The sequence below is a fragment of the Eumetopias jubatus genome, unplaced genomic scaffold (genome assembly GCF_037043125.1).
Source record: "Eumetopias jubatus isolate StellerSeaLion01/CBP00866 unplaced genomic scaffold, mEumJub1_p1.0 scaffold_17, whole genome shotgun sequence".
Taxonomy (NCBI): domain Eukaryota; kingdom Metazoa; phylum Chordata; class Mammalia; order Carnivora; family Otariidae; genus Eumetopias; species Eumetopias jubatus.
In genome coordinates this window covers 29683467-29795976 of record NW_028274823.1, presented here as the reverse complement: position 1 = coordinate 29795976, position 112510 = coordinate 29683467, and the positions used below count along the sequence as shown (strand labels likewise).

General features: G+C 43.1%; 1 protein-coding gene and 1 pseudogene across 2 annotated transcripts; one reads left to right on the top strand and one right to left on the bottom strand.

The window, feature by feature from the left end:
• Positions 1–11820: 11820 nt before the first annotated feature.
• LOC114205503 (U4 spliceosomal RNA) lies at positions 11821–11999 on the top strand (annotated as a pseudogene).
• A 2253-nt stretch (positions 12000–14252) lies between these two features.
• Positions 14253–112272, bottom strand: DNMBP (dynamin binding protein). Of its 2 annotated transcripts, XM_028098790.2 has the most exons (17): positions 112186–112272; positions 82414–82568; positions 80565–80687; positions 69956–71962; positions 35833–36026; positions 34866–34965; positions 32021–32168; positions 31405–31422; positions 30867–31066; positions 28947–29077; positions 27878–27982; positions 24583–24711; positions 22992–23324; positions 22161–22340; positions 20304–20502; positions 17679–18226; positions 14253–15890 (listed from the first exon to the last, which is right to left on the bottom strand). In XM_028098790.2, exons 2-17 carry the CDS (start codon positions 82556–82558, stop codon positions 15705–15707), a joined length of 4746 nt encoding a protein of 1581 aa, XP_027954591.1. In that variant the 5' UTR covers positions 82559–82568; positions 112186–112272; the 3' UTR covers positions 14253–15704. The 2 variants fall into 2 exon arrangements, with proteins under 2 accessions (XP_027954591.1, XP_027954595.1); XM_028098794.1 differs by lacking the exons at positions 69956–71962; positions 80565–80687; positions 82414–82568; positions 112186–112272 and adding an exon at positions 54695–55859.
• Between the last annotated feature and the right edge of the window lie 238 nt (positions 112273–112510).

Here is a 112510-nt window from a genome sequence, read left to right as displayed (position 1 = left end):
ATCCTGAAGTTTGGGATAGTCATATCCTCTTGCTTTTCATTTTAGTTTTACTACTTGGTATGTACCCTTAAACAAGTTGTATCTTTTTTTAATTTATGTAAATGGCCTGACTCATACTTGACATATTCTTATATGGCTTTTGTTCAATATTATTTTTGAGATTCATCCATGTTGATGCACATAGGGAGGTCGGTCCATTCTCCTCCTCTGCCGTATGGCAATGTGTGGATGTGCCACAGTGTATCTATTTTAATGTTGGTCAGTAGGGTTATTTCTAGGGATTTTTCTCCTATTATGACAATACTGCTAGGAACATTACACATGAGATACATGTATGAGAGTTTCTTTAGGTTATAAGGTAGGAATGGGGGGTATGCACATGCTTACATGCATACACTAGGTAATGCCAGTTTAATACACTTTTTGTCCATCTGTTGAGTATGAATTGGTATCTCGTTGAGGTTTTAATTTATGTTTCCCTGGTTACTACTGAGGTTTCTGCTGGTTAGTATTCAAGGTGTTTTATTTCTTTGTGTGCCTTGTGAATTTTGACCATAAGCTCACTCTCCTCAGCATTTTATCTGTGAGCATTCTTTGAAAGCTGAGTTGAACCTGAGTTCTCCTGCGAAAGCTTTTACCTGTCCCTTGGGGGCATTACCCAGAACCAATTTGAATTAAATTCTCCGCTAGGGGTTTCAGACCATAATCTGGCACAAGAACTAACCCGTGGTTTACAAATTCTGAAGGGAGATTCCTCCCCTTGACCTAGTGTCAGGTTGGAGATAGACACATTGCCTTGCTGACTCCTTCTGCAGGGTGGGGTTTATTCCTCATTTACCTACATACTGCAGATAAAGGTTTATATAGCTTCCGGGTCCAGGTTTATCAGAGGGTCTCCTGTTACACTCTTTATCTTGACAGGCGTTGGCTTTATCTCTTGCCTTGGCATCCTGTATGTCAACAGAGGTCAAAGTCTTCAGGCTTCAGAAGTCACCCTAAGCTTTGACCCTTCTTATCTTCCAGGGTTTTTTGTGTCCCATTACTTTGGGTTCAGTATATTCTTTACTTCCATTTCAGTGATGAAATTATATTTTCCTTTATTCATCATTTTAGCTGTTGAGATGCTCCGACGCCGAAAGTTCCTGTAGGAAGGGCACAATAGCTGCGAGGCTGGATGAGGAAGGGATCTGAACTATTCGCTCTGCGCCCAGCAGCATCACCCGAGCAGTGTTGTCTGCAGTGGCCAGGCATACAGACAGCAGCTCGGGTTTCAGTTTGTCCCGTACTCCTGGAACCAGGGTCATCGTGCTCCTCAGAGACGCGAGCAGCGTGCCTTCTGGGCGGCGGCTGCTTCTGGCAGGTGCTAGCTCTCTGATACTTATTTTCCTTTGGCCCTTTCTTCAGTGCCTACTTAATTCTTTATATGGTTCTGTTAAAATAATGGTTTCTGTCTCCTGACTAACCCAACTGATAGAACCCTTGGAGATTAGCAGGTTAAAGTCTCTTATTTTTCAGATAAGCACATGCCTGAGGAGGGTTAGAATATCCAAAGTCAAAACATGGGGGGTGTTTCTGGCAGAGCCAGAAACAAATTTGCTGATTTTTTTTTTCCTTCAATGGCGGAGGGGTTTTGACCTACCTACTCCTACTGATGCAAATAAAGAGAAGTAAAGGTCATTCTTTTCTCAGAAGTGATGACTAAGACACCCGGTGATGGTGGTGGAAACCGGAACGAGCCTGGATCTAAAACTTTGGTGATGACTCCTCCCATTTCAAATCTTGTTGGCCCAGACCCTGGATAACTGAATCCCCACTCTGGGCCACTTATAATATGCTTGCTCTTTCCTACTTTCCTTCCTTCTTTCACTTGCCTTTGAAGCATTAAGATATTCCTATGTTTTGGTCCTTGACCTTCCAGTTTCTCTGATTCTCATTTCTAGCCCCTTCCTCTCATCCAGTTATGACATTCATATATTCAGCTGCCTGCAGCTATTCTTACCTGGATATCCTTCAGGCATCTGACACTCAACGCATTCTACTTGACAGACCCTTACACTCCCTCCACTCAAAAGATTTTTCTCTACTTCCTACCTCCAGTGATGACCTCACTGTCCACTCAGTCCTATGAAATGAAAACCCTGGGCATCACTCTTAACTTTTCCTTTTCTTCTCAGGTCACATTGACCACCAGGCCCTTCTGGTTTTATTTCTTTACCCCCAACCCTTTTGCTACAATTCAGGTTCTCATAACATCTAAGGGCACAGGTATCTCTGCATCCTGTGTTGTTTTTCTTAAATATATCCATCCATGGCTATTAGAGTGATCAAATATGCAAAACTGACCAGGTTACTCTTCTGTTTAAACCCTTCATTCAGTGGCAATCCAGAGTATGGTATAACAGAGCTCCCAAACATCTGGTCCAATCACATTTCTTCTAATTCCTGTTAAAGAAAGAGATAACAAGCCCCAAATGGGGTCACTTATGCTAAGCCTCATGCCAACAAACTGAGACTTAATACCTACTTTATAGTTTCAGCCTTTCCCAGGAATGGAATCTTAAACCAGTCAATCTGGAATTCCCTCGTCAATACTACTGAGGTAATCTGCCTGACAGACCCCTGTGTCTCCTAAAGGAAGGTCACCTTGCCACAACCAATCTGCTTATTGCTAATATAACTTCCTTGTCCCATTTCCTTCTGCCTATAACAGTCTTTCCTTTAATCAGATACACCAAAACCAGACTTTGATTCAGATGCTGGGGACACACAGGCACGGACATCTGGTGCTAACTGTGACAGTCACAGCTCTTCTCCATTGGTGGGGTTTCTAGCACCAGGGGGCCAGCGATATTGCGTGATACTGAGCATCATTCCTGGGTTCAAAGATTTCAAATAGGGCTTTCTTATTCTCCCAGAGAGTCAGTGAGCTACCTGCTATCATTTGAAAACTTCCTTTCTGCTTAAGTTTACCAGAATTGGGGCTGTTTACTCCCCAGCTAATTTATTATTACTATATCACTTTGTCAGATAATTTTCTGTTTGGGTCTCCCTCACTAAGCTGTGAGCCTCTTGAAAACAAGAACAGTTTCATAGTTTTTGGATCTCTAGTGGCTAGCATACAGCAAGTACTCACATTTTTTCCAATGTTCAGAAAATCTTCATAAAAAGCACAATGAGAAAAATGTGTGCTAACAGTGCAGCAATAGGGAAAGAAAAGTAACTTCACATTGATACATTAGCACAAAGAGGAAGAATAAACATACCAATCAAACCTCAATTTTTTGCAGGCTAGTTTTGTATAAGTGCCTTTTGAAATACTCTCTGAAGAAATTTGTTCCATTTATGTCATAGGATGAGAACACATTTATTCACAAATGCACATTGATCATGACTTTACTAAAAAATTAGCAAACACTGTTGTACAAATATTGACATTTAAATCTTTAAATGGCTACAATTTAGTGAGCTGAGACCATATTTAGCTGTATGTGTGGAGTTTTCCACTTAGACACTAAACTTTTTTTTTTTTTTTAAAGACTTCATGTTGCTGGAGAGAGGAAAAAAAATAAGAAATGAAAACAGACTAAGGGAACTCAGTGACACCATGAAGTATGATACCATTCACATTATAGGAATCCCAGAATGAGAAAATTTATTTGAAGAGATAATAGCTAAAAACTTGCTGAAGCTGGAGAAGGGAACAAATCCAGATCCAGGAGGCAGAGAGCCCCCAACAAAATCAACCCAAGGAGGTCCACACCAAGTCCCATAGTGATTAAAATGGCAAAAAGTCGTGCTAGAGAATTTTAAAAGCAGTAAGAGAAAACTGTTATACATACACGAGAAACCCCATTAGGCTGTCAGCGGATTTTTCAGCAGAAGCTTTGCAGGCTACCAGGGAGGGGCATAATATATGCAAATGCTGAAAGTAAAAATCCCTGCAAACAAGAATACTCTATCCAACAAGGCTAGCCTTCAGAATAGGAGAGAGAGAGTTTCCCAAACAAAGGAATTCATCATCCCTCAACCAGCCCTCCAAGAAATGTTAAGGGGACTCTGAGTGGAAAGGAAATACAATAGTAGGAATAAGAAAAGTAGGAAACACAAAAGCAGTAAATTAAGTATATCTGTAAAAATCAGTCAAGTCACAAAATAAGGATGTAAAGTATGACACCATATACCTAAAACAGGGGGAGAAGAGGAGTAAAGAATGGGTTAAGACTAAAGTGACCATCAACTTAATATAGACTACTGTATGCTTACTATAGACCACTACACACACACACACACACACACACAAACACACACACCATTAGGGTTATATATAAACCTAATGGTAACCACAAATCAAAAACCAGTAATAGATATGCAAAAAATAAAGAGAAAGGAATCTATACATTAAAAAAGCCACCAAACCTTGAGAGAAGACAGCAAGAGAAGGAGGACACAGAAAAGAACTACAAAAACAACCATAAAGCTAGTAACAAAGTGGCAGTACATACCTATCAGTATTTACTTGAAGGTAAATGGACAAAATGCTCCAATCAAAAAACCTAGGGTGACAGAATGGATAAAAAAGTAAGACACATCTATATGCTGCCTACAAGAGACTCATTTCAGACCTAAAGACACATGCAGATTGAAAGTAAAGGGATGGAGAAGCATTTATCATGCAAATTGATATGAAAAGAAAGTTGGGGTAGCAATACTGGTATCAAACAAAACAGAGTTTAAAACAATCATAAAGAGAACAATCCAACAGGAAGGTATAACAATTGTAAATAGTTAGGCATCCATGGGAGCAAACACATAAAGCAGTAAAAAAAAAAAAAAAAAAAAAAAAATAGATAGTAGTACAATAATAGTAAGGGTTACTTTAACACCACACTTGCATAGATGGACAGATCACCCAAACAGAAAACCACCAAGGAAATAGTGGCTTTGAATGACACATAGGACCAGAGGGATTTCACAGATATATTGAGAACATTCCATCCTAAAACATGAGAATATACATTCTGTGTACATGGATCATTCTCCAAAACAATCACATATTAGGCCATAAAACAAGTCTCAACAAATTCAAAAAGATCAACGCCATACTGTGCATCTTTTCTACCCACAACACTATGAAACTAGAAATCAACCACAAGAAAAAATCTGGAAAGAGCACAAATACATGGAAATTAAATAACATGCTACTAAACAATGAATGGTTCAACCAAGAAATCAAAGTGGAAATAAAATACATGGAGACAAGTGAAAATAGAACAATGGCCCAAAATCAAGAAAATTGATAAACCTTTAGCCAGACTCATAAAAAAAACTCAATCAGAAATGAAAGAGGAGAAAAAGCCAACACCACAGAAATAGAAAGGATTATAAGAGACTATTACGAAAAATTGTATGTCAGCAAATTAAACAACCTAGAAGAGCTGGATAAATTCCTAGAAACATATGAGCTCCCAAAATTGAATAATGAAAGAAAGAGAAAATATGAACAGACCCATTACCAGCAATGAAACTGAGTCAGTAATAAAAAAAACTCCCAACAAACAAAAGTCCAGGACCAGATGGTTTCACAAGTGAATTCTACCAAACATTTAAAGAAGAGTTAATACCTACTCTTCTCAAACTATTCCAAAAAACAGAAGAGGAAGGAAAGTTTCCAAATTCATTCTATGAGGCCAGCATTACCCTGATACCAAAACCAGATAAAGACAAGCTACTACAAAAAAAGAGAGCTACAGGCCAATATCTCTGATGAACATAGATGCAAAAATTCTGAACAGAATGTTAGCAAACCAAATCCAACAATACACTGAAAAAAGATCATTCACCATGATCAAGCGGGATTTATTTCCAGGATGCAAGAGTGATTCAACATTCACAAATCAATCAACATGATATATCCCATCAACAAAAGAAAGGATAAAAACCATAGGATCATTTTAATAGATGCAGAAAAAGCATTTGGCAAAGTACAACATCCATGCACGATAAAAACCCTCAACAAAATAGGTTTAGAGGGAACATACTTCAACATAATAAAGGCAATATATGAAAAACCCACAGCAAACATACTCAATGGGGAGAAACTGAGAGCTTTTCCCCTAAGGTCAGGAACAAAACAAGTATGTTTACTCTCACCACTTTTATTCAACATAGTCCTGGAAGTCTTAGCCACAACAACCAGATCACAAAAAGAAATAAAAGCATCCAAATCAGTAAGGAAGAAGGAAAACATTCACTACTTGCAGATGGCATGATACTATATATAGAAAATCCTAAAGACTTCACACATACACACACACATACCCTTCTAGGACTGATAAATGAATTCAGAAAGGTTGAAGGATACAAAATCAATATACAGAAATCCATTGCATTTCTATACACTAATAATGAAGTAGCAAAAAGAGAAACAATCCAATCTAACTCAACACCCAAAAAACAAATAATCCAGTCAAGAAATGGGCAGAAGACATGAACAGACATTTCTCCAAAGAAGACATCCAAATAGCCCACAGACACATGAAAAAACGTTCAACATCACTCAGCATCAGAGAAATACAAATCAAAACCACAATGAGATACTACCTCACATGGGTCAGAATGGCTAAAATTAGCAAGTCAGAAAACAACAGATGTTGGTGAGGATGCAGAGAAAGGGGAACCCTCTTACACTGCTGGTGGGAATGCAAGCTGGTACAGACACTCTGGAAAACAGTATGGAGGTTCCTCAAAAAGTTAAAAATAGAGCTACCCTATGACCAAGCAATTGCACTAATAGATGTTTACCCAAAAGATAAAAACATAGTGATCTGAAGGGGCACCTGCACCCACATTTATAGCAGCAATGTCCACAACAGCCAAACTGTGGAAAGAGCCCAGATGTCCATCGACAGATGAATGGATAAAGAAGATGTGGCATATATATATATATATAATGGAATATTACTCAGCCACCAAAAAATAAAATCTTAACCGTTTGCAATGACATGTATGGAACTAAAGGTATTATGCTAAGTGAAATAAGTCAGAGAAAGCCAATCATATGATCTCACTCATATGTGGAATTTAAGAAACAAAACAGATGAACACAGAGGAAGGGAGGGAAAAATAAGATGAAATCAGAGAGGGAGACAAACCATAAGGGACTCTTAACTATAGGAAACATACTGAGGTTTGCTGGAGAGGAGGTGGGTGGAGGAATGGGTGATGGGCATTAGGGAGGGCACTTGATGTAATGAGTACTGGTTATATGCAACTGATAAATCACTAAACTCTACCTCTGAAACTAATAATACACTCTCTGTTAATTAAATTTAAATTAAAAAATTAAAAAAACAAAACAAGGAAAAAAATGCAAAAAGACCCCAATCCCATTTACAATTGCATCAAAAATAATAAAATACCTGGGAATAAACTTAACCAAGGAAGTGAAAAACCTATACTCTGAAAACTACAAAACACTGGTGAAAGAAACTGAAGATGACACAAACAAATGGAAAGATATTCCATGCTCATATTGTTAAAGTGTCCACACTACCTAAAGCAATCTACAGATTTAATGTAATCCCTATCAAAATACCAATAGCATTTTACACAGAACTAGAAAAAACAATCCTAAAATTTGTATAGAACCACAAAAGACCCTGAATAGCCAAAGCAGTCTTGAAAAAGAACAAAACTGGAGGTATCACAATCCCAGATTTCAAGATTTACTACAGGGATGCCTGGGTGTCTTAGTCGGTTAAGTGTCTGCCTTCGGCTCAGGTCATGATCCCGGGGTCCTGGGATCGAGCCCCGCATCGGGCTCCCTGCTCAGTAAGGAGCCTGCTTCTCCCTCTGCCTGCCACTCCGCCTGCTCGTGTGCTCTCTCTCTGATAAATAAAATCTTTAAAAAAATAAAGATATATTTTAAAAAGATATACTACAAAGCTGTAGTAATCAAAACAGTATGGTACAGGCACAAAAATAGACACAAGATCAATAGAACAGAACAGAGAGCCCAGAAATAAGTCCATAATTATATGCTCAATTAATCTTGGATAAAGGAAGAAAGAATACACAATGGGAAAAAGTCTATTCAACAAATGGTGTTGAGAAAACTGGACCACTTTCTCACACATATACAAAAATAAACTCAAAATGAATTAAAGACATAAATGTGAGACCTGAAACCATAAAAATCCTAGAAGAGAACACAAGCATTAATTTCTCTGGCATCAGCTGCTGCAACATTTTTCTAGATAGGTCTCCTGAGGCAAGAGGAAAAAAAGCAAACTATAAACTATTGGGACTATACCCGAATAAAAAGCTTCTGCCCGCAAAGAAAACAGTCAACAAAACTAAAAGACAAAGTTTGCATATCAAAATTCCAATAAGAGATTAGTATCCAAAATATATAAAGAACTTACACAATTCAACATCAAAAAAACCCAACTAATCCAATTAAAAACAGCAGAAGACATGAACATTTCTCCAAAGACAACACACAGATGGTCAACAGACACATGAAAAGATATTCAGTATCATCATCAGGGGAACGCAAATCAAAACCACAATGAGATCCACCTCGCACCTGTCAGAAGGGCTAAAATCAAAAACAAGAAACAAGTGATGGTGAGGATGTGGAGAAAAAGGAATCCTCTTGCACTGTTGGTGGGAATGCAAACTGGTGCAGCCACTGAGAACAACAGTACGGAGGCTCCTCAAAAAGTTAAAAATAGAATTATATGATCCAGTAAATTCCACTACTGGGTATTTATCCAAAAAATACAAAAACACAAATTCAGAGGGACACGTGCACCCCTATGTTTACTGCAGCTTTACAATAGCCAAATTATGGAAGCATCCCAAATGTCCATTGACTGATGAATGGATAAAGAAGATGTGGTGTATATACACAATGGAACATTATCCCAGCCATAAAAAAGAATGAAATCTTACTACTTGCAACAACATGGATGGAGCTGGAGAATATAACATTAAGTGAAATAAGTCAATTGGAGAAAGACAAATACCATATGATTTCACTCATATGTGGAATTTAAGAACCAACTGAACAGGGGCACCTGGGTGGCTCAGTAGGTTAAGCATCTGCCTTCGGCTCAGGTCATGATCCCAGGGTCCTGGGATCGAGCCCCGCATCGGGCTCCCTGCTCAATGGAGAGCCTGCTTCTCACTCTTCCTGCCGCTCCCCCTGCTTGTGCTCATGTGCTGTCAATTAAAAATCTTTATATGTAAAAATAACCAAATTAACAAAGTAAACCAAGAAACAGACTCTTAAGAAACCAACTGATGGTTGGTTCCCAGAGGGCAGATGGATGGGGGGTTGGGGAAATAGATGAAGATGAAGAGCACACTTGCCATGATGATCACTGAGGAATGTACAGAACTGTTGAATCACTATAGTTTACGCCTGAAACTATTATAATACTGTATGTTAACTATACCAGAATAAAAATTAAAAAATAAAAGGCTTTATGATGCCTGAAGATATGAGAGTAAAAGACTGTAAAAATTCATAAAGGAGTTGGCTATAAGAAGCAGTCCATTTCCGTATTCCTTTTTACTTCATAGGCAAGTTACAGATTATGCTGTAGAGTTTAAACAGCTGCAAGTGGAAAAAGCAGCCACTTAGGAAAGAAGTTGCAAAAAGTAAAAAAGGGGTATATGTAAAGGCAGGATTTCTTTTAGGTAAAATGGGCAGAAAAATAAAGTTTCCGGAAGAAAAATTACTAAAGACTAGTTTGGTTTTTACTGCACTTAGAAATGAACTAATATATGAGCTCCTTTCTTCAATCAAGGCCTTGGCCGCCCTATTGGTTAGTCACCTTGGTCCTTGCTGTGATAGCCTCTATTCTTCCTGACAACCACGGTCTCTGATTTCAGGTCCACTTACCCTCTTCTTGGCTTCTGCTGCAAATGATGGGCTCTGTAGGAGCAGCAATCTTTGGGACACTGCTGCTTAAGCTCACAGCCACTCACTCCTCTCTGGGAAACAACTTTGTTGGATTCCTTCTGTAGAGATTGTCAAGTTATCCATTGATTGTACTTCTAGACACAGATTTCTCTCCCAAACCTGGTGCTAACAACATTGCCTACTGGCTCTCTTGTGAGCACCCAGCTGCAGGTAAACTGTGATCCGGTTTGTCACGGTTTACATCCTGGTATCATAAAGACACCTCCTAGCCCCATAAATACCTGCCTGGCTGATACGTTAGTTCCAATCTGTAAACCAATTACGCTTTGGCTAGCTTTTCATTTTCCTTCATCAAAAGGTCTCATTTTCCTGCATACTTAACTTCAAATGTTGATGGTTGACCCAAATCCTTTTGTTTTAGCCAGACTTGAGTAGGGGTATGGCTCAAGGGCCAACTCTGGCTGGCTGTTTTGTAAATGAAGACTTACTGAAACCCAGCCGTGCTCACTTGTTTATTATCTATGCCTGCTTTGGGGTGACAATGGCAGAGCTGAGGAGTTGTGACAGACTGTATGGCCTGCAAAGTCTAGAATATTTACTATCTGGCCTTTTACAGGAAAGGTCTGCTGACCCCTATTCCAGAATCACCAGTGTAGCCTAAACTGGATGTTTCCATTTTCAAAAAGATCATTTGCCTCAAAAATGTCACGTGGCTTCATACCTGCAGCAGATAGAATAATGGTCCTCAAAGATATTCATGTCCTAACCCTCAAAACCCATGAGGATTTATTTACCTTACATAGCAGAAGGGACTTTGTGGATGTGATTAAGGATACTGAGGTGACCTGATCCACATAGGCCCAATGTCATCAAAAGGATCCCCATGAGAGAGGCAGAAGGGTCACAGTTAGAATGAAGATGATGTGACGACAGAGACATTGGGAGACACTATTCTTTTGGCTTTGATGCTGGAGAAAGGGGCCATAAGCCAATGCAGGCAGCTTCTAGAAGCTGGAAAGGACAAGGAAATAGATTATCTCCTGGAGCCTTCACAGGAACCAGCCGTCCTGACACGGTGACTCTAGCCCTGTGAGACTGATTTTGAACTTTTGACCTCCAGAATTGTAAGATAATAAATTTGTGTTGTTTTAGGCCACAAATTGTAGTAATTTGTTGTAGCAACAGTGGGAAACCAATACACTACCCCAAGTCCAAGTAGCTCTGATAGAATTGCCAATATTCTCCAACTGAAGTTGGTTTAATAATTCGTGATCTTCAATAAATCCTGTTGTTTGAATTTGTAGAGGACTATACCATCCTTTTAGCCCTGCTGAAAATGGGTGTCATCCCTTCTAGCAAACTGCAAAGGTCTTACTCAGCTTCATCATTTTTGGGAGGTTATCTTTTCTTGATCTCCGCTGAGAGGTTGTAGGAAGGTCCCTTGTTAAAGTGAGACATGGTAATTCCAATGACAAGAGGAGGCTGTGGATGGATCAGCAGTCCCTCTCAGCATCCCCGATCCCAGACTTGAGGAGTGGCTGCCAGGGGAGAGGTTTGGAGCTTGAACCTTGGTGTCTCAGGGACAACTATATACCATGGTCTAAGTCTGCAGTGCATTCCCATGCGTCTCCCTGCTCCCAATCAACCTTTCCTGAATGAACACCCCGCCATTGCCCTAACCAGAACATTCACTCCCTCCCACCACACTACCAGAACTTACCTCTGGGAAGACACCAAATTGACTCCTTTCTCTTTGAGGGTCACCTTGGAGGGGTACGAAGGAATAGATAGCCCTATGTAACTTGCAAGGCCCCCAATTTGTTGTTGAACACTCCCTTCTTGATACAGGCAAAATACTATTAATCATCTTCAGGAACAATTGCAAGAAGAGCTTTGCGCAGTGGCATTATCGTAGCCAATGAAGTTTATCCGAGGCGCGATTATTGCTAATTGAAACAATTGCAAGAAGATTCCAGTGGGCTGGGTGAGATAAAGGGCTCTGCTGTACCCAACAAACGTGTAACAGTAAAAACTCCATCAATACAATGTTTTAATAGGCAGAAGAGCTTAAAATCCCCAGTTGTACCAGCTGTGACAACTAGAGAGAGGATTTAGAATGATGTGTATACATCTTGAGGTTTCTTGGTCCTCTGGGCTAAGGTTCTCCACGTGAAACAACTGTGTTCTTCTAGGTCCGGTTTGTATTCCTGATCCTGAAACAAAACCCACATAAGCAGAGTCCTAGCTTTGCAACTAATTAAAACAGGGTGACACAAAATTCAATCCTTATTAGAACCATGTACTCCTAGAGCTCACACTGCACAAAAATTTACATGTGTCATCTTTTTTGGTTCTCACAATAATCTTGAGATGAAAGCCAGAAATCTAGACTTTATAGATGGCAATCCCCACCACTGCTCCGTTCTCCCAGGAGTCTTGGATAAAAGCACAACTGAAGAGCTACTTCCAGGCAGGAAAGGGAGAAAATTCACAAGATGAAGCAAGCGGACAAGTCGGATTTAGACATTTTCTTCAATAACATTTCCTCTGTTGTGTCTGAAACATCTGATACCCTTTCCTTCCATGGGTTTTGTAATTCTTTTCTTTTTTTAAAGATTTTATTTAATTATTTGACAGAGAGAGAGACAGCGAGAGAGGGAACACAAGCAGGGGGAGTGGGAGAGGGAGAAGCAGGCTTCCCGCTGAGCAGGGAGCCCGATGCGGGGCTCTGTCCCAGGACCCCGGGATCATGACCTGAGCCGAAGGCAGACGCTTAACAACTGAGCCACCCAGGCGCCCCTGTAATTCTTTTCTGACAGTAGAAAGTTCCATTTAAAAAATTGCCTTGGGGGCGCCTGGGTGGCTGTTAAGCGTCCACGTTCAGCTCTTCAGTTCAGGTCATGATGTCAGGGTCCTGGGATCGAGTCCCACATCCGGCTCCATGCTTAGCAGGGAGTCTGCTTCTCCCTCTCCCTGTCTCTCTCTCAAGCAAGAAAATAAAATCTTTAAAAAAAAAAAAATTGCCATGACAGATGGTTCCCAAACTTTGATGTACACACAAATCATGTCAGGATTTTGAGCCCTGGGATGCCCGGGAGGGGCCTGCATTTCCAGCAGCTCCCAGGTTATAGTTTTGCCACTGGGCTGAAGGCCACACTTGCAGGCGCAAGACAAGCAGACATCTAGTGTTTAAAACAAACCTCGTTTTTTCATAAACCTGCTCCCGCCCCAGTGACCTCCCTTTTGCCAGTGATCCCATCATTTCTTCAATTTCATGGTCTTTATAGGACGCTTTTTTCCACTCTCAAGCAATCTGATGCCCAAAGCAGTTAACTTTTTTCCGACTAATTAGATTTTCCTGCCTTTGATCTGTCCTTCCTCTCAATCATCCTGTTAACATTTAGCTTTCCTAAAACAGGCAAATTTAAGAACCTACCAGAGTTTCTTATTACCAGACTCATCAAATCTAAATTCCTTGACTTGGACCTCAAGGCTCTCCAATTTATTACTCTGCATCAGGCAGTGTTCTAGCACTCTCCATGTACTAACTCATTCAATCCGTACAACAACCCATGGTGCTGGTAGTATGACCATCTCCTTTAGATGAGGAAGCTGAAGAATAGGTGGGGTAAGCTGCCCAAGTCACAAAGCTCTTAAGTGTCTGAAGCTAGAGAGTCTGGCTCCAGAACAAGATGGAAAGACTCAGCCAGAAAACCTCAGACCCAAGTTTCAATTCAGGATCCATCAAAAACTTCATGTGTGGCTCAGGGAAGTCACAATGTCACCATTGTCATCGTCCATAAAATAAGAGTTGGCCTGGCTGACAAATTTCCTTCCCTCAGAGTCCACCTCACCTATTCCGTCATGTTTTCTCCCCCTTCACAGTATCAGGCAGCTGCTTCACGGTCCCCCCGCCAACGGCCAGGGCTCCTGCACTTCTCCCCCTCCCGACCTCACCCCCACCCAGCAGCCACTCCGGGCCTTGTTACTTCACCTCTAGGGCATCAGTTTCCACCTCTGTGGTATCAGCAAAGTACTTACCTTGTAGGGACTCCAGTTTAGAGCCTTCAGTTCTTCCGTTCTGCTAGGATTTTTATAGTATAAAACAGCTGAAGATACACAGGCAACCACCTGCAGCATAGGCATCTTTTGAGGGGACAGTCATTCTGTTGAAATTTGACAAAATGAATTTTTGAATTGAATTTCTTCAGTTAGCCTCCCCTATTTTCTTACCATCGTTTTTGAATTGTCAAGGTACCCTCAGAAATCCGGTAAGGTTCAAGCTAAACACATGGACGGAAATCAAGAAAACATACTCGTGGCCCTTAGAAATGCCTTTATTTATAAAATAACTACTTAAATATAAACATCTCTAAATATAAACACTGTTCACAGGAGACTCGCGTTGCTGCCTTTTGACCAACCTGCAGACACACAGGGCTAAGGGGTCCCACAGGTGTCTCCCCGGTCATCAGGATTTTAAGACCAAAGGTGCACTTGAAGGAGCAGGGGCTGTAAGGTGTTCTTAATTCCCTTTCTTAAGACAAAATTCATAGTCTTCTATTCCAAGGTAGGCCTCATATCTGGGGAAGACCTTAAGAATAAGAGCCCTGCTTAAAAGAATTTTCAGGGGGAGATTCTTTGTGTAAGGATTAGCGAAGATCTTCCTGAGGCGAGAGGGAGGGACGATCAGGCACTTTAGGATCTGTTTGGCTTAGACTACGGTCTCTGAAGCATGGAGGTTAGTGGTGAAACAGAAAATGCTTATTTCCAAGTCTTGGATAAGCTACCTCTGGGACTGCTTCTCCTCATTCATACAATACACAAGCATTATGCTTTCTGCATCTGTGGACAGTAGTGTGGATGAAGGAGAAAGGCATCCAATCTTCCACCAGGCCAGACTGGTTTCAGCTTACTGTAGGGCAAGCTCTTTCCATGGCGTGGCTGGAGCTCTGATCTTGTTCTCCTAGGAAAAGCTATCAGTTATTGGGTTGTGGGTGAAGGGCCAGGAGACATCACACACGGACTTGATAAGCAGAGGTGACTGTTAGAAAGGGGTAGAAGGTTGTAAACCTCAAAGGGAAGAGACCCATTCATAGAAAGACTGAAGGGAAATAAAGACCCTAAACGCTTTTTAAAAAGAGAATGCAACTGAATTTTGCCTAGACGATCTGGAAATGCAGTATTTGAAATAAATAAGATTACAGATGATAGTGTTTTAGGGACTTTTAAGGGGTGGGTGTGTATGTGTGAATGTGTGCTAAACACTGAAGCGTTGAAACACTAGATTCAACAAACTTCTTGCCATGTGCAGAGGCGCAGTCTAAAAGGGCTCCCAGAGAATTCTCTTCATCCAAATCAGTTTCTGGTCATTTGTTCGTGGAGCATGGGACTGCCCCAAACTCAGTATGGTACAACCCACGCCAACATCTTCTCATGCTGGAACACAGCTTCCAGCATATATCCGATACTGGTCTTCCCACTGGAAATTTCTCATTTCCAAAGGCTGACCCAAGACTTGCCTTTCTTCTCATGGTCACAGAATCATTCCAAGCCCCGGGGTCCATTTCAAATTCTACAAAGTCTAGTGAGCATCAAAGTTGACAATCCAATGGCAGGAAACAAGACTCATCTTGTGCCCTGTGCCGTGCCGTGGTTAAACAATGCAGACGGGGCCGGTGTCCCAGGAGCAGGTGCCCTCTCGCAGGGCCACCAGAACCCTTCAGCAGAAGGAAGTGAAGGCAGCAAGGTTAAACGGGAGGGGGGAACAGGCTCAGGTATATTCAGTTTTGCGGATATAATTGGATGGAACATAGCCCTTCTTCCCATTAACTTCAGCTAACCACCATTCTGTATTTCCCGTAACATCTTTAAACTCGAGGATCTTGAGTCTCTGATTGGCTGACACACTCAGCTCATTTGGGTTCCGTGCCTTGAAGGTATAGACAGCAAAATAGACCTGTGAGAGGGAGAGAAAGTGAGTTGGGAAGCGGGAAACTGCTTGGAGCAATACTGTCCAGCAGAACTTCCTGTGGTGATAGGAATGTTCTATACCTGCGCTATCCAATATGGCAGCCTCTAGCCACATGTGGCTATCAAGCACTTGAAGTATGGCCAGTAAGAATAAGGCACTTAACTTTAAATTTTATTTAATTTTTTTTTAAGATTTTATTTATTTTTTGACAGAGAGAGAGACACAGTGGGAGAGGGAACACAAGCAGGGGGAGTGGGAGAGGGAGAAGCAGGCTTCCGGCTGAGCAGGGAGCCCGACGTGGGGCTCGATCCCAGGACCCTGGGATCATGACCTGAGCCGAAGGCAGACACTTACCGACTGAGCCACCCAGGTGCCCCAGATTTTATTTAATTTTAACTAACTTAAATTTAAATAGCTACATAGGGTTGGTGGCTACCATAATGAACAGGGCAGATTCAAAGAAAACCAAAGTTCATATCCTTTTACTCTTTTCAGAGTTGCCTTAAAAGGTGGAGGAAGGAACCTTCAGTCAATATGGCAGACAGGTAGTGTTCAGTGATCGGGAGGGGAAGCCATGAGGCCCATGGGGGCACAAGGATGAAAACAAACTCTTAGCACTTGGAGGAGTCGATGAAGCTAGAAGTGAGCTTTTTAAACAAAATCAGAATTAAAAAAAGGGCCATCTTCTCCTTCCACATGTCTAGAAAAAGTGTCCACTGATGGGAGCAGAACTTGGATGTCTGTCCTGGGCAGCAGGTAGTAACAGGATCACCAGAGGAACAGGCATGCCCTATGCTCATCTATAGCTCTGAGGAATGTGGCACAGAGAGACTGAGCTGAGAAGCTCATGTGAAAACTGGTCTTTTGGAATCCCGAGCTTGGCCGAGTCAAATACCTGCACAACCCAGGACACATCTGAGTCTCTCAAAGGCAACCCTGCTGGAGATGAGCTCACAGACAGATGGTAGGAGACACCCATGGAAACTCCCTGCTGCAAGAGGGAGCAAAGGGAACAAGTGCATGAACCAAGGGTTCCTCAGCCATGGATGTGAAAATGACTTTAAAATAGGGACGTTTAGGGGTGCCTGGGTGGCTCAGTCGTTAAGCGTCTGCCTTCGGCTCGGGTCATGGTCCCAGGGTCCTGGGATCGAGCCCCTCATCGGGCTCCCTGCTCGGCAGGAAGCCTGCTTCTCCCTCTCCCGCTCCCCCTGCCTGTGTTCCCTCTTCTCTTGCTGTGTCTCTGTCAAATAAATAAAATCTTAAAAAAAAAAAAAATGGAAACTGTGCTTGACAATTTTATTAAAAAAAAAATAGGGAGGTTTAATATGTGCAAGATACAAAAGCTATATTCAAATTCATAAGACAAAAATAGGCCGTTATAAAAAGAATAGAAAAACTGAAACAGAGTCAGAATGTTATTTCTAAAGTCCAGGGGGAAAAATATTAAAAAAAAAAAACCTAAATAGATGGGATAAACGGCAGACTTTATACAATGAGGAATTATGAGCTGGCAGAGTGGAAAAGGTTTTCAATATAACACCTTGTAAATACCTAATGACACGGCAGAAGGGGCCCAGAAATAGCCTGCAAGGTGTCAGCCAAAGAAGGTGCCCAGAAGGTGTGGAGATGCTCCCTCTTAGAGCAAGTTTCCATGTGGGCTTTCTAAGACTTGTCCGTGAGCTCAGCCCAGATCACCACCCAGGCCCTGGGCGTGCCTTGGACTCCCCCACTCCTACACCTACCACCCAACACTCGTGATCAGGGAGCACTTACCTGGTTGCCTTCTGCCTCCCTGCTTTCTGGTTCTTCATTTTTGTCTTCCAGACACTGGGTTGTTCTCGTGCAGCCTTTCATGAGGTCTTTTCCCTGCCCGTTTCGCCCTGGTAGGGAGTGACCAATGGTTTCTAGATGCCTGGAGTTTCTGGAGCTCCTGAGGGCAGGGCCGGGCTGGTGAATGTCTCGGCCTGCCTCCGGAAAGTCCCACGACCTGGGCTGGGAGCTGGAGTCTGGGTCTGTGGGGCATCTGGAAGGACTGCTCTCCGAACAACCCAAGTTTAAGGATGCACTGGCAATTTCTTGGTCCGGTTCCTTCAATGAAATGGCATCTTGAGGCTGTTTCTGGCAAGACCCTGAGGTGAAGGACACAGCCATGCTGCTGGGATTGAAGGTCAAGGTGCTGCTGCAGTTCTGCCGTGGGAACCTGGGAGAGGAGCCGCCAGGCTCCGACTCGGTGGAGGAGTGGCTGCCAACGGAGGCGTCAGACTGGCTGCGGCGGGCATTGTAGGGCTTCAGGAAGGAGCTGTACACAAAGCCTGTGCTGACTAAGGGGCGGAAAAATCAACACGAAGGGCTTTTAATGGAAGGGGTGGTGGGCGGAGTCAACCGAGAAAAAACTATGGTTGAAAAGCTAGGTCAGTAGTGAGAGACACAAAACAAGATGCCTAGGGACAAAAAAGATGAGACCCTCAATCCCAGGGGACACCGTGGGTGGGTGCAGATGCAACTCTATGGCTACCTGGCAGCGCCTAACCGCCTGGCCTAACTGACCGCCTAACACGTGAGGGACGCGAGCCCCTGCAGAGATTCATGGGGACAGTAATAAAAATGGCGCCGGGTTTGAGAATGAGCAGGTGAAGAAAATTTAACAGGATATCTGCATCATGGAAACAAAGGCCAGGAGAGACTTAACTAAGGATGTGTTCAGATACACTGAGGATGGAAAAAGGGATTTTAAAAACCATCCTCACAGTGACCGAGCCCCTCCGAGATGGCCGCCGGTCCTTTTGCCATCCGGGGCACTTGAATCTCCGCTTCTGGTCTGGGAACGTGGTGGGCATAGCGTGAGAATAGTCTGATGTAGGAAGCGGTTTGGAGGGGTTAGTATGTACACAACACACACACAGCACATGATCACTTTAATAAACTGCCTAAGATGATGACAGAGAGGGCCCTCAGCTCAAACTTCTAAACATAAAAGACTGAAATCCTTGATCCATGGGAACATTTTTTGTAACATTAAGAAGTATCTGTGAAGGCAGGGACCCAGAGCAGGTAACCTTCATGCGAGCAAGGGCCATCTCCGCCTTCATCTTTAATGTGTTTTCCATACCTAAAAACACTTTTGTTACATCTGCTGAATGGGGGGGGGGTCTCCTGGGCAGATGGTGAGGAGTAGAGGGTCTAACAGCTGATCCTAATACTGTGGGCTTCCTGCCACCACTCCCCAGGATGGCGTAGATAAAAGCCCCAAGGGTAGAACAGCTTCTTGAAGAGCCTGGATCGTTACTAGGAGTCCTTCTGTGAACCCAGCAGCGGCTTCCCCTGCCCATCACCCTCCATCCTTGCCTTCCTTTCCCACTGCCAATCTCCATTCTTTTGGGTAAGCGGGAAGGGATGGGGGTGGTGGGAGTCCACAAAATACTTTCAAACTGAGAATGGCACAATTTTCCATTCCGGTGGTATGAACAGAGATGTTTATTGTATAGGCCCACAGTCTTTATTTAAAATGCTTATTTAAAATGCTGAGGCCAGATGGGTTTTGGAATTCAGACTTTCTCAATTTGGGAAAAGTAATCAAGTACGTATATGGTTTATGCATGACATCCCCAGCAGGGTCTGGGTCACCGCCTCAAAATTAAACCCATTGTTTCTATAATGTATGACTATTCACATCAAAAGAGAGGAGTAACAATTATAAACAGCCTCACAACACTTTGCTTGGATTTTGCTACCAAATAAGTTCAGATCAGGGAAGGTTTTGGCAAATGAGTTCTGAAAAAAAAGCCCTTTGTTTTTCAGAGCTTTCTGAATTTTTGGAATCGTTGAGAAATGACATGGATTATTATTCTTTTTACTTTTCTTTAAATTCTGTACCCAACAACCCCCCCCAACTACCCACCCCCGGCTAGAAAAAAGCTATAAGCTATTTTTAAAGTCATTCCCTAGTCATGAGGTAAAACCATTATGGAACAAAAAACTCAAAAAGCAAACAAAAAATCCTTTCCTACAGGTTTTAAATTCACACGCTGTCAAAACCCATTTACAGAGCTTGGAAGAGGGCAGCTTATTTTGGGGTTCTCTTAGGACAGGTTGAGAAGACTCAGGCCCCAGTAAGCACACGGCCTGTAAGAGCTGTAAAGCCTGGCAAGATCCTGCAAGGTAAGAAATGGAGCCCTCTCTGGAATTTGTAAAAATAAAACCAAAACCAAAGACAGGTTTTGTTTTGGTAATGACTTGGGCACTATACTCTCCCAAGATAGATAGAACTTGTAAGGTTATTTTTCCCCTTTAATCAAAGACTTTTTTTTTTTTTTTTTGGCCTAGACAGGATTCGGGTACAGCCAGAAATAACTTTTTCCTCATTTAGAGTTAGAGTAATCTGAGGTCTAGCATTCCTACCTCCATTGTCAATCAGCCAGCGGTTTTGACTGCCCATGGGGTCCTTTTTTTTGATTACGCCCACCAGGTCACCTTCCAGAAGTGAGACATCTAAGTCTTGAGCGGCATTGAAGTTCCGTTCTGCTTGGAAGAGTTTTTCAGGGGGATACCTTGCCAGAAGGGAGGCCCGGAGTTCTTCTGACTGTAGCATGTAACTTGGCTGAAAGGCAACACAGAGATGCAATCAACAAAAGCCCTCCCTAGCCACCAGCCCAGCAGCCATATTTAATGCCAACTCGCAGTCTGAGTCTCAGAAATGGGGGCAACAGCCAGCCACTCGCTAATCCCATTGGATGTTTTTGTGCCTGAGTCAGTCCATGTGGCTGGGTAAAAATCATGATCTTAGTTCATGTTTTAGTGCCTTGGTAGCTATTAAGAAAATTTAACACACACTTAGTTTCACATCTGTTTATCTTGTGACCAAAAAATGTGATTAAAGTGCCACGTGGGGCGCCTGGCTGGCCCAGTTGGTAAAGCGCACGACTCCTGATCTCGGGGTTGTGAGTTCAAACCCCACACTGGGTGTAGAGATTACTTAAAAATAAAATCTTCAAAAAAAACTACCACCAAAAGAGTCAAAATATCTAAGTAATATTACAAGATCTTCTATTTTGCTATATGAATTGAAACAACTGAGACTTTCCTTATCTTGACTTCCCCATCTATAAAAACAATTACTATTTGTAAAAATTAGAAAAAATAAAAGTAATAAATTTGATTCTCCCTTTCAAGCTAATATAAATTAATGTCTATGAGATTATATGGAGCAAAATGTAAACAGAGATCAATAATCTTTTCGATTATGGCCCCTACTTTTCAAAAATATGGAAAAATTGAGTTCTAAAAGAATGTAACTCCAAGTAAGAAAGCAGTCAGCCATGAACGGTTTGGCCATGTATCAGATAATTACCTTTCTTTCTTCTTCTTTTTTTTTTAAAGATTTTATTTTTATTTATTTGACAGAGAGCAAGTGAGAACACACAAGCAGGGGAAGTGGCAGACAGAGGGAGAGGGAGAAGCGGATTCCCACTGAGCGGGGAGCCCAACTCAGGGCCTGATCCTAGGGCCCCAGGTTCATAATCCGAGCCAAAGGCAGACACCCAACGGACTGAGCCACGCTGGCACCCCAGATAATTACCTTTTCCAATACATGATCAAATACAGGGAAGCCTGGCAGAACTGACATACCCTTAAATCAGTTTCCTTAATTAACTGGTCAAAGTATTAATATGAATCCTTCAGGAACTCCATTCACTGTATAGACTAAGATCTGAGAAGGCTTTTCAGAAGGTGTTTTGAGGTGCATATCGAGTGTGAAAAAGCTACTGGCAGTCCCTAGCCTTAGCAGCCGCGATGCGCAGGAATACTGAGAGAAGCAGCCCGCGACAGATGAGGGAACTCCATGACCTTTATTCTGCATTATTATAAGACATTTAAACTCCTGTGAAGCTGCTCATCTGTGGACAGAGCTGGGTGCATCTTATCCATAAGCTGGATACAGCTTATCTGTACAGTGCTCACTACGTGCCAGGCAATTTCTAATTGAGAAGTTTTGTAAGATGTGTGAGTCCATCTGGTGTTGGATAAGTAGAACACTGTTGGATCTGCATGGGTTTAGCTTGTGCGCTGGCAGCACGCATATGAACTCACCTGAACCTGCTAAGAGCTCGATGATGTAAGCACCAAACCCGGGTCCTGGAGACCGCACGAGGCTAAGCAGCCTGCTCGGGGACACGGGGGAAGTCCCCCTAGCGCCGGGCCTGAGCCCCCCCCCAGTCCCCACTCTCCCCCAAGCTCCGCGTGCGACGCCCCCCTCACCAGCCCCAGCAGCGGCTTCCGGGCCGCCGGACGGTCCGTGGTCTTCCTCTCAAATGGCTTCCTGGCAGCCGGAAGCGACTCTGGGAAGAAGGTGAAAACCTGGAGCTGCTGCAGGACCCTGCTGTGCTCCTCATGGAAGACGGCGGTAAGGTTCCCCTCTTTGCCAGCGACTTTAAGTGACTGGAGTCAGCGGGCAGGGCAGAGAGAGAGAGGGGGGAGAGATGATGCAAGCTCGCAGGCCTGACGGGCGGCTTGGGCTTAGCTCCCTGTCACCCAGCTCCCCGTTACTGGGCAGGTTACTGGGCATGGCCGCAGGTGGGCCGCCCGGCGGGGGGGTGGGGTTGGGGCTGGGCTCCTCAGGGAGGAAAAGAGATGCTGAGAAGCCACAGGCACCAGCAAGGGACGGAGATTCGGAGGGGCTTGACCTGAGGACCCATTTAATCTCTAGTGTGAAGAATTTCTCAAGCAACCCAAATGCGCATTCCCAGAAAGACAGAAAGACACCAGGAGAGCCTCAGAGACTCCTCCGCTGGGGCACTGGGGGGACGGGCCGGGGGCTGGGACGGGGGCGGGGGGGGTGGTGAAGTGTCGGCCGGAGGGAGTGGCGGAGGGACAGATGGAGGGATGGACGGGCAGAGGGACAGACGGAGGGTCGGGCAGGTCAGCCGGAGGGACGGGCAGAGGGACAGACAGCCGGAGGGACAGAGAGTCGGGCGGAGGGACAGACGGAGGGTCGGCCGGAGGGACAGACGGGCGAAGGGACGGGCAGATGGAGAGATGGACGGCTGGAGGGACTGCCTGCCGGCCGGCCGGCCAGTACCACACACACACCGACAGCAGCGGCTTCAGCTGCTCCAGCGCCCGGCGCACGAAGTCGCAGTGGGCTTCGGCGTAGCCGTGGATGCAGTTGGTGAAGAGCCCCTGGGCAAACTGCTGGAACTTGGGCAGCTCGTCCAGCAGCTGCGCGTTCAGGGCCTCGTAGTTGTTCCGAGCCGACTGCAGCTCCTCCAGAGTCTTCTTGTCCTTTAGCTTCTCTGCCCGCTCCGTGCAGTTGTAGAAGTCCAGAAGCTTATCGAAGCGTTTCTGCACCAGCTTGTGGGGCCCCGTGAACATGCTTAGCAGCTGATTGAGGGGAGAGATGACAAGCCGCTCTGTCCTCTCCTTCTGTGGGGACAAGAAAATCACATGGCTCAGTTGTCCCGTATCCCATATTTATGGTTTTTAATTGAGAAATAACAGATATAACATCAGGTTCAGGTGTACATACAACATAATGATTCAGTATTTGAATATACTGCAGAACCATCACCACGGTAAGTCCAGTGAACACCCGCACCCGTCACCACATATATTTGTCCTTCTCTGAAATACCCTTCAGGCTGATTTGTGATACCCTGTACCACCTGCTTTGCTCCCAGCGCACAAGCTAAACCCATGCAGATCCAACAGTGTTCTACTTATCCAACACCAGATGGACTCACACATCTTACAAAACTTCTCAATTTAAAACCTTCACCAATCATGTGCACATGCCAAAAGTCTGCAAAACATGCTGGGCCCACCTGAGCTCCATAGTTGATAATGGGACAGTCTGTCCGGTATCACCTCTTATGTGCACAGGTCTACATGGCTTGAAGTTAACTGAAGATGTAGTTGTTACATAGGTCTGAGGTAGAGAAGCTTTCGTACACCCATACATAATACCTTTTCTAATCATAGCTACTTGTTAATCCCTCTTTCTACTTTTCAAAAGATTTTTCTCGTGGTTTAGAAGGACAGACATCGAGGGGCAGGATATTGCCACATAAAGAACATAAATAGGTACTTAGTAAACATTACTTTTAGTAAGATGCTACTGTTGTTAGAACACTTCCCCAAGTGTGAATAAATGCTTTCTTCAGCCTCAAGCCATCCAAAAATTTCCAAGAAACCTTCAAACCCCACTCATCTCTTTCTCCTCACCATCAAACAATTCCATATCTATATTTAGAATTGCCAGAACAATCTGACCTTTAGTACTGTCTTTATAAGGAAGTACATGCCATCTCAAAGATCCATTGGTTAACTTCGAAACTACTAAATATTCCAAGTTAGTACTCCTATAGTTGTTTTCTTTCATCAGAGTTGTCAATAGTGATACCAGATGAAATTTCCCAGTTTTCCTCTGTCTCTTCAAACTAGACTGATCACAAGCTATAAAAAATCTCTTTGAATAACAGAGGCCCAACCTGTCCTTTTAATCAATTAAAAGCCATTGTTCTGAATATAAAACCCCCAATATGGATAGAGCTAGAGGATGACCGGTGTTCCTGATGCACACGGCATGTCTTCTGTGGAATTAACTTTTCCACAAGCTGGATGTCCAAGAACCCCAGGAAGAAGGCCACCCTACGAAAAGAGGGTTGAAGAAAGAGTCACTTACGAAGTGTGTGAAGAGCTGGTCGCTGATGTAGCGATGCACCTTCTCGAACTGCTCCAAGTCTCTGTGTCCCTTCTCCATGCACACATCCCACATGCTCACGGCAGCCACCACTTTCACACACGCCGATTCCTAGAGCCGGTTAGAAACAAATGCAGTCAGACAGACAGAACTTCCTAGCCATCACCATTCACCCTGGACAGGAGAATGGGACAAAAGGGGTCCATAATTAAAAATTTTCTCTCTAGCACAGTTATTTTAGCTTTGAAATGAGCACATTCTCATAAACTATGATTTATGAGGAACAGAGAAAAGCCTAAGACTCTTATTTATAGAAAAAAATGGTGAGGGTTTTTATCGGCTCTTTAGCATTTCTTTATGTTCCTAATTTGAGTCAAGATGATTCCTGCAGGATGATGATAATGAGTGATCACCTCTCCTACAAGTGTCGGCTCATGCTGTCACTGTCTCAAAGACAGCTGGCCATGACCCTGCTTCCTGCACTCAGGCGCACCTGACTGCTCTGTCCTTTGTCACTGCAGACAACTTACTAATGTTTGCGCACTGTCTCTATTTCCCTCCCACAACCCCCTAATAACATGTAAACTCCAGGAGGGCAGGGATTTTTGTCTGTGTTGTTGGCTGACTCAATTATCATTTGCTGACTAAATGAACAAATAAGTGAATGCATAGTACACTCTTCTGCATGGATCCTGACAGGTTTTAAACCCTAGGCTGTTTTCTCTGGCTACTTAAACAATGCTGGGTTCTCACCTTCTTTAGTTTAAGTTAGGGGAATACCCATTATTTCGCTATTAACCCAAATAAAATCTAAAGGTACCAAAAACTCCATTCATGTATTTCAAGGGCAAATGAAGTCCCTAAGCAAAAAACATCAGTGCCTCATTCATTGGTTTGATTTTACAACATTTTATTTTATGACACTGGCAGACCTCTTGTCTTTAAATCCTATGCCTGTATGTGTAGACATCGTGTTTTGTCAGAAGGATAAATTGTGTCATCTTCCTAATTCCTCCTGAGTGGGAGAATGCATGTGAAACGTGATGTCCTCTTATATTCTTTTAAAAAAAAATGTTGTGAAGTCTCAAAATAGTAGTCGACACGTCAATGTAGATATACCAAAGTATAGTCAATATCCCTCAGCTTATGTTCTTGCCAGCTCGCTCTCTCTCAGTGGATCCAAATAATTTTATTTGGCAGGGCTTTTCACTTTATGTCAGTGATGAAACTGTTCAACACTTAGAAAACATGGGGAGAAAACACTCAATAAAAGGATATCGAAAGTAGAGGAATTAATTTTAAGGGAATGTCCTAGACCAGGGAATACACTTGGGAGTTGTACCAACATTGTTTTTGCCAAATCTCTCACTTTAAGCCAATGTGCTCTTAAAAAAGTTTTATAAACCCTAATTTTTATCTAATTATATACTTAAAACATGAAGGGAGCGAGTTTGCTACTTAGGGGCATGTGGGAAACATAGGGGGCATTTCAAATCATGGGGATTATTTAATAAATGATGACAATTGGAAAAGCAGGTAAAAAAAAAAAAAAATCACACTGGATCCTTACCTCAACCTTTAGTGTCACTAAATTCCAGCTAGATCAATGACTTCAACTTTAAAAAATGAAATAATAAAAATACTAAAACCTGGGAGATACTTATTACCTTGGAAGAGGAAAGACCTTTTCAAGCATGACATAGACCTAAGAAGCCATAAAAAAGTTCAGACCATGCAAACCTAAAAATTTTCTACATGGGGAAAACATTTAAGCAAACTCAAAAGTCAACAAACTGAGGGAGAAATAGTTGTAAACCATTATCATACACAAAGGGCTATTCTATTTTCTCCAACTATACAGAGGTACTACAAGTCAGTAAGAGAAAGATCATCGAATCAATAAATAAGCATTTCAAAATATAGACAAATCAACAGAAAAAGGAATATAATGACTTAAAGATAGGAAAATATCCTCAACTTCATTCGTAAGGAATGCAAATTTAAACTACATGCAAATAGCATTTTTAACCTATCTTGCAAAGAGAAGACATTTTGATTTTGGTAACACTGTGTGTTAGTAAGGGATGGGGAAATCATTTCATACACTACCGATAGGGAGTCTGCCCTGGTACAATGTCTACATGCTATATGATTTGGCTCAGCAAATCCAGTACTCTGGTCTTCAGATATACGCTCATAGATCAGAAAATGATGTATCTACAAGGATATTCCTTGTGCCAATATATCTAATCGTTTGCCAACAACAAATAAACGTCCATCAATAGGGGACAAGTTAATTACATTATGGCACATCCATATCATTACATACTGGTGCAATTGTTTAAAAAAAAAAAGAAAGTTCTGTGTGCAGAGGTACAGAAATGACTTCCAAAATACTATTATGTGCAAAACCCAAGATGCTCAACAGTGTGTATCTCTCTCTCTCTCTCTCCCCCACACATACACACACGATTATCTCTGATGAGAGAAGAATCTGATAAATGCAGACTGTGTCTCTAGAAGGTGCCTGGGAGACGGGCTGGAGGAAGAATTATTTTCACTTTTTACTTATTCCTTTGGTACCTTTGAATTTGTACCATTTTCCTTAAATTTTTTTTTTTTTTTTTTTAAGAAAGCAGAGGATCTCTCTTTAAGGAAACTGTCAGGAAGAGATTTTCATGTGTGACAGACAGGAGTACATGATATGCTTATATAAACACCACTCTGTGAAGCCCATAGGGGAAGGAGAGACCCAAACAGAAAGGAGTCTAGTCCCGCCTCTGACTGTGAAGCAAACACCGCCTGACCTCCTCAGCCCCTCCAGCTCTCCAGACCTATTCATGGTTCTAACAATTTTAGAGGCCTTGTGTATAGCAACCACATTTGATGGAAATTAACATTATTATGAGAAAGCATGCCTCCAATGGGAACCACCATCGTATTAGTCAATCTTTGAAATGATCTTTACAAAATGAACTGTGACAAGTGTTTCACGAATAACTGGACAGAGGAGACAGTAAGCAAAAGGTGGTGGGAAGGTCGGTGACCGCGAGAGGGAGGAAGGAGCCAGGCTGCTCTAGAATTCATTCAGAAGCTCATCTTCCAGATGCTGTCACCTCTTAACTAAACAACCGGACTCCCAGGAACAAGTATGTCAGGGCACAGTGGTCGTCTGAGTCCAGATTATTCAACACGCATCCCACAATATGCTGACGAGCAGGAAAATGGACGGAATTACACCCTATGTGATTCTAAGCAGAGCGCTGCCTTCACTCACCCGGATATGCTGAAGGTAGAGAGACAGGTCCCGGATAAAAGATTTGATCAATCTTTCTTGCATTCGGAAGTTCTTTTCTGTTTCTTCAAATGCTTCATCTTTGATCTGTTCAAAATAAACAAGTACTGTTAGCAGATCTGGATTCTCCCTCAGTCTATCCCATTGGCATTAAAAGTACCTTTTGTCTAAATTTTAAGCCTTTGATGTTTCCCCAAATCATACTGAATTGAATTTAAACACCTCTATGTGACCTTGAAAGATCGCCAAAATACACCCAGGCTCTCCTGCCTTCACACCTTACTTCCTCTGCTCCTGATGGGAAGACATGCTTTGCTGTGGTCAGATGCTCTCTTCCTGTCCCCAGTGACCACATTTGTTCACCCCGGTGCCATGGCTCGAGCTGTCCCCTTGCCTGGTATGCCCTGTCCCTATGCCAAACTACCCCCTTTCTTTGAGGCTTAGATTAAATCTCTTGTCAGCATGAAGCTTGCTCTCATGCAACTCCTGTTTTCCTAAGTACTAGAGCATACAGAGAACAAACTGCAACACTTAGCAGCTGATTGTTTTCTAGCTGCTACTTCCCACTGACTACATACTGCATGTATGCTATAGAACGAAGCCTGGTGACTCCAGATCCACGCTCAGCAATACGGATGTTTCCAAATTACTCAGTTTCTCAGACTTTAGGTTTTTCCAATTTGTGACATATTGTGTCGAACTACGGTGATCTCTTAAATCCCTTCTAGCTTCATGTCTACGACTTGGTCTCCCCAGGTACATCGCAAGCTCCTCATGGGTGTCTGAAACCACAGTAACTATTATTTGGTGACCGATTTGGCCTCCTGATTTGCCTTTGCACACACTGTAAGCCGCTCACCACAGCAGGGTGGAGGGCTGGGCGGTGGGATTCCCATACATAGCAGCTGCCGGGTCCTGCGTCCACCAGCTGGCAAACACCAAAAGAGGTACTAAGAGATGAATCATGTCAATCGATACAATGCAGGCTGCCCCGTAGAAACCCCAAAACGTTGCTGAAGATGTGCCAAACCTTCAAGGGTGGGAATCTCACCTGTGGAGCAAAGCCAGTGAGATGCTTCAGGTGACTGCTAACGCGGTTGGACTTCTTGATGATGGAATGGATGTTCAGTTTGGAAATTTTCTCCATGAGGCTGTCTTCATCACCCTTTCGGTACTTGAGGACTAGGGAGTGAGTCAAGAAAGCCCTTCTCTGAGCATGGACAGACTACAAAATGAGCCACAAAATGAGATCAACAACCCAAACTAGAGGTAGTGCTCAGTTTCAATGAGCTTATAACTGAGTAGAGACAAAACAGGAATGGAAATCACCATTATGGGCAGACAGGATACTTGACGAAGCACAGAGATGGCACAGACTGGAGGTGGTTAGGAGGAAAGGGAGCAGAGGGGTCAGGAAAAGAATCCAAGATTTGGAGTCCAGGAAACCTCTGAGCTCCATGCCCAGGTCTGTCATTTCATCAAGGTGTGGCCTTCCAGAAGTCACTTAACTCCTGAGCCTTATTTTCCTCTCCAATAAAATATAGAGAGGAACACTACTTGCTTTATAAGACCATCTTAAATGGTCTTGTGTACAAATATTTATATCCAATTGTCTCATATAGTAAAATGCTATATAGGAGTCGTGATCAACTACTGTGTCATATCTTAGGCACAATCTCTAGAAAAGTCAGGAGACATCAGAAGGGTCACAAGGAGAAGACTGGGTGGCACTACAAAGGCACACTTTATTGTTACAGGAGATGAAGACATTACATTAGGAGATAAGAATCAGAGAGGGAGATAAACCATAAAAGACTCCTAACTATGGGAAACAAACTGAGGGCTGCTGGAGGGGCGGGGGGACAGGGTAACTGGGTGATGGGCATTAAGGAGGGCACGGGATGTGATGAGCACTGGGTGTTATATAAGACTGATGAATCACTGAACTGTACTTCTGAAGCTAATAATACACTATATATTAATTAACTGAATTTAAATTTTAAAAGGTGCCTGGGTAGCTCAGTCCCTTCGGCTCAGGTCACGATCCCAGAGTCCCCCCGATCGGGCCCCAAATCAGGCTCCCCGCTCAGCGGGGAGTCTGCTTCTCCCTGACCCTCCCCACCTTGTGCTCTCTCACTCCCTCTCTCTCAAATAAAATCTTTAAGAAAAATAAATGAAAGAAATAAATTTAAAAGAGAGAGAGGGAAGAAAGGAGATAGGAACCAAGACAAAGGACTAGGTGGCCTGAGGGCTTTAAGAGCACAGTGGCCACAGCGCCCCAATGTGGCTGATGCGGTGGGTGGGAGGGACAGGAAGAGGTACTATAACACAGATTCTTTGAAGATGTGACTAACAAATCAATGTAGCATGGTTACCATGCTATACTGATCGAGAGTTCAAATTAGAGCCTCACAAGAGGTTTGATGAAAGAGAAAAGAAATGGTTCGATTCTTTCCACATTATAAAGAAAGCGCTGGGTGGTTTTCAACTAACTACACAGTGCTGGGGGCGGGGCTCAGACCAAAGAGGAGTCACGTGACCCAGAGACTGGGCAAACGGGGGTTTTCTGAAAGAGGAGGAGAAGTCCTAACTTAAGTGGAGGTAGTAAAACATCCAACATGACATGCAGGAAAACAAGTCTAAGCACGGGCTGAAAAGGCTTGCCTTCCGTGAGCGAGCGGAGAAAGCAATCACCAGTGCCTGAATGAGCCACTCTATCCGTGGGAAAGACTCATTACTACAAGTCTGATCACAGATGCCTTACTTCCAATATTCCACAGTTGTACTTTCATTATGTTATTGCTTGCTTTTTCATACCCTATTTCCCCCCATTCTGCCACCGTTTCTACAGCAGAGCCCTATTACCCACCCTCTGTCTTGCCCTTCTCTGGTAAAGGCATAATTCTTTGGAGGGGGGCAGCATTCCATTCTCAAGGGTATACCTCCTTTTCAGCAAGTACGCTTTTCTTACCCAGGTCCTTTCGACGTTTATATTCATTAATGTTCACGTTGATCTCCTTGACTGCAAGGACTGCATTGGTTAAGGGCGCTTTATCGGGGTGGGATTCTGGGGTGGAATTCAGCAACTCCATGAGTAGCAGTGGGTAGCGCATTACCCTCTGGACCGGTTTGATGAGGAAGGAGCCCAGGTTAATGTAATTTGTGCATCCCCTAACAGAGAAGGAAAAAGAGACTTTTAATCAAATGTCAGTAATATAGGGCCTATTGGTAATGTTTGTGATTCTTAAATATAGCTCTGTTCTCTCATCCTCCTTTCCAATTTCATTCATTCAGCAAATATTTTCTGGGTACCTAATAAATACCAGGTACTGTTGTAGGCACTAGGGATTTAGTAGAGGAAGGAGAGGGGCAATAAACATTGTAGCAAGTGTCATTTGGTGATAAGCACTATGGAGAAAAATACAGCAAAGGAGGTCTACTTCTAGGTTTCTCTCTATTAGGGAAGAAAATAAAGAAATGAGCTTGTGCATCAAGGGCGAGGGACTTACCATTCTGTGTACAGGCTCCTACAGGGCAGCGAGCATGAAAAGAAAACAGACAACTGCTTAGAGGGAATGCTAAATATGCCGACTTTCACACTCTTCGCAGGATGTATTAGTTCAACTAATGCCTATCAGTTGGGCAGACAAATAAAATCACATGGGATAAAGGGAAATTATTAATATCTATGGAGGCATATCTAGTTCATTAAAAAGTTAGTAAGCCCCTAACTTCCCTATGATCTACTGAGACATATATTGTATCCTTATAATCTGCCTAAGTCCAGGAGGATCTCACCTGAAGGTCAAGAATAAGTGAATTGGGTCTTTTTACACCTATGCTCTTGTTTGTTTGGAGCAAACTATCTCCCTGACTGCTTCTTACCTGAAATGCGAATTTAATACTTTGTATCTACAGATATGAAGCGGGAAGCCACTGAAGATTTTCAAGGGAAAAGGCAATATGATGAAAGAAGAGCAAGTTACATAACAGGACCTATAATAACATATCATTCATGATTAAAATAAGATAGATGTCACAAGAAGTCTAGACCATGCACGGACTGAGTTCTCAACGGCAGAATAAAGAATTATGATGGAAGTGCAGTGAGGTCAAAACTCCTACTTGAGATCTGCCAAGGAGTCCTGAAGATGCTTCTGGATCTTCTCATCCTTCTCGTAGATTTCCAGCAGTGAAATGGCCTCATCGTGATTCTGGCAGTAAACCTTGTATGTTCCCTCAAGCTCGTCCCGGTGATCAAGAAACACAGGCCCTTTAGAATATACGTACACATACAGTGTTTTTAGTAACTTTCTTCTCAGTAGCCTCAATGTGAAGTAGATAACCAAATATTTATCAGTTAAATCCTATCACAAGAAATGATAATGAGACTAATTACCCAATTTATAATTTCCATGAAATAGCTCAGAATTATATTTAAAGCAAAATTCAAGAGAACCATGTCATCACATATTTTTTAGCGCGCACACACACACACACACACACACACACACACACACACACACACCTGGCCGCGGAAATATTTTTTAGCACACACACACACACACACACACACACACACACACACCTGGCCGCGGAAATATTTTTTAGCACACACACACACACACACACACACACACACACACACACACACCTGGCCGCGGAAATATTTTTTAGCGCACACACACACACACACACACACACACACACACACACACACACACCTGGCCGCGGAAACCGCCTCCAGTCCCTCTCCAGTCAGGCAGAGGGGTCTGCAAGCAGTCCCCACAGAAGATCAGAAGAGTAAGGGCCCCTCACTCTCTAAGCCCCAGGGAAACCACAAGTGAGACAGCAGTTTCTAAGCTCTTCTTTGTGCATGAATTAAATACACAGGACTATAAATGAAGTTTATTATATTAAAAACCTATAATATAAAAAAAACACAACAAATCTGTGACAAAGTAACATCTGTACTTTCTTTCTGTGAGATAGGTGTAAAATAATTTAAAATACTACGTACCCTCCTGGTGCTTTTTTCTCATCTCCTTACTCGGCCGAGCCCTGAGCACGGCCCATTCTCTCCTCCCTCACTAGATCCTGTCCTGCCTGCGCTGAGTCCTTCCCCAGTCAGACTACTAATGCGCGTTCCACGCTGCTTTCGCCAGCACCCTGATTACCTTGATTTTTTTTGCTGAGTTATCCCCCTCTCCGTATACTTTTTCCATTTCTATTCCCGGCTCATAAAACTGCTTGGAAGGTACATTGTTGGGGGGTGGGGGGGGGCAGGAAGGCTTCCCATAGAACAGTTTGAATAATTCCCTACCACTTGTGTGATTTAAAAAAAAAAATGGAAATGGGGGCCCAGGATAGAGAAAATATGTATGTAATTGCTGGTATATAATAAACTCTCTGGAAGGCAACAGGAGAAAACTAATAACCCTGGGTGCTTCTGGTTTGAAGAACTGGTGGCTAGGGAATGGGTAAGAGCCTTTTCACTAAATAGTTCTTTGTAACTTTCTGTGTGCCATGGGAATGTATTAAAAATAAGTTAAATTAGAATTATATTAAAATAAAAAACAAAGAAATATATTAAAATAAACTTGACCTCCCCAAACATTGCTCATGCAATCCATGCCCACCTGCCTTTTGCTAGTGGCTTGCCAAAGCTTTCCTGTGTCCGTTCCCCTCCCAGATGAGTCAGGTAAACACTGCCTAGTGTAAGCCAACATCATGACCCCACTCTCCTTTTCAGTGGTCAGCTTAGGCATATGCACGTGACCCAGTTCTGGCCCAATGAGAAATAAAGAGAAAGCTGACAGGGGAGCACTGGGAAAGCTTTGTTCACTCTTAAATGACACAGGGTCACTTCTCCCTTCTGCTGGATGTTGTCACGTGTGTGGGGGGATGGCTAGAACCGCAGGAGCATCTGGTGGCCATGATTCCAGGAAAACAGCAAAATGGTAGGATGTCCCTTCCCACGCTGTACCAGAGCTGGTCTGTGTGACCAACAAAATATGGCAGAAGTGACGGTGTGTCATACCCAGATCAGGTTAGAGAAGACATTGTGGGTCTCCCATCTTGAGCCTTCTCTCCCTCTTGGATCACTCACTGGGGAAAGCCAGCTGCCATGTCCTGAGGACAGTCCATGGAGAGGCTCAAAGGCAAGGAACTAGGGCTTAAAAAGCTGAGTGGGCTTCCTTGGAAGTGGATCCATGAGCCCCAGAGGATGGCAGTCCAGGCCAACAGCTTGACCCCCACCTCAGGAGAGATGCTGAGCCAGAGCTGCCCAGCTAAGCCACTCCTGGATTCCTCGGCCACGGGCACTGTGGCATAATACGTGTTTCTGATTTAAAGCTGCTAAGTTCTGGTATAATTTGTTACATGGCAATAGATAACTAATACAGTTCCTTTGTTGATTAAAAACAGATGACTGTTTTTCAAACATCCTTGACAATGACCCACACGAGCGAAAGCATTTTAAATCATGGCTCGGTATTACTTATATGTGCAATGGACACGAGTGTCAAAGTATTACTTATATGTGCAGTGGACGTGAGTGTCAAAGTATTACTTATATGTGCAGTGGACGTGAGTGTCAAAAAGCTGTAGCTGTGCATAGTCTTTATAGTACATTCTGATATTTTCTATTTTATTTTATTGAAAAAAGTATATACCGGGTGCAACTTGCTCTAGTGATCTCATGACCCACCAACAGGCTGCAACCTTTGGTCTGGAAAACTCACGCTATGTGACACCCAAAATCTCTTCTATTGCTAACATCCTGCAGCACCTCAAAGTAGGCTGTAGATAAAAGGAGAAGCAGCCGGCCAAGTGGCCTCTGAGCTAAGGAGCTAGAACTTCATTTTCCCACTTAGGACCAGCAAAGCTGCTTCACCCCTTACCTCCTACCCGTGAAGTTTAACAAAAAGGGGGGGGGAGCTGCTTCTGAAGCAATGGCAGGAGCTCATACCTACAGCATCGCTGATTTCCAGATCAGCCAATAACTGCTTTGAGACCTTAATCACCATCTGCATATTTCCAAAAAGTCCTTCAAAGTCGATGTTTGGTATCTGAGAAAGGGAAACAAAACGTAAAGATGCACGGAAACGAAATTAATAGCATGCCATTCATACTAGGAACATCTCTTCAAGGATGGTACAAAACTGTTCAAAGTCAGCTTTACTCACTGTCACCAAGATTCCAGGACAGAAGCATGCCAACATTATCTCTAGTGTCACTCCTTGTCCCTGATCCAATTACTCTCTGCTCGACCCCCTCCCCCACTACCTTAGTAAAAGGACTGTGTTACCAGTCTGGTCTCGAATTATATTGAGATACAAATTCCCACGCAGTACCCAAAACCTGATGGCGGTGCCCACTTCCTATACTAGTTCTTAGGAGTGAATGTTCCAGAAGTATAAACCCAAGGTTTGTACTTGGCCAGGCCCAGATGGTCTAGTAACAAGCAGTAAGGACAGTAAATCCCCCCAGGAGGCTGTTAACCTTTTTTCCCTACCTCCAGCATCTAGACAAGTAGCTGGCACACACGTGACGGGCAGGGTTTCCTGAATAAACGCTGTACCGTCAGGTGCGAGAGCCACCGAAACAATCATCCCCAGACTTCATTATTAGGCCACTGTCCCAATGCTGTGACCATCCAGACTGCCTATGAGTGTCTTCAGGAGCCACGGAAGCAGGACATGTCCCTGGAGCTATTGCAGCAAGTTTGGCAAGTTAACAGTAGTCTTGAGAAGTGACAGGATGCTGAAAGCCTAAGCTGATGACACGTACATCGGGGCCCTGCAGTTAGGAGCAGCAGCCGTACAGCATTTATTTCAAACCCAGTAACCCTTTGCGGTGGACGCGCCCACACCCTAGCGCTCCAGGCTGGGAGAATCACGTTCACCGTAAAGTGAACTTGCTCTCACAGCTCCCACCTGTGCCTGCTGCAGGGGCACCATGATGTGCTCGATGCACATTTCCAGATCCCGAACGTAGTCTCTTTCCGTCTGGAGGAGCTCTTCTATCACCTTGGCTCTCTTCTCCAGCATCCTCTGCTCTGGGTTTTCAGTGTACACTGACCCAGGAGGGGCCACTGGTGATGAAGACTGGGAGGAGAGCAGCGTCATTTCTAGAAGGGAAGAGAAAACTGGTCGGCGGCTCTGGGTGTGAAAGCAAGCCTCTTCAACAGTTCAGGCTGAAAAGAACACACTCCTTGAGAACCAAAGTCTCGTCACTGTCAACCACCAGGAAATCCGATCATGCGTCAGTTCTAATTACGAACAGATGAAGGGCTGAGAAAGCCATTTCTGCAAAGAGAACTTCTGTCATCTGTGTGATAACATTTCTCGAACTCGTCCTAAAAAAGAATAGCTGGCCCATTTCAGGAGGACAAATCAGTGTCCACAACCTCTTAGGGAAGAGGCTGAGAGAGGCACTGTTGTTACAAAGAATTGCTTTCACTTAATTAGGTAAAAAACCCAATGCATGAGGTCAGCAGCAGAAATACCAAGCTGGAAGTTAAACACTGATAAAGCAATATTAAAAAGAATATTATGGGGGACATCACAATGCCAACTAAGGAGAAGACGAGAGTTAGATAGGAACTACCGGAGAACTGGGTGACTATAGGGCCTACTGTGTTCCAGTCACTGTGATGGATGATGAACATCCACAATGAAATATACAAAAATTAAAAAAAAAAAGAAATATACAAAAATTATTTAGATTCTCCCTATTGAAACATTAATAAAGACTTGGGCACCTTGTTATTTCAAATGCCCTAGAAGATACAAAGGTACTAGAAAGATGAAGTTCCTTTTTTTAAAGATTCTTATTTATTTATTTGACAGAGAGAGACACAGCGAGAGAGGGAACACAAGCAGGGGGAGTGGGAAAGGAAGAAGCAGGCTTCCCGCCGAGCAGGGAGCCTGAGGTGGGGCTGGATCCCAGGGCCCTGGAATCATGACCTGAGCCAAAGGCAGACACTTAATGACTGAGCCACCCAAGCACCTCAAAGATGAAATTCTTTTCAAGGATATTTTCAGTCAAAAGAACCTCTGTAGAACCATACCGTATGATCTAAAAACGAAAACAAATATGTACCTTGTCATTAGCTTTTACAATTACCCATGAGTTAGCTACACATGATGAGATTTATAAAGATGGGATGGCATTTGTTCATTTAAAATAAACATTAAACACTTGAAAAAAATTCCAACAATGAAGCAATCTCTGTTCAGTTTATTTCAAATTCCTTAAGACCCACTTAAAAAAAACTACCATTTTGGTTAAGTAAATATACTAATCTGGGTGTGATCACAAGAATATTTTTAGCAGATCTAAGAAGCAAAAACACACGTTTACACTACTTATGGAAAACTAGGCTTTCACATCAGATTTCAGTCTTCAAAAATCTTCCCCACTGCCCCTTCTCTAAGAACCTAGGAATTCCAATGTTTAAAAAAGAATGCACCCAGATTCTGGTTTCTAAAAACCACTCTCCACTGAAAGAAACCAGAATTCCTTGGAGAAATGGCTAATTCCAAGATTGGAGCAAGGAAGGCATAGGTGAACCAGAAACATCTAATGGCAGAAAAGAAGAAAGTGCCCAACAACATGATGGAGGTATTTCCAAAAGGCATGGAGCCAGCTTCAAGGGGGCTCCCATTGGCCAAATCTGGTACAATTTGAGTATCAAAGTAAATAAGCACAGCAATGGACTATATAATCCATTGACTAAACTAACAATCCATGAATTCATATTGATAACATATTTGCACAGTTTTGAGTTAGTTATTACAAATTACTTATTAATTACAATGAAAAATAGTGACTATATATAGTGGAGAAAGGGAGAATATGATCACCGAGTAAAAAAATTCACATCATCAATAAAGGGCAAACAGACATCATGTCTTTCCACTCATCGTATCTGGAAACAACCCAGTATCCCTGATGTGGTATCCCAGTCAAAAATGCGTAATCTGAAACAAATCTTGAGGAAACATCAGCACATGCAAACTAAGGATTTGAATTCTTCAACATGTCATGTTATGAAAGACGAAGAGGGGCTCCTGGATGGCTGGCTCCATCTGTGGAGCCTGTGACTCTTGATCTTGGGGTCAGGAGTTTGAGCCCCCCACTGGGTGTACAGTTTACTTAAAAAAAGAAAGAAAGACAAGCTTGGGAGACAGTCCCCAATCAAAGATGACTGAGAAGATGACAAGTAAATGCCATGTGTGAATAGTAACTGAGTCCTGATCTGGGGGAAAAAATTGCTACAAAGGACATTACTAGGGCAATTGGTGAAGTTGTAATATAGACTGTAAGTTAGATAAACGATTAAATCAGTGAAAAATTTCCTAAAATGGCAAATCTATGTGGTCATGTAGGACATTCATGGTTCATACAAAATACAAACGGAAGCTTACGAAAGGACACGATATATGCAACCTACACTCAGTCAGAAAAAAGTGTGTGTGTGTGTGTGTGTGTGTGTGTGTGTGTGTGTGTGTGTGTAGAGAGAATGAACACAAAACCCAACAAAATGTTAAACACGGATGGATATGAATAAAGGATATACAGGAGGTTCTTTTACTACTGCAATAATGTGTAAATTTTGTAGTATTCAAAATAAAGTTTAAAAAGACATAATCGGGGGCACCTGGGTGGCTCAGTCATTAAGTGTCTGCCTCCGGCTCGGGTCATGATCCCAGGGGTCTGGGATCGGAGCCCCGCCTCAGGCTCCCTGCTCCGCAGGAAGCCTGCTTCTCCCTCTCCCGCTCCCCCTGCTTGTGTTCCCTCTCTCGCTGTGTCTCTGCCAAATGAAGAAATCTTAAAAAAAAAAAAAAAAAATCGGAAAATATCTTTCCTGAACTTCTTTCAGTAGAATGACAAAATTTCAAGCATAACTCTTATTGCACTAGAGTGCTAAATCATAATCCCAAATTAATTGTAGCATATGTAAAATTTATTTTCAATAGCCTTGTTTCAAATTTTCTTTGCAATTTCAAGCAATAGGATCTCACTGCCAAATATGGTTTCATAAGTGGCAAGCTGAGAAGAGAAACTCATTTTTAAAATTTATTATCTTCTTTATTTAGGGATAATTGACATAATATTCGCTTCAGGCATACAACATATAATGATACGTTATTTTTAGAAGACACTCATTTTTAATATAGGACTAAAAAGTTCTGAAAGGGAGAACATTTACTGAATTCCTACCACGGGCAATGCACTTTACATACTTATGTCCCTGAACTTATTTAATATTCATGTCAAAACTCTCAAGTTGTATTATTACTTGATTTAATAGATAACCTGGGTTTTGAGAGGCTGACCAACTTGTCCCAGGTTATGTAGTAAGTAAATGGCAGTTCTGGAATTTTAATCTAAATATATTTCAATCCAAATCCTCTGCACTTAATCCTGTACCATTTTGCCTCCCTAGCCTGGAATCTCAACTAGAAAAGGTCAGGGGTTTATATGCCTCAAATCTTGAAAATTCCCTGGAAACTATTCTATCTCAGGAATCAAAGTTCTATTAATTATAACAGTTGAAAGCTTAAAATACCACCAAGTATTCGTCAATCAAAAGCCAGCAACCTACACTAAGAAACTCGGATTTTTATTTTTATTAAAAGGGAAAAAAGAAATGGTAACAATTCTTTAAAATAACAGCATGATGCTTTTTTTATTTTTTGCAGGTGCATTATAAACTTTTGGACTGCCTTTAAAACAAAACCAAAAACACTTTAGCATGATTTAAAATCCCTGTGGAATGTATCTGCAATTTTGACAAAATTCTACATGTTTCTGAAGATGTAGGTGACCCTCAAGCTCTAGAGACATATTAATTCTCAAGATTACGTCAAACTAGAAATATCTGGCTTGAAATGACTCCAACTGTAAAACCCTTTTTCCATTATTCCAAACATCCTAAGGAAAAAGTCTGATCTAAAATTTCAGTATCTGGGACGACCGAGTGAGAGAAGGTGGCCTCCTCCTTCAGCTAGCTGCAGCGGAGACAGGCTTGGAATCTTGCTCTACCCTGCTCGAGCTGGGGAACCCCGACAAAGGCCACTTGACCTCTGGGCCTCAACATCCTCATCTGTAAAATGAGGGTAACAGTGCCTGCTTTGCCAAGCTGTTGAGAGAATCAACAAGGTAATAACTCGACACAAGTTAGTTCTTTCCCCACCATGGGTCAGAACATGCTGTCTGCACCAGATTGAGGTAAAATGCACCAAGTAGAAATGCTCTGTCCAGACCCTGGAACATTCCACTTTTCTCTAAGAACAATAAAAGCTGAGGAAGCACATGGAGGAGGCTGAGGCCAGTACCAGCCTACACTGCAGTGTGCAGACCAGCTCCCACCTTCTGCGGGGATGGCCCTGGAGGAATTTAGGAGCCGGAGCCAAAGCTGATGGCACAAATTTACTCTATTTGATCAGACAATTTGTGCGGGCTTGTTTTTCCCTTTTGTTCCCCCTTCCCGGTCCCAGCACCCCCACAGAGTCCCAATTCCACCCCCTCTCGAGAGACCCCCACCCCGCAGGTTAGTGTGCGTCCCCAGGCTCCTTCCTCGTCGTTGTAAGGAAGGGGTCCAAGGAACCCGCAGCTTCCCGCAACTCCACACGCCACCCTTTGAAAGCAGAGTCACAGAGAAAAGCCACTCACTTCTGGCCTTCCTCTGAAAGCTGGCTCTGGGTTTGGTGGCGAAAATCTCTGACCTGCCGGCAAGGCCCCCAGCGGCTCAGGCTGCCCCACCTGCCGCCGTGGGCTCCGGCGCCCCGGGATGCACCTGCGGTGCCAAAAGGCCACGGCCGGTGGGGGAGGACGTGTGGGTCCCAGGGTAACAGGCGGAGCAGAATCTTCCCAGAGCTCTGGAATGCTCCGCAACCCCCAAATCCTTTGAATAGGGTAGGCATTTCCCCCAGGCTTTCCCACATTTACATATGAATCGCCCGAGTCCCCCAGGCTATCACGGCAGGGCCAGTTCTAAAGGATGGAGCTGGAATCCTCCTGAGGGGAACGACCTGCAGGCTGCAGCCCAGCTTTGCTCAGGCTCAACACCTTCCCCTCTCCTCTCCCTTTCCTGGTCCTCAAACAGTCACAATTTCACTTCAGGAGTTTTTAATCCAAGAGTACTGTTCTCACTTTGCCTAGCCCTACTAAGCTTTGTTTTGGAGGATGCTCTTTTTAGGGGAGGATTCTGAAGGCCCATCCATCTCTCACTTACGAGGCCATGCTGTGAAGTGGGTGGCACTTGTCTGCTTTGCCTGCCCGGGGACCTGGCTTTCTGCGGCACCCCTCCCCCCAGGCTGGGGCTTTGCCCAAGGACCCGGACCTCCTACTTTGGGGACCTTACCCTACAGCCATCAGAATGCAGATCTCAGCGGGCTGGGCCCATCGCAGCAAGAACCGCACAGAGGGATTTACAGGGACCGGGAGGCCTGCTCACAGCTCACAAGCACTTACTTACACTTTGAAAGAAACCAAGGAAAGGAAAGTTGCAGAAAAAGAGACCTCTTTGAAAAAAACAAATCAAAAACAAACCCAGAAAGAGAGAAAAGGGCAAAGAGAGCAAAAAGAAAAGCTGCCTCAGGACAGGGGCTGGATTTGGGGCAGGAGGTTCTGAAGGTGCTGAGTCAGCACTTCTCAATCTCACAAGAATTAATGTATCACCAGTAACTGAAAATCAAGTGTCATGCTAACTAAGAAACGCCTCTACTGGTGAAGTCTGGGCAATCTCAGAGATGGCAGCCTTGGGTAAAGAGCCCTTCCCGCTGCGGCTGGAGCAGCCCCTCTCTGGCTGTGAGGCCCCCTGTGAGGCCCCCGCTGGAGAGCCACGCTGGGCCTCCCTGGGCCAGCTAGTGCAGCAACTCAGCTTCACATTTTAACAGGTATTCACAGGGCCCTTACTGGGTGTGTCAAGCACTGTTCTAAGCACTTCACAAACATTGGGGTATTTAATCCTCCTAACAACCCCACCATATCCCCGTTCCCATTGTCCGGACAGGAATGACGAGAAACTCAGTTAGCCAGCTCAGTAAGCGCAGGACTGGATTCAAGCCGAGCGGGCTCCGGCCTCCGGGCCCCCAACCAAGAGCTACTCTGCGGTAAAATCCTGCGAGCGCTGACCGGAGCTCTACCTGTGGGGTTTGGTGGCCACCGGGTAGCTAATCATAAGACAGAGTGGCTCTAAAGCACAACTTAACTTCCGTGGAGCCACGGTTCACCCACCATGAAGCCAACAGCTATGTACTTAAGCACATCTGCATATGTCCATGTGATTCTATTTATAAAAACCCACTTGGTAGAATGTCAATAATCCCTCAGAATCAAATCTAGTAGCGTCATACACAGTAAATATTCCACAGTATTCTGGGTAATTTATGGCAGAACACACGTGAAACAAAGGAAAAGGCTTATTTTATCCTGTCTTTTGATGGCTTTCTGACTTACACATTAATCATCTTCCTCAGGGAAGGGGAGAGCTCCCCTTCAAGAAACCTCAGCTCTTTCTTGTCAACCCTGACAGACGGGGCACTCCAAGGGATAGGGCAGCAGGTAAAAACTTGTAATACTGTGTCTACTTTTTTTTTTTTTTTAAGATTTTATTTATTTAGGAACGCCTGGGTGGCTCAGTCGGTTAAGCGTCTGCCTTCGGCTCAGGTCAGGATCCCAGCGTCCTCAGATCGAGTCCCGCATCGGGCTCCCTGCTCAGTGGCTAGCTGGCTTCTCCCTGCCTGCCGCTCCCCCTGCTTGTGCTCTCTCTCTCCCTCTGACAAATATATAAATAAAAGCTTTTAAAAAAACTGCTTTAAAAAAAATTTTATTTGAGAGGGAGCGAGAGAGAGAGAAAGAGCACGAGCAGGGGGTAAGGGTAGAGGGAGACAGAGAAGCAGGCTCCCCACTGAACAGGGAGCCACACGCGGGGCTCGATCCCAGGACCCTGGGATCATGACCTGAGCCGAAGGCAGACGCTTAACCAACTGAGCCACTCACGCACGTGTCCCTACTTTTTCTACTTCTTAAAATAAAAAAAGTCAAACCTTGTAACCCAGGAGTCTACTTTTAGGAATTCATTATGCATAAATCATTGGACAAATGAGCAAGATGTATAGGTAGGGATGTTCTCCAATGTGTAAAAAAATTCAGAAACAACCTAAGCAGAAACAGCCAAACTTTCTCCCCAAAGGGACCTGGTTAAATAAATTATGGCATATCTGTATGACAAAATACTATTATAGCCATTGAGATACAGATTTATATTTATTAACATGGAATGCTGTCTATGTGTGGTTAAATGAAAAAAGCATATTACAAAAGAGTTTATGAAAGAATTGCAATTTTGTTAAGGGAAAATACTTTCAGTGCATATATTTGAAAATGAGAAAGTCTCGCCTGTGATGGAAATTCTGATATTTTTTCCTTTCTTTGACTGTATTTTCTAGTATTTCTACAGTGAACATGTAACGCTGATAGAGTTGACAGAGTAAAAAAGTAGAAGAAAGAACATTTGCTATAAAATGAGAATATTCTAATACCAACAGTTCTCAATTACTCTCTTAATCCAGTTCAAATCTTTCTTCACTTTTTAATAATCTGAGGTCTCTTTCCTGGCCCAATCCCTGTAGATTGCTGAAGACGGTGGGTCAGGAAACACAGCTGAAGTAATTTGCCAGTCTCCTAAGAAAAGCAAAACCACCACTGTCTGCTTAGCAATCTCATAGAAAACCCCGAGAGAAAGCTGTCTTTGTAAATTTGCTCATCTTCCCCCCCAGGCCCAACCGGAGCAATCAGAAATCCTGGTTTTCCACTTTTCCCATCACTCCAGCCAGGCCACCCAGCCCCCACCACATCTTTACCTTCAGCACCTACAAGACTCCAATTTGGAGAGGTTTGCTCAGTCAAACCCGAGGCGCTGTGGTCCCTGGCTTTTCTGCAGGGCTCACAGCCACCCAACTTCAGAGAGGAATCAATCCCGTTTAGTTCCTAAATCTAACGGCAACTGAAAAAACTTTCCCTGTGGCTTTTGCTCAGTAACTGCCCGCCTACTTTGGCAAGTAGCCTCTAGTACAATCCCTGCCAGGGGTTTCCACCTCAGGGAAACTCAGCTCAAAACTTCTCATTTGCCCCTTCCTTTTTCCAGGCCCTATCCAGGCCTTCCGATGAGCCAACGAGTTGAGTCAAGTGCCCCATGGACAAGAGTCTGCAAATCTCCTATACTGCCAGGATGGGAAGTTTAATTCTAGGACCAACTCAAACACCATTTTTGAACACTTACCAAATACACATAACTCCTAGAGGGGTGTGCTGTTGGTGGGACATTACTATTATTATCTAATCCTTAGGCAGCAGAAGTGAAATTATCAAGAGAGCAAAGACAGTTTTCGTAAAATAGTTTACTAGGAATAAATTATCAGTTTATAAGAGGATTTTGATTATAGTCAGCCAACAAAACTATACGAAAAGCTTTATTATCCAAACACACACACATCTAATGTTATATTGCCAAGCCTCTTGAGGGAAGTTATTATTGCTCTCATTTTACAAACGAGGAAACAGGGGCACAAAGCAAAGACATTGCTCAAGTGGGACCGCAGGGCTGATTCAAAACCAGCATCCAGAGCCAGCACTTTCCATGAAGGGTCAAGGCTTGCTCCAGATTACATGTCTTCTCTGTATGCACATGGCCATGTCTGGCATTATATTTCCAATTTTAATAATGACACTACAGTGATGTTTCAAAATTTGCTCATGTCCGTGCCCCTCTGGCTATTTTTCTATCCTACTCTATAAAACTAGACTTTCTTCAGCTCTACGAGGTAGTTTACTTTTATTCCTTCCACTTGTTCTCACAGTATTTTATGTATCCTTTATAACTGTGCAACCCCCCCATCAATTCACCTGAATCATAATCCTGTTCAAGTTCTAACTACAAAACTGTACGAATATTTAATAGGGAGCTACCAAGCAGAGTGCTAGGCCATCGGGGAAGTAGAAAAAGTTGAAATGCCCTCAAAAGCTTTCTTTGGTCTCATTGGGAAAGTCATGTCATCTCTCCTGTGTTCAGGAACCACAAACAGAATAGGGTTAAACTGGATGGTCTTTAAAGTTATTTCCATTTGACTTAATGAATCTAGTTGAACAGGCAAAACGTAAATTCATGAAACAAAAGAATAATGTAAAATAGAATCAACTTAAGCATTAAGGGTTTTGTTATATTTATTTGAATGAACCCAATCTATCAAAATAAAGATTCTTTCCAAGTGTGATCTGATATTTGGATGGTAAAATCTCATTAAATTCAGGATATCTGACGTTATATACTAGTATCTTATTTTCTAGCTGAAACTTGGGAAAAAAATAAAACCTCAATACAAGGGAAATATAAATCAGGCTTTCCCTGGGAACCCAGTCATAAGTGCCATGTTGCTTTAAACAAGCTCCAGGCATCCCAGGGTCACTCCATCCCCCTATATCTCCTCTGGCTTCCATTCCTGAGCTATAAGTGAAGCTGCTTCTAAGATCTTGAGAGGGCAGCAGGTGTAGCGAATAAAATATTCAAAAAGGCCTTGGGCTCTAGCCCTGCTTCCCCTCCTTCCTGTGTGATCTCAGACATGTTACATGACCTCTCTGGGCTGTTGTTTCCATGTATATATAACAAAGGGGTTGGGCTTCTTTGGTCACTTCCAAGATCTAAACTGTTACATGCCGTGCTACCCCGTTACTTCACTTACTCCTCTCAGTTTGGAGTAACCACATCACCTGCTAACTAGTCCCACAAGGAGTGGCACTTGGTATGTAAGGCCTCTTTGGACTCACCTAGGCAGTTAGCCACTTTCTTTCTGCGAGCCCTAAGGACCGGCCCTTGCCACCATTATTGTGGAACCCAGCACAGCGGACTTCCAGTATTTGGTCCCTTCTTCATCCTTGAACATGACAAGCCCAGCTTGTCTCTCTGCCTTTCTGCTCACCTACTGTCCTGTAAGCCCAGCTAGATGAGGGCCTCTCTAGTCCCTGGATTGGTCTTTTCCCTAAACTTCCCTTCTCAAGCAGCAATACAAAGTAACGCCTACTATTTTATCTTTTTTTTTCTTTTTAAACACTCCCAAGTCACATTTATTCTAGGTGTGTGATGCCAGTTCAACCTTTGAAAATCAAACAATGTAACTCACCACATCAACAGGCAAAAGAAGAAAAATCATATGACCAAGTCAACTGACAGGGAAAAAAACACATTTGAAAAAATCCAACATCCATTTATTATGATAAATAGGAAACAGGAAAATAGAAATAGAGTTCAATTATCTCGACTTGGAACAGAATGTGTATTAAAACCCTACTTATCTTTTGGTGTACATATTCTGTGCCCCAAAATAGAGTATTTCATTTGACTACACACATTCACTAAGCACTTATGATATGCCAAGTTATTAGGTTCTGGAAATACTATCTTTACCACTGTCACAAAGCTTAGAGGCTACTGGACTTTTGTGCCTAATGTATACCTAATCCATAGGATTTAGCACAGCAACTGGCACTTAATAAACGGCAACAATTATTGTAACTTAGAGTGCCCTGAGCATTACTCTGCAATAGCTGGGATAAAAGACACTACCCAAAGATTTTTATTTTATTTTATGTATGTATTTTTAAAGATTTTATTTACTTATTTGACAGAGACACAGCGAGAGATGGAACACAAGCAGGGGGAGTGGGAGAGGGAGAAGCAGGCTTCCCGCCGAGCAGGGAGCCCGAAGCGGGGTTTGATCCCAGGACCCTGGGATCATGACCCGAGCCGAAGGCAGATGCTTAACGACTGAGCCACCCAGGCGCCCCCCACAAGGATTTTTAAAAATCATGAACTATCCTAACTTTTATGAAAATTTTAGTTAAAATTTAGGGCCTGTGGCACTGGGGGCAAATCAGGTTTCAATCTTCCTCTAAGCGGGGCAGAGGCTGGAGAGCAAGAAAATCGAATTCCCTATCTCCAAATCACTGAGGAAAGAGCTAGAGGAATTCTACCATATTTTTTGTCTAAGTATTGCTTTGAGGTCAGCACTAAGCAGACGCATCTTCACATTTCAGTAGATGCTAAGATGCACATTTTTTTAAAGATTTTTATTTATTCATTTGAGATAGATAGAGAGAGAGAGAGAGAAAGCATGAGCATGGGGAGAAACAGAGGGAGGGCGAGAAGCCGGGGAGCCCGATGTGGGGCTCGATCCCAGTTCCCTGGGATCATGACCTGAGCTGAAGGCAAACGCTTAACCACCTGAGCCACCAAGGTGCCCCCATTTTTCTTCACATTTTAACATCTCTAAAAGATGTGTTTTCCAAGGAATAGCATGTTAAAGTTTAATCAGAAGTCATCTTTTTAATGGTACCTAAACTTATTCAGTGTCTTAGAGGAGATGGTGTTTTAGATTCAACGAAACGCAATATATTCCATCAGTCTCCTCTGAGTTCACGATTAGAAGGGGTTGGCTTCTTGATATGGTGGAACGAGGGCCACTGTGGAGCCATGTGTACAAACGTGTTCCTTCCCACCAGTAATCACGGTGCGTGGGCACCGTCACAGCCTGATGGTCACGTCCAGTGTGGGCACTGCCTGGTTTCTCAGGAAATATCAAATTGGAAAATTCTGGGGCACCCACTCTGTGGGTGAGTCAAGTTCCTGAGTGCTCACTTTGACATCCCATTTAAGGCCAGGCCTGCCATGGTTGTGCAAGTTAGCGGCTTTGATTCACCCGCCCCCATCCCACTGCGCCCTCTAACTGCCCTCCACAAGAGCACCTCTTCCTGCCCATGCTCAGGGCAGCCAGCCTTTCCGTGAGATCTCTTGCTTTTACACAGACCTGCAATCTTCCCAGGCTGATCTTCCTATGTTGCTGATGAAACGTTATACAAAGACAATGTAGGTAATGGCTTGTAGAGAAAACAGACAACCTGGCTTGAGGATACGACTCCCGATTCCAGGGCAAGGTCTCTGGGATGGGTGGGAGTCTGTCAGACTGGATCATTCCAACTTCAGGAGGGCCTTATTTCCTCTCGGGCTTCAGTCACCTCCCACCCTTTGGGGATATAGGGCCCTATATATATGTCCTTCTGCCTCCACATATTTACCCTTTCTTTCTCCTTTACCTCCTCCCTACCCATCTATCTTCCAACAAGCAACAACACCCTGATTTTAAAAAGTAAGCACAGGAAAGCTTTGTCCAACTCTGTGCCCCCTCAGCTACAGTCACAAGTCTTTGATTCTTTTCGTGAAAGGTCTTGGAAGAGTGGTCTTCATGCCCTACTTCTATGACCTCATCCCCCATAGAAGTCCTCTGTAAGTAATTCTGAATCATCACTGTTCCAGCAAAATTGTCTTTTCAGTCAACCAAGAACCCCCTCGACAAATCCAATGGCATTATCCTTGATTTCCCTGGGGCACTTCAAAGCATTGGCCATTCTCTCTTACTTTAAATTCTCTGGCTTTCTCCTGACCTCCTCCCAGGATCTCGCCCTATCCCTCCTCCTCTTGCTCCCGAACTGTGGCTCGGTTCTCAGACACCTGCTCTTCTCCCCAGTCGCTCCTTGCCTCACAGAAGGCATCTACACAGAGTTTCAGTGATTACATATGAGAGGGTAACTCACCACATGAGGCCTAGCTCACCTTATTCCTCAAGCTCTGGTCCAAACTGCCACCCGGTTTCTAAGATTTCAGTACTCCAGTGATCTCCACACTGTGTTCCTCTTTGTCACCGCAACTATGGACGCTTGCTCAATCAGGAATGCTCCCCCTGCTTCTCTCTGCCCCTATCAACCCCCATTACTCACTCTCTTCAGCTTTAGCTCAAGCTCAAACACCTTCCTAAAGCCTTTTCCTATAACTCAGGTAAGGACTGAGTTTTCCCCCTTCTGACTGTCCATAGCATTCACTGTCTACGGTATACACTTGCGTACTTTAGTACATGATTCAAATTTTTACATTCTACCTCATCAACTGATCGATCTGTAAACTCCCGTGTGTGTGTTGGGGTGGGGGAGGCATCCTTCTCTGGATACGCCCTGATGCTTGGTACAATGCTAAGTACAAGTACTGGCTACTAAATCCCTGTTGAACTGTATTCAAAGGGGATGTGGGATCTTTGTGCTGGTGAAGTGATGGTGGCGGCTCATGTTTACTTAGCATTACTATGTGCCAGGCTCTCCTGCACTATTCTAGGTACCTAGATAGCTATAAACTCATTTCATCCTCATAACACTGTCACGTAAATATATCATCTCGTTTTACTGATAAAGAAACCGTGGCATAGAGAGATTAAATGCTTTACACAAGGTTACACAGGTAGTAGGGCCAAGTGGGGGAAAGGTATCTAACAGTTCCCCTTAAGGGACTTATAAAATTGTCTTTGAATTATTTGTTTATATGCTGTTTTCTGTTCAAAACTGCAAGTTCCTGAAGGCAGGCACAATCCCTACCCATCTCCAATGTCTCAATGAGGACACAACTGGCATTCTGGGCAGGACAATTCTTCATTGTGTAGGACGGATCTACACACTGAAAACATTCAGCGTCTCTGGTCCCTGCCTTCTAAACAAGTAGTCCCCTGCACCCTGCCACTGTGACAGCCAAAGGATACCTCCACCCAGTTCCAAATGCTGGGGTTGGTGGGGCCAGCCACGCCTCAGAATGCCTGCCACCTCCAGAGCCCGCTACATCCCAAATCAGCACCACTGGCAGTCGCTGTGGCAATGATTCACACCAGCTGACCCCTATCCCGGACTTCACGTCTACCATTGTGGATCACGGATCTGTACCTAATCAATGAATGGTTAGTTCATATGATGAGGACTAACTAAAAAACACAAGCTGAGTCACTTCTACTCACTCTCCCGGGAATCTGAATTAGGGTATCAGGCAGATCAGATAGGAATAGAAGCTGTAATAATGCTCCAAGGCAGTGGTAGGACGGGTCTGGTTATGTGTAATCTAAAGTGAGGAGTAGAAACTATGAGTAAATGGGAAGTGTGGGTCTGCAACAAGAGGAGACCAAGCAGAAGTTCAGGGAAATGCAAAAATGCCAAGAGAAGGACGGTCCCTGAAGAACGGCTGGTCCTGAGGACATCTGGCTCCAGCCCACTGGTATGGGAGCAGGAGCTCCAGCCCTCCTCAGGATCTCCAGGTAATTGAGGTCTAACCAGAATGTAAACAGTGTTTGGAACTCAACACACTTCTGTGAGCTAAAAATAGATGAGTGGCTCCTGCTTATAGTAACATTATGAAATTAGAGGAAGCTGCACAAAGTGCTCTGGGAACAGTCAAGCAGGTGAATTAGAGTGGTCCTACCGCTGCTACCTGTATTACTGAGCGTGAAACTCCACTGTCTGTTTTGCTGGCCATTTGTGACTCCGATGGGTACGTCCCCTTGTCTCTAGAGTGGCAGAGGCCTCACGGCACGTGCCACACTCACAGCTTGCCATCAGCATATGAAATCAGCCAGGATGGGGCGCCTGGGTGGCTCAGTCGTTAGGCGTCTGCCTTCAGCTCAGGTCATGATCCCAGGGTCCTGGGATCCAGCCCCGCATTGGGCTCCCTGCTCGGCGGGAAGCCTGCTTCTCCCTCTCCCGCTCCCCCGGCTTCTGTTCCCTCTCTCGCTGTGTCTCTGTCAAATAAATAAAATAAAATCTTAAAAAAAAGGAAATCAGCCAGGATGAAAAGCTAATGTCTTGGATTGACTGGCAGACATTTTATTCCAATAGTTTGAATCCAGACTGTAGCTACAAAGATATCATGTTCACACACTTGGAATGACAAGAAACCTTGCCCCATAGAGTGCTAACCCCTGAACTATGTGTGTAACACTGGCAAAAGTGCCTTCAAGTCTACGCTACTTTTTCTCATCTTGGGAGAAAACAAAACAAGATTTTCCTGGACTCTGTTGGCCCACTGCAATTCTTGTCCAAACTTTAAAGGAATTGCGTCTCTCTTTTCATCACCACTTCTCTCCTAAACTCTTTGTAATGTGCTCTTGGCCTCGGTTGTTCCTCTTCCTCACCCCACCCGCCAAATGCAAGGTCCTTCCTTGGTCCACACCCCCGCCCTTTCTCTGCCACAGCGTGTCACTCGGCTACGCCCTCCTCCATTTGAAGTCCCTCCCCTGGCACCCCTAACACAATACTTTACTGCTTTTCTGAGTTCACTGGTGTGGAAGGAGCTGATAGCTGTGCTTCGGGCTTCAGCCCTGATGGTCTGGGCATCGGGAGACCTTGATTCAATTCCTGATCTAAGGATTGATTTTGGACATACATTTCAATTTCTCTGAGCTCCAACTCTTTGATTACAAAAACAGTGGGTCAGATTTAAGTGTTTTTCAAACATTTTTTTACTGTGGCCCCCACACTTTATACTGTGACTCAACATACACATAACACATAATATGTGTGTGTGTGTGTGAGCGTGTGTGTAAAAGTATGACATATATACTTTTACTACATCAGATGTGCTATGACATTCTCTATTCACTTCTATTTTATTTTTCAAAAATGCTAGTTGTAACCCACCAAACAGACTATAAGACCGAGTCGTGGGTGGTTACCCATTATTTATAAAACACGGGACTTGCTGATGTGTAGTGATATGGAATTCTACTGCAGCCCTCCAACTCTGGACCTCCGAGCCTTGACTCTCGCCTGAATTCCAGTGTCCTCTTCCTCTCTGTAAGAGTCCTCCATTCCGATATCCTAATATCACATAACTTAGTTAACATGGAATTTGAAGCACCAGGTCTTTTCCCCAACACAACCACTTTTGTTATTAGCAAGCGTAAAATCTTTGCGCCGACTTTTGGTCTAGCAATGGGAAAGCAGATTACATTGTACCAACTTCCCTACTGAGAACTACTAGCAACTCTGAATAAGGCATTTTTTTTAAAAGTAACTATGTGAAGGCATTGGAAAGCAACCAAAAGCAGGCCAAAACTAGAGGGGATAAGTCTCAAAACAAGGGAAGCAAACTAGGTAAGATCCATATTTACCCAATTCTTATCCCCTGAAGTCAATCCCTAGTCTTCCAGGATGTGGGGGAAATAAAGCAAAAATGGTTAAGTCAACAACTGGCAACTTTCTTGGGCTGAAGAGTCAAAGGCTCACATCTGGGGTGGTGAAGCAGCTAGATATTATGGGAGAAATCCTGGAAAAGAGGGAGCCACAGAGACAGCAGCCCAAAACCTGTGCAGAAATTCCCCTCAAATCCTTGAATTATGTCTGCAGGTGATGAGACTCCAGGAAGCCAGCAGAAAGCAATAACAGCTGGAGGCCCAAGAGCCTGGCAGATATTCACAACTGTCTGGGGCTGAGAAGACACAGCCTGAAATTTGAGTCCCTCCAACTTAGGAGGTTCAATAAACACTCTGATTTTCCACTGAAGCCTCAAAAGAGCCATACCTTAGGAGTAAGGCCTACCTCCCAGGATGAGGGGCCGTACCCTAGGACTAAGGGCAAAACCATAACAGACCTGCCCTAACAACACTGAAGACTGAGGCCGTCATAGGAGAATGACTGATAAGGCAGGTGAGGGAAAGGACACATCCTGATAGAAGGACCTGGTTTCTAGCTCAAGAGACAGACTGGAGCAGCCATTAAACAGTACTTTGTTTCTCAGATGGAGCAGGGGGAGGCAGGAGAGAGTGGGAGAAGAGGCACGGGGTGCTCCCCTTGGATAATCACACCTGCAGACACAGGGTCTGAGGGCAGATGTCCCATGGGGGGTCCATCTGGGTCTCAGGAGAAAGGGGACCTCGCAGCGACAGGCTGGTGGCGCAAATGATAAGGGGGAAGGGAGGTGGGTCACCAAGAGGCAAAGAACTCATAATTTATGAGCACCTACTACGTTCCAGACATGTCATTAAGTGCTTTATTTATGTTCTCTCACCGACACAGGTAGTATTATCTTCACTTTATAAATAAGGAACCCAAAGCTCAGAGAGGTTAGGTAATTCACCCAAAGTTACACGAGCAGTAAATGGTGGGGCTGAGATGTGAACTCAGGGCAGAAGACAGACTCCAACACTTGCTTCTTTCTGGAATTACATGCTGTAACTGTAACATTCGGGAAGGGCAGTGGTATGTGAGTGAGACAGCAGCAGAGAATGGTAGAAAGCAAAAGGGTTTTCAGGCAGACTAAGATTCTGTTACAGGTCAAGGGGGATCCTAGAAGTACAAAAAGGGGTGTCGACTGAGCTAAATACGAATGCACCATCAAAACTTCAGTCCTCAAATATAAAGAGAGAGAGTTATAAAACTGGAAATGACAGAAGGTGGGTCTTAGCTGGTGTTAGAGAGGTCATAGGGCAAATTGCACCACCCCGGAGAGAAGGGCTTGACTCTTGTTAAGTCAAAGTAAACACACTTGGATTACGGGTAGGAGCCTTAATACAATAAGGAACTAACGATAGGAAGCAAAGTTATCTAAGGAATAGACGTGGGGAAAGCGAATAGGAGCAATACGAAAACCACCAATATAAGGAATCAAAGAATCACCTGTGTGTGTGTTGTTGTTCTTGTTGTTTTGAGCTGGAAGGACTTCAGAGGTCATTCAATCCCTAACATCTCAGAACAAAAAATGCACCTAGAAAAAAGTGGCTAGCTGTTAAATACCTGGTCTCCCAACTAAAACGAGGTTTGGTTTCATTCTTATCTTTACAAATGCAGGTGGAGAGCCTGATTTATCTGCAACAATGCCCTGGAAATTCTGGTTTAGTCAAGCCTGTGTTGGAAAACCACAGGATAAACCACTGGTAGTTCTGGGATCACAGACCAGGGACTTGAGCCCCCAACAAGAGTGAACCTATTCTGAGACGAGAGACTTTCCACTTAGGAGGAAGGTGTGAGATGGATTTTCTAGATCGTTTACATTTTCTGACTCTAACCCCTATCCTCTGGTCATAACCTATACTCCCCCAAATTGGCCCAAACCAGAAAGTTGGCTTGGCAGGAGAATAGCATATACATAATAAAAATAAAGGTCTAACAGGGAGTCCAGAAATTATAAAACAACAACAGCAACAAAATAAAACATAGTTCATTTCAGAGAACTGGAGCAGACAAACTGGCAAGAAAGAAATAACGTCAAAGAACGAACGAACGAACGAAAGAAAGAAACTCTACATTATAAAAGACTCTCAATTAATACTCATGTTACAGATAACTTAGGTAAGGCTAAATGAAGTGAAGTAATTTGAATATGCAAAGCATCATGTGCATGAACAAAGCACCATGAAGAATATAATCTTCTGATTTCCATTCACTTAAGATTCCTGAATGTCAAGACATGAACACTCTATAAAACAAGTTAAAATCTTCTTTTCCCTAATGTCTAAAGAAGTGTAGGGATTGAGAGAAAGAACATGCCAGGAAAACAAATTTTCTCTGGGTGCCTCAATAATGAACTTGCCATCCCCATAAAACAAAACAAAAAATTACAGTACGAATGGAAAGATATTTGGGATTAGAGACACCTGACAAAACTGAGAATGGTAAAGAAAGTTCCCATGAGAACATGGTCTCGTTCTGGAGGCCACAGTTCGTATTTATAGCACTGTACAGGCTCTTGCTCTGTAAAGTGCCTCCCAAAGGGATTAAATCTCTAAGGTTGTTCTCATTCAAGCCACACTTAAAGAAGAATTTTGAGGGTCAGTTTCCTTAAGTGCATGAGTGTTCCTAGTACCTGGTATAACCACCCCTTTTATCTATTTTCAGGTTTCATCCTTCTCAAAAGGAAGACTGAGTTCATACCTTGAGTTTTCTTCCTGTTTTGCACAAATTCTGAGCGTCTCAGGCTGCTGGGTGCCGTGCGGCGGAAGCAACTATTCCTTTTCCAAGTCTCCAGACCATTTCTTTTTTTGTCTTCCTCAAAATGCCAAGTATTCTTCCCTAATGAAGGACCCTGAAGAATGCCACAGTGGTCTTCTCCCCGGCCCCCTCCCACCCACTGACTCTGCAGACTATCCAGGAAGATGCCTCCGCTCCCAAGGGCCATGGTTCCTGCTTTGCCAATGCCATTATCCTCCCAATTCTTCATCTGATGGACAGAATCTGTCCCTCTGTAATTCTGAAATTTATACTCACAGTTGGCAAATAGAGTATCGTAGCCTTTATGTTCTGTATCAAAGTCACTCTGATCCAGGGCATGAGCCTTTGCGTTGGGACAGATTTTACCATTTTCACAAACCTTTCTGTCCCCTTCATAGTATTTGACAAATTCTTTACCTTCATTGACTCCATCCAAATCTGCGAAGTCCACAGACTGACCATTAGTATAATTCCCAGGAACCTGACATAAATTGTTGCGGTTTCTATAATAAAAATTAGCTTCTTTACAATCCTCAAGATTATAATTAAAATTCCTGTGGTCCATGTGCCACTTTTCAGGTTGATCACAACTCCCCACAGAATCATCCAAACCACTGTGGCGAGTGCACGATTCAGTTTCTTTAGAGTCCTCGGGATCAAAATTCAGATTCTGACCATCCGTGTGGCCATTCATGTCCCCATACCCTCCAGCTTTCCAGCCTTCTGAGCTGCCTGTAAGTCGGTTATCCTTACTCCCCGGGCTCGGATTCCCATAATCCACATTTTCTGAGTTCATGTAACCATCACAACCCTGAGCCATACTTCTGTAGTTCATACAGTCCTTTCCACTTTCTTCCTCTTCCTCATGGTCCGAGTAGCTTGGTTCACTCTGCTCAAAAGCCCAGTATCCACAATGCCTTTTTCTGTAGGGCCGATTCTGCCCCAAGGTCCAGTGTCTGGAATCCAAGCCGCCTTCTCTGTAAAGTCGATCCAGCCCAGTAAGGTCCCTCTTCTGTAGACTCCTATGGTCTTCATACTCCCAGCTGGAACCCCAGTGCCCTTTCTTCTCCGTTTCTCTTTCTTCTCTAACTTCTTGGGTCTCACACATGTTCGGTGTATGTAAAGACACACGTTTTACTTCCTTCTTCCATGGGCCTGGGTGGGGCTGAAATGTGGACAGGTGCGGGTTAGCCTAAGGCTGTATCTGTCCTTCTGAAAATGTCTCCCCAAGTGCTCGAGACACTCTTCTTGCTCCTCCAGCTGGAGCCCAGAGAGATGTGGAGTTATTTCAACCTCAGGATCCAATCAGTGAGCTGCTATATCTTTCCCCACAGAGGCCAGAAGATAATTAGTAACTAGTGTTCATGTGATTGGAGTTGGCAGCTTTGTTTGGTGTTTCCCTCAAGCTGGTCAGACTGGCTCGGCTGCTTTCTGAACCGAAGGGAGAAGTATTTTGCTGTTCAAAAGGTTTTGTAGAAAAAGCAGAGCGAGAACAGCCCCCTTTAAAAGCCCAAGGTAAGGTCATGTATCTCCTCTGCCTCTTTAGGTATTTCAGCCATCAACCAGCAGTATAAATAATGTTTTCATGCACAGCTCAACACATGAAACATGTGGACGTGCCCCATCCTCCAAGTTCGGCTTTCTAATCCCTGGACATCTGAAACTCTGTGGGACTCCCTTCCCCTCCTCTTTTCCTCCTTTGAGAGTTTGCTTTTATGGGAGTCAGGTTACCAACTGGTGTACACTCAAATCACAAGTGGTTTCAACTCCCACCTGCGGACGCACGGGGACATCCTACTGAAGGAAGAAAGAGAACTTCCTTTTTACTCCGATCTGGTGTATGGGTAATTTTAAAACTGTCCCCTAGAAGAATGTAGTTATGCACGCTTTCACACTTGCCTTGATATTTGCCATGCCAGAGAAGCATGAAGACCATTTCCTAAATCTCTTTTCCATCCAATCATCCAGCATATTCAGGAACTGGGGAATAAGGTTAGAAATCAGAAAGGTGCAGATAAAAATACCTATTTGGATCAACAAACATTAGATGGGTGCCTATTACAGGTGAGGTATTGCAGAAGAGAGAAAAAATGGACAAGTTAGCCCCTGCCTCTTGCAATGCAGGAGCAGCACTCTAAAAGAAAATCAAATGTGACAAGTTCTGTAATAAACACAAATGGCAATGACGACAGAGCAGGGTCCCCGTGGGGCAGTGGTGATTTCATGGAAGGGGCAGCATTTGAGCAGTGCCTTCGAGCATGAGCAGGATTTCCACAGACTGTCTACAAATGGAGAATTAGGAAATGGGGAACAGTTTGAAGGACAGAGTAAGTAGAAAAAGTAACAGGAGGTAAGGCCGGAGGGGTAGATTGGGGCAGATCCCAAGGGACCTGAATGCCGTTTACTTCATTCGATGGGGAGTACCATGCTCAGAGACAGGCTTTAGTAAGATGACTCTTCTCGCTATCTGGTCATCTATCTGACATCCAGGAATGATTCCTTGAACCTCTGTCTAATCCCTATTTGTGAAACAATATAACCGTGAGGAGACCGGGGTTATATGCTTTGTCAATAATGAGATGTTTACTCTCGGACAAACCACTTACTCTCTCTGGGACTCAATGTACCCATCTGTAAAATGAGACAGCTGGCCCCCATGACTCCCAATTCCTTCAGTTTTAAAAATCCATGGTTCTGTTTTCCTCACTACTTCTTTTTCCTTTCTCAAATACCTAACATGTTAGTATGCACCTTCTGGATTCTCTACTAGTAGTTACCAAATCAACCTCTGGATTGCCAAATCTGATTTTCACGGGAAGATCTCTGTCTGCTCTGTTCCCTCACACCTAAACCAACAGCGGAGGCGGCAGCAGCCCTGGCAGCTTCTGGGTTTTCAGTGTGAAGATGCGCTGTAATCAGGGTGAGGGCTAGGGAGCTGAGGGGTTTGTTTTTTGGGGTCTTTTTGATCTTCAGTATTATCCTTACTTTACTGCAGATAAAGAAAGAGTCTCAGAGTTTGAATAACCTGGTCACATAGGCTGGTACAAGGTGGAGTTACAACCTGAACTCAGATCCATTTGATTTTGTGGCCCTAGACTAATAGAGGGTATCTCAAAAATGTAGGAAAACCTTAATTTCCTTCAAACCAAGCATACAAGCAAGTAAACGCTCTCACGGTCTAAGTCAGAGGTGGGCCACTTCTGAGGCAAGCGTGCGCACACTGCCGCCCCCCCTCCCCGCCACCGCCATTCCCTCTGTGTCTCCAGTCTCAGCCATGGCCCCTCCACCCCCCACCCCTCCACACCCTGCTGCGGGGCTGTCCCTTGCCGCTCAACCACGGCGTGCGCCCAGACTGGTACATAAAGTAAGCCGGGCACACTTTTAAATACTGAAAGCAAAGAGGAAGCTTTCCCTAGCTGTTATGGAAAACAAAGTTCCCTTTAGCAACTTTGTATCTTTGATAAAGCTAGCAGGATAAGAAACACACCTAGTACACCCACCAAGAGATAAAAGAGGCTAAATTACAGGTACAAAGGATACTAGTTATAAAATGACCCACCAGAAGAGGTTATGTGAAGCCAAAAGAAATGATCTTTGAATAAGAGGAGAGTGAGTAGCGGGTTATAGTACGAGGCTCCCCACTCCTACCCCAAAACCATCCCATCATTCTTTTCTAAGTCCTACTGCCTTCATAGTTTGCATAAAGATGTAAGCTGCCTCAGCTTCACTTCACTTCTGGCTGGGACTCAGAACTAATCCAAAGCTGTGAATGGGGTGCTATTTTCATATGACAAATCTGTGCGCAAAGACATGGGGCCTGAGGGAAAGGCGAGGAGGACAACTTTTCTACTTTTCTCAATCCTGGTATCACTGGCAAAATTCAACCCTTCAGATGGCATCCCTCTCTGTGGCTCTCCCTTTCACGGGACACAGCCGTCACCACCCACTGGCTCTTCTTGAGGCCCTGACGCAGCACTGTGCCCCAGTGTTTGCTGTTTGTCACCAGAGGGTGGGCGACCGGCTGCGGTGACCATCCATGCGTGCCGTAAATGGAGATACTGCTGTACGCAATGCTGGAAGGGAAGCCAGGCAGCAGGATTTGGAAGAAGACAGAAAGGGAAGAGGGGCAGGAAAGGCAAAGGAAGATGCGGGAGGAGGACAGGAAAGAACCAGCAAGAACATGTGCTTCCCGACTCTTGTTAATGTCTCCGTTTACTGCGCAGACCAAACCTCCCCCACTCAGGCGCCCGACGCTCCCACACGAAGACCGTCCCAGTACATTCTCCGATTCCTACGGTTCTTGCCGTCGTCCAGAGCACTGAGCAAATCTCTCTCTCATCTCACCCATGTTACTTTATTATAGTTGTTTCTCTCCATTTCTTACACTGAATGCTCCTTGCAGGCAGGAACCATGTCTAATTTCTAGGCACGCGCTAGATGCCAGGCAGAGGGCAGGATAGCTTGGGGGTTAAGAGCGCAGCACTGCAAGGCCTGGGTGCGAGTCTGGACTTTGCCACTCACCAGTGGACAATCTTGGGGAAGTTACTGAAGCTCTCTGAGTCTGTGTTGTCATGTTTTCATCTTAAGCACAGAAGATGTGACATTTCTGCAGAACATGACTAATTCTAAAAAGTATCATTATTTTTTTAAAGATTTTATTTATTTATTTGAGAGAGAGAATGAGAGAGAGAGAGAGAGCATGAGAGGGGGGAGGGTCAGAGAGAGAAGCAGACTCCCCGCTGAGCAGGGAGCCCGATGCGGGACTCGTTCCCGGGACTCCAGGATCATGACCTGAGCCGAAGGCAGTCGCTCAACCGACTGAGCCACCCAGGCGCCACTACCTGGAATTTGAGACATTTTTGTTCTGCCCCCCCTGCACATCTCGTGCAAGAACAGTTTATGAGTATATTCCAAAACTTACAAGTACAGAAGGCGGTGGAAGATCCTGGAACTTGCTATGGCTTTGGGGACGTAGAACTGAGCCGACATTCCCTTAGAATTCCTTTTCAGACACTCTGACATCATCAAGGTATCTGACAATCCCCCAGGACTTCAGGTACTCATCTTCAGTGGTCATTTTTTCTTAATGCCACCTTTATTTCTTAAGTAAACCCTACCCCTCAACGTGGGGCTCAAGCTCACTGACCCCAAGACCAAGAGCTGCATGCTCTGCGGACCGAGCCAGCCAGGCGCCCCTACAGGATCACCTCTCTGAGGACGTGCCTCGGCGCTCATCCTCACGCTTCACCTTGAGGGTAACTGCTGCTGCCGCCCCCGCTCAGCGCAGTGACCCAGGGGCTCAGTGGCCTAGCTCTTCCTTCATTCATCACACCAAATTTGCTCCAGGACCCCCTCCTGCTGGCCCGCCTCTGAGTCTGCAGTCCCTCAGACCTGCACCCACTCGCAGAGCAGTCCTCTCCTGAACACACTTCAGAGAGAAGTCTCCTCTCTCTAATACCGTCTGCTCTCCAGCTTTGGGAAAATGACTCCCTCTCTGGCCTTCCCAGGATACTCTTTTTTTTTTTTTAATGTTTTATTTATTTATTCATGAGAGTCAGAGGGGGCGGGGGGCAGAGGCAGAGGGAGAAGCAGGCTCCCCACCTAGCAGGGAGCCCGATGCGGGACTCGATCCTGGGACTCCAGGATCATGACCTGAGCCGAAGGCAGACGCTTAACCATCTGAGCCACCCAGGCACCCGAGGATACTCTTTCTTGTTGGAATTTATTTTTCCAGTCACGTACAGCGGCCTGAAGTAGAGGGGAGGGAAGCACGTGGACCTGGGCTGCCATTCTCCTGCTTTTATTTCTCATTAGCATCCTGCAGGCCCTGCACCCACAGATCAGCCTGTGGAGTGTTTTCTTTCCTGACGACACGTGGGCTCGCAGCTATCTGGCACACCTGCCCAAAGTGACACGGCCGTGCTGTCCTTGGGCCCTAGTCTGCTGTTGCCTTGCTTTCTGCCTTTTTCCTCTAGAAATTATTGCTGTTTCTTCATCCTTCCCCTATCAAATCTACCATCCCACTGTGTTTGAACCCGCACATTCTGCCTTCCCTCCTGTTAAAATGGAGAAACTGTCTCTGCTCCTCTAACAGGCCAGTCTCTCCGTTGGTTCACTGGATCCCACTCCCGCCTGACCCCTCAGGGACTGTGTTCCAACAATTCAGCCCTCTCTCTTCCGCTTCTTCAGGGCACCTGCTCTAATGGATCAGTCCCACGCACTCAACTATCTGCTTCTTGTCCTTTGCCAGTCCATCTTCCTGGTCCTCCCCGCTCTCAGACACTGGCGTGCCCCGGGGCTTCTCCCAGATCTGCAATTACCCAGCACACAGCAGGAGCGCGGGGAACACGGGTATGACTGGAAATGTGGTTTCTGCTCTTATTCAGTGCAGCCGCCTCTCAGCCTAAGGAAGAACTATAAAGGAGACCGCTCCGGCTAAAGCTACTCATAGGGCATCCATGGTGCTACAGCTTCTGGCTCTGTGCACAGAGCATCTGCAACTGAGGGAGCAGACAGACCCCTAAGACCTAAAGGTAAGTTCCCAAGCAGAGGAAGAGAGGAGGCCCTGATGAAAAGAGACAACTGGGAGAAGGGAAGGCAGGAGCAGGAGTGTGGGAGTGCTGTAAAAGGCAATAAAGGCTGGAATATAGGAAAATAAGAGGTGTTTGGGGGAAATCTGATATGCTCCGAAGGGTACGAATGCTCTCAGTGCAACAGGGCTGTGAGATGCATTTAAGATGCCTCAGAGTTTAAACCTGGTGATGAACTTAAAGGGTTAGCAGTTAGGTTAGGGTTCAAGTAGAGAAGCTGGAACCGTGGGCAGCTGGGGGATGTTGCTAGCACGAATGGGTAAGCAATTTGGAAACTTGTGGGACTTCATGACAGGCTAGCAGTCAGAAGTATATCTGCGAGGAAGGGTTAAATATTTTTTCAAAGGATATCAACATACACATATATGCTCTTATAATTTTCAACAGATGAGACTATTAAACAATGTGATGCCCAGCATACATTATTTTGGAAGTTGGCAAGGGTCATTCGGGATCCCTCCTCTGTGAGCACCTGTATTGCTGAGTTTTTCAAGTGCTGCTTCCTACCACCGGCTCTCTCGGAGATCGAGCAGTCCCTCAAGTTGAAACGCAGGGACACCACGGTGGGGCGCTGCGACAAGCACTGAGCCCACAGGATGAGACTGGCCTGAATTCGAACCACAGTGCCACCACTGACTAACTGTGACGCTCTGGGACAACCTCGGCTTTCCCGTCTGTCACACGTGGACAATGTGGAAGATTAGAAAAAATGCTCAAAGACCCAGCACGTTGTTTGACAAGTAGTAAGTGCTCAGTTAATTATAATTATGGTCACCGTCTAACTCTTCCAGTTCCTTCAACTCCTGGGAAGGTTCAGCCGCCTCTCTTTTTCTCTATCTATACTTTCTTTTAAAAAAAATTTTTTTTAAGTAATCTCATTAAATGTCATGGCTTTCAATAATGTCTGTGTGCTGCCAAAATGTATGTCACTAACAAATGTCTCCAGCCCTCACCTCTCCCCTGAACTCCAGGGCTGTTATCAAACTGCCTAAGCAACGCCTGCACCCGGACGTCTTACGGGCACAACAACATGACTAAAACTGAGCTCCTGACTTCTGCCCCCATCCCACCTCCCCCAGCAGCCAGCGTCTCCTGCTGTCTTCACCATGAATTGAGAAATGACTGGCAACTCCAGTCCTTCCAGTTGTCCAACCACAGGGTCATCCTTGACTCTTCTCCTTCTCTCACATCTCACACCCAACCCACCAGCAAGTCCTACAGGCTCGGACTCAAAATGTCCCCAGAACCGTGTGCTCCCATGATCCTCAGTCTACCGTCCTGGTCCAGGCCGCCCAGAGGGACTCTGTAACGTTGTAAGTCAGATCTTACCACTCCCCTGCTCAAAACCTTCCCGTGGCTTCTCCTCTCACTTTCAACAATGAACCATAAAACCCACACCTTTGCTCTAGCTGAACTGGCCTCCTTGCCGTTCCTCAAACACTGGATGCACTCTTGTCCGGGCTGCCCCGTCCGCCAGAGACAGTGCTCCCTACCCCAAAAATGGCTTAGCTGGCTTCCTACAATCATTTGGATCTTCACTCAAATGTCACTTTTCAGGGAGGTCTTCCCTGATGCCATAGCTTCTTCTGCCTTCTAAGACATATTTATATTTCTACTCATTTACTGCTTGTCTCTCTCCATGAGGGCAGAGATCACTGCTTGGAATACAGCAGGAGCTCAATGTTTGCTGCATCAGTGACTGCCCTAGAGTCTTCCCGGGTCTTGCTATGTCTGGGAAAGTGAAGGGTAGGAGGTGGTGCACTCAGGCAGCCGCGTGGTGGCAGGAACGCTCACGGCTGAAGGTCCCATGCTAGCGGGAGGCTGGTCCTTTCCCCGGGGCCTGGAAAGCCTCAGTGAAATCTGAAACCGATACTTAAAATCCCTGGATCTATTCCATTTTCTCCACCCCTCTGCCCAGAGCTGAGGGTGAGGAAATGTTCCTAAAGCCACACTACAAAGTTAAGAATAGTGATTCACGTTAATTATAACTATGTTAACCATTTCAAGCTACATTTCTTGACACACATTGAAACACCTATCGTAAAAGGAAAACTAGTTTCAATCCTGAACTAACATAGATTATTAATGCCTTCTGACTCTGGTTGTTGTTTTATTTTATTTTATTTTGGTTGCTGTTTTATACCAAAATAAAATCCATTACAAGTAACTGAGCTAATTTTTACTGAGCCAACACCCTGAACCAGATGTCACAAGTCAAGGATACTTGCTTTCTTCTTATGTACTGACGAACCAGAAAGACAGATTATGATTCCTTTCACATAAACATTTATACCTTGAAAGACCACAAGATGTTTTGGCTATTTAACTCCATTATCTTTTTACTAGTTTGAGAATGAATTTTTAATACCTGAGGCATTCCAAGGAATCTTCAGAATAACAAATTGCTTTTGTATGTAGAAAAACTAGACTTTCAAATTTTTAAAATGTCTAGACTATTATATACACTTCAGTATAAACGTGTTATTGTTCCATATCAGTAACTTTCCAACTTGTTAACTGAATGGCTCTCTTTAGTGGGCCTTAGATCTCACTCAATATCTTGCTGAAAATGGTCCGTTCCTAAAAAACATGTTCTGATTTGATTTGCAACAGTCTTTTAAAATTACCCTGAGAGTTTCTCTGGTTAACATTCTTCTTGACGTTACCTTAAAGGGAAGAGAAGCTTAGGAACAAGGTTCCTGATGTGGAAGAGGCTGGCTCTACACTTTGCCGTCTACTGCACTGATTCAGAACAGTGGGGTTCTTGCCCATAATGAAGTAACTACAGCCATGAGTCAGGGGCAGCAAGGCAAACAGTGTGGTTAAATACAGAGGTCAATATCGCTATGATCACTAGAGTTTCAGAGATACACGAATATGAATGATACTGTGACCATGTCCTTTTTATTAATCAAAGGATAGTCAGTGCCTGCCTCCTAGTATGTGCTCAAGAAATATTTGCTGAGTAAAGAAATGAATGTATTTGTCACTCTGAGGCACGTGAACCTCTCCTAGAGATAGAACAAAACTATTACATGCTGAAATAAGATTCTCTCAGGCCTACAGGATATAGTCCTAATTAGGGGGGTCTAAAAGTGACATGTACTGGTATATATAGATAATGGAGTATTACTCACCATCAAAAAGAATGAAATCTTACCATTTGCAATGACATGGATGGAGCTAGGGGGTATTATGCTAAGCAAAATAAGTCAGTCAGAGAAAGACCAATACCATATGATTTCACTTATACGTGGAATCTAAGAAACAAAACAGATGAACATAGGGGAAGGGAAAAAAAGAGAGGGAAGCAAACCCTAAGAGACTCTTAACTACAGAAAACAAACTAAGGGTTGATGGAGGGAGGTGGGGGGGATGGGCTGAATGGGTGATGGGGATTAAGGAGGGCACTTGTGATGAGCACTGGGTGTTGTATGAAGTGATAAATCATTAAATTCTACACTTGAAACCAATTTTACCATGTATGTTAACTAACTTGAATTTAAATAAAAACTAGAAATAAATCATAAAATAAAAAATTAATAAATAACTAAACACATAAAAGTATGTACTGGGAAATCTGAAAGTCTGTGGATTAACCCTACATGTTTCCAGGGCTCTGGAAGTCAACCGATGTATCAAATTTGAAGGTACTGTGTGTGTCTTAGATATAGACCTTAACTTATTAACCAGCAGCTCATTTTGACTAGAAGCTCTTTAAGGGCAGAGAGCACATCTGTGTTTATTACCCTCCCCTTAGCACAGCGCCTGGCACACAGCAAAAACTCAACAAACATTTGCTGGGTGAATGAGTGACTGAACTGAATGTCATCCTGAAGCCTGCAAAATGGTATTTCATTTCCCAATACTCTATAATCAGAGACACCTCCCACTACCCTCCTACTATTCTACCCTGACTCTATGTGCTAATTCCAAATTTAAAACTCCAAATTCTCTGGTTGGCTTATCTAAAACCATTGGGGCTTTGTGGGGTGCCTGGTTGCCTCAGTCGGTTAAGCGTCTGCCTTCAGTTCAGGTCATGATCCCAGGATCCTGCGATCAGGGGAGCCACGCCCCCCCTTCACATTGGGTTCCCTGCTCAGTGGGGAGCCTGCTTCTCCTTCTCCCTCTGCCCCTCCCCCCTGCTGGCGCACGTGTTCTCTAATAAATAAATAAAATCTTTAAAAAATAATAAAACTATTGGGGCTTTTATTTCTTTTTTTAAAAGATTTTATTTATTTATTTGACAGAGAGTGGGAACACAAGCAGGGGGAGTGGGAGAGGGAGAAGCAGGCTTCCCGCCCAGCAGGGAGCCTGATGCAGGGCTCAGTCCCAGGACCCTGGGATCATGACCTGAGCCGAAGGCAGACACTTAACAACTGAGCCACCCAGGCGCCCCGGGGCTTTTCATTTCTAATAATTGAAGTTTGGGTTATTTGGGCGATCCTCTCACAGAAAAAAAGTTTAGAAAGTAGGAGGAAATAGAAAAAAATCTTAAAGCTATCAATATACTGACAAGATCGTAGTGCACTAGTCAAAACCAAAGGAAATCTGAAATCCAGACAGGTAAATAACCACAGAAATGGCACCACCCCGGGGCATCTGCCCAGAAAACAGAACTTTTGTTTCAATGGCCCTCTCAGGAGAAGTGGTCACAAACTCAAAGCCCAGGGCCTGTCCGAGGTGAGAAGTCTAAAAAGAGACCTCTTTCTAGAATAAGCTAAGATTCCAAAGGACTACTGAGAGTGCATCAGAATTAGACCCTCTTGCAAAATTACAGTTGGGGTTCCAATATCCAGGTCGTCCATGGAATTTTAAGCCTTGAAATTAGTTTTAGGTAATTGAACTGAGACTGCGTAGTGCTCCCCTGTGGGAATTCCTTCTCAGCGTTTCTTGGGAAATGCATATGTCCTTCTGGATGCAAAGAAAAATCAGTCAAGAAAGTGGAACACAAGAGGAAATACTGTAATTCTCCTGTGAGAATAAAGCCTAGAAATAAATGTGGACGCATTTTGGGTTCAAAGGAATCCACCGATGTCAAGTTGAAAGCAAGAGCAGAAAATACTGACACAGAGTAAAAGATTAAGGTTGACCAGGATGAGAGTAACAGGAGAGAAGTGACCAGGATCTAATCAGTTAGTTTTGCTTGTAGCTGCTGCTATGCTACGTGTGTTTATAAGTGTTTGCATTCGTGGCCCTGCGTGCTGCCGACAGTGAGTCATGCCTGCAAATCAAATAAATGTTAATAAGCTTATTTGTACAGCACATTTTTTTTTTACAAATCTTATAAAGTGTTCAAGAAATACCAAGTTTTAGGGGTGCCTCGGTGGCTCAGTTGATTAAGTGTCTGCCTTTGGCTCAGGTCATGATCCCAGGGTCCTGGGATCCAGCCCCGCATCGGGCTCCCTGCTCGGTGGGAAGCGTGCTTCTCCCTCTCCCACTCCCCCTGCTTGTGTTCCCTCTCTCTCGAATAAATAAATAAAATCTTAAAAAAAAAAAAATCAAGTTTTAGAAGCAAAGTAAGTCCTTAAACTGACAATCCTGATAAATGATTCTGTGTAGTGTTAAATCTTGCTCAGAGCGGTGAATAACGTTCCATTATTTGAATACTTGAAACCAAAAATGTTTGCCCAGTGTTCTCCAGGGTTTAATATTTGCCAAAGGTTCATAGTTAAATATATATATTTATATATTAAATTTATGTATATTTATATATTTAATTTATATATAAATTAAAATACTTAATAGATTATAGAGATGTGACTATTAATATTGAATCATTATGCTATACACCTGAAACTAATATAATGTATATCAGTTATACCTCAATAAAAAAATTTTTAAGATAAGAATATTGTCAAAATGGTCTAAATTTTGATTTAGCAAAAGCAATATTGATTTCAACAGCAAAGTAAAAATCAGAGCCAAGTACACAAAATATTTTCATTGTCAAAAAAGAAAATGAGCTTACACGAAGCAACATGCACCCTAAAAGCCCCATCTAAAAATGCTTTTAGATACATTCTTAATTCAACCAGCATCAATCCAAGATGAAAACTCTCTCCTTTGCCTAGAATACTAACAAAACAAAGATCAATCCTATCAGGGCAACTAAAGCTTTGTGTATTTAAAATCTTGTTTTAAGAATAACTTTTCAACGCTAATTGTGGTATTATTTTACAATTTTGAACTTATTTTTATTTAACTTTTATGTTAATGCTTCCTTCTGATGTTCTCAAATGTTTACTGTCATATTTACTTTCTGATTTTGATAAATATTCTATACTTATGTAAGACCTTAAGGTAAGGGGAAGTTGAGGGAAGGGTACATGAGAACTTCAATTTTTTGCAACTTTTCTATAGATCTTAAATTATTTTACATTAAAAAATGTTTTAAAGATGTTATTTATTTGAGAGAGAGAGCACGAGCAGGAGGGGCAGAGGGAGAGGTAGAGAGAATCTCAAGCAGACTCCATGCAGAGTGAGGAGCCTAACGTGGGGCTCAAACTCACGACCCTAAGATCAAGAGTCTCATGCCCTGAGCCAGCCAGACACCCCTAAAAGTATCATTATTGAGAAATTCCCACTACCTGGAATTTGAGACATTTTTGTTCTGCCCCCCTGCATATCTCGTGCAAGAACAGTTTATGAGTATATTCCAAAACTTACAAGTACAGAAGGCGGTGGAAGATCCTGGAACTTGCTATGGCTTTGGGGACGTAGAACTGAGCCGACATTCCCTTAGAATTCCTTTTCAGACACTCTGACATCATCAAGGTATCTGACAATCCCCCAGGACTTCAGGTACTCATCTTCAGTGGTCATTTTTTCTTAATGCCACCTTTATTTCTTAAGTAAACCCTACCCCTCAACGTGGGGCTCAAGCTCACTGACCCCAAGACCAAGAGCTGCATGCTCTGCGGACCGAGCCAGCCAGGCGCCCCTACAGGATCACCTCTCTGAGGACGTGCCTCGGCGCTCATCCTCACGCTTCACCTTGAGGGTAACTGCTGCTGCCGCCCCCGCTCAGCACAGTGACCCAGGGGCTCAGTGGCCTAGCTCTTCCTTCATTCATCACACCAAATTTGCTCCAGGACCCCCTCCTGCTGGCCCGCCTCTGAGTCTGCAGTCCCTCAGACCTGCACCCACTTGCAGAGCAGTCCTCTCCTGAACACACTTCAGAGAGAAGTCTCCTCTCTCTAATACCGTCTGCTCTCCAGCTTTGGGAAAATGACTCCATCTCTGGCCTTCCCAGGATACTCTTTTTTTTTTTTTAATGTTTTATTTATTTATTCATGAGAGTGAGAGAGAGAGAGAGAGAGGGGCAGAGGTAGAGGGAGAAGCAGGCTCCCCACCTAGCAGGGAGCCCGATGCGGGACTCGATCCTGGGACTCCAGGATCATGACCTGAGCCGAAGGCAGACGCTTAACCATCTGAGCCACCCAGGCGCCTGAGGATACTCTTTCTTGTTGGAATTTATTTTTCCAGTCACGTACAGCGGCCTGAAGTAGAGGGGAGGGAAGCACGTGGACCTGGGCTGCCATTCTCCTGCTTTTATTTCTCATTAGCATCCTGCAGGCCCTGCACCCACAGATCAGCCTGTGGAGTGTTTTCTTTCCTGACGACACGTGGGCTCGCAGCTATCTGGCACACCTGCCCAAAGTGACACGGCCGTGCTGTCCTTGGGCCCTAGTCTGCTATTGCCTTGCTTTCTGCCTTTTTCCTCTAGAAATTATTTCTCATGGGAGTTTGGTGAAGATAAACGAAGTCCCTGAAGCTGGTCACCCCTCAAGTAAGGGACAGAATTAGAATTTCTGAATCTGCAAGGTGGGAAGCAGTCAACTGTAGTAGTTAAAAACCAGAGCTCCCAGCTCCCTCAGTAAGCTACTCCATCTCTACAAATCTTACCTGCCTCATCTATCAAGCAGCCGTGTGAATTATCCCAGTGTGTGTAGGGTGGCTGGGAAGATTATATGTGCAAGCAAATGGTACCAAGTCCTTATTACCAACAAGTTAATGATTGTTAGCTCTTCTGGTACTATTGCAACCTAGTCCTTTGGGTGTCTGGGTGGCTCAGTTGGTTAAGCAACTGCCCTCGGCTCAGGTCATGATCCCAGGGCCTTGGGATAGAGCCCCACATTGGGCTCCCTGCTCAGTGGGGAGACTGCTTCTCCCTCTGCTTCTCCCCCTGGCTTGTGCTCTCTCTCTTCCTCACTCTCTCTCTCTCAAATAAATAAAATCTCTAACAAAACCTAGTCCTTAAACCACAAAGATATAAGATGCAGTTTTTTCATGAATCTTAGCCTGGAAGTCTTTAGTCCTTACTAGAGGCCAGTTATGGAGGTCATTATATGCAGGGACTTCCCATCTGCAGGACTGCTATGGATGCTTTAGCACAACAGGAGGCATAAATGTCCATGAGGTTTGAGCTGCTCTATCTGGTCACAGGGTAATTCGAGACAGAGCAGTCGAATTGTGGTGACAGGGTAAGAAATTAAGAAAGCAAATCAGTCTTTGTCAAAGATGGTAACATCTCCCTTAAAAACATGGGGAGGCCATTATGTGGACTGGTGGATGTCAAGAAACACGTATCTATTATTTCCCCGTCACTTACCTCTGAGTTGCTGGAGTTCCATATTCAAACTTTCAATGTTGCTCTCATAGAACTCAAGATCCTCAAGGGTCTCTTCCCTTAATGATTCGTCTTGCTTCTCCTCCAGCGCTAAGTTTAGCTCTTCTTGAGCCCCGCTACCCACATCCAAGTCCTCTTCCATCTCCTGAACCCTCACCAATACTAAGGGACACTGGGAAGTCTGGTCCACAGTCTGGTCCACACTCTCAGGGTCCTCCTTCTCCGGTGTCTCACAGCTCGGACGGGTACAGGTTAGGAGCCTGGGGGATACTGGGGTCCCTCGATGCTGTGCCGAGGGAGGCAGGGGAGCGGGGCGAGAGGGTCGCATCGCCAAGGGCGGTTCAGGTTTCAGGGTCTGGTCAAGAAGCACATGGGGAGAAGCGGACGCTGGAGTACAGGGACGCGGGGGCGGGGGCCTTAGGGCTTTCCTCCTCTCGGGCAGCTCCTGCTGGCTGGTTAGCTTTGAGGAACCTCGGACAATGTCCTTCTCCGAGTTAAAGTCCATGATTGAAAAGTGGCGCAAAATTTTATCTGGTTCTAGGCCAGGCCCTGACAAGCTCTTTTCAAACTCTATCAGCTGTTGTGTCAACTTCGAATCCAGGTCAGTGTTGCCTTCTCCGTGTAAAAGTGCCATGGCTTCGGCTGCAAAAACCTTGTCTTGCAGACCAAGCTTCATGTCTGATCTCTCTGGTGCAGAACAAAAGCTGGAGGCATTTTCTTTGGGCGCGTGGTGCTTTTTAGCACATCTTGCCATGCCCTGGAGAGGAGAGCTCAACCGGCTGGGTGTGACTACCCGAGGGCCCAAAAGACAGGAGCCAATGTGAGGAGGTGGCACTGGCTTCTGAAGGGTTTTTGGTGGGGAGGACATTCCTCTGGGAGGTAGGCTGGAGTCGTCTTTAGTCCTTGCCTCAAAGGGAAGAGGGTCAGCATACTGCCCTGAGCTTTGGTGGCCCCCTCCTGCTGTAGAGTAATACTGGTGTTTCTGCAATCTGGGAGGAAAAGGTACCTGAGGTTGGGAGGAAACCCCATTGACTATCTCTGAAGGATCCTCTGCAGAAGAGTCTTTGGCAAGAGACTGTTTGTGCCCCAGGCCTGGGCTTCTTGGGGTGCCCCCTGAGGTGTCTTCATCCTGATGAGAGTTTTTGTTTACTTCATACTCAGAAGTCAGATGCTCTGGGGGAGAAGCAGATTTCTCAGAAATAACACAGTTGGACTTCTCCGCTTTATACTCAGGAGATTCGGGTCTTCTTCCCTCCACCACCAAGGAGTTCTCTGAACAACCCAAAGAAGGGGCAGGGATCTCGGTAGGGCTGCTTTCCTGTGGAGGATCCATGGTCTCCTCTGCTCTTGTTTTAGAAAACAGCTTTATAAATCGGTAAGGAAAGATGCCTGTCCTGCCCTTCAGTGATCCTTCTAGCCACCCGTCTTCCAGCGTTCCCAGAATTCGGATTTTATCACCGACCTCAAAATCCAGCTCATTCGGCTCCAGGGCCTGGAACCTGTAGAGGGCAATTCCGTAAGTCCCCGGCCGCTCCTCATCGTCTTCCAGGTCCCTCTCGTCCTCTCCTGTAGGGGTCTCTTCTTCACCATTAATAACGCAGTCATCGTGATTTCCAGGACTTACCAACTCATCCACAGTCCTCAGGGGCCCCAAAAGCTCTACAAAACCTTCTGGAAAAATGCCTCTTCGACCCTCTAATTCCCCTTCAAACCAGCCTGGTTCAGGAACTCCAATAATGGTAATCACATCCCCTTCTCTGAAGTCCAGCTCCTCGTCCAGCTGGGCCGAAAGCCCCATCAGCGCCCGCGCTTGTCCCATTGAGTACTCAGGAATCTGGAGCAAGGTGCTCTGTGGGCACCAGCACCGGCTCTGTGAGGAGAGGCAGAGCTCCCGAACACATGATGACGGGAAGAAGCCCCGGGCACCCCAGCAGCTTCGGCCCTGCAGCCAGGGGGTCGTGGGGGCACCATCGAGAATCACCAGGTCACCTAAAAAAAGACAAGCAAAGATAACGACCTGAGTCATCACTGCAAAAGAACACTGCCATAACTAATAGTGCAACTCATCATTTTAAACATCTATCAGATTCAGGGAAATGTACCTCTGGAGTTTTAAGGGCATAATACTTTTGACAATTTAGTGAATTTCGACAATTTAGTGACAACACAGTGCACAGTCCTGTAAAGCAGTGCTTTTCAACATGTGGTGCATGGAATCCTGGGGGAGCTCCAAGATCCTTTCAGAGAGTCTGTAAAGTCCAAACTATATTTTCTTCAGAGACTTTATATATTTCAGTTAAAACAAAATATCATGGTCGATTGAATATAAATACAAATATGAGCATTTAGCTTTCTTCTATTAAAGCAAATATTTTTTTAAAGATCTTGTTTATTTATTTGAGATGGAGAGAGAGCAAGAGCAGGGGGCGGAGGGAGAAGACACGGGGCTCGATCCCAGGACCCGGGGATCATGACCTTGACCTGAGCTGAAGGCAGACAACTGACCAACTGAACCACCCAGATGCCCCTATTAAGGCAAATATTAAAGAGATTTGCAAAAATGTAAACCAATGATGCTCTTCCTACTAAATTTTTTTGTTTAGAAAATTATTTTTCATTAAAAATATGCTATTTACATGGGTGCATGGATGGCTCAGTTGGTTGGGCGACTGCCTTCGGCTCAGGTCATGATCCTGGAGTCCCGGGATCGAGTCCCATGTTGGGCTCCCTGCTCAGCGGGGAGTCTGCTTCTCCCTCTGATCCTCCCCCCCTCTCATGCTCTCGCTCTCTCTCATTCTCTCTCTCAAATAAAGCCTTTAAAAAACTATGCTATTTATGTTAATATATAATAGGTTTTAAAAAATGAATTGATAAATATTTTTTAAAATTTCTGTTTTAACAGCAGATATTGCAAATATCAATAGACTCACATAAGCAAGAGCTCTTTGGGGTTTCAATAACTTTTAAGAGTATAAAGGGCTCCTGGAACCAAAAAGTTTTAAAAATGCCACTATAAACAATGCTCTTACAGTCTGTGTCATTGGATTAGTTTATAAATGATAAAGAATATATACATGTCCATTATAATCCTTTGAACAGATGCATCAGATCTCTCACACTAACTTTTATCCAACATCAAATACAGAACAATGAAAGAAGTCTTCAGGAATGGTTTCTTTTTTTAAAGATGTATTTATTTATCTGAGAGAGAGAGAGTGAGCATGCATGAGCGAGAGGGGCAGAGGGAGAGGGAGAGAATCTCAAGCAGACTCCACAGTGAGCTAGGAGCCTGGCTCAGGGCTCGATCCCACAACCCTGAGATCAGGAGGACGCTCAACCAACTGTGCCACACAGGCAACCCCTCAGGAATGGTTCCTTTGTTGGAGGTACAGGGTGTGGGCAACAAGCTCTTCATTTATTTCCTCCAGAGGCCTTTTTGAACTATCCCTACCCTGACAATACATTATATTGAAATCTTAAGTGTGTTCTAGTAATCAGTACTTTTGTCAGGGTTTTTTGTTTTTTAAGATCTTATTTATTTATTTGAGAGAGAGAGCATGCGTACCCGCACAAGTTGAGGGGGAAGGGGCGAGGAAGAAACAGATTCCCCACTGAGCAGAGGGCCCAACTTGGGGCTGGATCCCAGGACCCCGGCATCATGACCTGAGCGGAAGACAGATGCTTAACCGACTGAGCCACACAGGCACCCCCAGTACTTTTGTTTTTGAAAATAGTTCCAATATCAATGTTTCAGGTTAACTTGACAAAATAGAAGCTGAACAGTTAGCATATGTCTTACTGTTGAAGAAGGTGAGGTAAAGAAAGGATAGGGCACAGTGATTCCGGAAAAAAATCAAGTTAAAATTCAGTCTTAGAGGATTCGCCCTGACTTAAAGAATTACTCTATAGTTCTGTACTAAATTGTTTTATAACAAACTCTTAATTATCTGATGATGAACTGTTTATTTTGTGGATTACCAGTTTCAACCTTTTTTAAACTTCTTACTTGACACCTAGTCAACTTTATTTCATCAGCAGAGGTAATCAAGGAACGCAACCAGCCTAAGTAAAATAAGACCAGGACAGCAAAGCACCTAACTAAGTCACATAAGTCATTTTATAGTCAAGCATATTTTGAAACTGGATTATCTTTTAGGGTATCAGCTTGCATGCTCTTGATTAACAAATTAACAAATAGATTAACAAATTGAGTCTGTCCTATCTTCCCATCAAGTGAATTACATATTCCTTAATGGCAGGTACCACTTCTCTTTTGTATTTCATGAATCGGATACCATGCCTTTTGCATAGCAAGCATTCAATGTCCATTTGATAATGACAATGATTCTCCAACTCTAACTCCCAAATAAATTAATTATATCTTCCCTCCAAAACTGGCTTCAAGCTGTTAGCTTCCCTTTTCCCTCTAATATCCTCTTATAAGCCTTTTTAAAAAAAATATTTTATTTATTTCAGTGCAAACGAGTGAGAGAATGAGACAGTGAGAGAGAGAGAGAGCAAGTGAGCATGAGCAGGGGGTAAGGGGAGAGGGAGAAGCAGACTCCCACTGAGCGGGGAGCCCAACACGGGGCTCATCCCAGGACTCCAGAGATCATGACCTTGAGCCAAAGCCTGACACTTAACCAACTGAGCCACCCAAGCATCCCTCCTTCTAATATCTTCTTGCAGAAATTATTTCCCCTCATTACTCGTTCTTGCTACCACCCTAGTCCAACAATCATCATCTCACTCTCCTAAACCTTGCCCCAGACTTTGTCTCTTCCAGTCTCTTCCCAATGATTCATGCCAAACTAATGTGATAAATGTACCAATTTTACCATATCCCTCCCCTGCTCAAACTTTTCTCTTGAGGCATGAAGGCGTCTTCCTACTCCCATAGGATTCTTCTCTAAAAATCCTATTCTTATTAACTGAAGTATATTTTTTAAAAAAAAGTTTGCTCTGGACACTCTCTAAAGAGGTTTAATTACTCAACTACCAAAAGACTATTTTTATGTTTTTACCTCAGTGCAACCTGGACATCTACGGCCAGTCATACCCCTTCCCCCACCGCTACCCCAGCCAGCCAATATTATCTCACCTATGAGACCCTATTTCACACAAGGGCACTTTCATTAGCTCCTATACAAGTCTGTCTATCTGAAACCCTAGCACACTTTTCTGAAGGACCTTAGAAACCCACATTCACCTTGGCCATCTGTAGCCTACTAACGAAATGATCATTTCATCACTCATTTTGACACTTGTATTTTCACAGACTACACAGCACCTAATGTATAAGCTTTTGTGCTTGGCAGTAGGCACCCTATTCATTTTCACTGATTTGATATGTTTTACTTAGAAATTCTTGAGAAACAGGGTCGTGGCCCTCTATTTCTATATTTCTTTCATTTATGACTCAATAGCCATTGGTTGGAACTTGGGGTCCTGAGAATGTTACAAGTGATTTTTTTCCCCACTAATTCTAAGGCTCCTCCATCAGAACCCCAGAGGGAACTCAGGGGAGACAAGGTTATTGTCCAGGCACAATACGCCTTTTGGGGAAGAAGAAGAACAAAAGCTGGCCACAACTCCTACTCCACTGGCTTGGGAATGAACGGGATTCCCTAACGCTGCAGAATGACAATGTTTTCCTTGCTTTGCCAGATCTCCAGGAAACCCTTATCACAGGGCTTGCTTTTCCTACTTTCACCTGGGTGACTGTTTTGATTAGCTTTATTACCTGGCAGACTGTCACTCTGTTGGCTACTTCTATGTAAAAAAGGTAAACTTTTTAAAAATCACAGTTTAGATCCTGAAAAGCACTTTAGAGATAATTTTGCTCAACACCTTTATTTTGTCGCTGGTACTGAGTTTTTTGCACAAGTCTCTCGTTTTCATCAGAGTCGTGCCGCCGTTCCCCTGGCATCCCAGGTGATTCCTGAGGACCGGAGGCTACCTAGTGGTCATTTCCAGACTTAGGAAACAACAATATGAGCAACTGCTGAAAGAGAGTGCCCAGATTTCGCAAATGGGAAAATAGGAAGTGTGGTGATCCTTAGGGTCAAGCTGAGGCTTCCACTCATGCACAGTTAATCCCAGCTGCCCGGCTGCCTGCTTCTTCTGCTTGGATTTTTTTCTTTGAGCAAGAAATGCATTCAGGTATAAGACGGTAAGAACAAATGCAAGTCTTCTTAGAATGTGAATATAAGTAGTCTGACTCTGTAGTATTAGGTGCCCCCCTGCATCGCAATGCCCAGGAAGACTATGTGCTTTATGTAGACTGAGCACACATGTTACTTAGATTTCCATGAGCCATGTCAGAACCTTAGCCTCATAGGTCACACACATGGCATCACAGACTTATGGCATGGGTGCTATATCATTCATCAGGTTATTTGTAAATAAATTTCTCCAAAAAGTTAAAAATAGAACTACCCAATGATCCAGTAATTGCACTATTGGAGTATTTATCCCCAAAATACAAAAACATTAATTCAAAGGGATGCATGCTTATTGCAGCATTATTTACAATAGCCAAATTATGGAAGCAACCCATGTGTCCATTGATAGATGAATGGATAAAGATCTAATACACACACACACACACACACACACACACACACAATGGAATATTATTCAGATTCAGCTATAAAAAAGAATGAAATCTTGCCATCTGCAACAACATGGATGGAGCTAGAGAGTACAATGCTAAGTGAAATAACGCAGTCAGAGAAAAACACATACCATATGATCTCACTCATATGTGGAATTTAAGAAATAAAACAAACGAGGGGCTCATTTGGTTGAGCATCTGCCTTCAGCTCAGGTCATGATCTCAGGGTCCTAGGATTGAGCCCCGAGCTGGTCTCCCTGCTTCTCCCTCTCCTTCTGTCCTTCCCCCCTACTCGTGCTCACTCTCTTTCTCAGATAAATAAATAAATGGATAAATAAAATCTTTAAAAACAAAAAGAAATAAATGAGCAAAATTTAAAAGAGAGAGAAACAAACCAAGAAAAGACTCTTAACTCTAGAGAACAAACTGATGGTTCCCAGAGGGGCGGTGGGTTGGGGGGATGGGTGATATAGGTGATGGGGATGAAGAGCACACTTTTGAGGAGCATTGAGTAATGTAGAGCCTTGCTGAATCACTATATTATATTCCTGAAACTAATATAACACTGTATGTTAACTACCAAATATTAATGTTTTCAGAGAAAAGTTGTACAATAGTAAATGAAAGACAAAGATTTTGTTTCTAAAAAGAAACTATACCGGCATTAAAATTAAAAACTTAATTTAAAAAATAACAATAAATTTATCAATTCATTTTTTTATTGGTCTTTTTGAGGGTGGGAGGTGGCCCAGAAACATAAAGTTATAGGCATTCTGTGTTACGTGAGGCAATTATTAGTGGTATTTCATCACTCCCCCTAATTTTCTTCTCTCCTCTTTCTCTGTATTTTCCTTGTCATACTCTCATTTTTGTTTTTTGTTCCCCCCGCTTTTTTTTCTCCCTCTGTTTATTTTTAAGACACTCAGGGGCCCTGGCCACCTGCATTGATCCTTCTAAGAGAAAACCTTGTTTTTCTTTTTTAGAATGTTTTTCTATTTGAGTTGACACACAATGTTACATTAATTTCAAGAGTCCGACAGAGTGATTCAACTTCTGTACATGTTATGCTATGGTCACGACAGGCATAGCTACCATCTGTCGCCATACATGGCGATTACAGTACCACTGACCACATTCCTCATGCTGCGGCTTTTATCCCTGTGGCTTCCTCATTCCATAGCTGGAAGCCTGTACCTCCCACTCCCTTCATGTATGTTGCCCATCCTTCCACAGCCCCCACCCTTCTGGCAATCACCACTTTGTTCTATTTATAGGCCTGATTCTGTTTTTGTTGTTGTTTATTCATTTGCTTTTTTGGATTCCACATATGAGTGAACTCATCTGGTATTTATCTTTCACAGTCTGACTTATTTTACTTGGCATAATACTCTCTAGGTCTATCCATGTTGTCACAAAAGGTACAATCTCATTCTTTCTGATAGCTGCGTAAGATTCCATTGTATATATTTACCACATGTTCCTTATCCATTTCTGTATCAATAGACACTTAGGTTGCTTCCATATCTTGGCTATTGTAAATAATGCTGTAATAAACATAAAGGTGCACATATCTTTTCAAATTAGTGTTTTCAGGGTTTTTTTTTTAAGATTTTATTTATTTTAGAGAGAGAGAGCACGCCCATGTGTGTGTACATGGGGGAAGGAGAGAGGGAGAGAGAGCAGGGGAGAGAGAATATTCCAACCAGACTCCACAAGGAGTGCAGAACCCAACTTGGGGCTCAATCCCATGACCCCGAGATCATGACATGAGCTGAAACCAAGAGCCTGACATTCAATCTATTGAGCCACCCAGGTACTCCGGTGTTTTCATTTCCTTTAGGTAAATTATTGGAATTACTGGGTCATATGGTATCTTCCTTCCTTCCTTCCACTCTTTCTCTCTTTTTTTCTCTCTTATTTATTTTGAGAGAGAGCGCATGTGAGTGGGGTGGTGAGCAGAGGGAGAAGGAGAGAGAGAACCTTAAGCAGGCTCCAGGCCCAGTGTGGAACCCAGCCCGATCTCACAACCCTGAGATCAAGACCTAAGCCATAACCAAGAGTCAGAGACTTAACCGAGTGAGCCACCCAGAAGCCCCTATTTTTAATTTTTTGAGGAACTTTCATACTATTTTCCACAGTAGCTGTACCAATTTACGTTCCCACCAACAGTGTACAAGAGTTCCTTTTTTTCTATATCCTCGCCAAGACTTGTTATTTCTTGCCTTTTTTTTGTTTGTTTGCTTGTTTTTAGCCATTCTGACAGGTATAAGGTGATATCTCATTGTGGTTTTGATCTGCATTTCCCTGATTAATGATGTTGAGCATCTTTCCGTGTGTCTGCTGAAACTCCATCAAAATAAAAAGCTTTTGTACAGCGAATGAAACCATCAACAAAATAAAAAGGTAAGTTACTGAATGGAAGAAGATATTTGCAAATGATAGTTCCAATAAGGGGTTAATATCCAAAATATATAAAGAACTTCTATAACCCAACACCAAAAAAACAAACAATCTGATTAAAACCCAGGCAGAGGGTCTGAATAGACGTTTTCCCAAAGAAGACATACAAAAACAGCCTTGTCTCTGAGTTTAAGTATAACTTAAAAGACAGTGAACGGTCCAAAACAATTGGACAGCTTTGTGGAAAGGAGAGTGACACCTGCTGGAAGGACTACTGGTGATTCCAATTCCAAAAAGAATCTCCCTGGAAGAATGTCCACACACACAAACCTTCCCGTGAAGATCAAGAAACCAGGCCCAATAAATTCTACCATTTTGCTGGGTGTCTTCACAACATCACACTGATCATAAACATCAGTTTGCGGAGTACTACTGGTTTTTGTGCTTATGCAGAAATGTGTGGACTTAAGTATATTTGGTGCAATGGTTTATAGTCCGTCTTTAGAAGTTCATATGTCTATCAGAGTGAAGTGAGAAATACTTGGAATGTCACTGCGACACGGCTACGACTATTCACGTTAAACCACTTCCTTTTAAACTTTAAACTAAAAGATGAGTAAGGTAACATTACCTAATGGTAGGGAGTCAAATGGGGCTGTTTTATATTTGTCTATTAATCTCCATACCAACAATTCCTCCTTGACTCTTATACATTTATAGTAATGTTGCTAGCAAAGTCATATCAGTTTTTAAGGGAAAAAAAGATAAATTTAGTCTGAAATGTGGCTACAATATGGGGCAGTGGAAAGAGAATGCTGGACTTACAATCAATCAGGTGACATGACTTTACTTTCTGAGGCCAAAAGTTCTCATCTGCAGGTAACATTCCTTGATTCTCATTTTCATTATTTCTTAAATGCAGTTAATAATATCTACTTTGCTACCTCCCAAAACTGTGGTAAGGCTCAGATGAGAATGTATCTGTGAGAAAATACTGTGGAAATTATAAAATGCTATGCAAATTATAAAATGCTATGCAAATATAAGGCATTATTATTGTCAGTACAATCTTGCTATTACACTCCAGAGGTTAGCCACTTCTAAAAATTAAAAAAAAAAGACCTAGTTGTCAAAATGGAACAACTCCACTAATTCTATTTTATTTTTTTTAGGGAGAGAGAAAGAGCGAGCAAGTGGGGACGGGCAGAGGGAGAGAGAGAGAGACAGAAGCAGACTCCCCACTGAGCATGGAGCCTGACGTGGGACTCCATCTCACAACCCTGAGATCATGATAGGAGCCGAAATCAAGGGTCAGATGCTTAACTAAGCCACCCAGGCGCCCCAACTATTCTTACTTTAAACAGTCTACTCTTGGGGCACTGGGTGGCTCAGTCGGTTAAGCGTCTGCCTTCGGCTCAGGTCATGATCTCAGGGTCCTGGGATCGAGTCCTGCACCCTGCTCCTCCCTCTGCCTGCCACTCCCCCTGCTCATGCTCATTCTCTATCAAATAAATAAATAATAAATAAATAATCTTTTAAAAAATTAAACAGTCTACTCTTGAATGGCCAACTTACCTCGATGGAGGGGAAGACTGTTCAATTCTTGGGATGTAAATTCACAGACACAGACAAACAGCCTCTCTCCTGCTTTTAGACTGGGAATGGTCACAGTTTCCACAAAACTGCTGGGGAACTGCCCTGAAATGAAAGCAAACATTTCTAATACTGGAATCTCATTTTCTGTCTGCGTCCCAGGACAAAATCGCTTTTTTTTTTTTTTTCTGAGCCCATTTACAGACACTGAATTGAAAACTAAGTACTCATAACTGGAGAATCTACTATAGAAAAAGTACAGTGCACAAAATTTAACGCATGCAGAGCATAGAGAATGCAATTCTATCTAATTAGCGTTAATTGGGGGCCACTCTACACAGGGCGCAGCGCAGAGGGAAAAACAGGTAAGAAAGTCTTGGCTCTCAAAGATCTTAAAATCTAATTCAGGCATCAGCAATAATTCCATTTGGAAATCTAGTGACACAATGGAGGTACACAAATTGCTGTGGAAGTTAGAGAAGGTAGAAAGTCTTTCAGGAAGAACATGAAAAATTTTATGAGAAAGCTTGCATTTGAGTCCGAAGATGGGGAGGGTTTTAATAGATAGTAGTAGACAGACAGACGGCCTGTCGGTCGGAAAGCACCAGAAAGTGGATCCCACCTTCTAGATATCTCTCGTATCCTCCACCTATCTCCAGACCCACCACCTTGGTCCAAGCCAGCAGCATGTCTCACCTGGGTTATGGCAACAACCTCCCAGTAGGTCTCCCTGCCCCTGGCTCTGCCCTTTCCTATCATTTTCTAATCCGCAGTAGCGAGCTTTCTCAACTACACACCGGATGTATAAAGCACCTGTACCGTTACCCCGTTCCGTAACTCCTTACCATGGCATCCTCTGTCCCCCACGATCCAGCTCCTTCTACTCTGCCCAGCACGTTCCCTCAACCTTTCACACCGCATGCCACGCTCAACTCTTCTCAGACCCTCCATGTTCTTTGTCAGCCCAGGACCTTTGGACAAGCAATTCTCTCCGTCTATCCTCTTCGCCTAACTCTTATTCATCATTTTTGTCTTAGCTGAGCCATCATTTCTACTGGGAAATAATCTATTATTGCCCAAATGTGGGGTAAGTGTCAACAGAGTCTGTTCGAAGGACTATATAACAAACTCCAGCTCAGACTTACATAAATATATATAAGTCAAGGACTGGATTTAACACAGGTGCACAGTGTGGGGGAAAAACTTCCACCCTTCCCTAGGCTAATGAATGAAAGAAACGGGTGCTAACATAGACTTTAAAGACTAGAAGAAAGGAAACCGCCGAGGGCAGTTGCAGCTTTAATAGATTTCGACCGACCACAGATCTGGGAAGGAGTGAACAGGATGCATCATGCTCTCTTGAAAAGAGTTGAAGAAAGGGTAGAAAATGTTTGAGGAAGACAGCCAGAGAAAACATGGGGGAGAGTGACTTAAGTTCCATAAATCAGAAATAAAGGCTGGTAGTGAAAAGTAAAGGCAAACAACAGGGTTCTGAATAAAGAAGTAACATGTGTTTTCAGAAGGAAAGCAATGGCGCTAAGCACAAAGGATAAAGACCCAGGGAGGGGAGGTAAATATGTGAACAGACAACTGGGCTGGGGACAGCTGGTATCAAACCATCTTAACCTTTGGAAGGAACCCATAAGGAGAGATGGAACGATAACAAACATTCTCTCCTCACTGGTAGAAACCACAGTAAAGACATAACAAAAAAACACAAAGGATTCTGAAGTTTATGGACTTGGGCTTCCCATTTAACCTTTATTTTTAATATGGAAAGAAGGGAGGGCTTGTGGTCTATTTTGTATCCGAGGAATTAGGAGCCTCTCACCTGTAACATCCTCTTTCCTTCCTAGAAGCCAAAATTCATCCACCACTGCCAACACTTCAATGACATCTCCCACGAAGAGCGGTAGTTCTTCGGATACACTAGGGCAGAAGTCAAAGATGGCTCGGACCACTGAGCCAGCCTCCATGTTTTACAACCTGGAAAGACAGGTCAAAAGAAAGTGGAAAGCATAACTATTTAACCTATTGGAATATAGGTCAATATCTTGAGAATGATAAAGCTTAAGATAGACACTTAGAATCACGTCAAAGCTAAGCAAGTAAGAAGTTTGTACTTTATACTTTAAAGAAATTAAGGTACTATCTCACAAAAACAATAATTTCCTCATACACTTTTCATTTGATTCTCAAGGCAATTCTGGAATTGGGGGGAAAAAAGTGACCTTTACCTATGAGTGACAGAAAAGGTACAAAGTTGGGAAATGCAGACTTCTCAATATGCCTGAAGAGGTCAATAAGGAAAAATTAACATTTTTCAAGTACAGGCAATATGGTACTTTTAAGATGTGGTATTTCAAAAGCAGGGATTTTAAATATGGCATTTCATTTATTTCCCCAGAACTATCTTAAAGATTAGGATACTTATGCTCAGAAAACTTAATTTGTCTAAGATCACAGAGTTCATAACAGCAGGACCAGGATTCAGGCCCAGGGCAGCCTGGCTCCTACCTACTGGGGGGAAAAAAAAAAAAAGAAGGAATGTGGGATCACACCTCAAAGGCAGAGATTTAAAATGTACTGAAAAGTAAAAATCCATGAAAAGAACAAGGGTGTTATAAAAATGACACCTCCAGACAAGATCTAGTACATACATACACTACACCAGACCAAGAATGTGTTTTCAGCTCAGACACCCATGGCCCAGGCTCGCATAGTATCCTCACACCATTATGGAGTCTGTGCTATGCTAAGCTGATGTGTCTCTTACCTTGACATGTGTGCCTGGGGAGCCTAAGTACGTGTTTAAGCCACAGAAAGGGAGGAACTAGGGGCGCCTGGGTGGCTCAGTCGTTAAGCGTCTGCCTTCGGCTCAGGTCATGATCCCAGAGTCTTGGGATCGAGCCCCGCATCGGGCTCCCTGCTCAGCAGGAAGCCTGCTTCTCCCTCTCCCACTCCCCCTGCTTGTGTTCCCTTTCTCGCTATGTCTCTGTCAAATAAATAAATAAATAACATCTTAAAAAAAAAAATGGAAAAAAGGGGGGAGGAACTAGCAGGCATGTACTCACCTGTAAACAATCAGCCCTGATTAGCAGCCTCTCTCCCTAGGTCTTTCTCGCGGAGAAGCTGACACTCTCCATAGTGTCCAGGCCTCAAGTCTATTCTCCTTTATTTACCTCTAGTATCTATCTGGTGTTGTTAGCGATGAGGATTCTAACTTTCATCTCACATATAACTATGCTGATAATCAAAAAGCGCTAAAAAAACAAAACCATGGTTATAGCTCCATTGAGTTTATTATCTAAGAAAACAGTGATGTGGACAAACATGTTAGGCATATGATGAATAACTGAGTATATGAATGTGGGGTACCTTTAAGATTTTAATGAATCATGCAACCCAATTCAACACTGCGTATGTAATGTGTACTATTGAGTAAAAGGAGCTTATCTTTGTGTTACTGGAACTTTTTTCTATAATGAGATGACTTGGGTGCACAGTGGAAAAGAGAAGTGGCCAGTAACATTCCCCACGTCCTCTGCCCTTTCCTACCATGTATTTTAAGTATAAAAGTCTAATTATAATCACATGCTTAGGAGGCAGCTTAATGTGAATGCAAAGTAACCAGGTGTCTGGAGTCAGAGACCAAGGTTCAAACGCCAGCTGAACTGTTTATTAGTTATTTCACCTTGGACATACTCTTTAAACTCTCTGGGTTAGCTTCCTGTTCAGAAAAATGGGGATAATTATACATTCATATGCATCATCAAGAGGATGACGATAATGATCAAAATAATTACAACAATGCCTAGTATTTCCTGAGCACTTACTATGTGCCACGCACTGTTCTATGTACTTCCTCCATTGAGTCCTCACAACAATCCTATCGTGTATTATTGGTTTCCACTTTGCAGATGCGGACACGGGTTCAGAGAGGTGATGTAATCTGTGCAAGGTCACACAGTAAGTCAGAGATGGAATGGAGATGGAAACCCAGATCTGTCCCCAAAGAGACAAGATGCTGCTGGTGTGAAAGCCCCTAGGATGGGGCTGGGACAGGAGGTGCTCAATCAATGCTAGCAGTTATTAAACGTTATTTCCATAGTCAGCTACAAGCTCAAGTCTGTCTCACTGAAAGATCATCACCAGAGAAAGTGCTATTTCAAGTACAGAAACACCACAGAATTGACCATTTCAACATGTCAAAACCTGGTTTAGCTTTGATCACGTTTAAAAATAGACACTTTATACCTCTCTGCCTTCTGCAATGGGAAGACATTGAATCTAGTTTAGTCTTTGACTGATGGGTGCAAGTTCATTATTAAGACCACACATTACTATACCGTGCAGTGATGCATAACACCAGGACTGTATAACTTTTGGGTCTTTCTGCTATCAGCTATCTCCTCAGTCAGCTTTTCTACCCTCTTTCTAGATGGCTGTTTATTCTCTGCTGGGGAGAGAAGACCACACAGACGCCGCCCAAGTTATTAGAAGTTCCCAGATACGTAAAAAGTAAACAAGCTCCGAAGGAAATGCTAACAAACTCTTCTCTGGTGGTAAACTACATGTGTTAGAGTTTTTCAACAGTTATTTTTCATGTGCTCTGAGGCCCCTTTCTTATTTTCTGGCTGTCCTCCAAATGGCTGACGTTGCCAGATGTCAGATTTCCATGTAAGGGTGGTGTCATAAATATTTTTTTTAAACAAGCATATTTTGCAAACCTCTTAGCCATCCATATATTATTAACACAACTCAAGGCTGGGCCATGGTGGATATTATTTTCCTCCTTCTAGTATATTTTCTCAAATTCCATCGCACTCTCAGACTAAATATATTACCTCATTATCTGAAATGTTAAAGAAAGAATTAGCATAAGATCTCTAGGATGTGAGAGAGAGAGAGACCCTATTACACTGAGGAGTGAACTCTGTGATGTGAAAGAGTTAAAGCTTCTCCCTGAGAACCTTTCTGACGCACCAGAACATGACTCAGAAGCAGAGGAGGGTCTGGCTCAATGAATACTTTTACTGACTGACCTCCTACCCTGTGGGAAGGAGTGCGTAATCGCGGAGGAACACCCTGCAAGGGTGCTGGAGTCGGAGTCTGGCTCAAGTGCAGGATTCGCGTGTGTGCGTGTGTGTGTGTGTGTGTGTGTGTGCGTGTGTCCGTGTGTGTGTGTCCGTCCAGAACGGAGATCTTCGTGTCCTCTGTTTTATGTGGCATATCATGAATTTCATCTCCGTCTTCTCTGCCCTGGATACCCTGTGAGAAGCAACTGTTATTGTTCCTGTCTGGGCCATTTTAGAGGCCTGGACAGATATTTTGAAACTTAATCATAAATAGATTATATAAACTGTTCCACCAACTCCAGATGGAAGGCAAAAGAACTGCAGAGGAAATCAGAGAAAGCAGAGGAAAGGGCTGCCCATAGAGCAGGATGTCAGGGACCTCAGGGAAGTCCGCTGTGAAAACACCATCTTCTCTCACTGGTGAATGCCCCCATTTCCGTTCTGCATTTGAGATAGAAAGGTCCTTAATTCTTCAAACTCTTTTAGAACATAGAACCCTACAAGGGAAGAGATTTTTGTCTGTTTTGCTCACTGGTCTAGAGCAGTGCTCAACACATAACATGCTTTTAAAGTTTTAGTGAGCAAATCATTTACCAAACTTTAGAAAAATATACGAAACTGTTCGTATCAAAATCTCTACTTCCACGTATCTAAAACGAAATTAACCATCTCTTCTCCACAAACAATTTGACCTTCCAGCTTGTGTAATAGTGTCCTGTAAGTCTTCCAGATCAAATACTCCTGTGGGCTTCTTCATTCTCTACAGCCGACGGTACACTAATAGCAACAGCTACCATCTGAGAATCTACTATGTGCCAGACACTGGGCTAGAAGCTTGAATCACGGCTGCACTGCAAGGTGGATAGCAAGGCTCTAGAGCCAGGGTGCCCGGGTTCAAATCCCAGTGCTACCCCTGGGCGGTATATCTAAACTCTCTCTAGCGACTACACAGCTTAGCCAGAACCAGAATTCAGGTCTGTTTGACTCCAGTGCCCATGTGTTTTGTTTTGTTTTGTTTTGTTTTCCTACAAGCATCGCTTCTCTTAAATCTCACTGGGTTCTTCCTTAGAAATCTTCTAGACTTCCATTTTCTTCTCTTTGGTTCTCCATTTTCTTATAAAAATTTTCCAACAGTGAAGTTGAAAGAATTTCACATCCACCACCTAGATTCTACCATTCACATCTTACCACAGTTACTTTATCACACCTCATCTCTCTTTATCCATTTATCAATCCATGTTACTTCTTGACACATTGCAAATATTTTTTTTTATTTTGATGCATTCATTTCAAAATAAACCACAGACTTTCCCCTCCAGCACTCTGGCATATAGATCTTAACAAGGGTCATTATCCGTTTACATTGTTGTTGTTAAGTCATTTTCCTCTTTTCTCGGCCAAAGATACAATTCTTTCTCCCCACAAATCTGTCAACGAACCTGGTTAATCTTTTAAACTGTTGATTTTTACATATTGTTCAGTTGCTTAAAAATTCACAAGGTCTTCCTGTTTTCTATAATTCATTCACGTACTTAACAAATATTTATCAAGCCTAATGGACTCAGTCAAATTCCCATGCAGACTTACCCCACTATTCTTCAAATATTTATTCTCTAATCCTGTCAGTGGCTGACAGGAGCATTCAACTCTCCTCTATTGTCCTAAACAGCTCAACTCCTATTCCAAAGTATCTACCCTACCCAGGGAAAAATAAAAACCTGCAGATAACTTGACCATTAATCTCAGAAGGAGATATGCAGGCTTATCTTTCAGTTAGAGAAAAAAAGAGAGAGATTCTTAACTCTACAGTGACATTTTTTAGTGACTCAAGGATATTTTAACACTTTCTATCAACTAATATCTGTGGCAGCTACCTCTTAATCCAGTTTTACGCCCGTGATGTACCAAAGAACATTCAAGATATAGTTCCTGCCCCCAAGAAGCTTAGCTTAGTCCCCACCATTTTCCCCAAACATGTTCTCCCTCAAATAAAATCTTTTTTAAAAAAAATGAAATCTTGCTATTTGCCACGACATGGATAGAGCTAGACAGTATTATGCTAAGTGAAATAAATCAGAGAAAGACAAATACCGTATGATTTAACTCATGTGGAATTTAAGAAACAAAACAAATGAACGTAATGGGGGAAAAAAGGCAAACCAAGAAACGGACTCTTCACTATAGAGAACAAACTGACGGTTACTGGAGGGGAGGTTGGGCAGGGGTGGGGCGGGGGGGTAGGTTTGAGTGAAACAGGTGATGGGGATTAAGGAGGGCACTTATGATGAGCACCGGGTGTTGTATGCAAGTGACAAATCACTCAAGTCTACTAATAGAATATCATTCAGCCTTAAAAAGTAAGGACTGACACATGCTAGAACATGATGAACCTTGAAGACATTATGCTAAGTGACAAGACGACAAATACTGTGTGATTTCACCTACGTGGTGTATCAAGAACAGTCAAACACAAAGAAACAAAGTCGAATGGTGGTTCCCAGGGACTGGGGTGAGGGGGAAACGAGTCTAGAGTGTCGTCAGTCTGGGGAGATGAAAAACTGGTGGTGATGGCCGCACAGCAACGCGAATGTGCTGCGCGCCGCAGATCTGCGCACTTACACGTGGTTAAAATGGTATCTCTTATGTTACATATATTTCCCACAGTAAACAAGGGGTTTTTAAAATGTATGTCATTAAATAAAGTCTTTAAAAAAAATAAAATGTCATACAGGCAAGAGGACATGAAGGCAGGCCTGGGGAACTTCGGTCATGTTTAATAAGCAACATATCTACAAGTCTGTACATACTTCCTGAAAAATCTCCTGAGATCACAAACTATCAACTTTTACCCTGACACTGATATTACACAGCTTAAAAAGTCATTTCCAAAGCAGTCTTTTTGAGAAACGAGCTGAGCCTGGTAGAGATGGAGGACACTGAACAATAAATCATGTGCTGGATGTCTTGCATTTCCCTCCTAGGCCTGCCCTCCACCTTCCTCTGCCCTGCCCTCTGCAACTGTGCTCCTCAGAGCTGACCCACAAGAACTGCATCAAGGTGCCTCTTTGCCTCTGGCTTCCAGTTGGGTTTAGCCAACAGGTGACACAGCAGAAGAGCTGAAGGTAGAAGGATGGTAAGGTGGGGCTATTTACTCCCCTGGCTACTTCCCTGCTGGGCTATCAGTTGGCTCCTAGTTCCCTGCCCCTACAGGCCTGGGGTGGCTCTCCTGCCTGCCTGGGATTGTTATATACCCCAAACTTGTCCATTCCATTCTAAGTAGGACCTCCTCAAATGACCCAACTTGAGCGTACCTTCCATATTCTGCTAGGCCCCTGATGGATACATGCCCAAAGGTATTTTCGGGAGTTCTGAGCACTGTGCATGAAAAAAAATGGGGAACAAGAATACGGAAAACTATAAAATTAGTTTTCTAAATCCACCACTGTAAATCCAGGTGAGAGATAAGAGCTAGAGATGTAATTTTGAAGGCTTCAAAAAATATTGATAAAGATACTGATGTCTGGAATACTCCACTAAAAAAATAGCCCCACTCTTGATGGATTTGGTGCATGGGACCCAAACTCTAAATTCTTGTTTTGAAACTCTGAGCCATCTATTTTACTACTAGGAAAGTAGGACGCATTGTATGAGAGTTTTGAAAATTTATTCTTTGAAAAAGCACTGGTGACACTTTCAATATTCTTCCTAATATTTCCCAATTCATAGAAGTCTAAATTCTGGGATTCCAGAACAAAATTTCTGAAGGGGTTTCCTTAACAAAGGACTGCTGTTTCTCCTTTCTTGTTTGCTCCTGCAGGGGGGGAACCCTGGCGTACACAAGTACATCTCTGCCTACCTGACAAGAGCTGGGGAGGAGGGTCTTCATTGTCAGGACTCTCCAGCATAGGTTTCTTCAAAGGAATATGCTTTCATGAGCACGTGGAAATTTCTTTAGGTCTTGCATTACCTGAAACATTACCTTTTGGGAATGGGAATCCATTTTAAAAATTTCAAGTCCTGGCAATGAGAAATAATATTTAACTTCAAAAAGCAATTGTGCAGTTCTCTTATTCTTGACAATACAGGGCTAAAAAAGAATAGTCTCTTTGCTTTGTGTGAAGGGATCAGAGGTGTCAGAAAATGAAGTTTAAATCTGTTTCAGGAAGGAAATGAGAGAAGCTAGGAAAACAGCATTTCCTCCTTCTGGTTTATGCCACTGGAGTTCATCTTGGATAGAAGGTCAAGAGTCACTGCCAGGTGATTACTCAGAGACCCAGCAATGGATGAGGAGAAAAAGTAGAATCCATCTTGATCATGGAGTCCCCAATGAGGCTGAGTAGTACAGTCTGGGTCAACCTGTCCTCCTGCAACAGAACCTTCTGCTTACTGCTCTTCTGATGACAACAGAAAAAAATGAAAAGCCTGCTCTGACTTAGGGTGATCAGAGTAATGAGGGTAGAAAAGGAATCAGCTATCATAAACTGCCTTACAATTTATATTATATTTTGCTTGTTTCAAATTGGTCCCAAGTTGGAAGGCTGCAACCTCGGCAGACGGACAGGATATAGATCAGACTTCCCGCCAATCGCAGAAAGGCCCTTCGTTCCACCACTTCAGGACTTAAACCAAATTCTTCTCATCTAAAACAAAGTCGTAGCTACTTTTTAAAAAATGTGCTTGTCTATCTCTACATCAATTTTGTCTTTTTGACAAAATTGTACTGGTAGACGAAGGTCCCAAGGTTAGTATTTCAGGACCTACCAAGTTTGAAGATATTTCCGTTAAAGAAATATTTTCAGATGGGTCAACCTAAGAGTTTCTGAAGTATCCTCTCAGGTGCCCATTTCTTAAACGGCACGTGAATCTCAATTATGGGTGGAAATTTACGAATTACTGACTCATAAGTAAATACACTGGACATGTCTGAGCTAAGCAGCTGAGCAATACATTAAAATTCACAGCTCTGCTATGCTGTATATATAATAAATGCCAGATAACAGATCTGATAGCAGTTGCAGAAGTGCAGATGAAGATGAAACTAAAATGAAACTTTCGGGTGACACTGCAGATAACAAGGAGCACCACGAATGTATGAGAACAGGCAGTTTTTAGGACAGTTTCCAGGGAACGCCAAGAAAATGTATTAACCCAGTGTTCCAAACTGTGAGGATAAACGTTACAAAGATCTGCAAGGTAGGCATCTTGTTTCTCTTCCTTATCTGTTTCAAGTACAAGCTAGTTTTTTGCTAAGGAAAAAGATTTAAAAAGACAGGAGTTTCTCAGCCTACTTTATAAAATATTCTTGGTATTTCAGAAGGAAGGATAAGAAAAGGAATTCTAAAAACAAAAGATTCTGAGGAAGAAGAAATAGGGAGGAAAGAAGCTGTCCAACTGGTATTAAAAGTAGCTGAGACCATTTTCAAGATGGGTGACTTAGCTCATTTCAAAGAGCACCACCATCCAAGCACCATGGAAAACAGAGACAACAGCTTTATATGAACAAATAACAAAAACGAATACTTGCCATTTATAGAAACTAGAACCACTAAATTTGAAAGGAAAATGTATACATGGAATCTTCTGGTAGTGTCTATTTAAAACAACTATTTTGTTGAAGATTTTATACCTATGTTCCCAAAGGATTAGTCTGTAATCTTCTTTTCCTTAAATGTCCTTGTTAGATTTGTGTATATGGGATAGGCTAGCCACATGAAGAATGGGGAAGTGTTCCTTTCTCTATTTTCTGAAAAAGTCTGTGTGAGACTGGTATTGTTTCAACCTTAAATATTTGATAGAATTCATCAGTAAAATAACCTGGGCCTACAAACTTCAAGGAAGGGTTTTTAATTAAATATCCAATACTTTTAGCAGATACAGGGCTATTCAAATTTTCCATTTCTTCTTGTTTCAGTTTTAGTAAGTTGCGTTTTTCAAGAAATGTGTCCATTTAATCCAAGCTATCAAATTCGTTGGCATATAGTTGTTCATAATATTCCTTTATTAATATTTTAATATCTGTATGATCTGTAATGATATTGGAAATTTTTGTTTTCTCTCCTTTTTTCTTAGTCTTGCTAGGAGGTTATTAATTTTGTGGATCTTTTCAAAGAATCAGCTTTTGGCACTGTTAAATGTCTATTGTTTGTTTTCTGTTTCACTGATTTCTTCTTCTATTAATCTTTATTTCCCTGCTTCAACCTTGGGTTTAATTTATTCATCTTTTTCTCATTCCTGTGAACACTTAGACAATAGATTTTAAATCCTTCTTCTTTTTCAAAATAAGCAACTAAAGCTATGAATTTCCCTCTACACAGTGCTTTAGCTGCATCCCACAGATTCTGATACGATGCTTTCACTTTCATTCAACCAAAAAGCCTAATTTCCCATATGATTTCTTCTTTTAACTATGGGTTACTTAGAAGTGTATTGTTTACTTTCCAAATGCTCCATATATCCAGTGATCTTTCTGTTATTAATTTCCAGTTTAATTCTGTTGTGGTCAGGGAATGTACTTTGTATTATTTTTTAAATTCAGTTGAGATATTTTATGGCCCAGCATATGGTTCTATCTTCGTGAGTGCTCTATGCACACTTCTGCTGTTGTTGAGAATAGTGCTCTATAAGTGTCAGTTAGGTTAAGGTGATTGATGGTGGCATTTAGATCATGAAGATCCTTATTGATTTTTATCTACTTGCTCTGTCAATACTGAGAAAGGGGTATTAAACTCCTAACTCTTAATGAAATTTGTTTGTTCTTCTCTTTACTTCTGTTGGTTTTGCTTCATGTATTTTGAAGCTCTGTTATTAGCACATTTAGAATTTTTCAATCATTTTGATGAATTGACTCTTTTATCATAACAATATGTCCCTCTTTATCTTGTTAACACTTCTTATCTTGAGCTCTACCTTCTCTGATATCAATATAGTCACGCCAGCTTTTTCCTTACAGTTTACACGGTTTACCTTTTTCTACTTTTTTTAACTTTCAACATATCTATGCCTTTATATTTAAAGTACATCTCTTTTTTCCTTCACCTTTATGAAGATATCATTGACATATGACGTTGTGTAAGTTTAAGGTACACAATGTGATGATTTGATATATGTATATATTGCAAAATGATGACAATAAGATTAGTTAAGATGTCCATCACCTCACGATATTAGAATTTTTTTGCAGTGAGACCACTTAAAATCTACTCTTTTAGCAATTTTCAAGTATATAATACAGTGTTAACTACAGTCATCATGCTGTGTATTAGATCCCCAGAACTTACTCATTTTATAACTGGAAGTTTGTACTCTATGACCAACAACCTCCCATTTCTCCCACTCCTCAGCCCCTGACAACCATCATTCTACTCTCTGTTTCTATGAGTTTGGCTTTTTTTAGATTCCACATATAAGTGAGTTCACACAGTATCTGTCTTTCTCTGACTTATTTCTAAAATACCTCTCTTTTAAACAGTTAAGTCTGATCACTTATACTTTTAAGTTAAAATACTTAGACGATTTACATTTAATGTTATTGATATGGCATTTGCTTTCTACTTGTCCCATTTGTTTGTTCCTTCCTGCCTGCCTTATTTCAAGGTAGTCAAATATTTTTTAGTAATCCATTTCATTTCCTCTATTGGCTTCTTAGCTATACCCCTGGATTTCTCAATGGTTGTTCTAGGAATTACAATATGCATCTAATTAGAATTAACATTATACCACTTCACATACAATGTATGAACTATACAACAGTATAATGCCATTTACCACACCATGCTGTCCTTTGTGTTATTTGTCATATATACTTCCTCTACATATTTGTGGTAGTCTTAAAATATCTGTACAAATTTTTAGATACTGCTCCCTTCAAAGAGAAGAGCCTGATCCCTCTCCTCTTGATTGTGGGCTTTACTAGTGACTCATTTCTAAACTACAGAATGTGGTGGTATTGTGTGATTTCCAAGACTAGGCTGTAAGGACACTCAGGCAGCTTTATGGAAGCCCACATGGTGAAAATGAGGCCTCCTGTCAACAGCCTCGTAAGATCTTAGAAGGAGATCCTAGAGCCCAGTCAAGACTGCAGATGAATGCAGCCCCAGAGAATATCCTGATGGCAACTCATGATAGACTGAGCCAGAACTACTCAGTTAAGCCACTCTTGAATTCCCAACCAACAGAAACTGTAAGATATTTATTGTTTTAAGCCATTAACTTTGGAGATAATCTATTATACAGCAGTAAATAATTGATGCAATATAAGCCCCATAATGCCATTTTTGTTGTAAACAGTCAGCTGTTTTTTTAAATAAATTAAGAAAGAAAAGTCTTTCACATTTGCCTATATAATTACCATTTCTAGTGCTCTTTATTCCTTTCTACAGATCTGAGTTTCCTTCTGGTATCATTTCCCTTTAGCCTAAAAAACATCCTTTAGCATTTCTTAGAGTATTAAGTCTGTTGGCAGTAAATGCTCCCAGCTTTCATTTATCTGAAAATATTTTTAAGATTTGAGAGAGAGACGTGTGTGCAAATGCATGAGTGGGGGGAGGGGCAGAGGGAGAGGGAGGGGGGAAGGAGACATCCCAAGCAGACGTCAAGCTGAGTGCAGAGCCTGACATGGGACTCAGTCTCATGACCCTGAAATCATGACCTGAGCCAAAACCAAGAGTTGGCGGCCCAACCGACTGTGCCATTCAGGCGCCCCTATCTGAAAATATTATTTCGCTCTCATTTTCACTCTCATATCTTCCTCTATGTATCTTTTTTCCTCTGGCTACTCAACAATTTTTCTCTTTAAGTTTGGTTTTCAGAAGGTGAGACAATGTGCTCAGGTGTAGTTTTCTTCCTATTTTGTTTCAGGTTCAGAGTTTTTTGGATTGTGGGTTGATATTTGTTGCAAAATTTGGGGAAATTGTGGTCATTATTTCTTCAAATATAATTTCTTCCTTGTCTTCCCTCCCATCTTTATGGGACTCCAATTAGACATATGTTCAACTACTTGATATTGTCTCACAGTCATTATAGCTTTGTCATCCCGTGTCCCCAACCTTTTTGCTCTTGGCTTTTAGGTTGGATAACTTCTACTTATCTGCCTTCTAACTCAGTGGCCTCTCTTTTCTGCATGTCTCTCATGGTCTCATAAATCCATCCAGTTAACCTTTATTTTAGCTATTCTACTTTTCAGTCCTAGAATTTCCATTTGGCTCTTTTTAGTAGTTCCATTTCTCTGCCAATGTTCCCCATCTATTCATTATGTCCATCTCTTCTTTTAAATATCTGAACACATTTACATCAGCTGCTTTAAATTCTTTGTGTGCTAAATCCACCATCTGGGCCATCATATATCTTTTTCTCTATAGTATGGGTCACGTTTTTGCTTGTCATATTTTTACTTCTTTATATTTCAGTAATTTTTATTGTATGCTAAATATTGTGGATGAAATGCTGTACAAAGCCTAGATTATGTTGTTTTCCTTTAATGGGTATTGAATTTTTATTTGATAAGCAGTTAAATTACTGGAAGATCCTTTTGATCCTGTTAGGTTCGGTCTTATGCCACATTGGGTGGGTCTCTTTTGGTTTTTGTCCCTAGTCTTAAGGTACGGCCTTTACTCTAGGGTGTTGTTCTCACTCCTAAAGTGGTCCTATCTGGGGCCCCAAATGAATGCCTTAAGTGCTCATCAAGGTCTCTCACTCTGGCTGGACTAGAACTCCAACATTTCTGGGCACTGAGACCCCCTCAGGTGAGGTGGGCTGAGCACCCTGAGCCCGCCTCAGTCTCTGTTCACCTCTCAGCCCCACAGCAGCCACTCTGTGTCAGGTCTCACAGAGTCTTGCCCTGTGCAGGCCCAGCCTGGCCCTTGGCCAAGCAACTGAGGGAAATCCTTGAGCAGATTCCTGTCCCCTATACCCATATGCTGCTCCCTCTCCTCCTGTACCCTCTCCTACAAATCAGCCTTCTTGGTAGCCCCAAACTCTTGATCTCTTCCTCCTCTGTTCAGTGAGACCATTGCTCCACCTCCCTGGGCTGTACTTGGGAAAATGTCCCCAGGCAAAAAGCCAGGGTGAATATGAGGTTCATCTGGTGTTTCCTTTCTCTCAAGGATCACAGACCCGTGCTGCCTATTGTTTAATGCCTGAAAACAGCTGCCTCATGTTTTCCCCAGGTTTATAGTTGTTTACAGTGAGAATATAAGTCTGACACTGGTTTTTCCATCAAAGAAGCATTTCATAGCATTTTGTATTTGCAAATGTCTTGTATTAAACTTCTCCGGTTTGTAGGTTAGAATATCTTTTTCTAACTCTAAATTTTAAACTCTCTGAATTTTGTATATGTCAACAGTAGGTTTTCCCATAATATTGGGAGGCAACCACTGTAGCCGGAAGACACAGCTTCCTCCAGGTTTCTACCATGTAGATCCAGGAATCTCTCTGATACTACTGGGTACAGGGAAGGAAGGGCTCCAGTGATGTCCAAAATTAAATTTTCCAACAGCCAGGCAGAAGGGAACTTAGAATAGGTAAAATATAACTTAGATGAATAAATAGTCAACATCTTTACACCATAGTGCTGTGAAATAAAATTGATAGCAGCAACACAGAACTAAAACAAGCCAAGAATCAGTGAATCGGTAGATCAGAGGAGCACCATAATTGACCATTTGTTCCAATCCTCTAGCAACACATTTGACATACCCTTACAACTTTTAGTCATTTTCATCCCCATGTCTATTCACCTCTGTATTCAGCTATATGCCTTGTTCAGCTATTTCTTGTGTTTATAATATATACTGTTGTAGATCAAACTGTTATTCAAAATTCATCACCTTCTTTATAATAGAATTATGGATCCAAACACTTTGCTGTGTGATTGTGCAGTGCCTCCCACTGTGGGCAGAGTTCCCTGTCATATTTTTGTTGGACTTGGCCATGTGATTTGCTTTGACAAATGGAGTGCCATGGAAAGGGCATGAGCAGAAGCTTTAAACCATATTTTATGGTTTGGCCTGTCCCCTTGTGCTCTAATAACCCACCATGAGATGAGCATGCCCTGGGAAGCTGCTGCCCCTTCAGCCAGGGCCCCAGAATGAAGACAAGGGGAAAGAGACTTGCACCCAAATGAAAACCCGTTGAGTTCTACCTGGCCCAGCCTAGATCAGCCAAACTGCAGCCAGACTTCAGACCCAGGATGATGATAGCAAATGGTTGTTGGGATAAACCACTGAGATTTTAAAGTTATTTGTTGCACAGCCAAAAAATTTAAAAAATTTTTTTTAAAAAGACACAATATAGATGCTAGATGTTTTGAATGGACCAGCTGGGCACCTCACTCTTCCATCAAACACATATAACTCTTATCATCTGGATAAACTATTATCTTTTAAGATCCAACTCAAATAATACCTCCTCTACAAAGCCTATAGGATTAGGCCTTATGTCTTATACATTCTATAGGGCAAGGATTCTTTTTGTCTATTTTATTGTATGTATATCAAGCACCTAGAGCACTGCCTGGTACAGAGCAGGCCCACCATAAATATTTGCAGAATGAATGATTGAACGCACTGAACTGCTTTAAGTTATATACCAAAATATATAGTCACATTCCCAATGATCATGCTATTCTTTTCCACAGAGCTGTATGGGGTCTCATAGGGCCTCACTTCCAGGTTAGGGAGGGTTGGACTTTGATTTTTTAGGTACTTGGAAGCATCTGAAATGTTTGAGTAGGCAAGCAGATGCTTAGAATCAGAACTGGTTGCAAGTGACTGAGCACCCCCAAATAAAAGTGGGGAAAAAGGGTGGGGGAGTGTGTGTGTGTGTGTGTATGTATGTGTGTATACATATAATTTTTCTTCAGATGAAAACAAAGGTATTCTAAGGAAAATCATTCTGGTTGTTTCTTTCCATATCATTTCTTTAAAAACAGGTTTATTAAGTTATAATTCACATACAATTTATCCACTTAAAGTATACAATTCAATGTATTTTAGTATTTTCCCACAGTTGGGCAACTTTCACCACTATCAACTTTAGAACATTTTCACTATCTCAAAAAGAAACTCCATACCCATTAGCGGTCACTTCCTATTTCCCTCCAACAGTCTCCCCCACCCCCACCCCACCCCACTTCCAGCCCCAGGCAACCAGTAATTGACTTTCTGTAAATTACTATTCTATAAATACTCTGTATAGATATGCCTATTCTGGACATTTCATATAAATGGAATCATACAGTATGTGGTCTTTTGTGACTTTTTTTTCATTTAGCATAACGTTTTCAAGGTCTTCATATCATTTTCAACTATAAATACAATCAGCTTAAAACATAGGTAATAATTAAAGAGCACAGAGTACAAAGCCAGACTGCCCAGATTTATATCCTAGCTCCACCCCTTATTAGAATTATATGATTTGAGGTAAGTTACTTAACTCCTCTGTGCCTTAATTTCCTCCTCTGTAAATGGGTTTAATAATAGAACCTGCCTCCTAGGGTCATAGTGAAATTGAAATGAATATATGTAAGGCACTTAGAACAGTACCTTACACATACTAAGCATTATATAGGTGTTGGCTGCTATTATTATCTGTGTTAAAGAGAACGGGATTGTGGATAGATAGTCTCAGAATCTTTTTCATACCTTAGGATGTGTTTTGGTATTCAATAGGTTTGAAAATGAGTGTCTCAGCTGGAAGAAATGGGGAATGACTGCTAATGAGTATAGGGTGAAGCAAATGTTCTGGGATTAGATAGTGGCCATGGTTGCACAATTTTGTGAATACACTTTAAAAAACCTCATTCAACTGTATACTTTTTAAGAGGTGAATTTTATGGTTTGTGAGTTATTTCTCAATTTTTTAAATTGAGTGTCTTTTCTATTTCAGCAATTGCTATACTTGCGGCAAAATAGTGATGGCGTACATGAATATTCTGCCTTGAAAAAAGTTAGAAATTTAAATAGCTTCCCTATTCTGCCCATGCACCACCTCCCCCATGGTTTCTCCTGTGCTTCATGGTTTTTGTTTTTGTTTTTTTAAATATTTATTTATTTGAGGGAAGAGTGGCGAACGGAGAGGGAGAGTCTTAAGCAGATTCCGTGCTAAGGGAAGAACCCCACATGAGGCTGGATCTCATGACCTGAGCTGAACCCAAGAGCCGGATGCTTAACCAACTGTGCCACCCAGGTGCCCCTCCTGTGCTTCATGTTTTAAAAACGTTCTATACTTGTGTTTTATACCCTTTATGGGCTGCAGATGGAGGGTAAGTAAACAGTGTTTGATTACATGGACCTTACTGGGCAGAGCTACAATAAAGAGCAAATTTAAAAAGAGAAATCATACCAAATTATATTAAGGAATAACTATATTCTTAACAGTTAAGGGCTCAGACTAAAATAAAAAAGAGAACTAGGTTCAATTTCTGGCCCCACCTTCTATCACGCTATGTGACATGGGACGAGTTACTTACACACCACCCTCAGCCTTCGTTTCCTCATCTGTAAACTGGAGATAGTAATAGTAATTTGCAGGTGTTAGGAAGATTAAGTTTGATCATGTAGATAAAACATTTAATACACTTCCTGGCAAATAGTAAGCACTCCTCTATTTTGTAAATGTCAGCTATGAGAATGATGATGCCGGTGATGGAGGAGGAGGAGGAGAACCATCATTCATCACCCAAACTGACTGTAACATACAAAATGCAGATAAGGCAGCAACTTCTGGGTGCTGGCTCACTGCCCAAAATTGCTACAGTCTTCTTGAGAGGAAGGGGGAACAATGTGATTCTGTGGTTACTGGTCACAAGGACAAAGCAATTGACACCCCCCCTACTCTAAGCTCTAAATGAGCTGTGTATTCACAATAGACCCACAGGGATTCGGCAGCAGCTCACAAATGAGATCCCTGCTTTCGGGTGCAAGGAAACCTTTGCCAGATGCCTTCCAGGGATTAGAAGAGTGATATGAAATTAATTCAATTACTCTTCTTAAAAAAAAAACAAAACCTGAACTTCTAAGGAAAATCATTGACACTACTGTTAAATCCTTCAAATGCATCAACCTTTTAAAAACTGTCCTTTCGGCCTTGAAATGTACAAATTTGAGATCACCATTGCCCACTTTAGACCCTCAGCACCTTTCCTTCGGGACTACTGCAACACCTTCCTCCCTGGTTATCTACCAGGCTCCTCACCTTCGGTTCTGTTTTCCACACTGCAACGAGAATTATCTTTTCAAATACAAAATCCCATCATTCTCTGCTGCTTGAAGCTCCACAAGGGGTTCCCAGCCAGCACTTGCAGAAGTTATCTCAGACCCCTCTGCGGACTGTACAAAGCTCATCGTGACCGGGTCCCTGCTCTCCCAAGTTCAGCCTCATTTCTAGACACTCCCCACCTACCATGCACCTTCAACTCTAGCCTCACTAAGATGCTGGCAGCACTCTGCAAGCCTCCACAGCTTTACAACTCACATCAGTATGATCTAATAATCTACAGCCCGCTTCTCAAACACATTATCTCATGTGTGTGTTGTCGCTATCCGAGATCAGCTGTGAAGTGCTTATTTTTATTGCTAATTGATCACTGCAAGGAACAACAATCAGTGAACTATCAAACCACTCTAACACCTTGTGAATAATATATATATTTTACTTTGTTAGCATTTGGAGTTACCAGAAAAGAACACAGACGAAGCCTGACTCATACCTAGAGAACCTAAGAATAAAGTCTGAACATACTGGTAAAAGTCAACACAGAGATTTCATTCTTTTATTGTTATCAAAGCCTGAAAGCAAACCTTTTAAAATAAGTTGCCTTATAATAAAATTATTTAAAATTAATTCATCATATGTCTTTCTCATTCTATGTTGAGATTTTTCGCCATGGTTTATTAACCACTTAGCTTTAAAACTAGATGAAAATACTGACAATTGACATACTGTCTTCTTACACTCTCCAGGTCACTGAAGACATAAATCCACACATCGCTTCATACTTTAGCGACTGTCATTCTTTGTACTTTGTTATTGACTCACTACCCTGCACAACAAGCACAGCGAGCTAGCAGGTCGAGGCCACAAGCCTATGAGAACAGAAGACAAAACTGGACTCTTGGCATGTGTGTCGCAGTCCAGCTATCATAATTACCGATTAACATCTAGGCGGTGGCAGCAAAAAGAACAAGTAATGAAAACTATGGGTTTGAAAAACATATGTATTAGCATTATGCTCCACAGCCTCCTAGCTGCTTGAGAATAGAGGACCCCAACAGCCACTAATGAAAGTCTGGTTTTAATGTAAACTCATTCTCCTCCTACCTGACCCTTCAGGGATTCTGTTTCCTGATAAGCAGATCTAAACCGTAAGACAATAATATCCCAAGGAGGTTCTGGCACTGAGCCCCAGAAATCCTTAAAGCAACAAACACTGTCTAACAGAAGAAAACCAGGCTACGCGCTCCCTTCTCTGCTCTCCCCACTAACTCTAGGGAACACAGGAATGCCCTGCCAATTAGAAGATACAAAATTCTTTCGGGGGCAAAATGTTTTGAAATACAGAGGGTCTGTTGATAATGTCATACCTTGTCACCTGGGATGCTTTGGAAGACCCCTAAGAAATTACCTCTGGGCCAGACCAAGCAGTATGTGGGCCAGTGAATCCTTTCTATTTATGGAAGCTGAATAACTTGGAACCTCCTATAGTGACAGACAGATTAGTACTCAAAACTCAAAATAGGTCAAAAAAGTTAAGTCAAAAACCATTTTAAAAATCCAGAATGCAGGAAGCCTGGGTGGCGCAGTCAGTTAAGCATCTGACTCTTAGTTTTAGCTCAGGTCATGATCTCAGGGTCCTGAGATCGAGCCCCACATGGCACTTCACACCAGCGGGGAGTCTGCTTAAGACTCTCTCTCCCTTGCCCCCCACCCCACTCTCTCTCCCTAATAAGTAAACAAATCTTTAAAAAAAAAATCCAGATTGTAGTAAACTATAAGATAAAAGCCCAGTTTCAACAAAATAAACTGTAACCAAAAAATTAAAATGAAAAAGGAAAGGGGACTTACCAGTTAAAAACCACTTAAACATTAATTTAACGCAGTATGTGCCCATTTCTTGGGACCTGATCCAAACAAATCAATTATTTTAAAAAATTGAGACATCTTTTTAAAAACGTGGGGGGCCTGCATGGGTAGATCAGTCAGTTGAGTGGCTGCCTTCAGCTGGGGTCATGATCTCAGGGTCCTGGGATCAAGCCCCATACTGGGCTCCCTGCTCAGCAGAGAGTCTGCTTCTCCCTCTGCCCCTCCCCAGCCCACTCATTCTCTCTCTCTCTCTCTCCCTCTCCCAAATAAATAAATAAAATATATTTTTTTAAATTCCCCATTTGTTTCCATTTTTTCAATTTATTTTTAAAGTAAAATCTTTAAAAAATAAAAATAAAAAATGGAAACAAATGGGATGGGGAATTTTTTTAAAAAGATTTTATTTATTTGAGAGAGAGAGAGGACAGAGCACAAGCAGGGGGGGAGGAGCAGAGGGAGAGGGAGAAGCAAACTCTCCGCTGAGCAGGGAGCGCAACATGGGGCTTGATCCCAGGACCCTGGGATCATGACCTGAGCCAATGGCAGACGCTTAACTGACTGAGCCACCCAGGCACCCCACAAATGGGGAATTTTTGAACATTGACTAGCTTCTTTATTATACTTAGGAATTACTACTTTTTTTTAGGTGACAGTAATGGTATTGTGTCATATGTAAATAAAAAGGAATTCTTTTTTTTTTTTAATCATTAGAACCAGAGGGTCTTCAAAAATGCAAAGGAAGGTGGAACACAGAAACCAGCTCAGTTTTATACATCTTAAATTGAGTGTTGGATACATTTATGTTTTTGTTTTTTGTTTTAAAGGTTTTATTTATCTATATGACAGAGAGAGACAGAGCTAGAGAGGGAACACAAGCAGGGGGAGTGGGAGAGGGAGAAGCAGGCTTCCCGCCGAGCAGGGAGCCTGATGCGGGGCTCGATCCCAGGACCCTGGGATCATGACCTGAGCTGAAGGCAGACGCTTAACTGACTGAGCCACCCAGGCACCCCTGGATACATCTATGTTTGGCATATTATTCTTTATTCATTTTTGCAAATTTTAAACACTTCATTAGGAGAAAGGTTGAAAAGTCAAAGCATGCTACCCGGATGGAGTTTCAGAGCCCATCCCTTTTTGAGGTGCAACCCCCCTGTCCATCTGCAGTAGTCAAGGCAGGCTCTGGAGAGGAGGCCTCCCAAATGGTTTTGGCTCCAGGCAAAATCCTCCCATGCTCTCCACAACTCAGAGCACTGGTGAGTAATGCGGCATACGTGAGAAAAGGACAGTCCTCAAGAACCCTGTGACTCTGTGTCACTCCGTCTTCAGTCACCTGCTCACCTGAGCACTACCACATACAGCATGCTGCTTAAGAGCATGGGCTTTGGTAGACAGACAGATGTGGGTCTGAATTCTAGTTCTACTAACAGCAGTGTAACTTCCAGGCAAGTTTCTCAACCAATTTTTTTTTTTTTTTAAGGAGGCTCTACACACAGTGTGGGGCTTGAACTCACGGCCCTGAGATTAAGAGTTGCACGCTCTACTGACTGAGCCAGCCAGACGCCTCTCTCAACCAACCTGTACCTTAATTTCTCCATACGTAAAATGACGATTACACTGGCACCTTCCTTATAAAATCATTCTGAAGATTAAGTGAGAATGCATTAGTATGTGACTGGCTAAAATATTAGCTGCCATTTTCTATCAGTAGTGTTTTATTGTTTTATATTTCTTTCATTTGAATTTAGACCATTAGTGAAACCCAGCAAAATGAAAGATGAAATATTCACAATTGTAATTAACAGTATACTTACTGCTAGCATTATTGTTGTAGGAAAGAACATCTGATGAATGTGTGAAGAGAGCAGAAAGTGGGGACTTAAAGTAAATTAATATGTACAGGTAGATCTGGAACAGACTCTAGAGGGCCAGGCAGCAGAGTTTAAGATTTGTTGGGGGCAGTGGTGGGTAACGAGTAAAGTAATAGATGACAATGAGTCAGAAAACAGTCTGTACAAGGTAAACGGGGTCTGTGGCTTTGGCTTCCAGGGCATCATTTGGTGTATTTGCAGCAACTTTTTCTTTAATCACCCTATATTGTGCTATTAATATGATTTGAGGCCTTGCTTTATAATAAAGTAAGCAGGTATGTGCAACATGACTGTCATCATGACAATCCTGAACTGGATCCAGAAGTGGCAGAAACACCAAAATGTCTCTGCATTACTGGGGACGGGAGGGAAGAATAGACTAGAAAATGGGAGGACATGGGGTGTGAGGCTGGGGAGTTCAGCACAACCCGACACATCCATTGCAACTTTTTCTGCTGATGGCGCAGATCATTTATCCTCAGAGAATCACCTCATGAAAACAATGCAGAATGTGTGCCAGGCCCAGAACCCATGGCTAGAACGTCAGCAAGGATTATTCTCTCCGGGGCCCCACTCCCACCGAGTGCTTGTCAGCAACACAGACACTCACACCCCACTTTCAGAAACCACAGCCTCCACAGGAGGCTAAAACAGATGTAGAGAAATTAGCTCTGTGGCTGGGTTGATGGTTATGCATACAAGGTCAAGGAGGAAAGAGGCATTCTACTACTTTATTGAACCCATGCATTTAAAGGAGGCTAAGAGAACTTTCTTTCTTCACCCATCCCTTAGACTTCCTTGCTCTGCATCACAGAGCTACCTCTTGACAGATTGAGTCATTTTATGGCTTCCATTTATTGAGAGCACAGTATGTGCCAGGGACCTGCTTGGGATTTATCAGTGAACGAAACAAAGGTCCCTGCTATTGAAGAACTTTCTCCTTGAGAGATGGGGAAGGCAGACATTTTAGGAAGTGACGGGTGTTAGGACAAAATGGAAAAAAAGAAAAAAAAAAGGCAAGGTGAAAGGAGAGGGAGAAGGGGGAGGGCCGTCGGATGTGGAATCTACCAGTTGGTAGGAATGTTAACCTAGGAATTCTCACTTCCTGCTATTCATTACCACTCCCTCACCGCTCACCACGAGCAGGTGATGAGGGAAACAAGACAACTGTATTAGGCTTATTTCAGAGTCAAAAGAAGATAAATTACCACTATTTTCTCTATACTTTTCCTTTCGGAAAGTGGCCTAAAGAAGCAAAAGCGCTAAATGAACCGAAGCAAAGTGACAACGGACAGACTTCTCCTCCCCTTCTCCTGTACCCAGCTAGTCTTTGGTCCAGTAGCATTTGGGCTACAACTGCCCCATATTCTGACAGGAAGTCCAGGCTGTCTGCACAGTGGCTCCCGCAGGAACAGCCTGTTCACTGTTTCTAAGGAATCAGCCTGCATTTACCCCACGCCTAGAAGTTACTTATATCTTCTTGCTTTTTTTCAGAGGATCAATCAAAGCAAGAAGAACAAGAGTTGATGGTCTAACCCTGCAGGAGTAAGGGTGATACCATTATATATAGCCCAAGTTTAAATGCATTCTCCTCCTCCACGAGCATGCCCACCCCCAATTAAAAAAAAAAAGGCAAGAAATAACCAACATTTTACAGGCTGGTGCTAAAAGACAGGATTAAAGATTGCCTTTCTATATTTTTACAAATTTTCTACAATGAAAATGTTTAATTTTTATAATTAGGAAAAAAGAGCTAGTTAAAAAAAAAACACCCCAACCATATACCAAAAGAGATGGTGATGAGAATCAATTGCCCAACACGAGAGCAGTTACTGTTGCTAAAGAGCTACCTGCTGAAGATCTCAATTTTTTGTGAGATCTACTTGGATAAGATTTATACCTGGAGTAGAGACTGATCCACAGGGTAAGCAAACTACAATTTTACGTATCTTATATTTACAATCATGCTGACAACCCCAGTTGTGATGCTGAATATGGCTCTTTCTCATTCTTCACACCAGCTATTTAAATTCTGGCTCTTAACAGCAGGAGAAAAAAGCTGATCTAATGGTGAAAGAAGCTTATATTGAAATCATGAAATGTTTACCATAAGGTTCAGAAGTACTGAAGACTCTTATTAATCTTCTTTTGCTTAAAACTTAACCTTAGCACAGGCTTAGGATTTGGCTATGCACCCTCCTGATGCCATCTTACTGCTTTGGAAACAAATCCTGAAAAAGTATCTGATAGAGCTTACTACCCATTTATGACGAAAATGCTCAGTAAACTAGGAATAGAGAAGAACACCCTAACTTGACAAAGGCATATCTAAAACCGAAAACAAACAGTATATGAAATGGAAAAACGTTAGACTCATTCTCTTTAAGACTGAAAGCAAGACAAAGATGCCCACGAGCAGAGCAACTGCTTTGACACAGTCCTGGAAGTTCTGGGTGATGCTGTAAGGAAAGATAAAGTCAGACGTATAAGGATGGGAAAGAAGCAACAATATCACTACTTTCAGAGACTTGTGGTTAACAATAAGGGGAAAAAAACCCAGAAATCAACTATTTGATTTCTAAGAAAGGCTGTCAGATACAAGATCAGCATGTAATAACACTATTTCTCTTAAACTACCAACAGTCAACTAGAAAATAATAGAGACATGACTCACAACAGCAACAAAACTATGAAATATTTAGAAATTAGTTTAACCAAAAATACCTTCCTAGACCTTTATGGAGAAAATTTTTAAAGTTCTAATAAAGGATTTAAAAATGAGCTGATGAAGTATTTAGGGATAAAAGGGCATGGTGTCTGCAACTAACTCAAAATGGATCAGGAAAAAAACAGGCTTAGAAATGTGGAGAGGGAGTAATAAAACAAATGTGGCAAAATGCTAACATTTGGTGAATCCAGGTGAGGGATATACAGAAGTTCTTTGTACTAACCTTAGAACTCTTTTGCTAGTTTTAAATTATTTCCAATAAAACCAAATTTCTTTTAAAAAGTGCTGAATAAATGGAGAGACATGTTACATGCTCTTGGAGGAAATGAGTTAATATCAGAAAGATGTCAAGCCTGTCCCAAATAATTTATAAATTCAATGTAATCCAAATAAAAATTCCTTAAAAATATAATTTTTGAGGAATTTATAAACTTAATTCCAAATTTTATATAGAAAAATAATGGTCCAGGAATGCTAATTAAACTTAAAAATGAAGAACAGAGATGGGGCATTTGCTGTGCCCGTCAGAGAACATATTACAAAATCATTGCAATAAAACAGGGAGCAATAACTGACAGACTAATGGAACAGAGCAGAAGCTTAGAACAGACCAGTATACACATGGAAACCATAGATGAGAGAGAAGGTACCACAATTCAATGGAGGAAAGCATGATGTTTTTGGAGATATTGGAAAGTCTGCCTCATTAAGTGAAGAATAATAGGACTGGAGCCCTGTCTCACACCATATGCAATGTGGGTTCTAGATGAATTAAAGAAATCGCTATGACCCAGGGATTGAGAGGGGCTTCTTAAAACTCTACAAGTATTAACCATGTCAAAGAATTTATCTGATTACATCAAAATTAAGAATGTTTCTTGATCAAAGGACAACATAGAGGGGCTCCTGGGTGGCACAGTCGGTTAAGGGACTGACTATTGGTTTCGGCTCAGGTCCTAATTTCAGGGTCCTGAGATGGACCCCAAGTCAGGCTCCGCACTCAGCTGGGAGTCTGTGTGAGATTCTCTCTGCCCCTGTCCCTCTCCTGCGCGCGCGCGCGCACGCACACACACACACACACACACACACACACACACACTCTAATAAATAAATCTTTAAAAAAAATGGACAAAGACAAAATTAACAGATGTCCAAAGAGAAGACATCTGCAGAGTCTAAATGTGAACAATACAGATAACAACTCCAATAGAAAATGGGCGAAAATATGAATAAGCAATTTACAGAAGGAGCTATACGTATAAGAGATGTTGGCAATCATTTGTAAGCAAAGAAACACAAATGAAAATGACAAGAGATCACTTTGCACCTCGGAGCCCAGAAAAGATGGAGAGCTGGAGAAAGCTGAGTGCTGGTGGGGCATGAGGGTATAGGAATCCTCCAACACTTCCGGCGGAAGAGAGACTGGGGCAGCCATTGTGGAGAGGAATCTGGCGCTATTTAATCAAATTCATTAAGTGCCAGCCTATAACCCAGCAATTCCCTTCTGAATAAATATTATGCAGCTTTATAAGTGGACAGGTACAAAGATGCTCACTGCAGCAATAGGTATGTTAGGGTGGAGGGACAACCTGAGTATCTACCACAAAGACAGCAGATACATAAAATTGTGGTTTGAGAACATGGCATGGAGTATAATGCATCAGTCAAAAACAAAGAATTAGATGCACACATAGAAACTGATGGATCTTCAAAACTATTTAAAGAAAAAAGCAGCAAAATGAAATACAGTGCTATAAATTAAAATACATATAAAACAAACAAGATCCTATACAGACAAAAAGAAACATGTTACATGCATTAGAATGAGTACCTATGGGACATAAGGTGAATGGGAAGGGGATAAGGGAATTAAAAACAAAAGAAATCTTTCAGATTCCTTCCATGTTAAAAAAGGAGAATTCGAATGACCTATGATAAATACAAAATTAAAACTGTTTCCTTCCCCAAAGTTTCCAACTTTCCTAACAACAAAAGCTACTTTGGTTGCCAGCTCTGTTGATGAGTAACAGCTCTTCATCCTTTTTCAAGCAGGAAGAGAAAATTCAGGGATCAGCAGAGTACTAAAGGGATCAGCAGAGAATATTCACGAAACAGTGTTTTTGTTCCCATGACCTGACAACCTGACTGAAAAGACCTGATTACCTCTTGATTTGGAATGATTCAGCTAAAGGTGGGTCCGAGTCAAGTCTTCAGGTCATCTGAAGCTGTTTACTTTTAGAACCTCTTCGTATGCAAGCCCCTGGCCTCCTCATAGAAATACTCCATGCTACTTAGAATCTTAAAATTCTAGAGCTCCAAGGAACCTGGTCAGACTACAGATAAGGAAACTAAGGCCCCAAGAAGAATTACGGCTTAGGGTCACACCACTAGGACGAAAGGGAAGGTCTTCCTGACTCTGTGCCCAGCAGCCAGAATGACCCTGTCAAACTTAAGTCATCATGAGGAACTCTGTTCACAACCCTCTAATGTCTTCTTCCCCCTCACTTAGAGTAAAGGTCAAAGTCCTTACAATGGCCTACACTGATGTGCCCCTTCCCACTCCCACCGCCTCTTTTTTGCTGCCCCCTCGCCCTCACCCTCCCCTGGCCGCTAGGACCTCACCAGCCCTCACACACGCCAAACAGGCTCAGCACCCGGGCCTGGAACTTGCTCATTCCTCTGTCCCCCAACCCTCACGGTCTCAATTCCTTCCAAGCCTAGATCAAAAGTGATCTTAGCAGAGGCCTTCTCTGACCACTCCGTATAATAAAGTCAATCCTGCCCACCCCCCCAGCCCCCACACACATACTTACCCTTTCCCACTTACACCTCTTTAAAGTTCTCAGTAGCACGATGAGCATGGGACGGTCAATCCATTCACAGTTTCATTTGTCTGCCTCTACCCCACTACAATGCTATGGCCCCGCGGTGGGGCTTTGTCTGTTTCGTTCACAGCTGTAACCCCAGCCCCAGAATAGTGCCTGGCAGACACAGGTGCTTAATGACTATGTGGTGAATGAACAAATCAGAACTGCAGACTTCAGCCCCCTAGCACAATGCACTATTTGCTCTGCAGTGCTGCCTCTTCTTGGGTAAACCCTAACATTTAAAAATAAAAGAATACATTTTAGCTACTCTATGTTTATTTTATCTCCTCTGGCTGACTTTTATAGCATCAAGGATAAAGCACCCAACCAAAAGTTAACACTTTTGGTTTGTTTAAGAGCTCCTTCATCATAGAGCTGTTCTGTGATCTGATTTTATGGCTATTACTTTACGTTTCTGCCTTTCTAGACGAGAGGCTGATATAATTTTTTTTTTAAGTAAGCTCTACGCCCACCGTGGGGCTTGAACTCACAATCCTGAGATCAAGAGTCGCACGCTCTACCGCTCTACCGACTGAGCCAGCCAGATGCCCCTAGCATCTCAGAATTAACACCTGACCCACAAGACTATGTTATCCAATCTTGAAAATCAGTTTATCCAGATGTTTTCCTAAGCTGAGTATAAGAAGCTATTTGATTTTAATTGGATTGTTGTTGTGAAACTTTTCAAACGTAACTGAATGAATTTTCAGGACGCTTTAGCTAAAACCCAAGCACAGTTGAGAATTTCAGAGCAGATAATCCTGTAACAATGCTATGCTGTAGGTAATACACTGACTTTAGAAACAATAATAAACCCAGAGAATGATTCAAGCCTTATACCTGGCAATAGGTAGGCAAGTCTCCATTTGCATTCTATTGTAGTTGCTTTTATCATTTGAAAAAATTCCAATATAAAAAGTATCTGTAATTTCAAAAATCACTGAAGTATCTGAAATGTGAAAAACAGCTTTTTGCTTATTTTAGCCCAACACTGTAAAGTGGGAGGGTTGAGAACAATAACATACTTGAAGATTCCCTAGGCATCCTGCAGGAAGGATTTCCTTCTGAGGCAGAGATAAGTGAGTTTGCTGCCTCTGGAGCCTTTCTATATTGCAGCCTCCAAGTACACGAAAGATAAAAATCTAAGCACAGTCCACTTAACCCTTTTTCAGAACCAGAGCTTCACGGAGTCACACTGTGTTCTAAAAATGAACACCTACCCTTAGTTTTTAGGAGATGGTAAACAGTTGACTGAAGAATTATGATTTGTCATATTCTTTAGGAGGAGAAAAAGTAGCTTGCAGGAGGCTCTGAATTGCAATGTGGCTGAAAGAGGAACGGGAAAGGGTCTTTGCAGGAAAGAGGGCCACTCTGAAAGAGCCAGAAAAAAAGAAACAAGAAGTGGGAAAGGCTCTGCTTTGGGGCCACAAGACAAAATAAATAACTTGCACATATTTGGACGGACTGTCTATTATATCTCAGCTGAATATACATACAATATGAGCACTATATAAAAGACATCTTATCACATTTCCTGAGGCAGAATGTTCTCAGCTTATTGCAAAGGTTATCTGTGCACCCCACACACCCCATTCCCAGGTCAGATTTTAGCTATCCTCACAAAGTACTCCATCCCCATCTCTGAATTTAAGTGAATTTAACACTGAAGTAATTTGAAAAATCACTTTTCACTTATGTTAGGCCAACGCTGATGATGTGACTTGTTCTATTAAAACTTTTTGTTGTCACAATGAGTGACATATGTTTCAAATTAACATCTGAAAGAGTTCAAAGGGGGCCAGAGATCCTTTAATTCAGTAATTTAGAGAAAAGCAGGTGCTGAGGGATAAACTAACTTCCTCATCACCTGGAGTCTATTCCTGTTGCTAGGCTAATAAATACAACACTAAGAAAGCACACCTGTATGCTGCCAGGTACTTCAGTCTGCCAAATACAACCAGGGATTAATCAGTCCCACTCTCCCCGTGGAACTCAGCTATGCAAACAATCGGAGCTAGACTATGCTCAAGCCCTAACCATTAAGCCACATACCACAGCATCACTAATTAGGAAAATAGTCTTTCAACACAAGATGTGCATATTACTGTAAAATAGGCAAGTTACCAATATAACAGAACAACAGTGCGAGAGCCCTTCACTGCTGCGTAAATGAGACAGACAACAAAGGATAATGAAATTGCATTTCAAGTGCGGGATTTTTTGCATTTAAAAATTAACTCTACACCCCAAGCATTCTCCACAGCGCCTCATCTGCAGCAGACCTGGCCAGTTTGTAACCCCAATATTCCCCTGTGCAATTGACAGCACCGTCACCCTCTTCAAGGTTAAGTGCTTTGAGAAACTGATGCCTGGTGGACATCATTCCCTGTGACACGAATGCAGGTGTCCGTGGGTAACGGCAAAACTCAGGCATAACCAAACTTGCATCTCTAGCCAAACGGGTCTTACTCTTGCTTCAGAAATCATCCCTCCCTGCCTCCCTGACACAGAATCACGGACTCCTAGACCGACTGGATGTGACTTTGAGCAAGCCAGAATATTTCTTCATCTGTAAAATAGGGGGGCTGGGCTATGCTGAATTCTTTTCCAGCTCTCAAATTCCGCCTCATTGCCCGAGTGGCAGGGCGGTGCAGTAAAAAGAGCCCGGGGCTTGACACCGTTTAAGAAGCCCACGTCCGCATCCCCCTGACTGCTGGCCGCCCAGCTTCCCCCCACCTCCCCCCCCACCTCCCCCCCCACCCCCGGCGGGGACCTCACAGGGCCGGACCTGACCCGGGCTCCGAGGAGGGCCGGGGCCCCGCACCTCCTGCCCGGGGGGCTCCCGGCCGGGCCAACGGCCGCCGCGGTGCAGGGGTGGCGCAGGCCCGGCCGCGCGGCGCGTCCCTCTTGGGCGCGGGTCCCCTCCGCCCGCCGCCCCGGGTCCGCGACCCGAGCTCCCCCGCCCGGCCCCGCCCGGCCCCTGACCTGCTCTCCGCCTGCCCAGCGGTCCCTCGGCGCAGCGGGCCAGCTGCAGCCGCCCGTCCCGGGCCGCTGTCACCTCCGCCCCTGGAAGCGGCGGGCGGGCCGATCCCGGGTGACTCAGCGCGGCCGCCCCGCCTCTCGCCTCCCGCCCAGGCTTCCGCCTCTCGCGGCCGCGCGGCCCGGGGCCGCCTCGGTCCCCGCGCGCCCACCTCCAGGCGCCGGCCCCGCGCTCGCGCCCCCTGCCGGCCCGCCCGCCCCGCGGAGTCAGAGGGGGCGGCGCTCCGAGGGCCTCTGGCCGGGGAAACTGAGGCACGGGCCAGCGCGGCCC

Bases quoted from the DNA above. Each gene is read 5' to 3' on its own strand.
- DNMBP (XM_028098790.2), bottom strand. From the start codon at position 82,558: ATGGAGGCTGGCTCAGTGGTCCGAGCCATCTTTGACTTCTGCCCTAGT. The intron at 32,169-34,865 runs GTATGAGCTCCT...TATATTCTAAAG, and splicing joins GGAAATCAGCGATGCTGTAG to GGCCTGTGTTTCTTGATCAC. The intron at 27,983-28,946 runs GTGAGATTCCCA...TATTTTGAACAG, and splicing joins TCACTGGCTTTGCTCCACAG to ATCAAAGATGAAGCATTTGA.